Source organism: Lissotriton vulgaris, chromosome 3_2, assembly GCF_964263255.1.
Source record: "Lissotriton vulgaris chromosome 3_2, aLisVul1.2, whole genome shotgun sequence".
Classification (NCBI taxonomy): domain Eukaryota; kingdom Metazoa; phylum Chordata; class Amphibia; order Caudata; family Salamandridae; genus Lissotriton; species Lissotriton vulgaris.
The window spans coordinates 233,672,400-233,816,578 of NC_141690.1; positions in this window are offsets into that span (position 1 = coordinate 233,672,400).

The window sequence follows — 144,179 nt, forward strand, 5'->3', positions numbered from 1 at the left end:
CTCTGATCCCCTCAGAAATAAGGTCAGCATTAGTCGGTATGCAGGCATGAAAAGCACCGGGAACAGATGGCCTAACAGTGGCCTTCTACAAGGCATTCCAGGATCTTCTTATCCCACACACTTTATGAAGAAATGGCAGAGGCAGGAACTATGCTCCCATTGATGCACAAAGCATTAATAGTCACACTCCTAAAACCAGGCTGAAACCCAGAGAAATGCTCCTCATATAGGCCGTTGTCTTTATTGAATGTAGACACTAACATATATGTGCGAAAGTTCTAGCTAACAGACCTGCTCCTCTTTTGCCAGGAGTGGTATGACTGGAACAGGCAGGATTTGTCCCAGACAGAATCTTAATGTATAATCTACGAACATTATTTGGCACTATACAATGAATGCATAGACCCAGAGGTGAAAGATCCCTCAGTATATTTAGATGCTGAAAAGGCGCTCAATTTGGTTTAATGGGCCTTCCTTATGGCTGTGCTTCGCAGAATGGGAGTGGGAAGAATATTCCGTAGATTAATAGAGGTCCTATGTAACAGGCCAACTGCTAGAACATGAGTAGGAAATATAGTCAAAACCCCTATCGAAATCACTAGAGGCACCAGGCAGGGATACCAGCTTTCGCCATTGCTGTGCGCTATCGTTGTTGAACCATTGGCTTGCGCCCTGAGGAAACATCATGGGCACAGAGGTATATGAATCCCTGACTATACATTCAGAATCTCGGCATACACTGATGACACCTTATTATACATCTGTGATCTCAAGAGTAGCCTCTACCCAGTGTTGAGAGAGGTTGTCGCTTTGGGACCCTCTTTAGACTCCAGATCAACAGGGATAAGTCTATTATATTCCCTCTCACCCCCACTATGACTCCGATAGCATCTGAATTCCCTCTATGATGGTCCACAGACCTGGTCAGATACCTTAGAATACAAATACTTACAGACCCAGTCCAGGTCCTAAGAGAAAACTATATTTCAAAGCGGTCCAAAAACTGGAGGAAGACATCAAAAGGTGAAGCAAACTCTCACTGTCCATGATGGGGCGCGTAGCAATCATGAAGATGGTAGCACTCTCTAGATTCCTATTCCTCTTCCAAAATAGCCAGCTGTTACTCCCTCGTTCGTTGCACGCAGGCTCCTTGCTATACTCCCCCCACATAGAGTTAGAATGGTGCACCTGGCTCCAGATGAGTCAGGAGAGAAGAGTCGTACAGGCATTACATGCATTGGGAATCTCAAAAATGGTAGACCTATTTAACAAAGGAGTAGCAAAAGAGTGGGAATCCTTCCTAGAAGTTGAAGTGACAGAAACACCTATAACCATTTTCACTACTTTAGAGTCCGGCATGCTTTGCGGGAACAGCTAGGAGAAGACGAGCAGAAGCCTCCGGGCATCACAGCGTGTTGGGTGTGCAAGTGAGTCCTAATGGGTTCAGCTAATGACACTGTTGGCTCTCTGCAAACACATATATGTATATCATGAAAACTACCTGGAGTGGGGAATAATATGTTGCAATTGGTGTAATGCAGGTTGTTACAGTAAATACACACTCTTCACCGGTGCTTTTTTAGGAATATAGGTGCAATATACTTCCACCCACAACACTTTATTTCATTCTGCCTTCTGTAAAATAAGTAAAATATTTCTTCCTACAAGAGCTGTTCACAAAGGGGATCTCATACTCATTTGCTTTGTCTTTGAATGCATTTTTTACATTATTTAAGCAAGGTAATGTAGCTGCATAATTTATTTTTTACGCAGTTGATACCATATTTAGCAAATGTCCTTTTAACTTAAAGCGCGTTGCAGCTGCCACTATCCCTTTTTTGAGTGGTCTTTCAGAGACCCATGTGAAACATCGTTTTGGGGACTCTGTATTCAGATGTACATCGCAAGGCCATACTTTTCTTTCACCGCGTCTTTTTAGGCTTGGGCGTTGCAGATAAGCCAGCAGAGAGCCTTCAAGCACAGTTGAGATTTAGTGGGCCTGATTCACAAAGGTAAACTTACACTTTTGTGTAAGTTTAGGATTTTTTGCTATTCACTAAGGTATTTTACTTGTAATAAAAATCATTATGGCTGTGCAGCCTCTGCACATACAAAGGTAAGACTCATATGAACATATGAAGGAAGCTTTAGATTTATTTACGGTTTTGAAGGGTTTTTCCTTGATATGATTACCTCAACTAGAAGGATAGGTGAGCTAGGTTACCCGCAGTGCTGTTACCCATATTTGAAGATTTTTGAGGACAGAGCTATTTTGCTTTTAGCTTCCATTTTTTTCCCTAAAATAAACTTCTCTTTTCATAGTAATCACGAAATGACTCTCCATTCCTTAACAGAAAGATATACTGCAGAAAACTATGGGGCATATTATCAAGGGATTTATCTCCGCTCTTTTGGCTCTAAAAGCCAAGAAAGCGGAGATAAAAGTATCTCCCTATCAGCAACAGGGTGCTAACACGCAAATTCGCATGTTAGCACCCTTTATCCCTACGCTTCCCCTTGCATCTCTAATGAGATGCAAAGGGGGCGTTCCAGAGAAAAATAATTGGAGAAATGTTGTTAAGCGACATTTCTCCTATTATCAAGGATTTCGCTAACCCTGTTAGTGATAAAAAAAAGCAGCGCTAACCGAGGTTAGCGCTGCTTTTTTTACACCTGGTATTTTCCTGACTTAGCCATGATATCCTATGGAAGGTGGATATCATGGCTAAGTTTGTGAGCTCCTATCATCAAGCTAATGCCAAACTTCGAGAGATTATCGTTGGTTTTCCAGCAATAATCTCTCAATTGGCAGTTAGCGCGAGGATTTTTATCACTTCTGAGATAAACCTTGCTAATAGCAAGTTATCTCAGCTATAATTGTCGGCAATGCTTAGCGTTAAAAAATTCGTTGCTAAGCATCGTTAGCGATAAATATAGCTAAACGTTGGTAATATGCCCCTATGGGTTTAGACAATCAGATCGTTTGTTTATCAAATTTGGTCCAGTCAGGACAGATTGCAAATCCTGTAAGGCAAGCTTGACAAGATGGATCACATCTGTTCTTTCTTCGCCAATAAGCATGTTGGCAAAGGATTTTCAGATAGATTACTTTTCATTTCACTAGGGCTATGTTTACCTCAAGGGACAAATGGGTAGAAGTTTTAATTGTAGATAGATGTTCTGCTGCTACATGGGTTTCTTCGTCCATATTTATTTCCCACTACAGGCTTGCTGTGCCTGAAGGTAATGAGCTCAATTTTGGGTCCAGTACACTTAGTAAAGCAGCCTTCCAGAACTTGTTATAAGTTGTTGATTTGTTTAAAGTAGTTCTGGTTTCCTGTGGCACACCGGGGCGTTTTTATTAAAGTTTTATTATTCACCACATACTGTTCTATTTTCCTTTTATCTCATTGATAAGAAGGCTCTATCCTTCAGCATATTTTCTTAATGTAATGTATGGGATGAGGAAGGGGACGAAGAGGTAATGCTTGGATTACATCCAATAACTTTTTGATTCTCTCTTCCTCGTCCTACTAAAACAAGACTACCTTCCTCAGGGACTTATCATTATTTTATGACATGCTCTGAAAAAGTCGAGGAGTGTTGGGTGAAGGGTTTTAATAGGGATTGGTCAAGGGTCAATCTAATGAAAACAAAAGAAGGCTTGGAAGGTTGCAGATACTAGAGGACCACAGGGTTACACCTATAATGTAAGGAATGGGACAAGGAGGAGAGAATCAGAGTAATGAAGATTACCGATAAGTAATCCAAGCATAGAAACTTAGCGGGAGCCCTTGAGGTTCCGTGACGGTTCCGTGACGACTTGAACCCGTGTTTTCAAGTTTGTCGGAAATACATAAAATTAGTATCAGCGAACCGCAAATGATCCATTTAGTATATCCTAGTGTTTTCGCTACGCTACGAGCAAGAGCACTCCTTCCACTGACACATTTCTGATATACACACGGCATCCATCTTAGATCATGGCCGCCATTTTGTGGTTCCTTGCCCTCACATATGCAATAGCCTCTGATCATTTCATTCACTTCACTTTGATTAAGGACACGTAGCCTTAGCCGGAGATTCACCTCTTACATGACACGTGCACCTTAAACCAGATCACGCTAAAGCTGCATGACTCGACAAAGGCTGCCTCCTCTGCCCGAGGCCAGCCCACCTGAACTGGTTTTCCTGTCCATTGTACCTGATCATGATTAGGCGGCCGAAGCCGGTAGCCTTGCCCATTTACAACCCACAAACATCTCTTATCCCGCTTTTCTATCTTCTGCACCTGGCTCTGCTCCTTTCCTTCTGGGCCTTTATTAGGGGGAGGTAACGAACTTTACGATGAGGCGGTCCGGGTCTTGAATGCAATATTGACAAGGGATTGTGATGGACTGGTGGGAACCCCTCTTCGTGATGTTTGGTATCAGATATTATCGACAGTTCCTGTGTAACGCCAAATATTTATTGTTTAGAGACACAAAAGGTTTGGGAATGTACCGACATGTGAAATATTTGCCTAGAGCACAATTTTTAGTATATAAGGAGCAACCCACTTTGTACAAATCGAACAGTCTCCTAGATTCTGCCCGTGTGTAGATTCTGTGACTTCTGTGTCCCTGCAGTAATAAACCTTTGGTCTTTGACGCCACCATCGAGAAGCCCGTGTTTCTGTTCATTTGTGCACCAAGGCAGGTGGGACTCCGGGGTCTTTGGGTGTTGTACCCTGACACCTCTGGACGGAACCAAAAAGTCCAGAACTCCAATTGGCGCCCAACGTGGGGCGACGTCATTCGGTACCGGTCCAAAAGCCTGAAGAGTTCGAGAAGCTTCGTGTGAAGATTCCTGAGGGAGGCGCCCCACTTCATCGATCCCGGCATATCGCAAAAGTGGCCCTGAAGTTCTCTTCCACGAGGGTTCCCGTTCAGGACGGCTGCAGTGGGCCGTTGCCTTGACCGTCGCCCTGTCTTGGACCCGAAGTGGTGCAGTCCTTAGTACGGCGAAACGTGACGGGTTTCTCCTTGGTGACGTCTTCAGTGCCTCAGTTAAGTATTTAGTGATAGCTAGCTGGTTACTTTTGTGAGGATTGTTAAAAATCCTTGATCGGTTCTTGGTTTGGTTTGGTTTTGTAAGATTATCACTAGTTGTTCTGGTTACGATAATCTATTTGGTTCAGTTTTGGGTATCGATACATCAGTTCGTTTTGGTAGGCCTAAGTTCTTGGTTCAAGTGCACAATTTGTTTCGTGTTTTGTTTGTTTTGTGTTCCGGACTGAGAATGGTAAGTCGGAAAATGTTGTCTTGTTTTAGTTGCAACAGTGACTCGCGATTGGAGGACTCTTGTCTGGTTCCTCCGATTGGGACTCCCCTATATGACCTATATTGTAAGTATGGCGTGGGTCCTATAACTTATAATGAGATATGGGTCCGTTATTGTAAGAAGGATGGTGTCCTTAGTTGGCCACTGCATGGTAGTTTTGAACAAGAGATTCTCGACAATTTAGAAGCGAAATTGTTTAGGAAGAAAGCCCGGCCGGCAATGTTTGACTCTTTTCGTTATTGGCGGAAAGAATCCAAACAGAGAGAAATGAAAAGGTTGAAAAAAGAGCAAAAAGAACTAGAAGAGTTAACTCTAGAGCAAGCGACTAAGCAGTTGCAGGCTGACGAGTGTGAGAAAGCCATAGATGTAGCCATTAGAGAGCGTAACCTAGCGATTGACAAGTGCTATCCTGCCTTGCCATCGAAAATGGCTAAGATACTGGAGGATTCCGAAAACGATCCTCTGCTATCTTATCTGTTACGGTCGCCTCCACCGTATGCACAAGGTGCTGCGGCTCCACTCATCCCGGATGTTCAATTGCCGGTTGCTGGACAACCTGGTGTTCTTGTTCCTCAGAATCAAGTTCCTATACCTCCTGTGGTGAATGTAAATGTTCCTACAGCTCCTCCTCTTCCTGCACTGCCCGCTCCTATACCTACCACTGTACCCATTGGTCCTCAAACTATTTTCCTCGATACTCCTACTGTTTCGTCATCTATTCCTACCTCTACTGCGTTCTCTATGTCTGCGAGTGTACTAACTCCACTTTCTGTTCGTCGAAGAATTACTGATTCTGTTACTAATATGCTGTCTCCTATATATAAAACCTTGATTAAGACTCCTACTCCTGACTCTGTTCAGAGACGGAGTCAGCTTCCAAGTACTGAGGAACGGGGAGTTTTAGACTCCACGGCTCTCAGATGGATTACAAAAGTTAGAAGATATAGTACGAGAGATGTGTTAGAGACATTTATGCAATGGGGAGAGCCAACACAGCGATACGTCTTCGACGAGATGTGCTCGTTGTTGCGTGAGGAAATAGAAGAAGACGATGTCGAATCAGATTTGGAAGATTTAATTAAGATTCAAAAAGAGTTTGCTGCTGGAATGATAGTGGGCGATAATATAAAGGAAGCGATGGAACTCATTTTGAGTTTTAGGAATGATCCATCTCTTCGTTCGCCGAGAGATTTAGAGAAAGGTAGAATGAAGCTAAGTCGCCAATATCCTATGAGGGAGGTTCCTCCAATTTGGCGCGAAGCAGTACAACGTGATGATAATGCAGGTATTGCAGCTGCTCCAGCACAGTTCCAAAGAGTATGGATACATATTCCGTGGAAGCGAGCAGAAGTGTTAGCAGTGAAACAGGCCTTGCCAGATCCACGTAAGAATCCAGCCGGATATTACAAGGAATTGACACAGACAGTTGAGGCTTGTATAATGAACTTAGCCGACATTGATATGTTGTTTGGTAATGTAGTTCCACAACCAGTGTGGGCTAAAATTCGTAGAGAGGATCATCAGGCTGCTTTAGGTGGTGATTGGGCAGCTATCACTGCAGCAGATGCTCAACAAATAGGTGGTGCGAAACCCGAACCCCTAATTGCTAATCTTCCTGGCAGAATAATAGATTTAATGAAGACTCTGATGCCAGCATTGCGTGTTAATTGGGATAAATTATCCGCATGCAAGCAGAAGAAAGACGAAAGTGTCTCCGACTTCTTCACGAGGTTCGAAGAGACTTTTGTAGACCATAGTGGTCAGGATATGAGCACTGAAGGAGGACAGAGATTGTTTGTCGATAAATTTGTGCATAATTTGTTACCCGAATTATGCAATAAATTGAAAGACTCAGAAAGTGCGTGGGCTGTATCTACGACAGCGCAAATACTTGCGACTGCACAGTACTATGAAAATAGGGATAAAGAGGAAAAGGAGAAATCAGAGAAGAAAACGAAAGATTTAAAGACTAAAGTTCTTTTACAGCAGGCGTATCCGCCTCGCACGAATCAGACTAATATGCAACAGAATTCGTATCAAAAGACAGATTATAATTCGACCAGGCCTCAATACCAGTGGAATCAGTGTGCGTACTGTAAGAAAGAGGGTCACTATAAAAATGATTGTCAGATTTTAGCGCAAAATAATGCGGCAGCAGCTCAGAGAGGTCGTGGTGGTTTTGCACAGAATTCTAGAGGTCGGGGACGAGGTGCTATGCCTCCACAAACTAATGATCGTCCTTCTAATCACTTTGATCAGCGAAATGTACAGTCAGCTCAACAGAATAGATCTCAGCAATATCTTGTTGAGGATTATTGTGAAGTTGAAGAGGGATTTCAACAAAATGGGTACTAGGACAGCCATGGACAGAGAGAGGGAGTAGTATCAGTTCCAGTGGATCAGAGTGGGCCTTATGTCGCAGTAGCAACATCAGGTGTAGTCGAACCGTTTCTGTTGGATACTGGTGCCGCAAAAAGTTCTATCATGCATGCGAAACTCCCTGGCGCACCTTTGTCTGGCTCAACAAATGTTTCCGTAGGTTTTTCAGGCGCCCCTGTGTACAACCCGATATCTGGTCCTTTGTCTATTTCTGTTGGACCGTGTCAATTGAAAGCACCCTTAATTTTGACGACAGGTTGTAATGAAAATCTGCTTGGTTTAGATTTGTTAAAACGACTATATGCGACATTGTACTGTTCTCCGGAAGGAGTACAGCTTACTTTGGGTAAAAGACTCACCTCTCCGATGTACTTGTCAATGGACAAACTCCCGCCGGAGCTACGTTCACTCCCTGATTCTCTTTGGGCGACTGGTCCCAATGATGTAGGTCTACTAGAGATTCCACCGTATGTAGTAACTTTGAAAGCGAATGTGAAATTTCCAAGAATTCCTCAATATAAAATATCGAATGAAGGTGAGCGTGCACTCTTATTGATTGTGCAAGATTTGATTAAAAAAGGTGTGGTTGAAGAAACGCGAGGAAATGTTTGTAATAGTCCTGTATTGCCGATTTTGAAACGAACAGATCCTACAAAGCCTCCAGTCTATAGGTTTGTCATAGACCTTAGAGAAGTTAATAAGATTGTAATTCCGCAGTTTCCTGTAGTGCCAGACATTACTGCTTTGTTAACATTGATTCCTGCTACAGCTACATGGTTCTCAGTCATCGACTTGAAGAATGCCTTTTTCAGCATTCCGATAGCCGAGGAAAGCAGAGATATTTTTGGCTTCTGTTTAGGAGGTCGCAGTTTCAGATTTAAACGCGCTCCACAAGGCTACTGTGAAAGTCCATCTATTTACAGTCAAGCTTTAAAAAGCCAGTTAGATTCTTTTGTCCTTCCTCCAGGTTCTGCCCTAGTACAATACGTAGATGATCTTTTGGTGGCTGCCGATGACAAGGAAACTTGCAAAGCAGCTACAATTTCACTATTGCATCATTTGTCTAATTTGAATCATAAGGTGTCACCTTCCAAAATGCAATATTGCTGCCAAGAAGTAACCTACTTAGGTCATCTCTTGTCAAAGGAGGGAAGGAAGTTGACCCCAGAAAGAATAAAAGCAATTATGCAAATGAGTGTTCCACGCACACAGAGGGAAGTACGTGCCTTTCTAGGTATTACCTCTTACTGTAGGCAATGGATCCCAAATTTTTCACTTTTAGCAAAACCGTTGGTAGCTTTGACTGGGAAAAATGTTCCGAGTCCGGTGCCATGGTCTGATGAATGTCAAGAGAGTTTTGCTGAATTACGAAAAGCTTTGTGTTCAGCTCCTGTATTGGGCACACCTGATTACAGTAAGCCATTCACGCTCTACGTTCACGAAAGAGAAGGTTGCGCGTTGAGTGTCTTGACACAGAAGTTTGGTGATAAACAACGCCCTTGTGCGTATTTCTCATCAACATTAGATCCGGTAGCTAGAGCATTGCCTAGTTGTTTGAGGGCTACAGCGGCAGCTGCAGCTTCCATTCGACAATCTGCTGGTTTGGTGATGAACAATATGCTAGTGGTCATGGTTCCTCATGCAGTGGACACACTCATGAACCGAACGAAGACACAACACCTTACTAGTGCGAGATTATCTGGTTACGAGCTGACGTTATTAGCGAGTCATATTCAGATCAAAAGATGCAATGTATTGAACCCAGCAACATTGTTGCCGACTGATCAAGAGTCGAGTGATTCTGAGCCACATGACTGTTATTTCAAAACGGAGGAAGAGACAAAAGGTCGTATCGACTTGAGAGATACTCCTCTATCCGACCCAGATGGTACGCTGTATGTGGACGGGTCATGTTTTAAATTGGAGAATGGTGATGTGACTGCTGCCTACGCGGTAACGACTTTGAAGACGATTGTGGAGACTGCAAGAGTGAGTCAGAATTCTGCCCAAGCTGCAGAGTTAATAGCTCTTACGAGAGCGTGTGTTTTAGCTGAGGGAAAGAGAGTGAATGTGTTTACAGATAGTCAGTACGCATTTGGCGTGGCCCATAGTTTTGGCCGGTTGTGGAGAGAAAGGGGTTTCATTACGTCCCATGGGACTAAGATTCAACATGGTCAGCTAGTTAATGACTTGTTAGAATCTCTAACCTTACCGACTGAAGTTGCGATTGTGAAGTGCAGTGCTCATAAAGCAATCACGGATGATGTTGGTCGGGGAAATGCCTTTGCTGATGAAACCGCTAAACAGACAGCTAGAGACATGATGAGTAGAATGTACGTTGCTACGTCTGCAAGATGGATTGCTGAGTCTGGAATGTGTGAGGACACAATGGAAAGTGTGAAAGAGATTCAGAAAGAAGCGACTGAGGAAGAGAAACGCGTATGGAGAGAAAGTACGGGCAAATTGGACTCGAATGGATGTTGGATCGATTTGACAGAACAGCAGCGTTGGATGTTGCCTGATGCGTATGTGCTTGCAGTAGTGACGATGGCGCATGGAGTGGCGCACATAAGTTCTAAAGGGATATGTAAGATGTTAGCTCCGGTTTGGAAGAATGAGGGAATCAGTAAGTGTGCAGAGAGAGTGGTGAAAAATTGTATGGTGTGCTTGATGCATAATCCTGGCAAGGGAACTCCAACTCCAGCTGGTCATTTTGCTCCTCCTTCCTGTCCCTTTGAAGTAATACAGTTAGACTTCATTCACATGGAACGCTGCAACAATTTAAAATACGTCCTGGTGGTGGTTTGTGCTTTTTCCAGGTGGATAGAAGCATACCCACTAAAGGACAACACTGCTTTATCAACTGCCAAAATTCTTCTCAAAGAATTTTTCCCTAGGTTTGGAATGCCACGGATTGTATGGTCAGATAACGGAAGTGAGTTTATAGGGAAAGTTATGCAGAGTGTGTGTGCTGGTCTAGGATTGAAACAAAAATTTCATAGTGCGAACCATCCCCAGTCTGCTGGTTTAGTCGAGGGTTACAATGGCACCCTCAAGCTTAAAATAGCCAAAATTCAAGCATCCACAGGTTTGGCTTGGCCAGACGCACTTCCTTTGGCCTTGTTATCAACGAGAGCAACAGTGCATTCTAGAATAGGGCTTTCTCCATATGAGATTGTATTTGGCCGCCCGGCAAATGTCTGGGGTGTGCCAAGGCCTAAACAATTCTGCTCCATTGAATATCCTATGTTGATAGACTATCTTTACGACTTGACTGCTAAATTAAGTCTTATTCATCAACAGGTCTTTGATGCTTTGCCAAAACCTCCGGAGAGTCCAGGGCATCAGCTGAAACCCGGCGACCACGTGGTGGTCAGAAATTTTGCGAGGACAAAGAATCTTCAGCCTCGCTACATCGGCCCCTTCCAAATCCTGCTGGCGACGAGGACAGCTGTACGTGTTGCTGGTCGCAAGCACTGGATCCACGCTTCTCACGTAAAGCGTGTTCCACTGCCGCTGCCCTACGACGACTGGGTGAAGAAGGGAATTGGTGCCTCCGAATCTGAAATAACTCCAAAATTTGTCCCTTTCAGCGATGCCGATTTGATTTCTGACACTTTGAAACGTGACTCTCCTCTTGAAAAGACTACTTTGAACATTGAACATTTGTCTCCAGCATCAGAAGAAACTTTGTCATCTGCGAACGTAAACTCTGCAACAGCTGCTAGTGATACACTATTTTCCGATCAAACAGTACCAGCGAAGAAAAGATACCACCTTAGAAGCCATAAAAAGGACTAATAAAGCAGGCAACTGCATACTGTGATTGTGATATATATATATATATTTTGAACTTTTGCCTTCAGCCAGGAAGTTTGTTATTGTTTATTGTTTTTAAAATTGCCTTGCCGTCTGGGTAGCCGTAGGGTCGTGGCTGTGTGCCTAGTTTGAATTTGCAGGGGTCTGACACAAGGTCGATCTTTCTGTTAGTACTGGGAACTCCCAGGGCTGACAGAGGCATTTTCATCTACGTACACATCATCAGTGGTCGCGAGCGGATTGTAGAAGATGGAGCTTCCTGCGCTGCAACGAAAGAATGTGATTTACGTTCGCAGAAACAGACTAAATAGAATTCTTCATAGCAAATGTTTCTTGATGCAATGTGCCATTACATTTTTGATTGTTTTAGCAACACTGGTGGGTGGAATTGTCTTTAGCATAAATTTGATTTTTGTGCCAGTATCTACAGTACCTCCCCTTGATCCTGCTATTTCTACTGTTTCTTCTATACACTCTTTTCACTCGTTTCCGGAACATGAGCAAGCTCGACGCTCAGAATTCATTAATAATACTTTTGTACAGCTCTTGCACCAACACCAACTGGTAGTTAACACGACAGACTGTTGGGTGTGTGGCTTGATACCCCACACTATGGATAAAGGTATTCCCTATCTGGTTTTGCCTTTCAGCTACAATGGATCATTTCAGGCCCTTCAAACCATCTTTGCTTATGCTCTTGAGACCTATCCTCCACGTCCACCACGTTCCACTAAATATAACTCTGCCAACAAAGCTTTAGTCCAGGGAATTATTGACATGGTCAAAGACGTCAATAATACTCCATCATACCCTAGAGACGAATTGCGAGTATATTTAAGTTGGAATACTTCAGAGTATCGCCTTAGTTTAGGAGAAAGCAAGCGTAAAAGCTCAACTCCAATCTGGGTCGTACCTCACCGAGGTCAGGTCTGTTTGCAAGGTAATGGGAGAAATCCGAGAGCTCAGCTAGGGAGGAGTGAGTGCGTAGAGACTTATGTGTTTCCGGCTAACTCTTCCCCTGCCTTTCTTACTGCTAGGGGTACCTATTTCATTTGTCGAGACAGAGCTTATACATGGTTGCCTGCCGACTTCTCAGGATCATGTTATATTGCTCGATTGTTGCCTCCGACATACACTGCTTCACCTGATTACCACAGAACAAGAGTAGCGAGAGGTGTCTTCAGCAAGGAAGATACAGCTGGTCAGGAAGCTGGAGACTTCTTCAAAGGCTTCCTTCCGTTCTGGGGGCCTATGGCCAATAGTAGAAACATACGTCAGCTAACACGGGTAGTTGAATCTACTATTACCGAAACTGCTGGTGCCCTTAGCAATCTGACAGCTGAGCTTCAGGCGGATAGGCTCATGACATTGCAGAACCGTATGGTTCTAGATGTTATACTTGCAGATCGAGGTGGGGTATGCAGAATGATCCAATCGAGCTGCTGTGTCTTTATTCCTAATAATGCTCCAACAGTTTACGAGGCGATCTCTAAGTTGCACAAGATTTCGGACTCCATACATGTAGATGAGGGAAACTGGTCCTTTATGGAGTGGGTTTGGACTCTGATCTCAGCGTGGGGATGGAAGGTTCTGATGGTCATTGGTGTCATCTTAATATTACTATTCTCATGTTGTCTGATTATCCAGTGTGGTCCTGCTCTGTGTAGTCTTTGTGCTACAACCTGTTTTAGGAAACCACCTGCATTTGGAGAAAAGACACGAGAAAGGATGATGATACAACAGCATGTCACTGACCTGATGAGCATAGAACTAGATTCAGACATAGATTGAGTAATTGCCTATGTAAGGGCAAAAGGAGGGTCTGAGGTTCCGTGACGGTTCCGTGACGACTTGAACCCGTGTTTTCAAGTTTGTCGGAAATACATAAAATTAGTATCAGCGAACCGCAAATGATCCATTTAGTATATCCTAGTGTTTTCGCTACGCTACGAGCAAGAGCACTCCTTCCACTGACACATTTCTGATATACACACGGCATCCATCTTAGATCATGGCCGCCATTTTGTGGTTCCTTGCCCTCACATATGCAATAGCCTCTGATCATTTCATTCACTTCACTTTGATTAAGGACACGTAGCCTTAGCCGGAGATTCACCTCTTACATGACACGTGCACCTTAAACCAGATCACGCTAAAGCTGCATGACTCGACAAAGGCTGCCTCCTCTGCCCGAGGCCAGCCCACCTGAACTGGTTTTCCTGTCCATTGTACCTGATCATGATTAGGCGGCCGAAGCCGGTAGCCTTGCCCATTTACAACCCACAAACATCTCTTATCCCGCTTTTCTATCTTCTGCACCTGGCTCTGCTCCTTTCCTTCTGGGCCTTTATTAGGGGGAGGTAACGAACTTTACGATGAGGCGGTCCGGGTCTTGAATGCAATATTGACAAGGGATTGTGATGGACTGGTGGGAACCCCTCTTCGTGATGTTTGGTATCAGATATTATCGACAGTTCCTGTGTAACGCCAAATATTTATTGTTTAGAGACACAAAAGGTTTGGGAATGTACCGACATGTGAAATATTTGCCTAGAGCACAATTTTTAGTATATAAGGAGCAACCCACTTTGTACAAATCGAACAGTCTCCTAGATTCTGCCCGTGTGTAGATTCTGTGACTTCTGTGTCCCTGCAGTAATAAACCTTTGGTCTTTGACGCCACCATCGAGAAGCCCGTGTTTCTGTTCATTTGTGCACCAAGGCAGGTGGGACTCCGGGGTCTTTGGGTGTTGTACCCTGACACCTCTGGACGGAACCAAAAAGTCCAGAACTCCACCCTGCTCTCTCTTTCTACAGCTGTGTTACTCTGGGAGGAGACAGGTGGTGCTCCTCCAGGGTGCTGAGATCCATGCACACACTTTTGTTCAATATAGTGCAAACGTGTGTACGTAATGTAGATTTAGAACTGGAAGACTAACCCTGCAGTACAAAAACACAATGCTCAGACAACCTTTAAATCTTTTACCATATTGTATGTGTGCGGCGTAGCACAGAAGCAAGGTGTGTAAAGTTATTAGAAATAAAAACATTTCTCTTTATAGCAACTGTCTTGAGGAGGCATTATTTTTTGGGCACAGAACCAAGTCTAACATTTTTAGTAGATAGGGATTTACATCGAACACCATGGGTTGCAATGTGGAATTGTCCATGTATCGCCCAAGGGATGGACCCTGATGCAAAGAACTATTCTGTTACTTTTTGGGCTACCTTTTGAAGCTGGAAAGCAAATAATTCATCAACACATTTGCCAGGTTCCATCACTTTCTGTGACTTTGTCCCTGTGCAAAGTGTTGATAATCCTGGCCCATAGTTCAGGTGCCTATTTAGTGAAACAGAGCTTTGCGCATGCCTCAGTGTTACATTTTCACTTCTGTGAGCTGAGACTGAACAACATTATGATTAATTAATACTTCAGGTTAACAAAAACCATATAAACAAAATTTACAATAGCTATTAAAGTATATAATATCTACAAAGATAAATCATGAAAGGTCTCATAAAATGTACAAACTGATACGGTCCAATAGCACTTCCATTATTTAAAATTAAATAAGCATTAATGCCATGCCTGCTAATGATCTTTACATGGCGCGCCTTGGAAGCGTCTTTAAAATATAAACGTTTCTAGCTCAGACAGATTAAACATTGCTAAAAATGTGACAACGTGTGTTGCTGCGCAGGGGAAACCCCTTTGCAATTTTTGACTGATCGTCTTGTGTGACTTTTCACTGTATTTGGGTGCCAAATTGGTACTAATGAGGTGAAACTATTACTCAGATAGTGGCCCGGATTCTCAAAGGTGTCACAGAACGCAGCGCATCAGCCACAAATGCTGCGCTGCATTTTAGGGAGCTAGCAGGAGAGCGCCAGACTCACAGAGGTATGTCACTCTCCTCCCCTCTCCCTAGCGCCGCTGCTCATTTCAGCTGCCCTGCGCCAGGCACCCACCTTAGCGCCATAGTGCCAGGGTGCGTGCCTGAGTCTACCATAGGTATTGTACAAGAAGGGTATCATTCCTGTTTAAAATACTATGGCTAGACATGTGAAAACCCTTTTTCTAATTTGCATGTGTGCTGTACACTGCACACACGCAATGTTGAAAAGGAGAAATGAAAACATTTCTCCTTTTAATGCCTGCTTTTCCGCAGCGTTAATATTTGGCGCTAAACCCTGTCTACTAATGTTAGTAGATGGGGGTTAGCGTCAAAACACATGGGTGGTTGCATGGGAGTGCCCATGTGCCTACCCAAGTAACGCCTCCTTGAGTCAAAGTGATGCAAAGCAGCGTTTTGCACTGCTTTGCGTTACTTTCCAGCACAAAACATGGTTTGCACTGTTATGTTATGTTATGTTATGTTATGATGCTTTTATATAGCGCACGGCTACTCGAAAGGAGTGTCCCGGCGCTTTCCACCTGCAACTCAGAGTAAAAATAACACAACACAGCAAGAACAGAATCAAAAACAGAAAAGAAAACAATAAGAAAGCCTAAGGATTAAAAAGCCAGGTCTTCAGGCTCTTCCTGAACTGGAGCAAATTGGCAGTGCTGCGGAGCGAGAGCGGAGGCGAGTTCCACAGCTGGGGAGCTTTACAGCTGAAAGAGCGCCCTCCGGCACGGGCCTTCCTCACCCGCGGAACCACCGCTGTAAAAAGGGATTCCGACCGCAGGGAGCGGACTGGACGATAGAAGGCCAGTCTCCGCCGCAGATATCCGGCCCCTGATCCAAACAGAGCTTTATGCATCAACGTCAGGGATTTGAACAGAATCCGCTTCCGGATGGGCAGCCAATGGAGCGTATGTAGCAGCCCGGAAGCTCGAGCTCGTCTTCGCAGGCCGAAAATAGCCCGAGCGGCGGAGTTCTGCACCACCTGTAGGCGCTGGACCAGATAGTCAGGGAGACCGAGAAAGAGGGCATTGGCGTAGTCTAGCCTTGAAAAGTGAATCAGGAAAAAAGCATTTTGTGCTGGTGACGCTAACTCAGAGCAAAATGTTTGAGAATCTCCACCTGTGTTAAAGTGTAAAAATTATACAATAATGAGCATGTGCCGCAATTTGTCATGTAATTTGGCTTTTTGCGGCATAATTTGGTCCTTCCCATTCACATAATTTGGTCCTTCGCCACCTCATAAGTCCAGTGGCCCTGCATATACTTTATTATAAAGGGTTTTTAGGTCTTGCCTATGCAGCACGCATGCACTGCGTAGGAAAAAGACCTTTAGTAATCGGCACAGCTTTCCGGGCAAAAACGTGAACACGTTGCATTGCTTTGAACACATCTGCTTATAACTACTTGATGGTGCCCCTGCTCGCTCCCGCAAGGGAAACAGGCACAGGCCGACCTCCTCTCTCCCCTCCCCCTGCTGCCCCTCCTCTCCTCATCAAACTCTGCATGCTTTCGCATGCTTTCGCACTCCCCCCACCCCTCCCACTTGTTTACCGAGCATCGCAGGCGCACAGGGGCCATATGTTCTTTCGCGGCCACACTCCCGAGTCTGTCCAGAGCACGTGCCTGGGGCCATAAAGACCCACCCGTGTTTCCAGCTGTGTAATTAGCAGATTACAACTCACCGGTCAGGCCTCGCAGATGTACATTGGTCATTACCATATTCTGTATGTCTTGCCTATAGGTGCCACATAGGACTATATAAGAGAGGGCTGGAAGAATGACTGAAACACGTCATTACCTGTTTCTTTCCTGCACCGGATTCATTCTGAAAGCAGGTGAGTTTCTATGCAACTGCTGTTGCTCCCACATTTTAACCGCTTATTTTAAAATCTTTCCTATGTCAAATTAGTGGTGAGGGCAAAGGTGGCAGTTTGTGAATATCAGTTATCGCTATCAACGCACAGATAAAAAAAATATAATGCAGACATCAACAGCACAAACTAAGCTCCACCAGCATAGCCAACACAAACACCTTCAGCTATGGCAGAGCAAACTTCCCTCACACCCTTCACGTACACAGCACATGCAGCTGCTGCGCGTGCATCACTCACATGGAATATGTGTACATGCAAACACTGCATGGGCAGTAAGTAGCTAACAAAGCTTCCCTCATACAAGATCACGCCCAGCAGAAATGCAAGCTTCCTTCACACAGAAATGCCCAAAACGCACAGCAGCAGGGCAAGCTTCCCTTGCGCGGGCCAGTGAATGTGCCTAAAAGAATAAAAACAGTAACGTTTGCGCAGTATGTCGTGAGAAGGGCTAATGGAAAGAGTATGTTGTTACAGGTTGGTTGCCACTGTCTTTAACCCTTCATTCCACTGCTCTGTCCCCAAGATGCTCGTGTTGCTTGCCTCCCTTCCGAGTCACACTTCAGCTTAACTTTTCATGTCTCCTCCGTGGGACGCTTCTCCTCGAGCCCAAAAGTAAATCTGTTTGTCTTACTGAAGTGAAGGATCGCTTACATATGTTCAATTTACCCTCAAACAAACTGTGGAAAACAGAAACACCAGATCTATGCACACTTCTTTGGGAGCCTCCTGTCCATGCTCCAACTTCCGGGTCATTAGAAAGGTCAGCCCCCAGCATGCCCGGTTCTGTAGTCCTTGCAGTTTTCTGTTACTACTGCACCACTTTGTAGCCTGCAGATCATGTTGACTCTATATCTGGTTACAATGGTGGCCGCAGGAACGTGCTACTAACACACAAATATATTCTAATAACTACTGTTATGTTATGTTATCCGGGGTTTTATAAAGCGCACAGCTACTCTAATGAGTGTCACGTTGCTGGGTGAGTATGGCTGAATAGACAGAAGGAACCAAGTGTACAAAGGGCAGAGTGTTATGTTATTGCTGAAACAGCCATGTTTTTAGGGCTTTTCTGAAAGGTAGCAGATCGTGGAGGAGTCTCACAGCAAGATGCAGATCATTCCATAGCTTTGCCGCTTTCAGCCGGAAAGAGCGGCCTCCGATTCGAGAGTATTTCACCACCGAAGTGCAGGCTAGGGCCAATGCGGCAGAACGAAGAGAGTGCTGAGGATGATAAAATTGCACTCTCTTCCTCAGGTGGGGGGCACCCTACCCATGTAAAGCCTTAAAAGCCAGCATTAGGGCCCTGAACTGTATCAGCTTGAGGATTGGAAGCCAGTGGAGAGACTTCAGATGAGCAGACATTCGTGTCATGGGGCCAAGAGAAAGAATAGCTCTGGCCGCCGCATTTTGCACTACTTGGAGGCGGATGAGTAAATACTCTGGAAGCCCCAGATAAAGAATGTTAACGTAGTCCAGCCTCCAAGTGAAAGTGAAATACGGTTCACGGAGCATTGGCTAGTTAGTCTGGAGAAAGTTGTGTTGCAAGTTCATTTGGTAAAGTAACGGGTTAAATTACATACGATCCAAGGGCAGGCAGTAAACATCTGACCTCAGCTCTCTGCCTGCCTGATTAGCCAATGAGGACCAGGCATACACAACATCCAGTGCTGCTTTAGGACTGCTGAACCTTTTGGGGGTTCACTCCACACCTGGACCCCACAGATTAGGAAAAGAGCTCCTGCACAGAGAGGGTGTTACCAGGCTTGCCCACAATTGCTCAGGCTTCCAACTGCCCTTGGGAATAACGAGGCACGTATGTTTTTGTCCCGGGGCCCTGCCATAAGGACTCCTGGGGTATTAGCATGAAGCCACTATGGGTGCTTTCTTGTGATTGCTTTATGCATCAACATGCTGTGTATCTACGCCAAGCCTCGGGAGAGGCAAATGCATGCACTGAGACCTCCCACCATTACCTGCATCGTTAGATGACCTGAGTTTAATTTTAATTTCTTTTTCCAACATAATTGTATTACATTTCTAAACTGCAAAACACTCAAACATTGAGCTTACCAAATCTCTGAAGCTAGACATGAATGAGTTTAGCACAAGTTTACACAGAACAAGGAAAGACCCCGACTCCCTTATGAAAGTGATAGCCGCGCCTCCAGCCCAGATCTCCTATGCCCTTCATTGCTGCCTTTCTCCACGAAGTCTGACATTGGTCAACCCGACTCGCTTAAGAAAGTATTGCAAAGCTGAATCCTTGGGATATCTATGCCACCTACAAGGCCACCATATGCTGTAGTCACCTGTTCTTCTGTTGTAGTATTTGTGTATCACACTATACAATTGGTAGACTCCCCTTTAATAACCGATTTGCTTATCTGTCAATTGTGGCTTGATTCCACCTCATAAAGAAAACAAGCATTGGCATAGCCAATACGTCTCTCCTTTAGGACCTTATAAGTGTTTAGCCATGCAACAGTTGATGTTATTGCACCAAGGATATTGTGCTGCTTAACTAAATACTTATAAGGTCCAAAAAGCGAGACCTAGTGGCTATGCCAATGCTTGTTTTATTTCTTGTGAGATATTTACTACCAGTTTCTGTGCAGCTGCAGTTCTTGCTTATGGCGCTAGAGAGCAGCAAAGCTCCACGATAACGTCTCCCATCTCTGGGAAATGGAATCAGAGAGCTGATAAAATAAACCGCAAACTCTCACGGCTGAAGTCGACAGGTGATCTTTCTCACCAGGACGAATATTAATATATTGAACGGACACCGGGTCACATGGCATAACATTTGAATTGCCGTCAGAATCATAGTTGTTCATTTTCGCAATCCGCTGTGGAAAGTAAGAGGAGCATTTCCTACAAATAAAACGCTGCTAATAATTATGCTTCAGCACTTTTATATCCTAAGAAATTTCTAGAGCAGGGCGCACTGCCTCTCGCTCACCTGTGGGGGTACAATTGGGTTCTACACCCTTGTGCGCTGGGCCTCCAGAGTCCTTAGCACGGTCAAATGTGCAGTTATAGTGTGTAGAATTCTGTCTGCCTCTTAATGCGGTTCTAGTTTTTATTTATTATTATAATGAGTTCACGTTCTGTTAAGCGCAGACCAGGCGTCGCATGCACGCACCAGAGCACCGCACAGCTTAGAACAGGAAGTGAGACGTGTCACGTGCAGCGTCGAGTGTTGATAAAACATCTGGGAAGTATGCAAGAGGGTACACAGGAATAACACTTGGGGCATGTCAGTTACAGATATTACACAAACATGCAACGCTCATAAAACCCCTCATCTAAATACCAAAAATATCATGGAAGAAAGAGAGAGCGCAGAGGACATGGGTGGATGACGTCAGCCAGAGGGCGCATGTAAATACTGTAAAGCAGGAATGGAGGCCTCGTGGCACTCCATACGACCACGACCAGCCCATTCTGACAGACTTCTTAGCAATACGGTGTGGCTCACAGTGCGAAAGGAGGCTGAAAGGTCGAGAAACATGAGTGGTGATCACTTTTTTCATCAAATGAGATCTAGAGGAATATTTACTATAATTTAGCACCGTGTTTGTGTCACAAAAGAGAGACATATCGCTGTAAGTTTTTTTTATTACTTATTTACTTTCCAGCACAAAACTTGCTGTGTACTGGAAAATCACGTGAAAGTAGCGTAAAGTAGTTCTGCTTTGCATGACTTAGCGCCAAGGGGGCGTACCATGAGTGGTGCATTGACGTTCCCATGCAACCTCCCATGGTTTCTGACGGAAAACCCTATTTAGTAAAAAAAAAGTAGACATGGTTTTGCGTCGAAAAATAGTGCCCACTTCAACCAGGCACTATAATGGAGAAATGCTTTTATTTATCCTTTCCTTTCTGACCTGCACTGTACAGCACACATACAAGGTGGGAAAAGTTTTAAAGTTAGTCTAAACATAGGGGCATATTTACGAGTTCTGGCGCATCTCTGCATATCAGCAGAGATACGCCAGAACAAATGCGTCACGCAAAACTACCTTTGCGTCACGGCAGATGCGCCGCATTTACAATGCGGTGCGCCGTGGCGCAAGGGTAGGCAGATGCGTGACGCATCTTGTGACGTAAGGGCGGCGCATCGCTGGATGTGCGTCGCGACGCAACTCCAGCAATGCTCAGGGCCGCCCAATACTTAACATGCTGCGTCAGTCCTTACACCTGCTTGAAGCAGGCGTAAGGAATTGACGTAGCAGCGTCTTGTAGATTTCACGCAGGCACTTTTGCGAGGCGCACAGGCGCCGGAACGCCCACCCTGCGTGAGAACGTCCCCATTGTGGCGCTGGGCTTTATAACGTGATGCATCTCCCTAGATGCGTCACGTTGTAAATGTCTCCCAGGGATGCACCACGTTTACGCCGCTGTTGCGTCACGCAAGGCAGCGTAAACGTGGCGCAAGGGGCTTGTAAATCTGCCCCATAGTATTTTGTTATGGAAGGGTATCCTTCCAGTACCTAACCTATGCTAGACTCACGTAGACTCACCCTGGCACTATGGTGCAAAGATCAGTGCGTGGCGTGCAGCAGCACGTCTGTGCCGGCAATAGGGACAGGGGAGGAGAGTGCCTTATTTCTGCAAATATGGCACACTCCTGCTCTTTGCTTGTCACGAAGCACAGCATTTGCAGCTATTTAGTAAATCTGGGCCCCCGAGTTCATATGTGAAATGAACAAGATGGATTTGGTCCACCTCACAAGCCGAAACCCTGTTTCATAAATTGGAAGCATATGATTCCTGTCCACATATTCCTGAATCTGGATCAGTGACAGAATATCGAAAACACAAATATTATGGGTGCAGAATATTGTGTTAAAATATTGAGGACAAGAATATTGAATAGGCAAGTTTAAGTAGGTAAGTATAAGTTTACTATTCCTAACTCCAGATATACCTACCTTGACAATATATATATATCGCCAAGGTACATTTATGTGGAGTGATATATAGTAAAACTTTACTTACTCATAGAAAATTACCTAAAAAAATATTCTTGCCCTAAATATTTTTGACTTCATATTCTGAACCACCATATTTGTGTTCCCCATATTTTGTCCAAACACCACTAAATGAGTCATTCAATTTCTCTTTAGATGATTTTTCTGAGAAAGTCAAAGATGTTCTGCAGGCATAGGTATATTCAGGAGAAGAGTGATGATGGCATGCGTCACACGGTTAGCAATTGTTCCCTTGAAAAAATGTGGATGTAACAATTGCAGCGTCCTACTCCAGCCTGGGTACTTATATATGATTAAGCCAGACACGGAGCTTGACATTACACGCCTTTATTCATCAGCGTGTAGCCGTGAACGGAACATTCCATATCATGAATTGCATTACCCACGCACTTACATCTTTGTTCTACAGAGTCTGTCAGTAACCAAAAGGGTCCTGTCATCTCTAATTCACAAGACACTACAACAATCATAACATCCTTTCCTGTTAAAGCCTTCAATGACAGTTCTTTGTCAAATATGAAGCCAAGATTCCTGACTTTCTGACAAGGAACTGGCCTAGCACCTAGAAATTCTGGCCACCCCCACACACTTACGTCATTGGGTCTGTCTGCCAGGAAACAAAAGGGTCACATCATCTCTAACTCACAAGACTCGACATCTCCCCCTTTGTTAAATGACAAGTACCAATAATACATATATACATTACAACTCTTCAATCAGTCATTTTGGCACTAGAACCAATCGCCCAGGTCTGGTTTGGTGAGGCTGCGGAGACACCACAGAAGGGTCCGTGACTGCAATTGGTGACAGAGACACCGATACAGTCATTGGGCTTTGTGGACTCTCACATGGATAAGACTCACTCCTGACATCTGGAGTTGGCAAAATTTGAGGCAGGTATTTGAAATGCAAAGAATATTCCATAATGGACTTCCCAGGATGTAAATGTAAATGTAAATGTGTTTCGATTTATATAGCGCAACACTTCAACCCAGGGGTCTCAAGGCGCTTGTTTAGGGAACCCGTCCTGGTATTCCCCTGTGAGATACCCCGGCCGGGTATCCACAAGGTGAAATCCAGACATCCCGCCGCGAAGGGCCGTAGTGGAGATTAAGCAAGCTATTGCCCAGAGTCACAGAGTGTGACCCCGTGAGTCGAGTAGGCACCGGAGCGAGAATTGTCGACTCCTTGGAATTTTGAGCCCGAGACCCGCCGAGGCGGGGAATCGAACCCTGATCCACGGCCGATCTCAGCTTCCGGGTCTGCCGCCTCTAACCACTGAGCCACGCTTCTCCACGGTTGCTGAGCAGTCACTATTTGTCCTTTACTGGTCACAACCCTCAGTGGGTCAGCATCAAAAGGAGGATCAAACCTGCATTTAGGTTCTGCCTGCTGATCACTTGTCTCCTCTGTTAAACACAGTGTTCTGAGCACAGCCGCATCGGTCTGTATAGGTCTCCATTTTGTGCTTGTGAGACGAATCAATGGTCTGAAGTTTATCAATGTGCATAGATCTCTTAATGGTCCAATGTGGCATTTTGGTGCCCAAGACTCTCCCAAACATTAAATTGACAGGGCTTTCACATGTGGTGGAATGCAGAGTCGACCTGTGTGCACAAAACGTAGACTGAAGAGCTGATATGAGTTCTAGCTTTTCCAGCGCAAAGTGCTGAACGGTCTTCTTAAGGGCACTCATAAATTTCTCGACCACACCATTTTTCTGTGGCCAGAGAGGCGTGCCTTTCTGATGCTTGACATTTAAAAGAGTTAGAAAGTCTTTTAATTCCCAACTATTGAAAGGCGGGCCATTCTCAGAATTCAAAATCGATGGAACACCCCAAGTTGCAAAAATACTTTCTTGTCTCTCAGTGACCCTGGCATGAGTAGTTGACAACAGATCTTCCACTGGGGCCGAAGAAATCAATTGCAATCTTCTTCCATGCATGCTTTGGGAGATCAGACATGTTTAACGGATGACAAACAGTTGCAAAAATGACAAGTCATCAGCTATTTTAAAATTCTTACATCAAGACGGGTGAACCACACGGTCCCGTAAGGCTCGTTTGTAGAAACAACCCCACAGTGTCCCTCATGGGCCAGTTCAGTAACAACTTGTTTCAGACTCTCGGTATGGCAATTCTCGACCTTCATAAGATAATGCCTTCTGGAGTAACTGGAAGTTCTCCTTGCCCCTTGTTTAGTTTATGGTATTCAATGTCGTCATGAAAAGCTGTAGTATTTGTTCACCACAACCGGTGTGTATTAATGTCTTTAAGTATTAGCAAATCCCTGTCAGTACTTGTGGCAGCAATGATTTGTTCTACCAATATAGAAGCAGGGGTATTGGACTGCACAATGGGGTTAACATAGGTATCAGAAGTAGTGCCAGGACCCTAAATTGGCACCCATTAGAAGTAGTCAGCATGGTTTTGATCTTTTCCTGGGCAATGCACAATTGTATAATCATACTCTTGCAATTCCAACCCCCACATCTCAATGTCAGGGGGCATATCTGCTTTAGAATTGCCGAAAAGGGTGAGCAATTCTTGGTGGTCAGTGACAACTGTGAAATGTTTTCCATCCTGGAACACATGGAAATGTTCACAAGCCCACACTACAGCTGGTCTTTTTTTCAGGCAGTGAATAAGCATGTTCTATTGTTGACAATAGCATAAGCCACAATGTGTCTTGGGGCATGTCTAATGCACTGGGCAAGAATGGCACATAAAACCACTGGGCTTGTATCAACAACAACCTCCGTCTACAATTTTGGATCAAAGTATGCTATTTCAGTTCATTGCATGCCTGATTTTCTTGAAGCTTTGTTCACATTCACTTGGCCATTTGTAGGGGACATTTTGTTTAATTAAGTCTCTCAGTGGAGCACTTACAGTGGCAAATTTGAACTGTGGCATATTTTGAACAGTAACTGGCCATACCAAGGAAGGATCTCAGCATCTGGGGAGGGGGGGGAGTGAATGACAAGGCTTGTACTTTGGTCGGGTCTCGAGTCATTCCCCCACCAGAATAGACATGGCCAAAGAACTGATGAAACTCACATTTTGCCGCATTTAGGATGAGACCTGCATCATCAAATATACAACACACTTGTGTCAGAGCTTTATCATGTTCCTTTCGTGTGGCCCGAAAAACTATTATGTCATCAATGCAATTGAATGCATTTGTGACTAGTTGTATTATGTGATGAATGACCCTGAAGAAGTTCGGACGCTGATGAGACTCCAAACGTAACCTTTTATATCCAAACAAACTAACTTGAGTCAAAAAGGAAATAATGAACCAGCAATTCTCTTTCAGATCGAGACAGTAATGCCCTTTGTTCAAATCAACACAGGAAAATACTTTTGCTCCATTCAGCTGCATAATCATGTCAGCAATGTGTGGACCTGGATGTCGTTCTCTTTCAATCCATTTGTTTTTTTAGCTCATATCAATGCAGATGATCACAGAGCTACCACTATCCTTATACGCACTACCACTATAGGTGATACCCATGGAGTGAGACCAGTGGATCGCTCAATGATGCCATGCTTTAATAAGGTATCAAGTTCTTTTTTAATAGCCTCTTGTAAATGGAACGCAACTAGTAAAAGTTTGTTTAACACCTAGTTTAAGATTTTTTGTTTCAGGAAGTGTAATCATGTTCTACTTCCACTACCCGCATAGCGCCAGGACGTTTCTCATGAAGCAGCAGTTACGATATACAAATTCATTTTCTTTCATTCATTATCTTTCTGCATATCAGAGTAGAGTCCTGTCATTCTGATTACATAGGTCAGGCCTTCCTGATTTGGCAGCGATATGCCCAAAGCTACATTCTAGTACCTGCTATCAACAATGTCTAAATTTGAACAGCAGCTTAGACAGGAGTGAAAAGAAGTGAAGTTTGTGTGAATTCAGTGCATAAACAACTAACAATTCAAGGCCACTGTAGGAGAGTAGGGTCTGCAATCCTATGATCACCCAGATTTTTTGCTTTTGTTTCACTGGTTTACGACTTTCTCTGGCTGTGGGCCTGCCAATCAGACCCACAGCCTGGCTGTTCTCTTTCTAAATTACGATATGTACCCTAGGTGCATTTACCAATTGGTACTGGGCCACCTTATCAGACCCCGTAACGCAGGGCATAGGTGTACCCAGGGCCGCCAGGGGCTGCAGCATGTATTATGCCACCCCTGGCTGGCCGCCTAAAGTTGACACAACTGGCTGCATGACAGCTGGGGCAAAGTCGTGTAATCACCCTTTGCTTTAGGTATAGTAGCTCTATATCTAACCATACAATGGACACCCGAGTCCCTATCAGTCACTCCTATGGCAGGCCTTGACAATCCTGAAGGCAGAGTGCGTGGGCTCGTGTGAACTAGGTTCTGGCCCGAGCCGAGCCCGGTTGCAGCTTGCGGAATCAAGACCCAATGGCTGTTCCATGATAACGCGCACCACATCGGTAACTTCGGTGTCGCGTTATCAAGGCATGTCGAGTAAGGTGTCATACGAATCGGGATGCTGCCCCCTCACCAATTCTGGCGACGGGGTTAGCATTCCGCCCTTCTAGAGGGACACGACATGTACGTAACTGTGAACCCCGGTTAAAGTTAACTAAAGCCTCAGCTCCACAAAATGGATGCTGCCACCACAGACACGAGTCTGACCTCCTGCTGCTGGGAGTCCTTCCAGCGAGGAGCACTTGGACAAAGGGTTTCCTGTCGAGGGCGGTGTTCGCACCGTCCCAGACAGGGTTTGTGTATTCTGGGTAGGTAGGGCTTTTGCGAGAAGGTGACTGCGGAGTGGCACCCCGGTGCTCACTACGCATCTGCCGGTCAGAACCAGTTCCAGGGGCGCCAGCCCTGGCCTGGGGAAAGTCCGGCAGGGGAGAGGGGTGTAACTACCCCCCTTCCTGGTCCCACCCTTAGGGCAGGACCTAGTCATGTACCCACCCCTTTCTTTAGGATAAAGACCGGAGCGGGGACCCTTCCAAATTAGATCATCTTTGAATCAAGAATACTTTCTATGAAAGGACTTCGAGACTCTTCTCAAGATTTCTCCCTTGTGACTAAGGAGTAGTCACCCTGCATCAGCGGGCACCATCTAAGAACTCTGCGGTTTGCTGTAAGTCCTTCCTCAAGGAATCCGACGGCCCAGCTCGACGAGAACCGGCTTCCCTGGCACCTCTGACCTCTACCCACGTCATCAGCTCAGCTGTGATCTGTGGGTGCGACGAGACCTCGAGGGACCGGCCATCATCAGAACCTGCACGCTCTTAACCAGCACGACCATCGAAGCAATTCTCTGGTGAGTGCTCTGGGGTCCGAGAAGCCCCGACCCTGAGCCGCTCCAGCACCGAAGTGCAGTCTCCCAGCATCTCCACGATCTGCGTGGGGCCCTTCTGCTCGCTGCTCAGCACGTTGTCTGGTCACTAGCCGCTGGCTTGTGCCCTTCTGTGACGACATCCGGCAATCAACACTGCTGGTCTGGTTGCTCCAGACTGGCCCTTGCTTCCATCTTTGCGAGAAGCACCCCGGACCCTCCTGGTCCACTCACGACGCCATCTTAGGCCCACCACGTGGCCCTGAGACCTGCCAAGGCTTGTTGCCCCATCCTGGGCCCAGCGACGCCGACAGCATCATCCTTCGTGGGACAGCTCGCACCTCCACCGTGGTTGCCGACAACGCCTCCTGGTCCGTGAGACTGCAGAGCCTAGCGTCGCCCACTCACCTGGTCGAGGTGACGGCCAACCGGTGCCTTCCTGGTACCCTCTGACTACTGGCTAGTAGTACGAACTTGGTCCCCTCTGCTTTCAGGTATCATCAATCTCTGATCCAGGCTTGGATCTCTACGAACTATTCATCACTGGTCGCCGGCCAGCAACTCCTTTTCTTCCGGCTCCTGGCTCGTCAGCGAAGACCCCGACACCTGTAAGACTTGTGCAGCCGCAGCCCTCGTGGCTAGGTAACTCGGCATTTCGGTGCCTGCATAGCCTCTTTACTCTAGGGTCCCGAGTCCCTCGCTTCCGACTTGCCTTATCGGGTCCGCCCGAGACCTTAAACTTTCCGTGTCCTCGGACACTTGTTTTAATTGTGCACTTGAAGTATTTTCACAAGAGATTTGGTTTGTGCTTAGTACCCTGTCCTCATAAAGAGTACAGGGCTGTTGTGATTCTTAATAAATATACTGTTTATTTTCATAACACTTGTGTGGTGTCCTTTCACTTGGTGTTCAAGGGGTACATGTGTGGTAAACAGCTGGCTTAACGCGCCCTCTCGAGTCTTTAGCCTTAGACTGCTCGTATCCACACTACTAGGATAGCTGGTCTATAGGTTGACTTACAACCAATCACCATAAGGGTCGTTTGGAACGATACATAGCGGTCGCTAGAATAGCGAACGCTGCATATCGGGCCAACTTCTCACATTGGTGAGCAGCGGTTGGGATTTGAGCTTGCTGTTGTTTTACCACACGTATCCTAAGAATATCTTGTTGAAAGATCACATAAGTACTGTTAGTACATATAACTAAAGCTTAGAATACTCTGAGTTCTACTGAACCAGCTGTTGCAGCTCCTCAAGGCTTAGCACACCTTGGCTGCAAGTCTTAGCAAGGGAATAGTAGGTAAACACATAGTGTAGGTAGGTGCATCACTTACACCACACTAGAAACAGTATGTCGGACAAAGGAGGAAACTCTGAGTCTCCCCTTGTGTCAGTTGACCCTCCACAGGTCATCCCTTCGAGATATACTGTGCTGAGCTTCAAGGAGTTAAGACAAGTGTGTCACTCCAGGAAGATCAAGCAGGGGTCTAACCCCACCACGTCCTTTCTGATTGGTCTCTTGGAGACTTATGATGCCAGAAAAGCTGAGACTCTTCCCAGCTCTTCTAATCCAGAAAGAGACATGCCTCCCCTCGAGGGAACCAGAGACGATCCTGACCTCATCCACCTCGCAACTGAGAACGAAGATGTGGAGGATGATGAGGATGAGGATCCCTCTGGGGATGAGGCAGATAAGGGACAGGTAGAAGTCGTTAGACTAAGCAGGTCCAACTTAAGCAAACATGATAGTGGTACTGGGGGACCCCCAGCGCTACTGTCGGGTCCGCTTAACCTTGGGAATGGACGAGCCCGATCTCTGTCGAGAGACTCTGGCAGATCCCTTCAAACCAATGGCTCTCACAACTCTTCTCAAAGAGGGATGACGTCCCCTCAGAGGAGAGTGTACGAAGCTAAGGAAAGGGCAGCTAATCTGAGGATTGAAAGGGAAGAACTTGCTCTGGCCAAAGAGAGGCTTGCCTTTGCTAGAGAGCAACAGTTAAGTGGGGTAGTCCCCACTGGTGGCAGCAATGTACCTAGCAATAGGGAAAGGAGTTTTGATACGAAACACCTTGGGAAGATAGTGCCCCCCTTTAAACAAGGGGACGACATCCACAAATGGATTACTGCTTTGGAGAGGGCCTGCACTGTGCAGGGTGTTCCCCAGAGTCAGTGGACAGCTATCTTGTGGCTCTCCTTTGAAGGAAAAGGAAGAGACAAGCTCCTCACCACAAGGGTGGAGGACGCTAACGATTACCAAGTCTTGAAAAATACACTCGTTGAAGGGTTCGGCCTAACCACTGAGCAGTACAGGGTGCTGTTCAGGGATACCCAGAAAACGCAGTCTCAAGATTGGTCTGACTTTGTCGATTGTGCCACTAAGGCTTTTGAGGGCTGGTTGCTGGGCAGTAAGGTTACTGATTACAAAGGATTGTATAATTTGATGATGAGAGAACAAATTTTAAACAATTGTCAGAACCAGTTGTTGCATCAGCATCTTGTCGACTCGGATCTGACCTCTCCCCAAGAATTGGGAAAGAAGGCAGACAGATGGGTTCGTACAAGAGTTAAACAGAACCAGGGCCAGAATCAAGGTGGTCAGAAGAAAGCAGACCAGAAGGGTAAAGATTCTAAGGGGGAACAAAATGACCAGAAGTCTTCGACAGGTCCCCAACAACCCAAAGAGGGTGGGGGTCAGGCTCCCCAAAAGAAGAAAGAAGGCCAATCCAAAAGATGGTGCCAGTACTGCAAAAGTAAATCTCACTGGTTTAGTGAGTGCACCAAGAAAGGAGGAGGGCAGGCTCCTGCCACTGCAGCCCCTAAGGCACCTGTGCCCCCTAGTACAGCCAGCAGTGGTAGTGCACCTCCCAAGGGTTTAGTAGGGTTAACCCTGGGTTCTGAGGGGCGTGACAACTTAGTTGGCACTCTCACTCAGGCTGTCCTTGTCAGTACAGGGGACGTGGACGTGTCCCCTGACGTAAGCCCCAATACTTTGGGCAAATACCGACAGACGCCTTTCATAAATGGAAAGATGGCTCAGGCCTATAGGGACACTTGTGCCAGCGTCACCATGGTGACGCCTAACTTTGTGGACCCTGGACAGATCATGCCAGGTACGGAATTCCTGGTGACCAATGCAAGCAATGTCACTACCAATCACAGTATGGCAATTGTAGCTTTCTCCTGGGGAGGGGTAACTGGCCAAAAGAAGGTTGTAGTTAGTTCAGACCTCCCAGTGGATTGTTTGTTGGGCAATGATTTGGAGTCATCACAATGGTCAGAAGTGGAGCACCGGACTCACATGGAAATGTTAGGCTTGCCAGCACATGTGTTCGCTGTGACCAGGTCACAGGTCAGGAAATGCCCCACTGAACAGGTGCTGGATCCTGGAACAACGGACCAGACACCTCCCAAGAAAAAGAGCGGTAGGGTTAAGGCTGTGCCTTCCCCCTTGCCCCAGGTCGTGGATCAAGTCTCAGAGGAGGCTGACCTACAGGAATTGAGGGAAACTGAGCCTAGGGAGTTCGAACTTGATCAAGTTGAATTCTTGGGTTCAGGGGGACCCTCAAGGGAAGACCTGGGAAAGGACCAGTTAGACTGCCCTTCTCTTGAACCCCTCAGACAGCAGGCTGCTGCTGAGGCTGCTGGGAACGCCACAGGTAGCCACAAGGTATACTGGGAAGATGGACTCCTGTACACTGAGTCAAGAGACCCCAAGCCTGGCATGACCAGGAGGCTGGTTGTACCCTTGTCTCAGCGTGGTTTCCTACTTACCTTGGCCCACGAGATTCCCTTAGCAGGTCACTTAGGCCAGACGAAGACGTGGGACAGGCTTGTCTCACACTTTCACTGGCCCCATATGAACGAAGATACCAAGGAGTTTTGCCGCTCCTGTGTCACTTGCCAAGCCAGTGGTAAGTCAGGTGGCACGACAAAGGCCCCCCTTATACCAATGCCTGTGGTAGGGGTGCCCTTTGAACGGGTGGGGATCGACATCGTCGGTCCCATGGAACCACCAACAGCATCAGGGCACAAGTTTATACTGGTGGTAGTGGATCATGCCACCAGGTATCCTGAAGCTATTCCCCTTAGGACCACTACAGCACCTGTTGTGGCAAGAGCCCTAGTTGGAGTATTCTCCAGAGTGGGCTTCCCTAAGGAGGTCGTCTCCGACAGAGGTGCAAACTTTATGTCGAGCTACTTAACTGCTATGTGGAAGGAATGTGGTGTCAACTACAAGTTCACTACACCCTATCATCCACAATGCAATGGGCTTGTTGAGAGATTCAACAGGACCCTGAAAGGGATGATTCATGGACTACCGGAAAAGCTTCGGCGTAGATGGGACGTCCTGATCCCCTGCCTCTTGTTCGCCTACAGAGAAGTCCCACAGAAGGGGGTTGGCTACAGCCCTTTTGAACTTTTGTACGGACATCCTGTAAGAGGACCCCTGTGTTTGGTGAAGGAAGGATGGGAGAGACCTCTCAAAAAGCCTGCAGCCAACATAGTGGACTATGTGCTTGGCCTCCGCTCGCGGATGGCTGAATACATGGAGAAGGCATCGGAAAACCTTAAGGCCAGCCAAGAACTCCAAAAAGCTTGGCATGACCAAAAGGCTGTCTTGACTGTTTACCAGCCCGGACAGAAGGTGTGGGTGTTGGAGCCAGTGGCCCCAGCAGCACTCAAGGACAAATGGTCCGGGCCCTACACCATCCTGGAGAAAAAGGGAGAGGTCACCTACCTGGTCGACCTGGGAACTCCCCGGAGCCCCCACAGGGTGCTTCATGTCAACAGGCTCAAGGCATATGTCGACAGGAAGGACATGAGTTTGCTCATGGCCCTAGATGAGGGACAGGAGGAGGAGAGTGACCCTCTCCCCGACCTGCTCACTCAGAATCCTGACGATGGATCGGTAGATGGTGTTGTCTTTTGTGGCAGCCTCTCCGAACATCAACAGAGAGACTGTAAACAGGTTCTTCAGTCTTTCAGACATATGTTTTCTCTAACACCCAGTCAGACCGATTGGTGCACCCATGAGGTTGACACTGGTGACAGCTTGCCCGTTAAGAGTAAAATCTACCGGCAGCCTGATCACGTTAGAGACTGCATCAAGAGTGAAGTGCAGAAAATGTTGGAGCTGGGAGTCATTGAACCCTCGGATAGCCCTTGGGCTAGTCCCGTAGTTCTAGTGCCGAAACCTCACACCCCGGGCGGTAAGAAAGAGATGAGGTTCTGCGTAGACTACAGGGGTCTCAATGCAGTCACTAAGACTGACGCCCACCCAATACCAAGGGCAGACGAGCTTATCGATAGATTGGCTTCGGCCAACTACTTAAGTACGTTTGACCTGACAGCTGGGTATTGGCAAATCAGGTTAGCTGAGGACGCCAAGCCTAAAACCGCATTTTCAACCCCTGGTGGGCATTATCAGTTCGTGGTGATGCCCTTTGGTCTGAAAAATGCACCTGCCACCTTCCAAAGGTTGGTGAATCAAGTCCTTACTGGGCTGGATGACTTCTGTGCGGCGTATCTTGACGATATTGCTGTCTTTAGCTCCACCTGGGAGGATCACCTGGTCCACCTGCGGAAAGCGTTAGAGGCTCTGCAAGCAGCAGGCCTCACTATCAAGGCCACCAAGTGCCAGATAGGGCAGACACAGGTTGTATACCTGGGCCACCTTGTAGGTGGAGGCCAGGTTCAGCCACTGGAGAGCAAGATACAGTCAATCAGGGACTGGGCTCCTCCAACCACCCAGACTCAGGTTCGAGCTTTCTTGGGCCTGACTGGTTACTATAGGAAGTTTGTCAGGAACTATGGTTCAATTGTGACACCATTAAATGAACTGACAAGTAAGAAAATGCCAAAAAAGGTTCAGTGGACAGCGAGCTGTCAAAAAGCATTCGATGACCTAAAGCAGGCCATGTGCACGGCGCCTATCCTCAAGAGTCCGGACTACTCCAAACCATTCATTGTCCAAACAGATGCTTCTGAGTTGGGTGTGGGAGCTGTTCTTTCTCAACTGAATTTTGATGGTCAAGACCAGCCCATTGCTTTTATAAGCAGAAGGCTGACCCCTAGAGAGAAGAATTGGTCAGCTATTGAGAGGGAGGCCTTTGCTGTGGTTTGGGCCCTGAAGAAGCTGAGGCCATACTTGTTTGGCACTCACTTCAAGATTCAGACCGACCATAAGCCCCTCTTGTGGCTAAATCAGATGAAGGGTGAAAACCCCAAACTGCTTAGGTGGTCCATTTCCCTACAGGGGATGGACTTTACAGTGGAACATAGACCTGGTACTGATCATGGCAATGCCGATGGGCTCTCCAGATATTTCCACTTAGAACAAGAAGACTCACCTGGTCAAGGTTAGCTTATTGTTCCGACGTTTGGGGGGGGGGTCATGTAGGAGAGTAGGGTCTGCAATCCTATGATCACCCAGATTTTTTGCTTTTGTTTCACTGGTTTACGACTTTCTCTGGCTGTGGGCCTGCCAATCAGACCCACAGCCTGGCTGTTCTCTTTCTAAATTACGATATGTACCCTAGGTGCATTTACCAATTGGTACTGGGCCACCTTATCAGACCCCGTAATGCAGGGCATAGGTGTACCCAGGGCCGCCAGGGGCTGCAGCATGTATTATGCCACCCCTGGCTGGCCGCCTAAAGTTGACACAACTGGCTGCATGACAGCTGGGGCAAAGTCGTGTAATCACCCTTTGCTTTAGGTATAGTAGCTCTATATCTAACCATACAATGGACACCCGAGTCCCTATCAGTCACTCCTATGGCAGGCCTTGACAATCCTGAAGGCAGAGTGCGTGGGCTCGTGTGAACTAGGTTCTGGCCCGAGCCGAGCCCGGTTGCAGCTTGCGGAATCAAGACCCAATGGCTGTTCCATGATAACGCGCACCACACCGGTTGCAGCTTGCGGAATCAAGACCCAATGGCTGTTCCATGATAACGCGCACCACATCGGTAACTTCGGTGTCGCGTTATCAAGGCATGTCGAGTAAGGTGTCATACGAATTGGGATGCTGCCCCCTCACCAATTCTGGCGACGAGGTTAGCATTCCGCCCTTCTAGAGGGACACGACATGTACGTAACTGTGAACCCCGGTTAAAGTTAACTAAAGCCTCAGCTCCACAAAATGGATGCTGCCACCACAGACACGAGTCTGACCTCCTGCTGCTGGGAGTCCTTCCAGCGAGGAGCACTTGGACAAAGGGTTTCCTGTCGAGGGCGGTGTTCGCACCGTCCCAGACAGGGTTTGTGTATTCTGGGTAGGTAGGGCTTTTGCGAGAAGGTGACTGCGGAGTGGCACCCCGGTGCTCACTACGCATCTGCCGGTCAGAACCAGTTCCAGGGGCGCCAGCCCTGGCCTGGGGAAAGTCCGGCAGGGGAGAGGGGTGTAACTACCCCCCTTCCTGGTCCCACCCTTAGGGCAGGACCTAGTCATGTACCCACCCCTTTCTTTAGGATAAAGACCGGAGCGGGGACCCTTCCAAATTAGATCATCTTTGAATCAAGAATACTTTCTATGAAAGGACTTCGAGACTCTTCTCAAGATTTCTCCCTTGTGACTAAGGAGTAGTCACCCTGCATCAGCGGGCACCATCTAAGAACTCTGCGGTTTGCTGTAAGTCCTTCCTCAAGGAATCCGACGGCCCAGCTCGACGAGAACCGGCTTCCCTGGCACCTCTGACCTCTACCCACGTCATCAGCTCAGCTGTGATCTGTGGGTGCGACGAGACCTCGAGGGACCGGCCATCATCAGAACCTGCACGCTCTTAACCAGCACGACCATCGAAGCAATTCTCTGGTGAGTGCTCTGGGGTCCGAGAAGCCCCGACCCTGAGCCGCTCCAGCACCGAAGTGCAGTCTCCCAGCATCTCCACGATCTGCGTGGAGCCCTTCTGCTCGCTGCTCAGCACGTTGTCTGGTCACTAGCCGCTGGCTTGTGCCCTTCTGTGACGACATCCGACAATCAACACTGCTGGTCTGGTTGCTCCAGACTGGCCCTTGCTTCCATCTTTGCGAGAAGCACCCCGGACCCTCCTGGTCCACTCACGACGCCATCTTAGGCCCACCACGTGGCCCTGAGACCTGCCAAGGCTTGTTGCCCCATCCTGGGCCCAGCGACGCCAACAGCATCATCCTTCGTGGGACAGCTCGCACCTCCACCGTGGTCGCCGACAACGCCTCCTGGTCCGTGAGACTGCAGAGCCTAGCGTCGCCCACTCACCTGGTCGAGGTGACGGCCAACCGGTGCCTTCCTGGTACCCTCTGACTACTGGCTAGTAGTACGAACTTGGTCCCCTCTGCTTTCAGGTATCATCAATCTCTGATCCAGGCTTGGATCTCTACGAACTATTCATCACTGGTCGCCGGCCAGCAACTCCTTTTCTTCCGGCTCCTGGCTCGTCAGCGAAGACCCCGACGCCTGTAAGACTTGTGCAGCCGCAGCCCTCGTGCCTAGGTAACTCGGCATTTCGGTGCCTGCATAGCCTCTTTACTCTAGGGTCCCGAGTCCCTCGCTTCCGACTTGCCTTATCGGGTCCGCCCGAGACCTTAAACTTTCTGTGTCCTCGGACACTTGTTTTAATTGTGCACTTGAAGTATTTTCATAAGAGATTTGGTTTGTGCTTAGTACCCTGTCCTCATAAAGAGTACAGGGCTGTTGTGATTCTTAATAAATATACTGTTTATTTTCATAACACTTGTGTGGTGTCCTTTCACTTGGTGTTCAAGGGGTACATGTGTGGTAAACAGCTGGCTTAACGCGCCCTCTCGAGTCTTTAGCCTTAGACTGCTCGTATCCACGCTACTAGGATAGCTGGTCTATAGGTTGACTTACAACCAATCACCATAAGGGTCGTTTGGAACGATACATAGCGGTCGCTAGAATAGCGAACGCTGCATATCGGGCCAACTTCTCACAGCCACTGTCTAGAGTCTTAAATTTTGCAAAGACATATTTCCCTCCCAGTTGGTTCACATTTGAAAGATTTTTGTTTTTTTTTAATATGAATGGCTTGTAGTTGTTAACCACAGGGGCCTTTTCACCATGTGAGTTCATTATGTGGCTACGACTGAACAACCTACCAAATTTCATCTAGGCTTCAAGGATTCGTTGTCTGAAAACTATGTTTCATGTGTAGTAAGTGCGATCGACAAGAGAAATGTTGGAGGGAAGATACGATGGAAGGAGTAAGAGCCTATCCTGCCATATTTAAAGAAACTAATGATCAGAATAAGACAACCAAGGGAGAGAGCAGACTAATGATTCTGATAAGGAGGATAATTTCTTGAATGACCTTTTGAATTCGTCCTCTTCTGTATATAGCAGGTGCAGCAGGAACTAGTGGTTTTGGTTCTGGCTCAGGACTTGACATGAAAGCAGGAGGAGATGGCGCTACTGTGCAAGCTACAGCTGAAGTAGCGAGTGCACCAACTGAGACGGCAATGGCAACATTATTTTACATCAGTGTATATTCACAACCTGTTACTCAAGTTCAAATTAATTCACCTGAATGATCAGTGCTGGTTGAGGAGGCTGTAGGAAAGAAGGATCTGCTTTTATGGTTACCCCCACTTTTTGCCTGGTGCTATGCTGCTTCTGACTAGTCTGACTGGGATTCTGCTAACCAGGACCCCAATCTCTGTGCTTTTTCCCTTAAATTGACTATGCTGAGTATATAGGTACATCCCAGATTGGCTACTGGTGTACCATTATATGTCCCTTACTGAGGTACCAAGGGCGTAGGTAAACCAAGGGTCTACCATGGGCTGCAGCATGTATTATGCCACCCATGAGAGAGCACCCACATTTTCACTACCGGCCTGCCATTTCATCCTGTGTATGCTGGTACTAGCACCACTTACAACCGATATCCGTTTCCCTATTCCTGGGGTTACTGCACTTAAAACATATCAGTCACCTCTAAGGCAGGCTTTCCAATTCTGAAGCGGTACAAAAGTGGGTGGTGGTGGACGGAGCATCTGAACCAATCAAACACTCACACCCAGTCAACAGACCTGGGTTTAATCCATCACCGTTCTTTAGGCCACTCTGCCACCCCAGTTCAGACAAGGCCATATGCAAATCAGTCTGACCCTGTGCCTCATGGGAATAGTCCAGCCCGAACTGCCAAGCCATGCCTTCGCTGGAACGTAAACAAGCTTCCGAGGACCGGTTTCTGGCATTCCAGCCGTCTTCAGCCTGGCTTACTTGAATCCAGTTGCAAAGTGAGCAAGGGACTCATGTCTGAGCATACCCTGCCAACTTATGGCGAACAAAGTGGTACAAAAGGGGGTGGTGGTGGACGGAGCATCTGAACCAATCAAACACTCACACCCAGTCAACAGATCTGGGTTTAATCCATCACCGTTCTTTAGCCCACTCTGCCACCCCAGGTCAGACATGGCCATATGCAAATCAGTCTGACACTTTGCCTCATGGGAACAGTCCAGCCCGAACTGCCAAGCCATGCCTTCGCTGGACCGGAAACAAGCTTCCGAGGACCGGTCTCTGGCATTCCAGCCGTCTTCAAGCCGGCTTGCTTGAATCCAGTGGCAAAGTGAGCAAGGGACTCATGTCTGAGCATACCCTGCCAACTTATGGCGAACAAAGTGGTACAAAAGGGGGTGGTGGTGGACGGAGCATCTGAACCAATCAAACACTCACACCCAGTCAACAGATCTGGGTTTAATCCATCACCGTTCTTTAGCCCACTCTGCCACCCCAGGTCAGACATGGCCATATGCAAATCAGTCTGACACTGTGCCTCATGGGAACAGTCCAGCCCGAACTGCCAAGCCATGCCTTCGCTGGACCAGAAACAAGCTTCCGAGGACCGGTTTCTGGCATTCCAGCCGTCTTCAGCCCGGCTTGCTTGAATCCAATGGCAAAGTGAGCAAGGGACTCACGTCTGAGCATACCCTGCCAACTTATGGCGAACAAAGCGGTACAAAGGGGGGTGGTGAAGGACGGAGCATCTGAACCAATCAAGCACTCACACCCAGTCAACAGATATGGGTTTAATTCATAACCGTTCTTTAGCCCACTCTGCCACCCCAGTTCAGACATGGCCATATGCAAATCAGTCTAACCCTGTGCCTCATGGGAATAGTCCAGCCCGAACTGCCAAGCCATGCCTTCGCTGGACCGGAAACAAGCTTCCGAGGACCGGTTTCTGGCATTCCAGTCGTCTTCAGCCCTGCTTGCTTGAATCCAGTGGCAAAGTGAGCAAGGTACTCACGTCTGAGCATACCCTGCCAACATATGGCGAACAAAGCGGTACAAAAGGGGGCGGTGATGGACGGAGCATCTGAACCAATCAAACACTCACACCCAGTCAACAGATCTGGGTTTAATCCATCACCGTTCTTTAGCCCACTCTGCCACCCCAGTTCAGACATGGCCATATGCAAATCAGTCTGACCCTGTGCCTCATGGGAACAGTCCAGCCCGAACTGCCAAGCCATGCCTTCGCTGGACCGGAAACAAGCTTCCGAGGACCGGTTTCTGGCATTCCAGCCGTCTTCAGCCCGGCTTGCTTGAATCCAGTGGCAAAGTGAGCAAGGGACTCACGTCTGAGCATACCCTGCCAACTTATGGCGAACAAAGCGGTACAAAAGGGGGTGGTGATGGACGGAGCATCTGAACCAATCAAACACTCACACCCAGTCAACAGATCTGGGTTTAATCCCTTGCTCACTTTGGAGAACCGCAGCCTTAAGGCCCGGCGGCGCAGGGTACGCCTGAAATCCCCGGGATTCACCTGCCTTGTCAGAAACAAAACACAGACTCTTTGTCTGGCATAGAAGATAGTATTTATTAGCTGCAGCTAGTACAGTGGTCTTAGAAGTTATTGGTATAACGAGGTTCAAAAGAGACTGCCACTTAACTCCGTGGCGCACAGGTTTATATACGGTACAATACAATGCAAAATGCAATCACACAAGAGCATGAGACATAGGCAAACGTTATAAACAATGCTTTAAGTCTAAAGCAACTCAATTTCCCGGTTATGTTTGTCACTCGACCCCTTAAGTAAATTATAAACGAATCCACACAATCCGATTTACAAGTTGAGAAAACACAGCTGCATGTTTCAGAAGGACAATCGTGAAACAGGAGAATGCATGAGACATGTAGCGAAAGACAGCAGATAAGATAACTTGAAGGAAAGAATGGTGTGAACTAACAAACAGTCCGGATGGGGATTAATCAGCTCAGACAGGAATTAGTGTACTCGGCCAGACCCTGACACTCGTTAGTAAACACAGGCAGAGAAGTCACCTGACACGTAAATGCAGAAACGGCAAAAACATCGCGTTCGCCGCGCTGCCTGAGTGAGGGCAAAAGAAAATGGCGGCGACTTCAAAATGGAGGCTAAGCACGAACGAATTCGTAATTTACAGAACCTCAGACCCTCCTTTTGCCATTACTCAGGCTAATCTGAGTCGGAATCAGCATTGATGTTCATAAAATCCTCAAGCTGTTGCTGCACCATCATCCTAATATTCTCTGTCCTCTGAGTTGCAGGTTGTGGAACACATAAAGTAGCCAACAGGCCACACACTGTGGGACCACATTGAACACACAGACAACAAGAGAATATGATGGCCAAAATTGCTCCAAGGAACGTTAAGATCTTCCATCCCCAAGTTGACAATATTCCCCAAAACCATCCCATAAAAGACCAATCCCCTTCATCCTGATGAATCGACTCGGAGATAGTATGCAATTTGGAAATGGCTTGGTATACTGCCGGAGCATCGCCTGGAATATAAATGCAGCAACTAGATCCGATCAATCTATAGACGCCTCCTCGGTCTGCTAAGATCACATCTAGCGCAATTCTATTTTGCAACGTCATAAGACGGTCAGCCTGAAGCTCTGCTGTAATGTTACTTATCGCACCTTCAGTAACATTAATAGTGGTCTCAACCACACAAACCAATTGCCTGATGTTTCTGCTGTTGACCATCGGGCCCCAAAAGGGAAGGAATCCTTTAAGGAAATCTCCTCCCTCTTGTTCTGCCGTGTCCTTGGCATCGAATATACCTCAGCTATATCTAACTCTGTGGTAGTCTGACGGAGCCGTATATGTAGGGGGAAGAAGGAAAGCTATATAACAGGTTCCAGAAAAGTTGGAAGGGAGCCATGTATAGGCTCTATCTTTACAAACAAAATATGTTCCTTGAGACGGAACCAACGGAGGGAAATCAGGGGACAAGAAAATGTAAGTGTGCAAACAACTCTGCTTGGTGTCAGCTTTCTTACTGTTGACTTGGAGACAAAAATTACCTTGATGGGGTACAGTCCATACAGGAGAAGACTCACCCTTTCTAGTTTTGTCACCAAGGCTAGAAACATAGTGGGTAACATTCCATCATTCATAAGCTCTCTTCTCATCTAACGGAATCTTGCTCTTCTCTACAATCTTAGCCATCGCCACTATACCTTTAATCAAAGAGCTGTGGCTGAAATCCAATCCATTCCCAGAAGTCTTTAGAGGGCTTCTAAGTCTTTCGTGGTATGCGGCCAAAAACATAGTCAAGTAGGCCCAAGCTGAACCTTCGTATGAGAAGGGAAGAACCAAATATGGCACCCCCTTTCGTGTATTGTGTGGCATAAGTCTGCACACCCAACAGTCAGTCATATTAACAGCCAACTGATGTTGGTGTAACAACTGGATGAACGTATTATTCATATATTCAGCTCTCCTTATCTGTTCATGAGGTTGTAGAGAATGCATTTTATGTGAAAAGACAGAAAGACGAGAGGGCAAAGAAGTTGTAGAATTAACAACATTTCTTGGTTGCAGAACATGTACAATCCAACCTGTGCAGGCTAATAAAATACACAAAAACATAAAAACACACAAAGTTACGCCAAATCGACTACGCAATAATTTACAATATTTCAATCTCATTTCCTGCTTCCTATTTTCCCTACCTATGGTTGTTGTACTATCCATCTTTATCTAAAAAAAATGTCGCTCATAGCAATCTTCCTCAATCACTCAGCTACTTACTTCTGTATTTCCTGAGGCACTAGCCACTTGCTAAAAGAACAAAAACCAGGTTACAGTCTGAGTCTCCTACCGTGACCCTGCGACGGAGACAGATGGCACATCTAATACTAAATATCACACAAAAAATAAAAAGTCAAAAAGATCCAAAAAGGAAAAAAAATGTCTTTAAGTAATAAGGAAAAAAAAGTGTTCAAAGTGTTCAGTTCTTTTGGTCGGCTCTCGACCTCAGGTTGTAGAGTGTTTCACTCGGCACGGTCTGGTCCTTAAACAGAGTTTCTGGATTGGTAGTGTCTATTCGAAGATGGGCAGGCACAGCGGCTTGAAGAATATCGTCATCTGCTTTCTCAGACTGAGTTCCATAAATTTGAGCATCACTGAAAGGCACAAAACAAGGAACCGCTGCAGTGTCCGATTCCCTTACACCACTGCGAATCCACTGGTCGAAGGGTAATGGCAATGGCACCTTCTTACAGTGCACGCCATGCACCCAGTTTCGCTTGCCGACCACTTTCACAGCTGTGCGGGTGACGAGCAGAACTTGCGTAGGCGTAGACCAACGAGGCTCCAGGTTCTTAGTCCGTTGAAAATTTTTGATGCAGACCCAGTCACCGGGCAAAATGGTGTGACCTGGGTTTGTGGAAGCCTCTGGCAAAGCACTTTGTATCTATTGACGAATAATACTTAATTTAGTAGTCAAGTCATGCAAATAATCAATTAACAGAGGATATGGTATGTCAGAGTATTTCTTGGGACGAGGGACACCCCAAACATTAGCTGGGCGTCCGAATACCACTTCATACGGGCTAAGTCCCATACGAGAGTGCACAGTAGTTCTGGTTGACAAAAGAGCTAGGGGCAAGGCATCTGGCCAAGCAAGACCCGTACTGGCTTGCATCATAGCTAGTTTAAGCTTGAGTGTACCATTATACCACTCAACCAAACCCGCTGACTGTGGATGGTTTGCCGCATGGAACTTCTGTCTAATACCAAGACCAGAACACAATTTCTGCATAATTTGACCAACAAATTCACTTCCATTGTCACTCCAAACAATTTGCGGCAAACCAAACCTGGGGAAGAACTCTTTAAGTAACACTTTAGCAGTTGACAGAGCAGTGTTATCTTTCAAGGGGTAGGCCTCTATCCAACGGGAAAAGGCACATACCACCACCAGAACATACTTAAGGTTGTTGCATCGATCCATATGAATGTAATCGATCTGTAACACCTCTAAAGGATATGATGGGGGAGCAAAATGACCTACCGGAGTTGGGGTACCCTTTCCTGGGTTATGCATTAGTCAAACAATACAATGCTTAACCACATTCTCTGCACATTTTGGGATTCCTTCATTCTGCCACACAGGGGCTAAGAGCTTACATATGCCTTTCGCACTAATGTGAGCTGGACCATGAGCCATAGTTACAACCGGCAATACATAAGCGTCCGGTAATAACTATCGCTGATGTTCCGACAATTCCGTCCAACAACCCGTCAAGTCTAACATTCCCGTACTTTCTTTCCACGTTCTCAATTCCTTCTCAGTAGCCTCTCCCTGTATCGTTTTCACACTATCAATCGTGTCTTCACACATTCCAATTTCCCTAACCCAGTTTGCAGGACCTGCCACATACATTCGACTAGCGATGTCTCTAGCTGTAGTTCTTGCTACCTTGTCTGCAAACGCATTTCCACGACCCACATCATCTGTGACTTTCTTATGTGCGCTGCACTTTATGATCGCTATCTGAGCAGGTAAGGTAAGTGACTCAAGAAGATCAGTCACTAACTGACCATGCTGGATCTTTGTCCCGTGAGAGGTAAAGAATCCTCTCTCCCTCCATAACTTAGCAAAACTATGTGCAACACCAAAAGCATACTGACTATCTGCGTACACATTCACTCTCTTTCCCTTCGAAAACACACACGCTCTAGTCAGGGCTATCAATTTAGCTGCTTGGGCTGAATTATGTCCAATACGTGCCGCCTCAACAATTGTGCATAAGGTGGTGACAGCATAGGCAGAAGTAGTCTCCCCATATGGAAGCTTGAAACAAGAACCGTCCACCAATAGGATCCCATCCGGGTCCTTGAGCGGAGTGTCCTTTAAATCAATCCTACCCTTCATTTCTTCTTCCGTTCGAAGAAAACAATCATGTTTTTCCTGAGCGTCTTTCTCATCTGGGAGTGGCAACAGTGTGGCTGGATTTAACGTGTTACACCTTTTGATATGTACATGACTCGCTAGAAGTGTCAGCTCGTATCCAGATAAACGAGCACTCGTGAAATGCTGTGTTCTTGTTCTGTTCAACAGGGTATCCACTGCATGTGGAACCATAACAATGAGTGTGTTATCCAACACTAATCCGGCAGACTGTCTAATAGAAATCGCTGGAGCTGCCGTAGCTCTGAGACAACTGGGCAAAGCTTTTGCTACTGTGTCTAGTGTAGCGGAGAAATAAGCACATGGCCTCTGCTTATCTCCAAATTTCTGTGTCTTAACTGACAATGCGCAACCCTCTCTCTCGTGTACGCACAGTGTAAAGGACTTGCTATAATCTGGGGTACCTAACACTGGAGCAAAATACAGAGCAGTATGTAGGTCAACAAAGCTTTTCTGACATTCATCCGTCCGAGGGAGCGGATAGGGCGTATCTTTCAACGTTAGTGCTGTAGTGTAGTTCCTATTTTCCCAATAGGCCCTGCGCATTGGAATAACATAAACAGTAGTATCGACGTAGAAGTGCGGATCTTCCAGGCCTCTACTGACTATGCTAAACTTAATTGGGTTTGTTACCAACTAGCTCAGAGGTCACTGGAAACTTTCTTGACTGAATAGGAAGTGATCAGCTTCCATGGTACAGACAAGAAGGGATTCAGTTTTCCAACAACCGTGCAACATGACAACTTTGCTCCTCAGATAAGAGTCAATCTCTAGAGTCGTGTGAACAATAGACAGTTATTTTACTCAGTCAGTGGTTGTGCAGTTTACTTTCACAATATGTAGAGAATAGAGAGACAGGCGTTTTCAATAAAGGGTAACATTTATTGAACAGTCTTTCTTCTCGTACAAGAGAAATGAATTGCCACAATTGCAAGACTTGTTATTATAAAAAGTACATACAGTAAGATGAGAATTGCGAAATAATACTGTAAAAGCATTGGTATGGTTTCTTAGCCATACAATGGTTTAAAATGAATAAAACATATATACATTCATATATACATTAGGCTAAAATACTCAACTGGTGCTTCTAACTACGCCTACCCCAGTGTACCTGACCTAAGCCTAATACTTGGGAGGGGAGTAAGTAAGTAGCTTTAAGTTAAGTTGGTTTTGCCAAGGTTTGCTTCAAGAATTCTCTCCAAGGGTTTAGTCAACACCATATCTCTGGAATAGGATGATGGAGGTCTGGTATCTCCTTCAGGGAACTTGATATCCCAGTCACTCGCAAGAGTGGCTTGGAAACGCCGGAGCTGGATTTCTCTGCAGGAGAAAAGACAGCCTCTCTCTCAGCGCGTCGAGGAAGAGGAGGGGCAGCGTCCGTGGGCAGCTTGCATCTGCTGGGCTCTTGCAGGGGACGGCTGTTCCGCTCCTAGGTTCACCACACCATCGTTCGCTAGTTAGCAGCGATAGCAGTAGCGATAGCAGCTATGGTATCATCAGCATAACAGCAGCTTCTTCAGCAGCGATGGCATTGAGGCAGCTAGCTTCCGTGAAAACAGCATTTGCTTAAGGCAACGTTGGTAATATTTATACCTGAAAGGTGCCTTGTTTGACGTAAGTTTTGGGACATAAGACGTCAATAAAGATGTCACTAGGAAGTGATCGTCTATCAGTGCTCATTAGAGTTCTATTACTAATCAAAACATAGCAAGCGGGGCTTTCCCAGGGTGCTGAGTTTTTATCTTGTTGAAGAACTCGAAGTGTTAATCTAGGAATCTTAGATAGTAACTTTTGCTATGTCATTGCACTAATTGGCTGCAAAGGAAGTGGCAGAGGAAGCGATTCTGAAATGTGGCTCTGTTCGTGTGAGGCCAGAGACGAGTTTCTGAATATTGCACTTGAAAGGTTATGCCAATATAGGGAATAAATGGATTTATAGTCGTATAGGGGCATAAGGTCACATTATCGATCAGGGTCCTAGATTAGAACGCTACACCCACTCCACGAATTCATGTCCATCAAATTACTAAAACTAGAGCAATAAGATGCATGTGTAACATTGCCCACCCCAAAATACAGATATGCATTTGAAATAGGCGTATTTGTAATATGTGAAAATTTAGGTACTGTACGTTTTTGAAGCATAGAAATCATTCAAAAATTATAGCATATAAAATCAATGAACGATTATGCAAAAAGAATTACACATGAAATATCTCTGAATACAGAAGAAGGGCGAGATAATTTCATCACATATAAATGCATTGCAGTAAAATGTGCTAGAGGCTGGTGTAAAGTTATTATGTCTCTAGATGTATATAGAAATAGAAGTAGAAGCTTCTGTTCTCTATGAATAGTTCTACTTTAAGCAAAGAATTTTTCGTGCCAGAAAAAAGGTGAATATTAAAAAGTGTTCAATTCAAAAGAATTCTTGCTGAACGGGGAAAATAGAGTTCCAAAGCTTTTAGCAGTTTTTTTTGTTCAAAACTGAAGGCCGAATTCAGAGTTCATGGGAACGCTGTGTGTTGGAACGCTTCTCTAAAGTTATTGTTTCTGTTCAGTTGAGAACATCATATCAGACAGGCTCTCAAAGAATTGGTCTACAAAAGCAGGTGACAGTTCGACCAAATTCGATAGTGCTGTAACTTGGCAGGTGTGAGAATGATTGCTGTCATCAAAGGCTGGAGACATTTGCACGCTTTGCAAGGACCCCCATTGTGGACCTGCATCCTCCGGTTCCCAGATTCTCGGACCAGGGCATTGCTCCCTCCTGACCCCCTATTAATAGGGCCACTATATCCCTAGAAAGCCACGAGGAATATTAAATTTTCTCTAAAAGCGACCCGCAGTATAACCTGATTGGGTCTCAAATTGAATTACTAACCCTTTAGGCAATTATTTCTTGTCCTGAGGATGAACCGATAATATGTGTGGTTCGAAACGTCGTCGACAATCAGTACACTAAGTGCAGAGTTAAAATATCATTTGAGCGTGCATATGTGTACAATGTGGATTATCATTTTTGTAATTTCCATTATTTGATAACCTGTTGTTGCCTGAATATTCCCCCCTGTCTGTCTGTCCCTCGAGTGTGTTGGTTGGACATCGGCTGGTGTCCCACTTCCATCGCACTGTGTGCGTCATTTCCTTGTTTCATACTAATTTTATTAAGAAATTAAATTGTCCGGCTGGACATTTCTAACAATATAGGTCTATTGAGTCTATATTTATTGCTGCAATTCCCTTCTTTCTAAGGACCGTTGTCTTTTGAAAATAAGTCATCAAAGGCTGGATCAGCAATGCTCACAGAAGGTCGTACCTGGGTGATGTTGCTTTTGTCACTCGCTCCACTGTTACCACCTAGTCGTAGCACAGGAGTCTCAACGAATGCCGTCATCCGGATTGGTAGCCGCTGGGGACAACACAATGCGTGAGCAGTTATCGGACTGAGCAAAGTATCGATATCCATTGGTACTGCTGATGGAAGTGCAAGACAGATGTCCAACACGCACTCATCTCCGCATAGCATACATCGTAGTACAGGTAAGATGCAGGATTGCCATATACGTCTGAATGAAAGGAACCAGGTCATGTTTAGATCTCTCAGCCTGGCCAATCCAAGGACTCTAGTTATTCTGTCCCGGTAGCGGATTGCTAGGATCGCTTCTTCCATTCCCATAGGAGTCATGTCTGAGCTGGGGCTTGCCATATCGGAGCAGGAGGGTCAAAAATAAAATCCCTGCTACAAGTCCCAAAAATAGGGGTATGCCGCCAAAAACAGAGTGGACAAAATTTGGAACGATTCCCAGAATTGCTCGAAATGGTGTAAGCAGTCCCGTAAAAATCGTCTTAAATATGCCTGGGATGCCTGTGGCACTAGACATGTTAAGGAGTTGGCTCAACATTTCTACGAAATGCACGGGGCAATTTGTTGATAAAAGGTCATGAACCTCCGTAGCTGTCCTTGCAACTAGGAGATCATACGTCTCTTTTGATGACGTGATGGGCACTGTTGTCTGCAAAAGCACAGACTTCATTTTGCTTAAAGTATCAATTCGTATAGAAGAGAAATGCAGACGAGGCCAGATGGGAGTCTCTATGTCTCCAGGGCCGCTCGGGAACAATGCTTGCATACAGCATTTGACCATGGAAGTTACGCTTACGAGATACGCTTTTCCTGGCAAAAGGCCACAACAGCTGTGATCTGTTATTAGAATGTAACTCCCATTCGCGAGTTGCATAAAGAAAGGCTCTATCTGAGTTGCAGGTGTGACATGTTGGTGGCATGAAAGGTTGTTAGAATTACCTTCACAGGCTCCGTGTAAATTAATACCCTGGCACAAAAGTATACCGCTTAGTGAACGTTTACAGTTTTCACCACTAAGAAATACATTTTTGTCGCTGTCACTATAGCAATTGTGTGTATATGGTAATTTCCATGTTGATTTAATGTAACCTTTACCCAATTGTTCATACTGGCCAGTAGGTATGTATTCAAGGCAATTTTTAAATCGGAAAGTTGTTATCGGAATTGTGATAATCCCGTGTATTATCCATTCAATGACAGGACTTTCTGACATTGTCAATGGTAATCTCTCAAGTTTTTCGATGCTCAGGATTGTATAGTCTGCTCCTTTCTGTGCCAAGCTGATTTGTTTATCAGTAAGGTTAAAGATGGAAAACAATGACGTTGTGTTGGTTACACGCCAAGGCACATAGCCTGAACGAAGATTTTGCAGCGTCCAGCCTAATTGTACAATAGAACGCAATTGCGACTGGCCATGCTGTAACATTAGCAAGTCTCTGTCTATTATATCAAAGGCAGAGGATACAATATTGTCCAACGAATATATTCTGGAGGACAGAGTCATTAACCCATTGTCCACTACAGAAAGTGATTTTTCCAAATTAATACGATCAATTTCTCGTATTTTTTCTGCTGTTTCAATTTGTGTGACTTTCCAAGCCACGTTGTATGCAGCATAGATACTGGTCGCTATGAAACGCTTTTGACGCTGTTTGCGTGGTCCCATAATAAAATCGCGCAAATCAGCACCATCTTTAAGTAAAGATAAGTGTTGCTTAATTTCAGCCAGTGTGGATGATCCTAGCCATTCAAGGCAGAGTTTCCCTACACTGTATGCTGTTACTATCCCTGGATGTTGTCTCTGGGAGTATCTAGGTTCTTGTCTGGTCATTTTTAACCCCTGTGTTTTATTCAGGAATCTATCTTGACAGTTGTTTGTGTCAGTAGGCCAGATTAACCACTTCTTCCAATCAGGATATGTTCTGTTAAAATGTAAAATTTTAGTTACGTCTATCTCAATATCTGTTGTTGCATTTTCAGGTATTGGTTTTGGAATAGACGGTTTGTTTAGGTCTTTGATCTTAGCTAGGCCAAGACAGGATGTTTGGTGAATTGTATCATTTAAAAACATCATTTGTTCTGGTATCATGCAGGTTCTGAATAGTGCTTCTAGGCCTTGTACCTGCCAATCTTTTGTACCCCAGATAGTTTTTGTTTCAATGTTATTTTTCCAATAATCAACACCAAATGTCATCATTTTTTCATAAAATGCTTCAGAATATATCAATTTAGTGTTTGTCAGCATTGTTTTCAATCCTGTTTTATCTAACAGTTTGTAATAAAACGTTTCTGCATCACTGGTGTTAAACCCTGAGAAGTACTTGAATTTCTCAAAGAATGTTTTAGAACTGTTTTTAGGTGGTGTAGCACAATGTTCCCATTGATTACACTTAAAAACATTTCTAGGCTGTGCAGATTTAAGCAAATAATGATTGCCATAATGTGTAAAACAGAACAACTGTTCATAACTAGACGAACCTTGTAAATAATCATGTTCTGTGAATCTAGCTGACATTACTAAATCAGACATCATGTCATTAATACTGTTAAAGTCCCAATCATCAGAGAATGTACTAGGTTTTACAAAGTCACTCAAGGAAACCTTCAATTGATGAGGATACTTCATGATCTCGACCGGACCATAGATCTCATAGTCAGTTTTCTCCCATACTACCCCACCGGGTATTGGAATGGCTGTGACATTTACTGTTGACAGTTCTCTTTTCTTCACGTGGGATGATCTGTGTGGTTTGAGGACTAAGTTGATGTTCTGACTTGCTGTGTCCATTCAATTGTAATAAACATTCCTAAAAACTAAAACTAAAATTAGGCATAGAAGGAGTATAAATACCCCTGAAATAATCCAATGCTCAATCACTGGTGCATCCAGATATACTTCTTTGATTTGTTGAAAGATTTCTGTTGCTTTTTCTTTAAAAGTCTTTTTTGTTTCTGGCATCACTTCGGGGTTGCTTTGATCCTCGGAAAAGTTGTCGAAGTCGATGAAATAACCAGAGGCAGTTCTGTCAATAGTTGGGATTGTTCTTTCAATTTGTCTTTCGGTAGCACTTTCTGATGCCACATCATTGTAGACCGGTGTTTCTTGACGAACTGTTTCAATCTGTGTCTCAAGAGGCACGAGCTCCATGGCATTATTGCATAGTCCTTCTCTGTGCACTGCAGGCTGATCGAATGTGATTAGTCTTTCAGTTTGAACCTCTTGGATTGTTGCAAGTTTGGGTATTCTGTTGTTTCTCGGGAGTCCACTGGGCCTACTGTTGATTATAGGCCACATGCTTGTGGTTTTACCAGGTCGATTGATACAACTCTGTTCTCCTTTTTACCAGCAAGGGGCGGTAGTACTACTGATCTTGTTCCGGTGACTGCTAAGACAGGTACTGCTTTTCTGTAAGAAGGCCCAAATTCCTTCTTCACCGCTATTTTTTCTCTGACTAGATCCCCAATCTTTGGAATCCAGACAGGCCTTGCTGGGGCTGTTGCTTGTGGTGCCTCGTCAGTGGTATCTGGCTGTTGCTTTAACTTTATGTTGCTTAAGGATTTTCTTGTTTCATTCAAGTCCTGTAAAACAGCCAAATGATCTTTTATATCAAAGTCTGTTGTTTTTTCTTGTACCACTGATATCTGACTATCGAGGTCCTGAACTCTCATTCTAGTTCCGAACAATAGTTCGTATGGGCTGAAACCTTTTAGAGAATTTCTTGGCAAATTATTAAGACTGATCTGGACACTTATTAAATGTTTGATCCACCCAGCACCTGAACCTAATACCTTCGCTGTTATAGATCGCTTTATGTCCCATTTTTTTCTTTCTACCACACTATTCCCTTCGGGGTGTGACGGACAAGAATACCGCAACCCAACTCCCATGCTGGCCATGGCCTCCTTATAAGCTCGAGAGCTGAAAGCAGGACCCTGGTCAGAATGGAACATGGCAATTGTGTATGTGTCGATAAAGACTCGCGGATCTTTTTTATCCGTTCTGGCGTCAGCCGAGCGCTGGGGCCACATTTTTCAAGTGTGTTTAGCCTTAATGATTAACAGGACGCAGGATGGGATGTAGACAGCGTTACGCTGTTCCTGATTGGTAGCCGGTAGCATAGTTCACTACTGCAATCCCTGTTGCAGTTTTCACAGTTGTTTGCATATATTTGGTGTTGCACACTCATTCCCGGCCACCAGTATACCGATTGTAATTCAGTCAGGGATTCCTTGATCGTTCTGTGTCTAGGACCCAAACCCATGTGTGCGTCTGCTATTAAAAATATTCTCCTGTTCATGTTTGGAATTACCCTATCCCCCACTCCAGGGATTCGAGCAAAAGGAACAGAGTTTGCATCGATTACGTATGCATAATTAAGTGGATAGTTCACGGGTAGTGCTGCACAGTCGCCTTTTACGGTCGTTTTTACTGCCAGCATGGTTTCCCCGTCTATGTATTTTTCTGCACGCTTTTTTGTGGCTACGGAAGCCGGTTTAGTTGCTTCCGCTATGGCCGTATTTGCCAATGAATTCCCTGCAACGTGAACGCCATCACGTTGAAGACTCTGTGCGTGTATCACGTGAGTCTTTTGTAGTTCTTTCTGAGAAAGAGCTACCTGTTTCCAGAGCAATTTATGCTTTATTGTGGTACCTGTGTCATCTTTGTAATCGTTTTCAATCCAGCTCTGCAACTTATTGTTGTAAGAGTTGACGCATAAATGAGAATCACACACGATAAGTGTCGGGAATTCACGTTCTGCATTTTCGAGCGCCATCTTTAAAGATCTGATTTCAGCTCTCTGAGCCGAACAGTTTCTTACTGATTCAGTTCTTGTTATTTTCGGTCTGAATTTACCGCACAGTGAACGACCTTTAACAATCGCACAGGCTGCATCGTAGGATTTGCTCTCTACGTTAAAATGCTGTACAAATCTGTCTATATAGATTATACAGGCGTACCTTGGGAGAGGCAGAAGTTCTATTGGCAGAGGATATTCTTCTTCATATTCTAAATCATTCAATTCTTCGAATTGCGGGGCGAAATAGTATTTCACATCTCCCGCTCCTAGAGAATCTACATACTGTATCCATTTCGGATCCAGTGACACTGTAGGCAGGTTTACTGGGCTGAATAGCGCCTGGAAGGCGGATTCCGCTGTGAGGATATTAATCCTTTTGCCGTGTGCTAGTTCTCGTTCATTCACTAATGCAATTTCTACTCCTTTCACAGTATTTTCTGTGAGACTGTATTTTTTTTCTGCTTGTGTGTACAAGTGAGATTTAATTGAAATTGGTACCTTTTCTCCCTCATTAGAGGTTAGGTACGTGAACCCGCATCTTCCTGGGATGACTCGGATTACAAGATCGCGTGTGTTGTCACGTGTATCTAATTTTGTTTTTGCTAACATGTCTGTTTGCAGTGATCTCAAAATTTCTGTGTGTTTTTTTAGTCCAGGTGATTTGTTTAAAATCAGGTTTAATTAATTCGTAGAGGGGTTTAACCCTCTCTGCGTAATTTAGAATGTAAGTTCTTCCGAAATTCAGAAAACCTAGAATCGATTGTAAATTCTTCAGCGTTTTTGGAGCTTGGAGTACAGCGCACTTCTCTAAGAAGTTGTCCGCTTGGCTCTTCCCTTCACTTGATAATTCGTATCCTAAAAATAATACTGTCAGATGGGCAATTCGAGACTTTTTAAAGTTGAATTTGTAACCCTCTGCTGCGAACCCAAGTATAATGGTGTTCACTCTTTTCAAGTGAGTATCCAAGTCATCGTCTGTGAGATAGATATCATCTACGTAAGATAATGCCTCATCATCATATATTTGTAGTAACTCTGTTACTCTAGCTGAGAATAGTCCTGGGCTGTTCTTGAACCCCTGTGGGAGCCTACAGAAATTTTTCTGAGACCCCATTACGGAGAAAGCGGTCAAATACCTACTTTCTGGGGCAATGTTTTGACAAAAGAAACCATTAGATATGTCTAATGTCGTTTTATATTTTTTCCTAACTATGTTGTTCATTAGGGCTGCACTATGCGAGTTTTGTACTGCAAAAGTTTTGCAACATGCATTAAGGTGTCTGTAGTCCAAAACTAGATGATATGAATTGTCTGGCTTGGAGACAGGAAACAAAGGATTGTTCATTTGAGAGGTGCATGTTTCAATCACCCCCTGGTATTCAAGTTGATCTAAAATCTCCCTGACTTGTTTTTTAGCTTCTTGTTTAATGGGATACTGCCTTTGTGCAGTAGGTTGACTTTTTAATTGGATTTTGTGAGGAGGAGAGTCCTCATCCCATCCTACATGATTTTTATATAATGCAGGTGCCTGGGCTACTGCCCATTTCCTTGCATATGTATATTTTTTGTGAATCGGAATGTGATTTGAGAAGGCAGGTGTAATGGCTGGATTTTCTGAGTAGGTGGGATCAGCCCCTAGGGGCCCCTCCAACCCAGCCAGAACGTACTCACCTTCCCTCCTCAGGACCACCTATCCAGGCACCTGGTACCTACCTGAGGATGGGGAACTCGCAATATACAAGCTCATATTATTAGAAACACCACTAAATCTATAGGGATACTAAGAATACTCACTGATTACTAGGGATATCCATACCCTACACCACACTTATTCACATCAGTTGGTCTCGCGGCCACCCTGACCCAGACCGTTCTACCCTAGGGCAGATATGACACACAATCCGGTGCGTCCACACACGGGCCTGCAGAACCCAATGCTCCCTTTTCCAAACTGTTCGCAATCCTGCGAAACTACACACTAGTTCGACCTCCTAGTGTTCTCACTTATTCAAGCCACAATCCAGTGGGTATAAGCGTTGGTCTCCCACCCAACGTTCTCACTAACGCCGCATATCAACGACGACCACATTCCTATGAACACCTATACATATATATATATATATTGGGAAGTCTCTTCACTAAGGGTCTGCTACTACAATAATATTATGGGATGGTGTACTAACTTCGTCCCTTGGTTGCAAGTCTCCTCTCTCCCTCACTATTACTTACCTGATCAGGGGTAGCATCTGTTCAAACAGTAATACCTACCAGGAGTGATTACCCTCACTGTATGGGGATAAAGATATACACACTATGTGACTGAGTTATTTCTTGATTTAAGCGCTCCTACCCCCCTTTTTGATCCATCAGTGGCTCAACAGCAACTGGCTTGAAGCCAGGATAACTTTATCATAAAAGAACTCATGCACACTAATTCACTAATTAATGGGGTCATTTATTATTAGTACAATATAAACCTTTACACAGAACTGACAAAGACTATAGGTAGAACACACCGCTGAAAGAGAAAAGATTAAACATAACAGGAACACTCCGCTGAAAGGGAAAAGATTAGACATAAAGTGTAAGTGTAACTAATGTGATGAAAACAATATCACCTGATTAGTGTGAAGTCTTGTTCTAGCTGTCATCTGGGTTCCTCTCTCGTCTGTGCCTTGGCTCATCTCAGACTCTCTCTCTCTCCTGCACTCTTGGGTACACCTCTGCGCTGATCACTCTGTCTCTGGACTCTTCTCCCCCACACGAACTGTCTCCACCTTCTATCTTCAATCTTAATGGTTCCTGCCGCTCTGATCACCGTTCATTCCACTAGCTTATTCACTCTGTCTCTGCGCCAATGTCCAATTAACTCCATCTGCTCCCATAGGTTAGTCCACGATCTCTCCTCCGTCTCTTCTAAAAGGCATTACTTCAGACTCCAGCTATTCACACCTCCTCCTGATAAGCAACTGCTTCTGACTGCTTCCTTCAGTTCCAGCTCACTATTCAACTCAGCTCTTCTCCAGCTTGAACCCTCTCTCTCTCTCTCTGCCAACTCCACTCCACTGCTCGACTCTCTGCTTGACTCCCTCTGCTCGACTCCCTCTCTGCTTGACTCTCTGGCTGGCTGACTGACTCCGCCTCTGCACTTCACTGATATAGAATGCTGTTTCCTCATGGAAAGTTCCAGCCAGCAGCTTCCTCCCACCAATCCCATGCACCAGGCTCCTTGCGCTAGACGCTCCCACAGTGACCAGTCTGCTTGTTTCGTCTAGAGACCTGAGCCCGGGAACAATTCCTGATTAGATTCAGCTCTGGCCGGTTCTCTCCGGTCCGCTTAGGGCGAACAACAGTTATAACTATAAACTTTGCCTTTGCCCTGAAAAGCCTCTCAGCTTCATCAAGATGGAGTCCCTCTAGCTCTAGGCCTGTAGGCCTGAAAGGGGTGAAATGCTCCTTAGCTCTGTCAGAATACCTACATAAACCATACCAATGTGTCTAATATGTCAAAGCCAATAGGCAATAGACAGGTTAAAGTCAAGAATAAAGGCATATTAAGCAGCTATCCTCTTCTAGATCTGGAAAAAAGGGTTCAAAAGGGCCAACACAGGCTATGAATACCTATACTAGATGCGAGCAAGATTAATGATCTATATCACTGCTAAATAAAGCCAAAAACTCTGCCATTACAGCAGGCATAATCATTTCTTCGCCACGAGGGCACTCCCTGACAAACTCTGGGGGCCAATCTTTTTCAGCTAACAGAATATCATAGCCTTTTGAGAGTTTTTCCCAAAATAGACCCTTTATTTTCCTAGTCTTATCACCCTCTATACGAAGTGTTATTTCGTATATTTTATGGGGCTCGCTAAGTCTGGTGTTGGCAGTTTCAACTGAATGTATTCATTCGTGTTCACTGTCTCCAGATGACTCATCAAGATCTTGCGGGCTATACTGATTTCTGCTGCACTGTCTAACATTGTCTGTGCCCACTCCCCGTTTTTCAACTGTGTCCTCAGTATTCTCGGCATGCTCGATTACTCTAATACTGGCTACCTTCTTTTTTGGAAATTGAGATTTTTTACTCTGAGCAGGTTCCTTGTCTTTGGACTTGGTGTGCTCTCCTGGGTCTGACCGTCCTCTTCTTTCCTATTTCTGCGAAAAAGATCGAGAGCGACGTGTATCAATACTTCTATCAGGCTTTTTCAAATTATCCCTATTTCTAAGGTTATATCTTTTCTCAGAGGGCTCCCTCTGGGGAGACTGGTGTTCTCGAGTCGGAGTTCTTTCCCTCCGTCGAGGAGACCTTCCTCTGGACTGGAAAACTTTTTCCTTGGGAGTGGATTGTTTATTTCCATCCCAGCTCTTTTTAGGAGTGTTTGAATTATTTTTAATAAATAATTTTTCAGGATTTTCGAGCAGTTGGGGCTTAACTGGTTTTCCACCCAAGCTGTCTCTACCTAGTTCTTCATAGCATTTCTCTATGATTCTGGCAAGCTCAATTGGCTGATCTGTTATATCTGTTTCCTTCAACTTCTGGCGGATCGCCACAGATGCTGCTTCTCCTTTTATATTGGCTAATAATATTGCCGAGACCTGCTTGAAGTCTTTCAGTAATTTCATACCAAGAGTTAAAGCAGGTTCTGGACCGTATTCATTTTGAATCTGTCTTAGTACATCTGGTATTACCGCCATAGACGGAACACCATGTGTTTTTGTGTAAATGGAAGCAAAGACTGTACCCCAAGTGTCACAGTCCTCCACGTGTGGTGCGATTCCCATAGGAAGGCAGATGGTCAAGATCCTATGTTTCTCAATAGGGGTAGTATCCGGGAATACTGCCTCTATTTGAGTGATTTTTTGTGCTAACCAGAAAGGAATTTGTTCCCGTTTTATGGGTGTTTTACCAAGACATGATTGTATGTTCTGTGGTGTGATTTTATTAGTGTTCCCCTGATGAGGGGTCAGCTGTGGTACATTAACAGCTGGTTGGACTGTTGCAGTCCGCATTACATATTGGACTAATTGCCTACGTATTTTAATTAATGTTTTTAGCTGTACTAACAGCTCCTCTTTAGACATTTTTGCAATGTCCGGATGTGGTGTGTAGCTGGCTAGAACCGGCCACCTTGCTCCTGGTCTACCTAGTGGACCGAGCCTGGTAATATGATCATTATGTTTTAGGGCGCCTTTAAACCAAAGTAAATGTTCTTGGTATTTTAATGGGATTTCAATCTCCTCGAAAGGAGCGTATTCATCCGGTGGAACTCCTACTATATAGTAGTGGAACTCGTGTGTTGCGGCGTTTGCCGCTGGAAATTTTATCCATGAATAGAATACCTCTGTCTGCCGATATTCGTGTGCCTCTATCACGAAGAAGACTGTGCCACCTTGTGTGGTCAGTCCATTTCCTATAAGTTTTAAAGTTATAGATTTTCTTAAATGTGCCGGGATGATTATTGCACCCGGTTCAGTAGTAGTGTCGGGACCCTGCTGAGTCGCATCTGCTGCTGCCCCAGTGGTTCCGTTTTCTCCTGGCATTGTATAAATGCAAGGTTTGCAGAGCAGGTCTCCAAGGAGACAAAGATTAGGTGCACAATATTTTGGAACACTGTATCCTTCAACGTTGAATAAACCAGAGCTTTACATAGGAATCTCTTCCTACTAAGGTCGGGCGGATTTTAACCTTTCACCCACTCCAGACGTCTATTGGAGTATTTACGGGAGAAAGGGGTCTGTGTGAAAAATGCACGACTGAGTTACTCTAACGTCTTGCGTTATTTTATCGCCTTACCAAACGTTGGGCGCCATGTAGTGTAGTTCCTATTTTCCCAATAGGCCCTGCACATTGGAATAACATAAACAGTAGTATCGACGTAGAAGTGCGGATCTTCCAGGCCTCTACTGACTATGCTAAACTTAATTGGGTTTGTTACCAACTAGCTCAGAGGTCACTGGAAACTTTCTTGACTGAATAGGAAGTGATCAGCTTCCCTGGTACAGACAAGAAGGGATTCAGTTTTCCAACAACCGTGCAACATGACAACTTTGCTCCTCAGATAAGAGTCAATCTCTAGAGTCGTGTGAACAATAGACAGTTATTTTACTCAGTCAGTGGTTGTGCAGTTTACTTTCACAATATGTAGAGAATAGAGAGACGGGCGTTTTCAATAAAGGGTAACATTTATTGAACAGTCTTTCTTCTCGTACAAGAGAAATGAATTGCCACAATTGCAAGACTTGTTATTATAAAAAGTACGTACAGTAAGATGAGTATTGCGAAATAATACTGTAAAAGCATTGGTATGGTTTCTTAGCCATACAATGGTTTAAAATGAATAAAACATATATACATTCATATATACATTAGGCTAAAATACTCAACTGGTGCTTCTAACTACGCCTACCCCAGTGTACCTGACCTAAGCCTAATACTTGGGAGGGGAGTAAGTAAGTAGCTTTAGGTTAAGTTGGTTTTGTCAAGGTTTGCTTCAAGAATTCTCTCCAAGGGTTTAGCCAACACCATACCTCTGGAATAGTATGATGGAGGTCTGGTATCTCCTTCAGGGAACTTGATATCCCAGTCACTCGCAAGAGTGGCTTGGAAACGCCGGAGCTGGATTTCTCTGCAGGAGAAAAGACAGCGTCTCTCTCAGCGCGTCGAGGAAGAGGAGGGGCAGCGTCCGTGGGCAGCTTGCATCTGCTGGGCTCTTGCAGGGGACGGCTGTTCCGCTCCTAGGTTAACCACACCATCGTTCGCTAGTTAGCAGCGATAGCAGTAGCGATAGCAGCTACGGTATCATCAGCATAACAGCAGCTTCTTCAACAGCGATGGCATTGAGGCAGCTAGCTTCAGTGAAAACAGCATTTGCTTAAGGCAACGTTGGTAATATTTATACCTGAAAGGTGCCTTGTTTGACGTACGTTTTTTGACATAAGACGTCAATAAAGATGTCACTAGGAAGTGATCGTCTATCAGTGCTCATTAGAGTTCTATTACTAATCAAAACATAGCAAGCGGGGCTTTCCCAGGGTGCTGAGTTTTTATCTTGTTGAAGAACTTGGAGTGTTAATCTAGGAATCTTAGATAGTAACTTCTGCTATGTCATTGCACTAATTGGCTGCAAAGGAAGTGGCAGAGGAAGCGATTCTGAAATGTGGCTCTGTTCGTGTGAGGCCAGAGACGAGTTTCTGAATATTGCACTTGAACGATTATGCCAATATAGGGAATAAATGGATTTATAGCCGTATAGGGGCATAAGGTCACATTATCGATCAGAGTCCTAGATTAGAACGCTACAGTGCCAACAGCGGTTTAGCCAAAAGTGAAAAATTGGGAATCCATTGTCTACAGTAGGAAGTGATACCCAAAAAGGCACACACTTCTCTCTGCGTGGTAGCTACAGACATCTGTGAAATAGCGTGAATACGTTCTGGGGTAAATCGCCTTCCCTCCTTCCACAAGAGATGACCTAAATAGGTAACCTCTTGGCGGGCATATTGCAACTTAGAGGGAGACACCTTATGATGTAGAGCAGACAAATGATGCAACAACGCAACAGTCACATTCTTACACACATCTTCCGTACCAGCAGCCACCAGCAAATGGTCCACATACTGAATAAGTGTAGCACCTGGAGGCAAAGAGAAAGCATCAAGTTGTGACTTAAGAGCCTTGCTATAGATGGAGGGACTTTCACAATAGCATTGAGGTGCTCTTTTAAATCTAAAACTTCGGCCACCTAAAGAGAAACCAAAGATATCCCTACTTTCTTCAGCAATAGGAATACTAAAGAAAGCGTTCTTGAGGACAATGACTGAAAACCAAGCTGCCGAAGCAGGAATCATCGTCAACAAAGCTGTAATATCCAGAACAACAGGAAACTGTGGCACAACGATTTTATTGACCTCTCTAAGGTCAATAACAAATCGATAAACAGGAGGCTGTGAAGGATCAGTTCTCTTAAGAATCGGAAGAACAGGACTATTACAAACATTGCCTCTCGTTTCTTCAACCACACCCTTCTGAATAAAATCATCAACAATAGCCAAGAGTGCTCTCTCTCCATCACTAGAGATACAGTATTGAGGAATGCGTGGCATTCTAACTGTGACAACATACGGTGGGATTGCAAGACGACCCACGTCATTTGGGCCAGTAGCCCAAAGACTTTCAGGAAGAGAAAGCAATTCAGGTGGAAACTGGTCTCGGGACAAATACATGGAAGACGTTAATTTCTTCCCTAACGTAAGATGCACACCAGAAGGAGAACAGTACAATGTTGCATGTAGTCTTTTCAACAAATCCAGACCCAGCAAGTTCTCGCCGCAACCAGTTGTCAGAATAAGTGGAGCATTCAAATCATAGGGACCAATCGAAACGGGCAAGGGACAAGAAACTGGATTACGGACTGGGGCGCCAGAAAATCCTACAGAAGTATTTATTAAGCCAGACAAAGGTGCCCCAGAGAGTTTAGAATGCATAATAGAACTTCTCATCGCACCAGTATCCAAAAGAAACGGTTCTGAAACACCCATAGTATTGATAGTGACATATGGCCCATTTTGATCTACTGGAATCGACACAACTCCCTCACTTCGTCCATGGCTGTCCTATTCGATCTGAAAATCTTTCTTCACAATAATCGTCATTATAATACTGCGTAGACTGAACTCTCTGCTGATCAAAGTAATTCGTAGTAGATGGAGGAAAAGAACGCTGCTCCTGAGAGGACACACCTCGTCCTCTACCTCTAGATCCTGTCTGGAAATTACCACGGCCTCGTGGAGCAGACTTCCCATTATTACGCTGTAATAAAACCGGACAACTATTCTTGAAATGTCCCTCTTCCCTACAATACGCACATTGATTAGGACCTAACGAAGGTCGTGGTGCAAAATACTCAGGTTTCTGGAACACTTTCCGAAACTGTGGGGGTTGAGAAAACTGAGGCTGTGCAGAACGCGGAGGATAAGCTTGCTGTAAAAGAACCTTTGTTTTCAAATCTTTATTTTTCTTTTCTTGTTTCTCCTTCTCCTCCTTATCTCTATTCTCATAATACTGTGCAGTAGCCAATATTTTATCAGGAGAAGAGATAGCCCATGCACTTTCAGAACTCTTTAATTTATTTGATAATTCGGGAAGCAAATTATATACAAACTTATTCACAAACAACCGCTGACCACCCTCTACACTCAAATCCTGACCACTATGATCAATAAACGTCTCTTCAAAATGAGTGAAGAAATCCGAGACGCTTTCGTCTTTCTTTTGCTTGCATGCAGCCAGCTTATCCCAATTTACTCGCATCGCAGGCATCATAGTTTTCATCAATTCAATTATTCTGCCTGGTAGGGCCGTAATCAGATCCTCAGGCTTTGCACCACCCACTTGATTTGCATCAGCGGCTCTAATAGCAGCCCAATCACCACCTACTTCACCATCATGATTCTCCCTACGAATCCGTGCCCATAATGCTTGCGGAACAACATTTCCAAATAACATATCAATATCGGCCAAATTCACAATACAGGCCTCAACTGTTTGAGACAATTCCTTGTAATATCAGCAGGATTTTTACGAGGGTCCGGAAGAGTTTGTTTAAGCGCCAATACTTCAGACCTTTTCCAGGGTTCGTGAACCCATATACGCTGAAAATGAGCAGGGACTTGAGGCGGACCAATCACCGCTTCTCTCCATACGGGAGGAACTTCACGCATCAGATAATTCTTAATGCCTTGGTTTTTAGCAGGATCAGCCTCGGAAAAAGACAGGGACAAAAACATTGTTCGGAACGCAACGAGTTTATTCACCGCCTCTTCAACTCGCGGTCCTACAAAAAAACCTTTATCAAAATCAGCTTGTAATTTCAGTAACTCCCAAGGAACTGTATCTAACTCCATATCTTCCCAACCTTTGATAAGAGTCTGACACATGAAATTAATACATATCTTTGTGTGGGCTCTACCCATTGATGAAAGGAACTCATAATGTCCCCTGTACTATATTCTAGTCCATTCTCAATCCATTTACGAGCTAGGGAACCCAAAACTATTTTCTCATCTGTAAAAGGAAGTTGACAACGAGATTGCCGTCTAGAGAAAGCTGGAGACAGGTTCAAAGACCCAAGAAGAGGAGAACAGAAATTCGAAACAGCATCTGCTAGTCTCCTGTGTGAAGTAGGGGAATCCCTTAAGAGAACAGGAGGCATTACAGATGTAGAAGGCAACGGGGACTGGAATGTAGCCGACTGAGGGACAAGAGCGAGGGATTGAAGAGGAGGTGGGGGCTGAATTACAGTTTGCAAAGACGGAGCAGAAGCAGGCAAAGAAGCATTAGTAGGCTGAGCCGGTTGCTGAACAATCGGCAATTGAGCAACCACTGGTTGAGCAATAGGAGGGGGTAACGGAGGTGCATTAGGATTTTGGGCATAGGTCGGAGGTGAATTCAATAAACAAGACATTAGGAAATCTTCTTCCAAGTCCTTACTTTTATCTGGAGAGGGAGTAGGCATCATCGGATAGCATCTATCGATCGCCATGCGATGTTGTCTCTCCAGCATCTCATTCGTACTGTCTACTTCATTATTTTTAAACTGCTGAGCAGCCTCTATAATTGACTTGTTTTGCGCTTTCTTGTCCTTTTTTGCTTGTTTAATTTCTTTCTGTTTGGCTTCCTTACGCCAAAGGCGAAAAGAGTCAAACATTGCCGGTCGGGCTTTTCTTCTAAACAAAATTGTTTCCAAATTATCTAGTATGGCAGGATCAAAACTACCATTTTGGGGCCATCTCAAAACTCCACTATTTTTCATGTATCGGACCCATGTCTCGTTAAAGGTAATGGGACCAATACCATGTTTCGAATAGAGCTCATAAGTGGGAGTTCCAACCGGAGGGATCGGACATGATTCCTCCAACTGGGAATCCCTCGTACAACCTAAACAACAAAATCTTTTGAACTTACTCAGTCCAGGCTTCGTTACTTCTCTAGACTGCTCACAAACAACAAAGGGTATAAATCAATGAAACAGTACAAACGTACTTACCCCTTGGCTTCGGGTATTGCATACCTGAATAAAAACCCAAAAACAAAACAAAACAAAGGTTTGTGGGAGCGACCCACCAAATACTTAACTAAGGATCGTCCTACACCAGCGATGGTCCGTCTATCGTCTCGCTTTACCAAACATCATCAGAAGGGTCCAAGGCAGGGCGACAGTCAGGGCAGCAGTCGTCAGCAGCCGTCGGAGAGGAGTAGCCGCGCTGTCAAAGCCTTTCGGTCCACTTCCGACATACAGGGGTCGATCACGTGGTGCGCTTCCTCTGGAATTTTCTTGCAGGGCTCCTCACGACCCTCGGGTTCAACCGCTACCGCTGAAGTCGCCCCACACTGGGCGCCAGTTGGAGAACCACAGCCTTAAGGCCCGGCGGCGCAGGGTATGCCTGAAATCCCCGGGATTCACCTGCCTTGTCAGAAACAGAGACACGGACTCTTCGTCTGGCATAGAAGATAGTATTTATTAGCTGCAGCTAGTACAGTGGTCTTAGAAGTCGTTGGTATAACGAGGTTCAAAAGAGACTGCCACTTAACTCCTTGGCGCACAGGTTTATATACGGTACAATACAATGCAAAATGCAATCACACAAGAGCATGAGACATAGGCAAACGTTATAAACAATGCTTTAAGTCTATAGCAACTCAAGTTACCGGTTATGTTTGTCACTCGACCCCTTAAGTAAATTAAAAACTAATCCACACAATATGATTTAAAAGTTGAGAAAACACAGCTGCATGTTTTAGAAGGACAATCGTGAAACATGAGAATGCATGAGACATGTAGCGAAAGACAGCAGATAAGATAACTTGAAGGAAAGAATGGTGTGAACCAACAAACAGTCCGGACGGGGATTAATCAGCTCAGACAGGAATTAGTGTACTCGGCCAGACCCTGACACTCGTTAGTAAACACAGGCAGAGAAGTCACCTGACACATTAATGCAAAAACGACAAAAACATCGCGTTCGCCGCGCTGCCTGAGTGAGGGCAACACAAAATGGCGGCGACTTCAAAATGGAGGCTGAGCACGAACAAATTTGTAATTTACAGAACCTCAACTTTGCCACTGGATTCAAGCAAGCCCGGCTGAAGACGGCTGTAATGCCAGAAACCGGTCCTGGGAAGCTTGATTCCGGTCCAGGGAAGACATGGCTTGGCAGTTCGGGCTGGACTGTTCCCATGAGGCACAGGGTCAGACTGATTTGCATATGGCTATGTCTGAACTGGGGTGGCGGAGTGAGCTAAAGAACAGTGATGGATTAAACCCATATCAGTTGACTGGGGGTGAGTGTTTGTATTGTCAAAGCTCCGTCCATCATCCCTTTTGGTTTTTCTTTGTTCGCCCTAAGTAGGCAGGGTATGCTCAGACGTGAGTCCCTTGCTCACTTTGCCACTGGATTCAAGCAAGCCCGGCTGAAGATGGCTGTAATGCCAGAAACAGGTCCTGGGAAGCATGATTCCAGTCCAGGGAAGACATGGCTTGGCAGTTCGGGCTGGACTGTTCCCATGAGGCACAGGGTCAGACTGATTTGCATATGGCCATGTCTGAACTATGATGGCGGAGTGAGCTAAAGAACGGTGATGGATTAAACCCAGATCAGTTGACTGGGGGTGAGTGTTTGTATTGTCAACGCTCCGTCCATCATCCCCTTTGGTTTTTCTTTGTTCGCCCTAAGTTGGCAGGGTATGCTCAGACGTGAGTCCCTTGCTCACTTTGCCACTGGATTCAAGCAAGCCCGGCTGAAGATGGCTGTAATGCCAGAAACAGGTCCTGGGAAGCATGATTCCGGTCCAGGGAAGACATGGCTTGGCAGTTCGGGCTGGACTGTTCCCATGAGGCACAGGGTCAGACTGATTTGCATATGGCCATGTCTGAACTATGGTGCCGGAGTGAGCTAAAGAACGGTGATGGATTAAACCCAGATCAGTTGACTGGGGGTGAGTGTTTGTATTGTCAACGCTCCGTCCATCATCCCCTTTGGTTTTTCTTTGTTCGCCCTAAGTTGGCAGGGTATGCTCAGACGTGAGTCCCTTGCTCACTTTGCCACTGGATTCAAGCAAGCCCAGCTGAAGACGGCTGTAATGCCAGAAACCGGTCCTGGGAAGCTTGATTCCGGTCCAGGGAAGACATGGCTTGGCAGTTCGGGCTGGACTGTTCCCATGAGGCACAGGGTCAGACTGATTTGCATATGGCCATGTCTGAACTGGGGTGGCGGAGTGAGCTAAAGAACAGTGATGGATTAAACCCAGATCAGTTGACTGGGGGTGAGTGTTTGTATTGTCAATGCTCCGTCCATCATACCCTTTGGTTTTTCTTTGTTCGCCCTAAGTTGGCAGGGTATGCTTAGACGTGAGTCCCTTGCTCACTTTGCCACTGGATTCAAGCAAGCCCGTCTGAAGACGGCTGTAATGCCAGAAACCGCTCCTGGGAAGCTTGATTCTGGTCCAGGGAAGACACGGCTTGGTAGTTCAGGCTGGACTGTTCCCATGAGGCACAGGGTCAGACTGATTTGCATATGGCCATGTCTGGACTGGGGTGGCGGAGTGAGCTATAGAACGGTGAAGGATTAAACCCAGATCAATTGACTGGGGGTGAGTGTTTGTATTGTCAACGCTCCGTCCATCATCCCCTTTGGTTTTTCTTTGTTCGCCCTAAGTTGGCAGGGTATGCTCAGAAGTGAGTCCCTTGCTCACTTTGCCACTGGATTCAAGCAAGCCCAGCTGAAGACGGCTGTAATGCCAGAAACCGGTCCTGGGAAGCTTGATTTCGGTCCAGGGAAGACATGGCTTGGCAGTTCGGGCTGGACTGTTCCCATGAGGCACAGGGTCAGACTTATTTGCATATGGCCATGTCTGAACTGGGGTGGCGGAGTGAGCTAAAGAACGGTGATGGATTAAACCCAGATCAGTTGACTGGGGGTGAGTGTTTGTATTGTCAATGCTCCGTCCATCATCCCCTTTGGTTTTTCTTTCCAATTCTGAAGGCAGGGTGCTCAGTTCTAAGTGTGAGGGTGTCTGTGCATGAGCAGAACACCCCTACAATTCTCCCAGGTTGTAAGTGCAGCAGCCATTATGATACATAGAGTGGCCATGCGTCATTACGCGATGACCATATCTAAACTGGCTGTAATGAACCATGTCATGTTCGGTATCAAACATGTTGGAATCATACCTCCACTGTAAAGCTCCTTCAGAGGCCCTCAGTGCTCCCGGTATCAGTCTTCTAGACTTGGACAGCACAACATGGCTGCTGCTGACCACAGACACGATTCTGCCCTCCTTCCACTGAGCCAAGCTCGAGCAGGAGAAGGCAGAACATTAGGTATCCTGTCACAGGGAGGTGTGACCACCTCCCAGACAGGGTTTAGAGTATTGGGTCCACGTGGGAGATCTTGCCAGCACCACTCACTCAGTCTGCTTGAGGGACACATTTGGTGCCCTCCTTGCATAGTCCAGTTCAAACCTGCTCAGTGAGATTTTTGCTCCTGCTCTGGCGCAAAACTGGACCGAGGACATGGGAGTAACCTCCCCACTGTCAAAACCCCTCCCCTAGGAGGGAACCTTGAATCGTCCCAACCCTTTCCTTAGGGTACTTAAGGGATTACCTGTAGTTGGGTGCCTCGATTCGCCGTGGGACAAGATTCATATCAAGACACCACTTCTTCGACCGTCTGGGCACTCTGAACTTCGCTCTGGGTACCGAGACTGCAACTGGGAAGACTCCTGCTGCTCCGGGTCTCATCCCCTTGCTCATCTGCTGCAACGTCCATGCCTGTGCTTCATACGGGAACCTTGCAAGGCTTGTGAGCATCCAAGACACCTGAATAAATCTCCCTTAAAGTGAAGGAGTCACTTTCCTGCACCTGAAAGCACTGCATCGAAGCTGACAGATCTGCTGATCCTGGGCTCCCACTTACCCCGAAAGGCTCAGCAACACAGGTGGTGGTTCTTCACATCCCTCGAGGTCTGCCCTGTCCTCTCACTGCGTTTGAGGTCAGTATCCCTAGTCGGAGCAGCAGGAACTGAACCCCTATGCCCTGCGTCGACTTGCCGTTGCAAACGCTTGTTGTCTCTCTTCCTCAGAAATCTTTGGGCTCCAAGTAGCCTTCACCTCAAGCATCTCCTGTGACCAAGATCTTCATCCTCATCACATCCCTTGCACCATGGGCCTGCATCTTTGGTGAGCTGCTCGAGGTTCTATCGCAACTCGAGTGCCTCCGGCCAGTGGGTCCATTTAAGAGTCTTCTTTGATTTCAGCAGGCTCCTCTGATTGCTCGGGGCCTGCTCTGACTCCCCTGCTTGTGGCGAATCACCTGGACCTTGTTTATCCTGACACTGCACCTTCTTCACTTTACACATTGTTTGCAGATGCCGAGGCTTGTTGGTGCTCCTGAAGGATACCGACCCGTCAACTCTCGACACTTGACGTGGGACAGCTCGTGATTGGCTCCTGGATTTCCACAGCATTGCCTGGTCCACACAGCTGCAGCTCCAAGGTCAGCATCAACTCTCCTGCAAAACCCTACATCAGTGGTCATTCGACTTCCGCGCCCCTGGTTTCTCCCGAGTGGCATGTCCCCTCTGCTTGCAGGTACTTCTCAACTTGAATCCTCCTTCGGATTCCACCGGACACTTTCGACTTCTTCGCCAGTTGCATCTTCCTGAAGTCCTCCATTGAATTCAACAACGGTTTCCATTGCCACTTCGCACCTATGCACCAGGCTTCACTGATGTAATTATCCTGGTTCCTCGGGTATCCACGGGTGGGGTGGCTCTCCAACCTTCAGTCTTTCATGGGGTTTCTTAAGGGTCCACCGGGAAGGGTCCTTCATCTTTAAAATCGCAACTATGACTTACCCATTGATTTGAATTGAGCATGTGGTTGTGTTCCCACACTGCACCCAACATCCATGGGGCTCCTAGTTACTTACCTCAGGTGGTTCCTTGGGTCCCCAGCACTTCTACATCTTCTGGGTATTGTCTTGACTTGAGTCGTGGTTCGTATCCCACTTTTTTAGTATATGGGTTGGTCACCCCTCCCCCGGTCCCCCCTCCTCCCAGTGACCACTGTGTAATACGTGCTTCTTACCTGTTTTCTTTGCGAAGTATTGTGTGCATTTCGTATATCTTCGGCTAGGAGATATTTGCATGTGTTAGTGAGTGTCTTTTAATAAATACATATTTTTTATAAATACACTGAGTTTTTCTTTTTCACTTAATCTATACTGTTAGACCTGGCACCTTGGCATGAGTCTTCCTTTCATTTTTTCTGTAGCCTCATGTGTTTTAGATGGTGTTAGATGCTTTGGGCACTGTGCCACTGCTGGCCAGTGCCACTGTAAATTGTAAATCGTAAATTAATGTATGAATTAATGATTCCATGATTGGCTGATTTGGTTTACTGGTCAGACCCTATTACAGTGCACTGACTGTGCCCCGGTCTTGTAAACCAAATGCTGCTAGTGGGCTTGCAGCACTGGTTGTGCCACCCACAGAAGCAGCCTGTAAAGTGTCTCAGGTCTGTCATTGCAGAGCCTGTGTGCAGTCTGGTACTATCATGTTGACTGGGCATGTGCACCCACTTTCCAGTCCCTAAACCTTCCCTTTTCTTCTTGTCAGACACCCCTATGGTAGGCTGAAGGGCAAGGTGCATTGTAAGTATAAGGTAGGACAAGCCCTGATGTGTGTGGCATGTCCTAATAGTGAATTACAGCCATTTTCGTTTTTCACTATTGCAAGGCTACCTATTCTCCACAGGCCAGAATGGGCAGTTAGATTATTACATCTTATAATCCTAACTGACACAGGGAACTAGGTAGAATTTCGAGTTTAGTATGCCTGAACTCAGAATGATAAAATGCATCTTTTAGTGAAGTTGGTTTAAAATACCACTTTTAGAAAGTAGGTATTTTCTTGTCTAACTATCCGAGCCTGTCTGCTAGGTTGTGTATTCCTTGTCTGGAGTTTGAGTGACAGGGGCTGGGGGATTCCAGGAGACTGGGTGAGTCAGCCCAGTGGTGAAGTGAGAGATCTGCATCTAGATGGGAGGGAGGAGTTGCACCTGGGACCTGAATAGGACTGTGCCTTCCCTCCACAATGCTGGCTCCACCTCCTGTGGTGCCTCTGATGTCTCTGCCCTGCACTGTGAAAGGAAAGAAGGAGTCATGTAAACAGAGTGCTCCAGGACTGACCAGAACTGGTTTGGACTAGGCAAAGGCTCCTCTGCCCTCAGAGGACAAAGGATTTTGGGGTATAGGTTTTGGGTGTTGAGGGGAGGAACCTGAAGAAACTGAGGAGAGACTATCAGTAAGCTGAAGTGCTGCTTGGGGGATAGGTCTGCAGTGAATGCCAGACTGCCAAACAAAGGAGAAAGGACTTTGTGTGCTTTATTCAACTTGTGAAGGATCTCCCAGGGCTTGAGAAAAGAGCTTGCCTCCTGCTGAAGTCTCAGGGACAACAGACTTCAACCACCAGCTCCCGAAGAGTTCTTTGGAAGTTTCTGCAGCTCTTTTGCTGCCTTCTGAGGGACCACATGCCCCAAGGAGCTGGAAGTGCAACTCAAGAAGAAGAAGCGTGTCGCCGTCACAGCCACTGCCGTCGCATCCCGGAGATGTCGCTGCTGTAGCTGTCACATTGCACTGCATCTCAAGAAACGTCTCACAACCCCGAAGAAGCGTGTCGCCATCGCAGCCGCTGCCTTCACATCACGGAGATGTCGCCGCTGTAGCTGTCGCATTACACCGCAGAAGCGCCTCGCATCCACGGAGAAGGGTGCAGCCGTCGCATCCACTGTCGTCGCATCACTGAACAAGGGTGTTGCCGCTGCAGTTGTCCCATCGAGCGGAAGTGTCTCGCATCGTCAGGAGAAGAGTGTCGCCGCCAAGGCCGCTGTCGTCGCATCACAGAACAAGGGTGTCGCCGCTGCAGCTGACGCATTGAGTCGAGACATCTCGCAACATCGGAGGAGCGTGTCACATCAAGAAGGAAGAGCCATCTTTGTTTCTTTGTACTGGATCATCAACGCATCACCGTCTTTGCGTGTAAGGAACAACCGCATCACCATCCCTGCAACACTTTTGTTGTAGGAGCGTTACGCATCTTAAGGTACATTGACTCAAAGTGTCACATTTTAAGATCTAAAGAGAACTAAGCTAATTCTACCATTTTAAGCACAGTGTTGTGGATTTTTGTTGTTTGTGGTCTTGTGTTAAATCTATATAAAGAATACTTATTTTTGATAAACCTTGTGTGGTGTCCATCTGTAGTGTTGTCACTTGATTACTGTATGTGTTCACAAATGCTTTACACACTGCCTCTGAGATAAGCCTGTATGCTCGTGCCAAGCTACCAAAGGGGTGAGCAGGGGTTATTTTAGGAGTGTACCCCCTTACCCTACCTAGAGGCAAGGGTCCCTATTTGTCACAAGTACCTGTGCCAACTAGAGACCTCTAAATATAACATATACCAATAAGATTAGGCTCTGGTAAAACAAGCTGTTTTACACTCCTTCTGGACTAAGGATGAAGGCTGACCTCCACAGCTACTACTTAGAGAGCTTTCTCAGATTCTCTAAGATCACTAAAACCACCATAAGGGTTATCAGGATTAGTGCAGGGTGCTACACTTACATAAGTGAGCACCATATACTAAGCCTGCTTCTCACAAAGCCTCCTAGAAAAATGTATATTTATATTGAAAAAATAGAATTTGGTGATGTTACAAAGAAACATTGACTTAAATAGGCTGTTGACATGTAGTGTCGATGAAATGTGATATTTGATCAAGGAAGCAGCCAGAGCTGCAAATAAAGCATGATAAATTAGAGGAATTCGCAGATTAATGCAAAGTTGACATTAGTAAAATAAAAAATTTAAAAAGAAATTATAAAATGAGTTTGATCCATAATGAAATTAAAGAAATGGGTTTAATAACTTTGAGAGCTCATATAAAGATGTAATTGAGAAAACCAGAGAATGGAGCAATCTAAAGAAGTACAGAGAAAGATGGAAGAAAGGGTCGGCAAGCAAAAAGACAGCTAAGGAGATTAAAGTCGGGGCAAAGTGTACAGTAAGTGATTCGGAAGCTTGGGCACAAACTGTTTTGGAATTTTCTTTGACAGAAGCACATGGAGGGAATCTAGTGCATGAGCCATGGACGAGGGCACATCTTTATGCTTTTACTTCTAATTTTCCAAAATTGCAAGAAGAATCTGAGAAATGGTACAGGGAAGTAAAAAGGTTGTCAAACACTTCACAAGTGTGGTAGACTAATTTAAATTCATTATTTGAGATTGTAGTGCCTAGTGACTTATGGACAGAGTGCAAAACAGTGGTTGCATGGTCAACTGAGGAACTAGCTAGAGTCGCTCCTAATAATGCTCTTTCTGAGGAAATAGGTAATAAGTATAAATTGGTAATTGAGCATTAGAAGAAAAGTGCCAGAAAATGATATAAAATGGGTGAACACTTTACCCCCCCACAGGTGTGGGCAGTTAGTAACACCCGATATTTGTATTTAAGCCCTCGCCCCGGCTGGACGTCACCGCTTGCGACTCTCAGGATCCGGCCAGGGGTAACTACAGAGTAGGTAAGGGCAACTGCTTTTGCACCGCCGCTTTCTCGTCTTGCTTAAACTCTGTCTTACATTTCTATGAGTTGTGTAGGTTTCTAGATGGTGCGAATCTCTAGAACAGAGGCGTTCCTAGTCTTTGAAATTAACCTTTATTTATTCGCAAGGCGGGTCCCCATACTACCCAGAGCCTTGTTGTGGATGGATGCGCTACATGTATATCCTTGAACTGCCTGAATTTTCTGCTATTCTTGAGGCGAAAGGCAGTGCATAACCAACTGCTTATCTTTCAAAACATTTAGCAGTATTTCCAATATACTTATGATGGTGCTCCTGATAAATCCTGATAAACCCTCATGAATTTAAATGTATTCATAGTGGTGGTGCAATGTTGGCCCACCATTTTTTAATATTAAATCCCCATTTCCTGTGGGTTTAGTTTTCTCCTTTTTTCTCTCCATTCACAGAGCTTTGCCTCACGCCCTGAGCTGTTGCCAGGAGCAGTGGGTTTTCCTCCCGATTTGATACGGGTAAGGCGTTTTGTTACAGAGTTCTCGTGCATTCATTTTGAGGACCTTAGCATGTTCACATTGAAATGTATATATATATATATATATATATATATATATATATATATATACAGACCTATTTCCAGCATGTACATATGAACCTTTCTTTTCTCTCAACAGGAGGGCAACGCCTATAATGCCAACATATTGACTTATACAGGTATATGGTTGTATCATTCCTTATAGTTTGTGCAAATTTCTCACATACTTAGAGTGCAGTAGTTATAACTAGATCCTGAAGAAAGGAAGCCATGATCATAGTAAGATCTGGATTGGCTGAAACATGTAGACCTTTTCATTAGTGCGTTCGTACATATATTCAGATCGCGCCCTTACTGCTTTTTAACCCTTCACACCACAAGATACCCAATAAACGTATTCTCTCCTGGTAGTCAATTTTAATTCACTTCTTTCATACACTGCACCACATACTCACCACACTGCCCTATGCTTCATCGATCTTAGGTGATCTAGTTCCAGATTACATCAAAAACATCCACAAGCTCCTCCTTTACACTAGCAAGGAGTTGTAGCTCCTTGGTTGCACTAGTGTGCAGCCAAGAGGAGATCTCAAATGATGAAGCTTTCTGCTTCGGTGGGTGATGGGATTCCATCCCCTTAATTGAGACTCCTTTTTGTTTGTGCTCTCCTGCGGGGTGTACTGTTTTTACGTCTGTTTATATATTCTTCATTGAGACCCGCAGATTTTTTGTTGTAGTCATATATGGATAGGGGTCTTATCCACGCAGGTCTATAAATTATCCATGTACCCTCTTCTTACCTGGTAATATATTGAACAGGGAATGCTCCAGTAGGTACTTGGTAGTCCTTGTAATTCTCGTGTGATGGGAATAAAGAAACTGAGTGAGAAGTGGTGCATAGTTTGAGATCTGCACAAGATTAATAAAATTGTCATCCCATGCTGTCCTGTGGTACTGCTTCCAGCAGTAATCTGGTAACAGATTCCCTCAGATGAAGAATGGTATCAACTTTTCTTGTATGGTGTACAATTCCACAAGGGTTTACAGAAAGTCCTTCAATTTTTAGCCAAATCCAGAAGAAAGATCTGGAAAGTTTGAGGTTACGCTGTATCCCAGATTTAGTGCAGTATATTGATGATTTTTTTAGTCGCATCTAAGATAAAAGAGGACTGTAAACCTGATACAATTGCCTTATTAAATCATCTAGCTGACAGTGAAAGGTCTCTCCGACTAAAATGCAGTACTGTGAAAATGAAGTTATTTATCTTGAACTTATGATGGTGCTCCTGATAAATCCTGATAAACAGCGGCGGTGCGTCCATAGGGGCGTTGGGGCGTTGCCATCCCAATGCGCACCGCCGTCATCCGGGACCGCCACTGTGTGCTTAAAATCACACATTCGGCATCCAGTTTCTGGCCGGCCGGTCACCGGGCCGGACCAGAAACCATCAGGAAAGGGGGGAGGGGAGGCTGTGCAGACGCGCTAGTGGGCGAGTCCTCTTTCGGACAGGTCATTTTCCTGCCCGGCGGGAACATGCGCACTAGCCCCCCCCCCCTCCCCCCTTGGGAAACCGGGGGTTGCCTCATGCCGCAGCCCCCAGCCACCTAATGGGGCGGGAAATTTGGCTGCGCCAGCCAATCCTGAGCTGGAGTCAGTCCACCCACCTGCCTGATGACGTCACTTCCTCCTTAGTCACTCTAACCCCGCACCCGCCGCAGCCACTGCCACACACAGTGCTGCCAGCTGCCCGCTTAAAACGTGGTGTGCGTGGTGAGCGTGCTCCTGTCCTGGCTGATGGTAACTCTTCCTGTAATCCTGCCTTGCTGATGATAACTCTTCCTGAAATCCTGCCTTGTCGTGGAGCATGACTACTACCGTAACCGTTACCTTATTGTAACTGGACATCGACGACAACGAGGAGGTGAGCCACAATGGTGATGGTGTTGATCACAATGGTGATTACCCGTTACCACCCTTTTATATTGGATTTCAAACTCCCACCACCACCCGTTAAGCATTACCCATGATCCCCCATAGCTGTACCCGTTTTTTTCCATTATTCCCATGGATACCTTGATAGCGAAGATTGAGATTCTATGCATGATGTTTGCTGAGGCAACTTAAAGTATTTTGGTGGAGGCCGCGGGCGTTACGCAGTATGAAAGTTCCCTGAGGGCACCACTTATTTTATGATGCAACACAATGATTGAAATGGAAAACAAGAAGCATGTCCACGTGTGTTTATGTGCCTGTTTTCTTGCGAAGTAATTCATTTGCCAGACTATGATGTTTAGGGATTTTGCAGGCTTCCACTCAAAGGTTCAGGAGGGGAACGTTTAGAGAAATGCACAACAGCTGTCTCTTGGAATGTGAGAAGCATTTATCGCGCGGAGGCTGACTCACTCACTGCAGGCTGGCCTCTGACAAGCGTCTGATCCAATTTAATAATTTAACTGGCTGACTGAGGAGAAATCTGCCGTAGAAAGGCCAGTCCCAGAGCGAGCAGATGGCGGTACGAGAGAGAAGCAGGGTAGCTGTTCGACAGACTTGGTCGATTGCCACGTCCGATCTGCTATGTCTGGATCGTGTTAGATTTATGCTCTATTGTTGAAATTGGGTGTCACCCAACGCCTTCTCATCTCACTTCGTTTTCGTTAGTGTTCTTTTACCTTTGGTGGCCTCGTGGCGCTGTGGACAGTCACCGGTGGTCCAGGATTTCACCGCATTGGAAATACTTGTCGACCTCTACAGCTCTAGCGAGGATACTATTTCCTACTAGGCTACGTTTTCCTCAGGGGCACCAAGGGGTCAGGCGGGGTATTGTTTAGAGCACTCAAGGGACACCTTAACCTTTCTTGCAATTTCATGTTTAAGCCTACTACCAGGGCCGAAAGTTTGTCTAGTTTTTCAATCAGCGTTTTAGAGAGCGAGCTGCTCAAAAGAATACCCGAGTTCAACACACAAGTTATTGAAAAGTTTGCTGCTCTTAAGGACAGACGTGTTGATTTTAATTACAAAAAGTAACTATATGGTGAATTCTGCTAGTTTGCGATCTGTTTACTTGTTTTTAAATAAAAAACCTCTGTGAGGTAGTCAGAAATGCATTGTATCTCAAAGTCTGTTATGAAGCCACATATTGATTAAGCAGGTAGCTACCTATGTAGTATAACATCTCTTTCTTACTGTCATAACTGCACTTTCACAATTTCTTTATTAACCTTCCTTCCTTCTCAAAATTGCTTGTAAATGCACCATTTGTCCACTCAATTTTCAAATTTTTCTCGGGGGGGGGGGGTTGGGCGGGGGTGTTTGGGCACGCGCGCCGCGCTCGCGAGCTACAGTGCAGAAATCATTTTCCGGCTCACCAGGATCAAATGTCACCAGCCGCCACTGCAAAGCTTTTAGTAATGCTGACATACAAGTGACATAAAAGATCCAGTACCATTTGACAAAAATGTTCTGAAGCATTTAAAGAAATGAGAAAGAGTGTGTGTATGAACAACACTTGGAACGCCAGACCATAATTTGACCTTTTCCCTGTTTTGCCATGAAAGATCTGTATGTGCATTATTGATTCTTACCCAAAAGCATGGAGGGTTAATGCATCCAATTTTATATCTATAAACTATATTAAATCCAGAAGCGCTAAGTCTTTCAGGATGTTAAAAATTGGTTGCAACTGATTGTGTTATCACTGGAAAGCATGAAGGAATAGTGATGGGTCATACTTTATTCAGATATTTTCCTCACTCAGTTGAAATTTTAGTAACAGCAACAGAAACACAACACGTGACAAATAGTAGACTGACTCGCTATGAGTCTGTCATACTCGCAGCTGAGAACATCTCTTTGAAGAGGTGCAATTCTATTGACCCAGCCACACTGCTTCCTATTTCAGACAGTAGTTCTGAAGAGAGGGAAATTGATAGAAATGGTGAACCCGACGATTACCTAGAGCACGAATGCATCAAAGTTGCTGTGACGACAAAGCACTGCTCAAGGAGACTTATACGCCAGGGACGGGTAAAGAACGCTTTCCTCCTTACCTTTCTCCCTGTCCCCTTCTTTATGTACAGAGTGTGCCGTCAGAGCATTGTTTCATTAAGCCCATGTCTGTGCCGGGTCACGTGACTAAGTCAGATGACCTGCTTGGATTCATAACAGAAGACGCCGAAGGAGGAGTGTTCCCGCCTGGAATCCTGGAAAACGCGAACCGAGAATCCGCAGAAGACTGCCGCCGAGTACAGACCTTCGTTGTGAGCCCCACGCTGAATGACCCACTGGTGATGGATTTGGGTGTTACTTCCTGGCACTCCCCCGCTCCTCACGCACACTAAAAGAACAAGGATTTTACCTTTACATGGTGTTTCTTTTCTTTGTTTTCCCCCATATGTTCCACTGGTTCTCGCAGAGTACCTGACTCCAAAAGCCTGGAAGAGGAAGAAGGCAGAAACGCCCATACCCTCCAAAGACAGAGAGGAAAGAAGACCTGGGACTTGCCTACAACTCCCATAATCCCCTATTTTGAGTTCACAAATAAACACCCTAGTGATAAACTTATCTTATTGTCCTGGTTTGCTTCTCCATCAAGCCACAGTTGCTGAGTTATGTACCAAATTAAGGCCAGACATTAGAGACACTCATTTGGAAATGGCTGATCTGAAAATATTTCTTGATAGTACTTGTTTGAGAGACCAAAATGGAGCAGTAAAGGCAGCCTGTGTAGCATGTTCCATTTCTGAGACGTTAGCAGAATCTTTTCTGCTGAAAGTAACTTCAGCACAAGTGGCAGAACTAGTTGGATTGACAAGAATTTGCTGCTTTTTCAGAAAATTTGAATGTGACAATTTACAAGGACAGCCAGCATGGTTTTGGAGAGGTATATAACTGTATTCAACTCTGGTAACACAGAGGTTTTATGACATCTTCCGGAGCTCCAATAAAGAATAGTGCTCACATATTGGATTGAAACAAAACAACAACCAAAAGAGATTGCGGTGGTCACATGTGTTCCCCATAAGGCAGGAGTGGATTTAGTCAAACTTAACAGAAATGCATATCAAAAGTTAAAAAATGGTGTTGCCTTTTAAGTTTTGGCTCCCACAAATAGTTGTTGGTCTCAATTTGAAGATGAAGTACAGCAAATGCTGTAACATTGTTGGGTTGGTGATTATATTGATAATATTATTAGCTTTAGTTGGGTTTTTGGTGTGCTGACTTTCTCAGGTATGACATGCTTTCATAAATGGTCTATAAGCTACTGTTAGAAATGAAATAAAACTTGGTATGTTAAGATAGTAGATTATATGAGAAAATCTATGCTAGAATGATAAATTAATGTGTGAACATTATGAAAATTATTGATTGTTTTGCTGTTCTTGTTTTCCTACTTCTGCAGGTGAGGGCACCATATATGCGCAACTGCAGATATCCTACTCCTTATCCTGCAGGATGTATGTAAATATTTTTTAATAATGATGATTTTCTTTCCCCTTATTCAATGGATTTCAATGTGTCTTAGGGAATATTCCCATAACGGAAGTTAATAACGGCGTTACATTTGGTCATTTTTAAAGAAGAATTGCACAAACTGAGTAAGGAATTAGACCTACTAAGCAGGAGTATGTGTGTGGGATAAGAAAAGAAGAAAATAAGTTCATTAGGGATTATAATGATAAAGGTGTGAACGTGGTTAAAGCTTGGATAGATGGCATAAGTAAAGAAAGACGACAAATTTAGATGGTCGAATATACAACCTAAGCTGAGGATAAAGCAAGAATGGAGGGGTGAATTTTGTATGATACAACGAAAAATTGGCAAGGTTGAATATGTGGAAGAGAGTGAGTGTGAAAGAAGATACAAGGTAAGTGGAAATGTTTGATGGGTGGAGAGCCAGTGCTGAGAATGATTTATCATGTGTGTGGAAATACTGCTTATTTCAATTTGCTCTTGAAACTTTTGAAGGGCTTGGGCTATGGGGAGCTGTAGGTTCCTGGTTTATTGATTTAGGAAAAGATATTAGTAAGTTTGGTAAAGAATAAATAATTTGGATGGGGTACACTGAAATTGATTCTAACACCTTTTGGTTTGTGCAATTGTCTTGTTCATTCTGCTAAATGTTTCTGAGTCGAGAGATGTTGAAGTAAAGTTAAAAATGGTTTCATGAAGAGAAAGAGACCCGAGCAGTATGAGATAGAGAATATTAATGATCGTGTTTACAACCAGCTGACAAAGGCAGAGGAGAATTAAGAAATAAGCAAGGAGTAACGCTGACTGATTTCCTGATTAGTAAAGTTTGAATAACGTGTTTTAGTGATTATAAAATAATTAGAGGTCAGAACTGTAGTAGCATTTTTTGGGGTTTATATTTTCATTGAAAAGTAATAATGAATATTATTGGATCCAATATACAAATGTTCATATATTATGATTACAGTGACCCTGGGCTTAGTTTGCGTAGTAGCGCTACGCATAGCTACGCGAAGTGCACTTTGCACTACTCAAGCTACGCGTAGCAACGTAAACTGCATAGTGCGCTAGGGAAAATGCTATTCGCACTGATTGCAGTGTCGGATGCTTGTTTGCACTGTGCAATCATTGCAAATGGCATCTTGCACAGTGCAAGCGGTCATTTTCTGCCGCTCGAGCAGATTTGTACTCAAGCGGCAGCTTTCTCAACGCGGACTGGTAGTTTCTCATCACGAGTAGTCGCGAGCATACGTGATCTCTCGCAATGAGAAACCTGACCTCCCCGCGTTGAGAATCTCGACGGGAGGTTTATTTTCCACTCTTGCGATCGGTAACTTTAATGTTGTTGATCGAAAACGAGGAAAAAGTCTCGCCGGGATGTAGATTTTGCCCACTCGCGGTCGCCAACTTGACGTTGAGGACCGCAAGCAAGCAAAAAATGCCTGCTACACGTTTTTGCACTGTGCTACGTGCAATTCGCGAAGTAGCGCAAACTACGCACGCTACACGAGTGTAGCATAGTCCTACGCCCAGGGTTCGATTACAGCTGAAACCACTTTGATATGATGAACAGAAATGTGTTTATTAACGTGATTTAGTTGTGCCACCTTTTTATGAAAACTCTAATTTGGATAAAATGGATGCTGTTTTAATATTGCTCTCTCATTTGCATTTAACCCTCCCATTTGGTCCCCCTGAACATCTTCTCCCCTTGAAAAGCTTTGTAAAAGGAAGACCAGCTGATGTCATGGATTTTTACTGATGGCTTCGAATGAACTTTCTTGTATTCCCAGCTGTTTCAAGTTTTCAAGGCCCTTCCGATGTAGTTCCGTTGCCTGGCCTAGTCTTATTCATTTGTAAGCTGTGGGTGATCTGAAGTTTTGGGGTGTCCTAGATATTGGGGCACAGTTCTGCTCCCGCACATGCAATAGAATAATATGCATATTGTTTGTATTGCAGTAGTGTAACACTTTCCTCTTTTCAAAGTAGTGTGTCCATTAGAATTTAGGCAATTGATCACTTGAACCTGATCAAAGCCGCTTTTAGGTTTGCGGAAAAAAGGGGGGAACGGAATGTCCACCATGGGCCTGTAGAAGGGATCTGACTAGCAGGGACTTAAGATCTGGGTGGGCAGTGCAAGGCATGCAGATAATGAAGCCAATTGGTGGGGGTGCATTTGTTAGATTATCGGAGGATCTAGGGCCAGTGGTTAGCCGCCTGGCGGTCAATAGTAGCCTATGGTAGGTAAAATTAAAAGTGATTAGAATTGAGTTCAGAAAATGGGACCCCAAGAGTGGAAATGGGAGGGGGTAGAACTATCCTCTCCCAGTTGAGTAATCTAGCTCAGGAAGGAACTGATAACTCTGGACTAAGAGTCTAACTCCTGCATCAGGGGTCAGCAATGATGTAGGCAAATGAAAAGGACTGTACAATGGACGGTGGACGCCATACATTGACCTGCATCTTAGCCATATTGATATCCAGGTGCAGGGGCAAGTTATTGCACATTCTGCACTAGAAACAGAGCAAGGGATCAATAGGTGATGGTACTGCAGACCCTGCAGGCACTGCAAGCTGTGCTGAGTCTAGTGTACCTACATCTTGCTTAGGTGGGAGTTCATGGCTTTATATAATTAGTTAACATGAGTTTATACAACATCAAGCTATGAGGAGGTAAAGACCTTGCCGGTGTGGTTACCCATACACACAGTCAGTTGCTGCAAGACGCAAGGCAGTACAGCGTTGATGGCGAGAAACAAGCAAACCAGGTGGTACATGCTGCAAAATCACCAACCTATAAACTTACAAAATTCTGGGAACAAAGAGCCCACATTATCATAAAACAACATGTGTGTCAAGTGGTGCAGTTCCTCCTTGGGATACTCAGTCATCTTTCAGAGGTGGTCTGGGCTTGTCAGGGTCTCCCTGCAGCAAGTCCACATTTTGGGACAGCAACTCTCTTTTGAATAGCCTATAGGTTCTTTCTTTGTGAATACTTTGGGGTTACTAGTAGTGTCTAGACTGAAGACAAGAGTCAAGTCTGGGGTCTAAGACTGTAGATTGCTGGTCCCAGAGGCATCTATTGATGAATTGCCCATAAAATCAAAACATCCTTTAAGGGCCATTTGATTTGGAGCATTGTGCTTTGTGTAGTAGGCCCTAACAAACATCTCAGTGCTGCCAAGGACTTCTTTCAACCCTCATTAATTTCAGTGGAATATTCTGCAGATATATAAAAAGAGTGTTCATTCCACACAAACAGACCACCTTTCTTCTTTGCTGTTTGGATGATCACACGGGCATGTTGATATCATAACAGGAGGCAATGATAAATTGATTGCCCCTAATTTGGTGCAGTCTATGGAATGCTGCTAGCTTAGCAAAATGCACATTGGGGAGAAAATCAATAGGAAAGTGTTTAATATCATCTCTCAGGGATGTAAACTTGCCCTTTCTGCAGGATCACACAGACTTTTGTCTTCTTTACCTGAACCCTTTTTTTGCTGGCCTTGATTACTCTGTGCACTTTAGACTGCTAACCAGTGACAAAGTGTGTATGCTCTCCTTTTTAAACATGGTAGGATTGGCATACACCTAACTGGCATATTTAATTTATTTATTATAGGTCACAAGTATATGATACTGTAAAAAAAAAAATAGATTGCTGGTTGAGGGGGGTAAAACCTTACTCAAGCAGAAAATACAATCCTTGTCAGGGTGAAGTCACAAGCAAACCCCAAATGAACCGGTGCTAAACCCCCATGGCAGCTTGGCACAGATCAGTTAGGCTTAACTTGAAGGGAATGTATTCATTTATTTTGAAGGTTTTATATAACGCAGATATGACCGTTGCGGGTATCAGAGCGCTTTACATGGATTGTAGACAAAAGAACAATGTATGTCAAAGTAAGGTCCTACAATACAGATAGCCACTATGAGAGATAGCAAAAAACAATGAGCATGTGAATTTAGACATGAGAAGAGATTTCACTTCTTTTTAGGTCTCGCCTTTACCATTCCGCAGGAATGGGAAATGGGGAGAATTCAAGTCGGCTATTTTCTCTTCAAACCAAAGGGCTTTCAGCCCCGCGGTTTTCATGCTGTGCACGTGAACCACGTGATAACATGCACGCGCATTCAGGGCCAGCCAGCCCAGCACATCAAAGGGCTTCTCCTCCCCTAATTATTCATGGCCGGCCGCAGGCCGGCCTTACTTTCAGTTTCCCGGAACGGCTTCTCCTCACCTAATTAGGGGAGGAGAAGCCCTTTGATGTGCTTCACACCAATGCGCCTCAGTCATTCCTCTTGTTTGTATTTGCTTCCAGACTCCGATCTGCTCATGTGCACAAGACGCTTTACACATTACACTCATCTGCCTGAAGTGGGAGTTTTAAACAAGTAAAGCTGGTCCTTCTGTACTTGCAGTTTCACTTCTAATGTGTGTTGTTATTTATCATGATTTTTAGCTGAGGTGTCTCACGCTCGTTCATGAGTTTGATCTCTTCATACTGTGAAATGTTTTCTAAGTTGTTTTTGATTGTCTTACCGCTGGAGGTCTCCGTGTGCTACATTTAGCCTCTGACCCATGCAACGCCACGCAACCACGCAACGCCACGCAACCACGCAACGCCACTCAACCACGCAACGCCACTCAACCATGCAACGCCACTCAACCATGCAACGCCACTCACACATGCAACGCCACTCACACACACATGCAACGCCACTCACACACACATGCAACGCCACTCACACACACATGCAACGCCACTCACACACACATGCAACGCCACTCAACCACGCAACGCCACTCAACCACGCAACGCCACTCAACTACGCCACGCAACTACGCAACGCCACGCAACTACGCAACGCAACGCCACGGATGCAACGCCACTCACACATGCAACACCACTCACACACACATGCAACGCCACTCACACATGCAACGCCACTCAACCACGCAACGCCACTCAACCATGCAATGCCACTCAACCACGCAACGCCACTCAACCACACAACGCCACTCAACTACGCAACGCAACTACGCCACGCAACTACGCAACGCCACGCAACTACGCAACGCCACACAACTACGCAGCAACGCCACGCAACGCCACGCAACTACGCAACGCCATGCAACTACGCAACGCCACGCAACTACGCAACGCCACGCAACTACGCAACGGCACGCAACTACGCAACGCCCCGCAACTACGCAACGCCACTCAACTACGCAACGCCACTCAACTACGCAACACCACTCAACTACGCAACACCACTCATCTACGCAACGCCACTCATCTACGCAACGCCACTCAACTACGCAACGCCACTCAACTACGCAACGCCACTCAACTACGCAACGCCACTCAACTACGCAACGCCACTCAACTGCGCAACGCCACTCAACTACGCAACGCCACTCAACTACGCAACGCCACTCAACTACACAACGCCAATCAACTACGCAACGCCACTCAACTACGAAACGCCACTCACACATGCAACGCCACTCACACATGCAACGCCACTCACACATGCAACGCCACTCACACATGCAACGCCACTCACACATGCAACGCCACTCAACCACGCAACGCCACTCAACTACGCACACATGCAACGCCACTCACACATGCAACGCCATTCACACATGCAACGCCACTCAACCACGCAACGCCACGCAACTACGCAACGCCACGCAACTACGCAACGCCACGCAACTACGCAACGCCACTCAACTACGCAACGCCACTCAACTACGCAACGCCACTCAACTACGCAACGCCACTCTACGCAACGCCACTCTACGCAACGCCACTCTACGCAACGCCACTCACACATGCAACGCCACTCACACATGCAACGCCACTCACACATGCAACGCCACTCACACATGCAACGCCACTCAACCACGCAACGCCACGCAACTACGCACATATGCAACGCCACTCACACATGCAACGCCACTCAACGCCACGCAACTACGCAACGCCACGCAACTACGCAACGCCACGCAACTACGCAACGCCACGCAACTACGCAACGCCACTCAACTACGCAACGTTACTCAACTACGCAACACCACTCACACACGCAACGCCACTCATCTACGCAACGCCACTCATCTACGCAACGCCACTCATCTACGCAACGCCACTCATCTACGCAACGCCACTCAACTACGTAACGCCACTCAACTACGTAATGCCACTCAACTACGCAACGCCACTCAACTACGCAACGCCACTCAACTACTCAACGCCACTCAACTACGCAACGCCACTCACACATGCAACGCCACTCACACATGCAACGCCACTCACACATGCAACGCCACTCACACATACAACGCCACTCACACATGCAACGCCACTCACACATGCAACGCCACTCACACATGCAATGCCACTCACACATGCAACGCCACTCACACATGCAACGCCACTCACACATGCAACGCCACTCAACTACGCAACGCCACTCAACTACGCAACGCCACTCAACTACGCACCGCCACTCAACTACGCAACGCCCCTCAACTACGCAACGCCACTCAACTACGCAACGCTCACACATGCAACGCCACTCACACAGGCAAACGCCACTCACACAGGCAACGCCACTCACACAGGCAACGCCACTCACACAGGCAACGCCACTCACACAGGCAACGCCTCTCACACAGGCAACGCCTCTCACACAGGCAACGCCTCTCACACACGCAACGCCTCTCACACAGGCAACGCCTCTCACACACGCAACGCCACTCACACACGCAACGCCACTCACACACGCAACGCCACTCACACATGCAACGCCACACACATGCAACGCCACTCACACATGCAACGCCACTCACACATGCAACGCCACTCACACATGCAACGCCACTCACACATGCAACGCCACTCAACTACGCAACGCCACTCAACTACGCAACGCCACTCAACTACGCAACGCCACTCAACTACGCAACGCCACTCAACTACGCAACGCCACTCAACTACGCAACGCCACTCAACTACGCAACGCCACTCAGCTACGCAACGCCACTCACACATGCAACGCCACTCACACATGCAACGCCACTCACACATGCAACGCCACTCAACCACGCAACGCCACTCAACTACGCAACGCCACTCAACTACGCAACGCCACTCAACTACGCACACATGCAACGCCACTCACACATGCAACCCCACTCACACATGCAACCCCACTCACACATGCAACGCCACTCACACATGCAACGCCACTCACACATGCAACGCCACTCACACATGCAACACCACTCGCACATGCAACGCCACTCACACATGCAACGCCACTCACACATGCAACGCCACTCACACATGCAACGCCACTCACACATGCAACGCCACTCACACATGCAACGCCACTCACACATGCAATGCCACTCACACATGCAACGCCACTCACACATGCAACGCCACTCACACATGCAACGCCACTCACACATGCAACGCCACTCAACTACGCAACGCCACTCAACTACGCAACGCCACTCAACTACGCAACGCCACTCAACTACGCAACGCCACTCAACTACGCAACGCCACTCAACTACGCAACGCCACTCAACTACGCAACGCCACTCACACATGCAATGCCACTCACACATGCAACGCAACTCACACAGCCAACGCCACTCACACAGCCAACGCCACTCACACAGGCAACGCCACTCACACAGGCAACGCCACTCACACAGGCAACGCCTCTCACACACGCAACGCCTCTCACACACGCAACGCCTCTCACACACGCAACGCCACTCACACACGCAACGCCACTCACACACGCAACGCCACTCACACAGGCAACGCCACTCACACACGCAACGCCACTCACACACACAACGCCACTCACACACACAACGCCACTCACACACGAAAAACCACTCACGTTGCCAATAGGTCTCGCAGTACGACAGTTGGAGCCATTACAATTGCAAATAACAATGCATTTCACTTTGGTTATCATTTTAAATACATAAAGGGCTTTGTCATTTACAAAACCAATAGCTCCAACTTTCCTACTGCGAGACCTATTGGCAACGCCAGTGCTTGTTTGAAAGAGGCAGTAGAGGGATTCAGTCTGGGTTCTGTGGGAAGTGCATTCAAAATCCGTGGAGCGATACCACCGAAGGCATGACTATATGTTTTCTTTTTGGCAAATCTTTGAGGTTTCAGAAGGAGATTGCTGGCGCTACTGGAAGATCTGTTGCTGCATGATAGTACCAGTTTCTGGAAAAAAAAAAGGTTTGTTCTCCCTGTGCACTCGTTTCTTCTAAAGTAAAACTTAATTACAATAAATCTCGTGGTGGAGCTACGTCTGTCGCACTGTGCCTGTCAATGCCTTAAAAATAAAAAGTCTGTGTGACAAGAACAATCTTCTCACTGAGGCGTGCGCTCGTTTAACTAGAAACAAAAAACGTTTCTTCACATCAATGGTTGTTAATAATCACAATTTAGTCGAATTCTTATTCCATGGTAAGTGAATCTTTTTTTTAAGATGATTAAGCATGGGCGAATTTTGCGACGTCGCGATCCGCGAATTTGTGGATTTGCGAATTTGCGATCCGCAAAATTCGCGAATTTGTGCGAATTTGCGTATTTTTGTTTTTTTGCGTGTTCGCGGGGTTTTTTGCGTGTTCGCGGGGTTTTTTGCGTGTTCGCGGGGCTTTTTGCATCTTCGCGAGCCGCATGCATAGCGAAGTTACCCATGCAGTCGTTTATGGGAGAGGGAGAGAGAGATAGATAGATAGATAGATAGATAGATAGATAGATAGATAGATAGATAGATAGATAGATAGATAGATAGATAGATAGATAGATAGAAAGAGAGAGAAAGAGAGGGAAAGAGAGAGGGAGAGAGAGAATGAGAGAAAGAAAGAGAGGCCGGATCTCTGAAGGGCCAGATTCCTGAGTTGCCCCTACAGAACATACAGCTTTTTATTTTTAGCAAAATGCATATGAAAATTGTGCTGTAAAGGTCTCTTTTAGTTTAACCCCTCCTGACAACTCAAAATAGGTGTATTTGCCATCCTCTCCCTTCTTCCTGTTTTTTATATCTGTAAGTGCTTCCTGATGAGGTTTAATTCCTTGGACAGGTGCCTCGTTGCCTACTTGTAACTATTCTCTAACCCTGCTTCAAGGGTCAGAGCAGGGTCAGAGAATAGTTGCAAGTAGATAACGAGGCACCAGGAAGCAATTAGCAGCAGGTGTCCAATTTGAAGTTAATTTGTTTGGAACCCTTTTGTAAAAGGTTACAAAGAAATTAGGTTCAACTTTTGCATCTGCGGCTGTAACCCTTGCTTGGCTGAAAATTCGTCCCCGCTGATTCGCGGATTTTACCGCGATTTCGCGAGATTCGCGGATCGCGGAAAATCCGCAAATTCGCCCGCGAAACGGATTTTACGCCCACCCTTAAAGATGATCCTTCCATGTTTCAAATCATAAATCATTCATAAACATCTTCATCATTATTTGATCTTTGAATTGCGATACCCAATGCATTTCGGGTCTAATGAAGTGACGGTTTTTCAGGGGTCTGTAAAAGGAAATAATACAGGCCCAGTGCATTCATTAAAACTGTGATCATAATCTCAGGTACATGATACATAAAAAGAAAGTTAATGGAGTGTTCTGAAGTCGTATAGTGTATTAGTAACGAGGGAAGTGCCAGACACTACTTTTCACTTCTGTATTTATCAGCCCTCACTGTTTTTCCCTCGAGGGGAACCAGTATGTCGAGGATAGGCATGGACGACTCATTTAACCATGTTTCGGGTACAATTAGGAGGTCAGGTTTGTGTGTGTGTAAAAGATCGGCTATGTCTGCTGCGTGTTTGGAGGCTGATCTACAGTTTAGTAATATACATTTGAGACGTGGCTTGGTGGTAGATGGAGGCTCCTGTGTCAGCAGGATTGCGTAAGATTCTCTAAGGTTATACCTCTGGTTTTGTGATTAGGTGCTCTGTGTGTATTGCAATGGATGGTTTGGATTGAGGAGAGTTTGTTCAGATTGATTAAGTGTTCCATGTTCTGGGTGGGATGAGGGGGATCGTAAGAGAGGAGGAGGGAGTGTATATCATTGGACGATAGAGGATTCTTCCTTCGGACAGGTCGGGTTGAGGCATTGGGGTAGGGAGCAGTTCTCCATCATGGGACCGGATGATTTAGTGATTGTAATTGCAACTGGTACGGGTGTGGAGGGTTGTTACTGTGTAGGTACCTATTCGCATCTTCGGACTGTCGTCTGATCTTAGGTTGATGTCAAATCATGTCCCGTAGTGTTTGGAGGTCATCTTTAACTTGTTGTAGTGAATTAACTTGTTGTAGTGAACGTAAGATTTCATTGAGTCTAGGGTCTGGTGTAGGTGATGTGCTTACTGAGTGGTCTGGATTAGGGGGTGCATGGGCTGGGGATGGGGCTAGGTGGGTAAAAGTGCTTTTAAGTCTCCGTAGTGAGATCTACCTGTACAGTTAGGTGGAGGGGGGTGAAGTAGCCAAGGGCGGTGAGGTATGTACGGTTATCTCTGGGGGTAGAAAGGTAGGGGAAGAGTACAAGAGGGGTGATGTCAGGCGAGGAGTGAGAGGGGTTATGAGCGAGGGGTTATGAGCGGTCGCCCATTTTGGTACGGTAAAGGGCCCAGTCCTGTGAGAGCAGGGATACAGATTGTATGCAATGCAGTGATAGGAAGGGAGGTAGTGAGAGGGGGGTAATGAGGGTGGGCGGTCATGATGGGTGGTGAGGGCAAAGGGGGAGCCTCTGACAAGGCCCAGTCTGTACAGGTACTACTATGGAATATGAACTGGGTAGTAGAGAAAGGGCTAGATAAGACTCTCACCTGTGTAAATGAGAGCTCGAGAGCTGTTTGATGTTGTCAGCTACTGTTTGGGAATAACCCATTCCCTATGACGATGGGGTCAATCCAAGATGGCCACCAGAGTTTTAGAGGATATCTTGAGCTCTGAGAGGCGGTCCTTTTGCTCTTTCTGTGAATAGAACAGCTTTGTGGCAAAGTCCATTTCCCTCTCTATATGCGATGAGATGTAATTGGTCCTTCCTTACTTTCTGAGACGAAATGTGAGGTGAAGTCCTCTGTCTCTTTCCATCCTATTCAGTGTGGCGTGAGTGTTCCTACTACTATTTGTGTGAGAATGAGTGCCATTTTGCCTTCAAAGGGGTTCTGGTGTAAGGCCTCGATCAGAATTAAAAAATGGGTTCACTGCAATACCTCCTGAGCCGATAGAAATGCAGGAGAGTTTCTGAGTTTGTGGCGATGAGGCCAACTGGCAAGCGCATTCTTGGGCAGAAAGGAAAAAATAAACCAAATTGCTCCTCCCACAGTTCATCGAGTTATGTCAACATCCTTCGTAAAATTTAGTCCAAAGTGGGGCCCGTTATGACTAGGTGAATTTTTTTTCCTCTCACTGAAGTTGGTTAGCAGCACTGGAGAAAAGATCTTCATTAGAGCGAGTCTGCGGCAGCTCGCTCGCTGTATGTTGGGGGCGGGTCTCTGCAGCCTCCGAGACCGTTGTTTTGTTTGTGGGCTTGCTTGCTTGCCCGAGCATGTGAGGGCCGAGCAGACGGGAAAGATGCTTAGCCATCTGACCCTCAACAACAGGAGGAGGCATTGGAGACCAAATGCTTGACTTCAATTCGTTTCGTGTCTGCCACGAACCACAATGTTGCGGGAGAAGCCCTGGTCAGCTCGGAGCTGCGTCTCAGTCGGAGAGGCGTCCGGCGAACAAGACCCTGGTTTTGGTGGGTCTATGTGGCTCGCGACCTACTCCCTTCTACTTGACCTGCTCCGCTGACGCTGGCCCCGAAGGGAGAGGTCATGTGCCGACAGGAGAGATCCTGTCCCGAAAGGAGAGAGATCCTTTCACTGCTACGTTCAGCGCTGCTCCTGTTCCGTGCAGATCTTCCACCCTGAGACTACGACCCCACAGGTCGGTGAGTAGTTCAGATGAATCCATCATTGTAGTTTGCCATCATCTGAGTTCTTGTAAGTTAATTGCGGAAGCAGCAGGAATTCCAGAAGCTCTCTGGTTGAGGTATCTGGGCAATGCGGATGGGACAGGAACTCCTGATGTTTTCTGGTTGAGGTATCTGGTTGAGGTATCTGGGCATGTATAAAGTATTTGTGCAGCAGTTCAAACAGTAACACAGTGAAACACACCACAAAAGTATCCCACTTCAGATTTAGGAAAATTAGTAATCTTTAATAAATAAAACAAGACCAAAGCGACAAAAACCCAATCAGTAGAACCGGAGATATGCAATTTTAAGGATTTCAGTCAAAAGGATGGCAAAAAGTATAAACAGCCAACTGTGGAACCACCCCAACTGCTAAGGAGCATGGACCGGCTATAACGACCCAGTTAGGCTACTGAACAAGAGTACCTTAAATCCTGGTTGTGGAGCATTGCAAGGTCCCGCGTCCAGGATATGTCGCTCAGTCAAGGTGATGCGCTGTTACCGAGCAGATGTGAAGTTGCAATGTGAAGTCCTGCGTCATCATCAGGGATCCCATTGATGAGGGCTTGTGATGTGAAGTCTGGTTTTGGGAATGTATCACACAGTCGAGACGATGGGTCGGTTCTGATGAACAGCAAGGCTCAGAGCAAGAACTTGTGTCATCCTCAAGGCTGCCATCGGCAAGAGATTTGTGATGAAAGGGCTAGTGTAGGGGAAGCTTTGCACATTGGTGGTTCCGATGTGGGCTGTGAGATTGATGTGGTGTCCTTGTGCTGGGAGCACCCTCGCAGCAGCAGCACTGTGCTGCATAGCAGAGGAGACGTATTGATTCTGTTGGGTCCACAGAGGGGCTGTCAGAGCACCTTCAGGCTCCTCTTCAAGGGTCCATGACTGGAATGGCACCACTTGCCAGGGTAGGATTCACACATGGCAGAGTTCAGGTGCTTGGTTCAAGGTTGTCGGAGACTTCTGTGACTCTAGTCAGGAGGCCAGCCAACAAGCTCTTACAGTAACTCTGGGGTCCTGGGTTCAACAGATGCAGAACCCGTAGTTCTCACCCAGGGAAGATGACAGCAGGTAGCAGTCCAGCAGAGTGGCAGTCCTTTCAGCTGTTCAACAGTCCTTCCTTCTGGCAGGGTAGCCACAGGTCCAGATGTGTACTAAAAGGTTGGTGTCTGAGGCCCAAAATTTTTAACTGGGCTTTCCTTTGGAGTGGGAGAAGCTTCTAGAGGTTTCCTTTTAAAGTCTACATGCTTCCTGCCTTCCCTGTCCTGGCTCCAGGCTAACCACAGGGAGTATGCAGCCCTTTGTGTGGAGGCAGGACACAGCCTATTCAAGTGAAAGTAGGGATGTGCCCAGCTCCACCCTCCCATCCTGCCAGTGATGACACATCTAGGCACACCTAAGCTCCCTATTGTGTGAGGATGCCTGGGAGGAATGCACAAGGCCCAACTGTCAGCTACACCCAATCATGTGACCCAGAGACAGGCTGCAGGCACTAACTAGCAGGAAAATGTAATCTTTCTAAAAGTGGCATTTTCAAAATTGTAATTTAAAATCTCACTTCACCATGAAGGAGGAGTTTCCATTACCATTTCAAAGACACCAAATATGATTTGGTAACCTGTGCCCATTTGTAACTTATAGCTTATTAATTGTAATAAGGTCACTCCAATGTTATCCCATGGGAGAGGCAGGCCTTGCAGTAGTGAAAAACGAATTTAAAGGTTTTTCATTTCCAGGACATGCAAAACTTAAAAGAACATGCTCAACATGGTAAATACTTTGTACCCTGCCCTCTGTGATGGTCAGGGCCTTCCCACGAGCTAACCTATATGTTTTTAAAAGGAAGGTTTGGCCCTGGTAACAGATTTATTAAGCCAGGTTGAAATAGCAGTTTAGAATTGCACACACAGGTTGCAATGGCAGACCTGAGACATGTTTAAAGGGCTACTTAAGTGGGTGGCACAATCTCTCAATTTACAGGGCCTGGGAAGATGTGGTACCACTTTACTAGGGATTTACAACTAAATTGAATATGCCAATTTGATGTAAGCCAGTTCTACCATGTTTTAGGAAGAGGCCACAAGCACTTTAGCAAAGGTCAACAAGCCTAATAAGGCCTCGGGAACCCCCTCTGCTTGGAGTGCCATCTGAATTAAGGGGTGTGCAAGGCTCCCTTCCCAGAGCCTTAAAAGGCCCCGGGGACCACATCCTCCACGGCCGCAAAATTTTATGAAGGGTGGGGGGTGCATGGCCACCCTCCCTGAGGCTAATTAGGCTCTGGGGCTGAGCCAATACAAAAGAAAGGGGAAAGGGGCCACATGGCTGCCTCTCCAAGCCTTAAAAAGGCCCTGGGGACCACATCCTCCAGGACCATAACTTAAAGTAAAAGGTAATGGTGCCGTGCAGCCGTCCTTCCTGGGCCTTTAATGGCCCCAGGGATCCCATCACCAGGGGCTGACTCACTTACTGTGTCCCTAGGAGCCCACAAAGTAGTTTATGGGAAACGTGTTTGCTTCCATCTTGTAGGGGAAATTTTTTAATCTCCTGCCACACGGGAGTAAACAATAAGAGGCTCATTAGGATGACGGGTGGACTTTGTCCGCTCGCCATCCTGTCGTGGAAAGGGACCGCCCGCCATAAGGGCGGGGGGAATTAGGATGCACCCGCCACAGTGGCGGGCGCATCCTGTATTTTTACCATTGCGGCGGGCGGTGCTGAAAGCACCACCAGCCGCAATGGTGAAAATACATGTTGTGCATTTCAAAGCACAATGTGCCTGCCACGTTGTACATTGAAATGCAGGGGGGTACCATAGGTACCCCCCATGTGCACCCCCCAGCCCCCCAGAGTCCCTGGGGGCCTGTAATGGGCCCCCAGAGCAGACTCCGCATGTCTTTCTTTGCTGCCCAATGGGGTGGCATGTGAGCAATGTCAAAAAAGCTGCAGGTGGCTGGTGAAGTTTGGATAATAAACATAATTTGTTAGATTTTCCTGAGTGCGCGTGCCTTTCATTTGGACTCTAGTGTTTGTATATATATGTGTGTGTGTATATATATATATATATATATATATATATATATATATATATATATATATATATATATATATATATATATATATATATATATATATATATATATGTGTGTGTGTATATATATATATATATATATATATATATATATATATATATATATATACAATATATTGAATAAGACTGCATTTGCTACATGTGAAGGAATTATCCAATCATATTTTATTTGTTCTATAAAACAAATTATAAATGAATGTAAAAGCTTTTTTTGCACTTATTTATTATATTTAAACATATTTATGTGCTCCACAAGTGTAATATGCATTGTGTTAGGAAAATACATATATGGACCGAATTACGGAAGAAATTAGTCATGTAAATGTAGTCTTCTTGCCATGTCTAGTGGGTGGCACAATCTCTCAATTTACAGGGCCTGGGAAGATGTGGTACCACTTTACTATGGATTTACAACTAAATTGAATATGCCAATTTGATGTAAGCCAGTTCTACCATGTTTTAGGAAGAGGCCACAAGCACTTTAGCAAAGGTCAACAAGCCTAATAAGGCCTCGGTCGGGAACCCCCTCTGCTTGGAGTGCCATCTGAATTAAGGGGTGTGCAAGGCTCCCTTCCCAGAGCCTTAAAAGGCCCCGGGGACCACATCCTCCACGGCCGCAAAATTTTATGAAGGGTGGGGGGTGCATGGCCACCCTCCCTGAGGCTAATTAGGCTCTGGGGCTGAGCCAATACAAAAGAAAGGGGAAAGGGGCCACATGGCTGCCTCTCCAAGCCTTAAAAAGGCCCTGGGGACCACATCCTCCAGGACCATAACTTAAAGTAAAAGGTAATGGTGCCGTGCAGCCGTCCTTCCTGGGCCTTTAATGGCCCCAGGGATCCCATCACCAGGGGCTGACTCACTTACTGTGTCCCTAGGAGCCCACAAAGTAGTTTATGGGAAACGTGTTTGCTTCCATCTTGTAGGGGAAATTTTTTAATCTCCTGCCACACGGGAGTAAACAATAAGGGGCTCATTAGGATGACGGGTGGACTTTGTCCGCTCGCCATCCTGTCGTGGAAAGGGACCGCCCGCCATAAGGGCGGGGGGAATTAGGATGCACCCGCCACAGTGGCGGGCGCATCCTGTATTTTTACCATTGCGGCGGGCGGTGCTGAAAGCACCACCAGCCGCAATGGTGAAAATACATGTTGTGCATTTCAAAGCACAACGTGCCTGCCACGTTGTACATTGAAATGCAGGGGGGTATCATAGGTACCCCCCATGTGCACCCCCCAGCCCCCCAGAGTCCCTGGGGGCCTGTAATGGGCCCCCAGAGCAGACTCCGCATGTCTTTCTTTGCTGCCCAATGGGGTGGCATGTGAGCAATGTCAAAAAAGCTGCAGGTGGCTGGTGAAGTTTGGATAATAAACATAATTTGTTAGATTTTCCTGAGTGCGCGTGCCTTTCATTTGGACTCTAGTGTTTGTATATATATGTGTGTGTATATATATATATATATATATATATATATATATATATATATATATATACAATATATTGAATAAGACTGCATTTGCTACATGTGAAGGAATTATCCAATCATATTTTATTTGTTCTATAAAACAAATTATAAATGAATGTAAAAGCTTTTATTGCACTTATTTATTATATTTAAACATATTTATGTGCTCCACAAGTGTAATATGCATTGTGTTAGGAAAATACATATATGGACCGAATTACGGAATAAATTAGTCATGTAAATGTAGTCTTCTTGCCATGTCTATGATCATGTGACCTGCAATGGTTACCAGCGGGTGTGTTTGTTTGAGAAATAAAATAAAAAACGAGACGACATGGAGGCATTTTACACGTGAACAAGGGCCTTTGAGGCTTGAAACGCCCTGTGTCTGGCTCGTACAAAATAAAAGAAGATCTTGCCTGAAATTTGCTGTGGGGTCTGCGTCTCCTTCCTCGCCGTACTGCAGCTGTGTGGGAGTTGGAATTGGCAGGAGCAGTAAAACTTTTTTTTTTATATATATATCCACACCACTCCACTCCCACGAGCTGGTTGCTTGCGCTTTCTCTCCCAGAAAGAATGTGGAGCACAGACCCAGGTTAGTGCCAAAAATACTTATTTATTCAGCTGTTGTTCCGTCGGCCATTACGCGTTTCGGTACCCAAACGTACCTTGATCACATGACACAGGGAAAGGTCACCTGATTCCTTAAATGCCAACATTTCTCACTTTTTTTCATTTTCTGTGATGCAAACTTATAGTGACAGTGCTCATATTATAGTGCAAAAAACGCTACATTGTGACATCTCACTTATATATATATATATTAACTACTGGCAGTTGCCAGAACGTAGTTATAATTTTGGACCATATTTCCATAGGAAAAGCGTTTTTGACTTGCCTATATATCTGGCGTAATTGGACGAATCTTCACAAGCTTTTCCAAAAGAAGTGTGCATGTGTATTCTGTTGTGCATGGAAAGTTTTGGGTTGATCCGTCAAGCGAGGGCCGAGAAAAAGGGTGGTGGTGGGGGGGGGGGGGGGGGATTCAAAAAAAGTTTCTGTCCAATGTTCATTTCCATAGAGATTTTAGACACAACTACAGCCTGAACCACTGGACAGATTTACACCAGATTTGGCAGAAAGGTAGCTCTTGGTCCAGAAAGTACACCTTTTGTTATTTAGTGTAAATCCGTTCAGTAGTTTGGGAGATATTAAAGAAAAAACAAATTTGTATATCTGAGGAAGCGAGGGCTTTGCAAACCCTCCCAATGTCGTGCTGAGATCTGATTGACTGCCAACACTTCAACCAGGACATGTTTGCAGCTATCTTTTCCACCTTAAAAAAGGTAAAAGAAAAAGAAAGCAGGGTAGAAATATCCTGATTTTCCAGCCGCGGACGCCGATCGTGGGGTAGGTGCATCGGTCAGGACCGGATGCCAACAAGGTACCATACCTTCCCAGCCGGTCCCACAGGAGCAGACTGCGAGGTACCTCAGGGAATCTTCTGGGGTTACAACACTGCAGCAGGACCTATTGGCCTGCACCCCGGTATAACTGACCAATAGAAGGTTGTATACCCTAATTGCAAGTTTTATCCTTCACCATAATTTTCACTGTGTGGTACTATCTGTTGAGGTCCTGAAGAATTGCCATCAGGCATGAAACATGTTGACCATACTTGAGGGTAGCAGTTAAATATTGCTCGGATAGTTCCGGGGCATTTTACCTCCCCTCTCACCCTTTTAACCAAGGGAGTCTACCACGAGAATAAACTAGGTTGTGGATTGACTCACCATTTTTAACTTCACTTTCACGTCACGACCACACTCCCCCTGCCCTCTCACACGCATGCACCATATGGCCGGAACAAAAGATCTCCGATAAAGAGCCCCGGTTTTGGGAGCCCGTCAGACATTGCAGCGCCAGTCTGACGAGGAGCAGAATCCATATGATGAAGCATGACACCTAGCTTGCTGGGTGTGTGAGGGTTTTAGTTCCAACTAGGGGATTCCCCCCTCTCACTAGCACACACACTCCTCCTTTCTATCACTCTTCCCGGGGAACCTTGTACCTTTCTTGTGCTAGAAATATCCTGACCCCTTAGCTCTGGTGTTGGGGTAACAGAGAGTCACCACCAGGGCAAAAAATAATTTAAAAAAAAAAATCAGCTGCGAATTTGCGACTGAGTTAGAAATTTGCAGCAATTTTTTTATTAAAAAGCGCTGTCTCCAGATCTCTGGGGATTGCAGTATCAAAAAAATAAAAGTAGGGGGCACCCGGGCCCCCCCCCTCCTTGGGCTTAATTATTCCCTAGGGGCTATACCCATGACAAAGTGGTGAAGTTAAATCTTGAACGAAAAGCTGCCGCCAGTAGGTCTGTTTATGCGTCAGAAATACTGAAATGTTCCACTAGATGTCGCTGTGGCCTTTCAAATGTTTCACCTTTTTGCGGCAGAAGTAACACTCATCTTGTTCTCCGCTGCCACTGCAATCGCCTTTCTGCCTGAGAACGACTTGTTTGCTCAATGTGGCTTAATTTGACATTAGTCTGATGTTGCAAATCTTCTCACCATTCCGCGCCTAACAATGGTACTTAAACACATATTTTATCATATATTTGTTACTTGCTGAAATAGGGAAAGCTTTTTTTGCTCTGCATACATCAGAATTATCAAGCTAAATGCATATTTATTTTATCGAAAATGTTTATTTGCTGAAGAGGAAAACGTGTGTTTTGCAGTGTATCTATCAGAATAACATAATGCTGCTGGGCCTCAGTGCCCCCTTACCACTGGCTACAATGATGTCGGTGTGTGTGTGCAAGATTCCACACACTGTGCTGACCTGCTCGCACTCGTTTGGGTGTAATGCTGGTCAGGGCCCTGGGCCCTCATGCAGTATAAGTGTTGACACTGACACATGGTTGAATACTCTGGAGCTGGCCCTGGTCATGTGTGACAAGACCCATTTATTAGCAAAGTCACCTAACCAGTGACTCCTGTGACGGATGGGTGTGGGGTGAGTGTTGAAGCCAGCCCTCAAGGAGTGGCTGGTGGAAACACATATTTTACAATGACTAGAACGTGACCAGCCAGTCACTATATCCCTCCCAAACTTTACTAAAAATGGGACGAGTCCAACCTGAGGGAGAGAACAAAATGACAAAACTCAGCTGAGTCTCTTCATGTTGCTTGCAGGAAAGGATGAGTGGGTGGGTGCCGCTGGGAGCACCAGGCATCAGGGCACACCTTCGTTGTTTACCCAGACTACTCTGGGCACGAATGGAAGTGTGGATGAAATCTGGATTTCTCACTCGCCCGTTCACCCAGGCACTGTGTGCCCTGTCCCACCTGGTCTCACTGTGTAGAAGTACATTTACAAAGTTTACTGTGATGGAGCATGTGGAGCAGTGGCCTGCTGCTGATATATCTTCAAGGCGCCCTGGCTACATGCATAGCAAGCCTTCAGAGACAAATGATATCAATGCGACTCTTGAAATGTCTTCCTCGGATGCCATAGTGTTTCCAGCTGCATGATGGTCCCTCTCACGCAAATCCCGAGGCCTTTTTCACTGTGCTTCCAGGGAACTGTGGACTGTGCAGTATCTCCCACGCCACACCATAGGGCCATGGAAGAATCGCTATTAGCACCACCTCCAAGTCACTCGCTCCGCCTCAAGGGTGGTTGTATAGGGGTCGGTGTACTCTTGCCATCCGGACTCTGGTGCCATGATTGCTTTCAGTGCTTCCCGATACCTGTCGTGGAGTGGTTGCAGACACATCTCTCTTGACGGGACTCTCCTCTCATGGGAATCCCTCGAGGCCCTTGCTTCTGGGTTGCCACAGGACTGCGTGGGTTGTGCAGACCCCACATAAGCCATGCCAAGGGGTCACATCTCATCCTAACGTGCAATCCCAAGGGTGGATCGTCCAATGGTCGCGAGTGAGCTCACCAGCAGGCGTCAGGTTCACCAGGGCACACAGCTGGTTTCTGGGTGGCCAGCCTCCCACAGTGCCAAAGATGCCTTGTTGACCTACGGATGCTTCATAGGCACAATGCTCCACTCTAGATGTTTGGTGCTCCTTGGATGGTCTTGGGGATGTACTTAACAATGATGATACTCACAGCTAACAGTCTGTAATTGGTGGTGTGACAGGTGTCTAGCACAGTTTTCTCTTCTTCCTTTATCTTCTTTGAACTCTAGTGTTGTGGCATCGCTGAGCACTCTTCTTCTACTTTCCCATCTTCTTTTTCTTCCCTTCTTCTCTTCTTCCTTTTGATCAAGCCTATCCATGTAACAAGCAATACGCTTTGACCTTCCTGGTCATGTTCTCCCACTAGGACTGACTCTCTTCTCCTCCGTCTTCTGACCAGGCCTCCCGCTGTGATCTTCTTTTCACAGAACCCTCACAGGTGGCGTCCTGTCCGCTCTGTAGGACTTGACTCTTCCTCTGGTAGTGGACTGCTCACAGGTCTGCTCTTCATGGACCTCTCACAGGTCTGCTCATCATAGACCTCTCATAGGTCTTCTCTTTGTGGACCTCTCATAGGTCTGCTCTTCGTAGACCTCTCATAGGTTTGCTCTTCGTGGACCTCTCACAGGTCGGCTCATCATAGACCTCTCATAGATCTTCTCTTTGTGGACTTCTCACAGATCTTCTCTTAGGGCTCTCTCACTCCTGGGCTCCTGCCCATGCTATCCAATTTCCAGGCGTGGCCCACAACACATCTCAGGCCCTTCATGTTCCCAGTCTTCTTCAGGTGCCCCTCACCTAGCTCCTTGCACGCTCTGTCCTCTCTCTTGCAGTGGAGTTGGTCTGGACTTCTCTTGAGGATCAACAGTCTCTCAATACAAGGGTTTACAGCCTCTGCCCATCACAGTCATGCCCCTGGAGGGCTGTTACCTTCAGTTCTGGGCTATAGCATCCAGGCACCCTTGGCCACTAGGCATCACCACAGCCTCTTCATAGGCCTCTTCTTGGCACTGCTATCTTTGGGCAGCTTGTGGCCCAGTTTCTCCCCATGCGGGCTAAAGAAGCATGTCTCCTGGGGGGAATACATCCCTTTCCCCCTCACTGTTTTATTGGCTTGCCGCTGAGGATTCCTGAGCTGCTGCTGGTCACCACTGAAGTCACCTTACTCAAGTGGCTGCAGACACTGGCTGCATTTATTTATTTATTTATTTATTTATGCGATTTTATATAGCGAAGATTTTACCTGACGGTGTCAGAGCACTTCATAATAGGAACAGCAGTAATACATGAGGAGAAAAATTACAAGTGAACAAATTACAAAAGCAAACGTTAAGTTACATGAATCAAAGTGACAATAGTGAGCAACCAAAATACATGAGGTAGCAATCGGTACATTACAGGAGGAAAAAGTGATATGTGTGCAGGTTACAAAAGCGTACAAAGTACAAGTAGTGGTATAATACTGCAATAAATGGCAGACATTCCAGCACAAGAACACATGTTACGTAGGCAATGGTGGCACTTGTGCAAGTATCTAAAGCAAACAAAAAGTGAGAGGTAGCATACAGTGTGTTACAAGAGAAAAGTGACATGTGCAAGTTACAAAAGGGTACCACACACAGGTACAAGGATAATACTGCAATAAATGGTAAACACTCAAACTACCAGAACACACTGGGAAGGCACTTCCATAGTCATGGACAATAGAATTTTCAATAATGGGAGGTCTTCCTTCAGATGATAGAAAGGGCATGAATTAGATTTGGAGGTGTCTTTGGAGGAGGAGAACTTTGAGGTCCATTTATAAGGCCTAAGAGGAGGAGGATGGTCCGGAGCTGAGGCGGAAGTGAGTTCCAGATTCTCCCTGTGTTGCCTGAAAAGGATTGGGCCATCAATCTTTCCTTCTTAAAAGTGGGGGGGTTCAAGCAGTACATTTTCCACATTACGAGATGGTCTAGAGCCTCCAGACAGTTTCAGTTTATTCGACAGGTAGAGAGGAGAGGAGGAGTGCAAGGCTTTGTGGGTGATACAGGCAGTCTTGTAGATAGCTCTAGCCTCGATTGGAAGCCAGCGAAGGGTGGATAACAACGGTGTGATGTGGTCGCTTCTTTTTGCCCCACAAATGAAACGGGCTGCTGAGTGGAGGACAGATTTAAGGGGGGACAGGTGGGATTTGGGGAGGCCAGTAAGAAGAAAATTGCAGTAGTCCAGTCTGGAGAGGACCAGCAATTGCACCAGTGTTTTAAGGTCTTGTTCAGGGAAAAAGCGACAAATTCCCCAAAGAAGGCTCAGTTGGTATCGTGCAGATTTTGCAATGAAGTTGATGTGGGGGATTAGATTGAGTTTGTTGTCGAGTATGACAACAAGGGATTTTGCGTCGACAATGATGGGTTTATTGTTAAGCAGATTCATCTGATCCATCCATGATTGAACCGGGGGAGGAGAAAGTGAGGAAGAGAGGAGGAATTCAATTTTTGGAGGGATTCAGAATCAGTTGATGAGTTGACATCCAGTTCTGAATGGAGTCGAGAGTCGAGTTTAGTATGACGAGATCATGAATGGAGGCAACCTTGAGGTAGAATTGAGTATCATCTGCGTAGAGATGATAGTGGATCCCGGATTTACTTGAGATTTCCCAGTGGTTCTAGGTAGAGATTGAACAATGTGGGTGCATGCAAATTTCCTCCCGCATCAGCAGATAAAGACATGCGGTGCCGCCGAGAACGGAAGGGTATCGCTGCTTCTTTTGCTCTTTCATTCTTAATTTTTTTCCTCTGGGGAGCAATTTCGGCTGCTCGTGGCTGCTATGGCAGGTACGTCATGGTTTATGTATAAGTTCCTGTCCCCGCACGTAGGTAGCAGTCTCTCGTTCATTACAGGCCACGCGGGGGCCTCACACTGTGCTAGCACAGCTTCGTCCAGCCCTGCACCTCCCACCTGTAGGGAAAACATCAACTGGCAGCAGGCTCGCTTGTGGGATGTCCTCTACCGGCCCGCAGCTAGGTACCTTTACTGGGCCGACACAGCCCTCCAGTGCATGTGCAGTGGAAGGCTCCTGCAGAGCGGCAGTACCTCTTCCCCCACACCACGCAGTGTAAAAGCAACGGCACAAACACATGGTTGAATACTCTGGAACTGGATTAGGACACATGCGCCTGGACCCTTTTATTAGCAAGGTCACCTGACCGGTGATACCTGTGATGGATGAGTGTGGGGTGAATGTTGAAGCCAGCCCTCAAGTGTGAACAAAATTAAAAATTAAAAATCTAGGGTAAAGAATCTATACCTTCTGTAAACAGGTAGCACTGGAGGGTTAGGCTAAATGTGCCCCAGCAGGGACAGGCTAAATTGCAAAGGGAACCAAATGTGGTACACGAGTAGCCCGGTGCAGGACCTAACCTAGACAGGAAAGTATAGGTTCTTTACCTTACACATGAAGGATTATTTTTTTTTCATATTTTTTACACTTTAGGATTACTATAGAATCCCAGTATAAGGGGACGTGACTTTGACTATTTGTCCTCACACAATTTCCACCCCCTTAGAGTAAATGAGGATTATAGGTTCTGAAGAATTGCCGAGATCTCTTTGGACTTTATTGAAGGCAAGAAAGATGTTGACCCTGACCCTTTGCACAATTCACTTTAACTGATATGGGTCTACTTTTCACCATTCAGTTCACAACTTTTTTATTTGTGGCCCAGGTACTCCTCTAACAAACTTCTTTTGGAGTAATCAAGAGCCATTTTTAAATAACATTTCACACAATCCCACTTCTACACACTTCACACAGGTCACCCTCACATGAACCATCTAGCTTCACGACAGCAAGACTGAGAAGACATCTGGCAAAGAGCCCTCCTGCGGGGCCCGTTGGTAATTGCAACGCTGGTCCAACGAGGAGCTGCCCTATGATGAAGCATGACACCCCTAGGGTGTGTGAGGGCCCTTGCTCCTTATTGGAGCTATTCCTGGACGAGTATTAACTACCCGGGTCCTTTCCAACACCAATCTACAATTGATGTGGTCTGACGCCTGGCCTAAACCAGCCCGCACCCTTCAACCCCCTAGGAACAGCATACTCTTTGTCTTAAGTTACTGGTTGGGGCTCATATGTTGGACCTACCAAGCCATTCGTCCCTCCCTGGGATATTGTATAATTTTTTACTAATCACAGCTGATCCTCAGCCTTTCAGCCTTTCAAAAAACAGAGGACGTTGATTTTGCAGATTGTTTCCTGCTTATGTAATAAACAATCGAATACATGGATTTTGCCTGAAACATAACCACATTTTTCACTTTATGAAACAGTTAAGTAAGTGCATTTCTCAACTTGTTGTTATGAAGCATAGAAGATACAGTGAGAGATGACTTATTCCACTTATGGCAAAAACTATCATCTCCCCTTTCTACTAAAAAAGAAAAGCAACAAAAGTGGGGCAAAAATATGATTGATCTCAATACGCAGTTCATGTCATATGTCCTGCTAATAAAGAACCCTCTTTACCGTTTCCCAGGTCACTTCTACATATTAATTACCCATGCCATTTTCTTGAACGAAAGTGTACCTTATTAACATATAAAACAAAATTCCGAATAGATTGTCTAAAGCTTTTATTGGAATGTTTTTGATTTCTTTGTTCTTTCTTCTGATATGGACAACAGTTCTGGGGGCTTAGTGGACTAATGCATCTACTGTTTGACCTCAAGGTCCCAGGTTCATATCCTGGTAGGTCCACTCAGCCTTTCATCCTTCTGAGGTTTATCAAATCAGTACTGTTGGTTAACAATAAACATTTGGTATTCAGTGACAAGAAGCCCTTGGTTGAATTTGGGCTTTACAAATACACGTCATGTTATATGATTTTCAAATAGGAAGCGCCTATCTATGCAGCTGTTTGGGTGGCAGAGCAGACTTATGCATAAAATCTAGGTCATGCTTATGAGGCATACCAATCCACACAGCTTGGGTCACATTCTGAGTGAAGAAGAGATTTTCCATCCCTGCACAGGGATTTGAATTACAAGTTGTGTGGAGTTTATTACACCTGGTAATTACCGAGTGCATTAAAGTCTGCACACCTGAATACATTTCGGCAGCTCAACCCTAACAAAATGTGCCGTGGAAAAACTGCTTGTGAATTACTGGTACCTATTTATTGTGATACAGAAGGCACCAAAAACGACATATTGTTTCCTATTATTATGGTAAAGCTCAGAATAAGGGTTATTTACACTGAGATTATTCTGAGCTCTGAGGTCGCAGATTATCCCTGGTGTGCTCAGTATGGCAATTCATAAGTGTTGGGATCACTCCTACTCTTGGATTCATGACAGAGCTCTGGTGTTTCAAGGGGCATTTTGCTTCTGAGGACGTTGTGCTGGAATACTGGCAGAAATAATGTGTGTCTGGTTTCCCCAACCCTCTGGAATCTTTGTTTCGTGAGCTGGTAAGATTTCTCCCAAAAGGAATGTTTGAGTTCTTTCTTTAAACAAGTACATCAGATTCCAGGTCCTAAAGTACTCAGTAAAACAGGCGAAGAAGAAGGAGAAAGCAGTGAAAAATTAGGCAAAAGCAGGAGAAATCATTCACATTTACTCACAGACCCAAACAGTTACTCACACACTCACTCACAGGCCCATACAGCCACTCACACGCTCACAAAACCACTCACCGACCAATACAGCCACTCACAGATCTATACAACCACTCACACCGGGACACTCAACTGAATAGCTGTGCGCTATACAAATGCCTTTATATTCATATATTCATTATTCACACACACACTAATCAACCTATACAGCCACTGACACACCCACTCTCAAAGGTTACAGGTTACAGTTAGGAAATACAATTTTAAAAAGCTTTAGAAATTCTGTAAAAAACTCCAAATATTACAGGGTTTGTTATAGTTAGGAAATAACATTTAAAAAACGTAGAAATTCACTAAAAATATCAAAGGTTACAGGGACATCATATTTAGGGTCAGATTTCACTAGTACAAAACCTGTTAAATTCAGCAGTTATAGTTACCTGAGCTAAATATAACGTACGCGCTGGCAATGCACTGCTTATGACCTCACATAATACACCACTCACAACATGGTCAGTGACATCACTGATGACATATCAAATAGCATCACTGATAACATCATCCACAGAACCACTCACATACCCATTCCCAAACCCATACAACCACTCACTCAACGATGGAGTCAATCACACATCCACTCACTCATCCACCCAGGTACTCACAAAGCCACTCACTCACCCATACAGCTACTCACACACCCATTTATTCAACCATACAACTACTTACACAGCTATTCCCTCCGGCATACAACCTCTGAACTCAGCCATATACTCACCCATGCAGATACTCACACAAATATCATTCTCGAATACAGGCACTTACACAGCAACTCACTTAACCAAACACCAACTAAAACAGCCAAACACTAACCCATACAGCCAGTCATACACCCACTCACTCACCCATATAGCCACTCACACACCCATACAGCCACTAACAAATCTACTCAGTCACTGATTCAACCACTCACACAGCAACTCACCCACCCATAGAATCACCCACACAGCCACTCGCCCACCTATACAGCCACTCAAGCATCCACTCGCTCACTCACCAATACAGCCATTCTCACACCCATACAGCTACTCACACACCCACTTACTCATTCATGCAGCTACTCCTAACCCACATATTCAACCATACAGCTGCTCACACACCCACATATTCACCAATACAGGCATTCACACACCCACTCACTTCACCTTTACATCTACTATCACACCCACTTACACACGGATACAGTCACACACCCACTCACATAATATATGAAATTGTATCACTCATTATTAATATACAAAGTATACTAATTTAACTTTTGTAGCACCTTAGTATATATAAGTCAACACTGGATGATGTCATCAATGACGTAATGAATGATGTCATTTGAGATGTCATTATTGATCTCACAGACCATGGCATAAATGATGTAATAAGTGAGGTCATAAACAGTACATTGTAGGGGCGTGAATTATAGTTCGCTCGCGTAACTATAACGCTGTGGGACTACCAAATTCGTAATAAGGCCCTAAGCAACAGTAGGGAAAGCATTAGATTTTGATGGGGTAACATTTACTATTTCCACTACAGTCAGTGTAAACGTATGCAAAATGTTAGACTTCGAACGGGTTAAATTGACAATTTCAACTCCAAACTGCACAACAATAGGTATAGTGTTGTACTTATCTGGGGTTGGATTTACTGTTCCTACTCCAGTCAGTGCAACAGTAGGGAAAGTATTGGACTTCAGAGGGATAACATTTACTATTCGCACTCCATTCAAAGCAACAGTAGGGAAGGCGTTCCATTTTGGAGGGGTTACATTTACCATTCCTACTCCAGTCAGTGTAACAGTAGGGAAAGTGTCGGACTTCGGAGGGGTTACATTTACTATTCCCACTCCAATCTAAGCAAACAGTAGAGAAAGTACTTAACTTCAAACATATTACACATTTGAAAAACCGTATTCATTTACCAAAAATATTGAACTCTTAATATAAACATTATTAACATGAACAATGTAGACAAAAATGTATTAAGAAAATGAAAAACAATTAAACAATTTACATAATTAATAAGCAATTAAATAACTATTTAGCAATTGAAAGTGATTTTTAGAATTATTTACTATTTCAAAAATAAGTTTAATAATTATTTAATATTTTTTAAAGAAATATTTAATAATTACTTCATTACCTTCCCAGCTTATACCCTACAAACTTAGCAGCCCACACCTAAAACAAAACTAAAATAAATAAGTATAGCACAATTTACAAAATTGATGAATAATTAATGTACAATTAATATTTAATTGTTCATTATTTATTAAATGATGTTTAACCCTATCCCTTTACAAACCCAGCAACCTACACCTCAAATATACGTAAAATATATAAGCATTCCAGAATTTACATAATTAATATTCAATAGAAAATGAATTGCCAATTAATATTTAATTGGTAATTAATTATCACTTAATTAACTCATCATCCTGTCCCCCCTACAAAGTTAAAAACCTGCTGAGACCCTATAAATTACTATTAACTATTTCAACTGCTTTATTTTGGTCAATAAGACTTTAAAAAGTGAACAATACAGACAGTAATACATAAAATACATGGAAAAAGAGCAGTATATGAGGATAAAATAAGACAAAGCTAAGTTAAAACTTTGATAAAATTTATCATAACGGGGAGAACAAATAAGGTGCTACTAGTCCACGACCAACAATTTCCCCAAATCAAGTTGATATCTTCAAATTTCCATTATTCATTGGTGTTCATTTTTAAAATGTGACAGGTAAAAAGGGAATAATAATAAAACATTGATTAAATGGTTAAAAATACTAATGTAAATAAAGAATAACAAGATGAACGCCATGAAAAAGTTTAGACTTGCACAGCTGAATTTAGGATTGACCTCCGATTGAGCCACATGGAGTTCAAAAAGCGGGAAAATGCAAAACTATTGGAGGGTGGGAGTCTGTATGCAGTAATCTGAATGCTTTCACATACTGCCTACACCCCAGGTTCCTGCAAAGTGGAAATAATCATCGCCTTCTAGCTGTTTTGTACCCAGGACAAAAAAAGAAAACATGAATATCAGTCTCATCAGTACAATTACATGCAGGACACCCCAAGGGGAAGGCTTTTGACCACTTGTTGGTGAAGGCACGAAGCGGAAGAGTCCCTATTCTGATTTGGAAATAGAGTTGAGTTGCCAAGAAGGGTTGAATGATATCCAAAAAGTGTTCAAAGTGGTACTCAGCTTTCATGTTTAGAAAGTCAACTGATAAATTACTTAATAGAGTATTCCCCTGTATGTCGGCTAGTTTGAGCAATCTATAAGCTCTGACTAGTGCAAGACGTGAAATGGCCTGACATGCTACTTCATGGTTACTGGTTACTCCATAAGTTTGGGAAACCTAGCTTGTAAAATGTGTCCCTAATATGTGCCCACCAAGGCAGGTTAGCTATTCCCGGAAAGCCCAGAATCTCCTTTAATTCCATCCGATAGCCTGCAAATTCTGGGGTCACCCACAATCTGCGCCAGAATGTTAATGGTCGAAGACCTATCTCCTCTACTATGGGTCTATTACCACGATCCATGCGTAAGGGGATGAGTGGGGGACTAGGTGGAAGACCCAGCAGCTGTCTCATAACGTTGTGCTCAATTTTGGACAGACCAAAATGCCCCCATAGCTCAGCCCCATGCATTACAGCACTCCTAATTTGCACTTTGTAATTCTCAGCCACCGCAGCAGACAGTTTGCAAGAAGAGCTCTTGTAGGTTTTTAATACTCCCCCTACCTTCTGGGCAAGTTTGAGGCTAGCTTTAGCTAATTGTGGAAGCTAATCAAACTTTTCAGACAGTGTGACACCGAGATAATCAAAACCTATCACCCTCTATAGCAAGGTACCATTTAATGATGGATTAGGATGGGACGATTTGGCTGGATTAAAAAACATAAATTTGGTTTTTAGCGTGTTAATCTCCAGCCCTCTAGTTGTGCAGAAGGTTACAAAGCTGTCCAGCACATCTGGATGCCCATGGGTGACTTAGAAAGAAGCAAGGTGTCATCCACAAACATCATAGCTGGCATCTTGCTATGCACCAGTTTTGGGACATCATTGTCCACTACCTCATTTAAATGGATGACCAAAGCATTGATGAAGAGGCAAAAGAGGGTTGGAGCAAGCACGCACCCCTGCCTTACTCCTCTATGGACTTGGAAATGAGGGGTTCATTTCCCAAGTTTCCCGTACCTTACTTGGGCATAATTGCCCATGAGCAATCTCATGATCAATGTCAAGAGATAAGGGGGGATTCCCTGGTGTTTGAGAACCTCCCATAATGTATCTCTGGGAACCAAGTCAAAGGCTGTTTTCAGATCAACGAATTTCAAATAGAGACTGCCACCCTCCATTGATACCATCTTCGAGTATAGTACCTGCAACCGCAATATTTGGTCAATGGTTGAAATGTTTTTCCTGAAACCTGCCTGATAGGTACTCAAGATTTCACTCTCCTCCATCCACACCTGGAGGCGATCGAGGAGAATCCTAGCAAACAGTTTCTGGGTGACATCGATCAAGCTGATCGGTCTATAGTTGGTCGGTAAGAGAGGTGAATACTTTTTTGAAAATGGGGTAGATGTCAGCCCCCAACCAGGTGTCAGGGATTTGCATACCTCGGAGTATGGCGTTAAAACAATCCAGAGATAGGGTCCCCATATTTCTGGTTCTGCCCTAAATAAATCCCCTGGAATCTTATCTAAACCTGGTGCTTTTCCAAGAGGGAGCTTACTGATAGCATAGAGTACCTAAGCTAGAGTGATACCATGGCCCTCTTCAGAGGATGACCCAAGGATTAATGGGACGCTGCCAGCATCTGAGTCAGTATATTCATCCATAAAATGTAGGGCTTGGAAATGCAATTTCCAGGCAGCTGCAGCTATGTTTGGTCCTAAAGCAGGCTGGCCTATGTTGCTTTCCGAGCAGACTATTGACCAAAGCGACTTCATGTCTCTATTAGAAAGGACTAAGCTGATGGCATCCCATCTATCTGTCTCCCAATCCTTCTTAGCTTGTTTGATGGAATCACGATAACAGCACCTTGTTCGCTTGATCTGAGGTCTATCATTACTTATGATAGCATCTAGGTGGGCTCTCTTAGACATACAGCATGTGCCATTGTACCAGATCAGATGAGAGCCTTGCTTTGCTTTGGAATATGACAGGGGGTTAAATATGTTTGTCAGACTGGTAGTTAATTCTAAGTGCAGCGCCTCTGTTCTATCAATCGACTGCGGAATATTCTTTGCCCTGGCAATATCCCTGAATTCCTGAAAGGGCAATATGGTTAGAGAGAAAAGTGCGGCTATCTTATCAGGGGATTGCTTTAGAGCCCCCCATCTGATTCTCCTTTTATTGTTAGCCAGGATTTAATTATTAGCTACCGGGGTGCTGCTATCTATAGGTTTGTCGAGATTTGGGAGCCGCATCTGTAATTTCAGGGCATTATGGTTGTTGTCCTGCCATGGCAGGACAGCGAAGTCAGCAACCCACTTCCATGACCTTGCTTCAACTAAGATGTAATCCAGTAGGGAGAACTGCCCTGATCTGTTAAAGGTTGGCTTCACTGGTCTATCAACTTGGTGCGACCAATTAAAGAAAATATTCTAACTCACTTAAAATTACAAACTATGTTTAAAAATATTAATAAGAATTATACAAACAATAGTAACACATACAATTAATGTATGAACTAAAACACAATAATTAAAAAACGATTTTATATTAATGAAAACTAAATGAAAAAAATCAATATTGATAATAAAAGCAAGGATATTCTTAAAAACGATATTACTTACCTAAAAAAATTATATTCTTGACAATGATATTCTTGCATCATGATATTTTTGTGTCAGGATATTTTATTTCTGATATGTCTGTCTTCCGAAATGTACAACTTAATATTCTCTGCAAACAGCCCCATTTAGCGATTCAGTAACATGTTACCATATTGGAAAATTGGTTTAGTGGATTTAAAAAAGCTATTTTGAGATGACTTTCTGAATCATAGATTTTTGCAGTTCGGTAACATGATACCGAAGAGGGAAAATGGTTCAGTAAATTTAAATAAGCCATTTTGCAGTCACAAACCCTGTGATCTGGCACATCGTCGAATTTGCAGACCAAAAAACGTCTTTGTATAACAGACTCAGGGGCATCTTACCAAGGGCCTTATCACCGCTTTAGCTGGAATTTTTCCCGCTAAAGCTGCGCTAATTGTATCGTCCTATTACCTAGCTGTCGCTACCACCAGTTAGCGACAGCTAGTAGGAGATAGCGATCATCTTGGGGCCCACTTTGCATGTCAGCGATAATTATCGCTAATGACATGCAAAGTGGGCGTGCCACGATGTTAGTGACTGGAAACAATCGCTAACATCGCTATCACCGATTACCTACTTCTGGAAATATTCGCGCTAAGCGCGAATATCTCCAAACTCTCATACCTGCCCAGAGCATTTCTTAGCCATGTTATCCAATGATAGGTGGATAACATGGCTAAGAGCATTAGCTCGGTAATGCATGAATATCGCTGACATTTCAGCGATATTCATGCATTTCGGCCGATTTTTATTGCTTAGGCGATAAACCTTGATAATAGCAAGGTTTCTAAGCGATAAAAATAGGCGAAGCACGGCGATAAAATTATAGCCGCTAACCAAGCTTAGCGATAATTATCGCGTACTCTTGGTAATATGCCCCACAAAGTCTTCCTGAAAGTTGAAAATGCTCTCGCCTAAGACGCTGACCCACCTAGCCAATCTAAGGACTTTGCCATCTTGTCACTTCTGTCAGTATTTTTTAATTTTATATTAATGGAAGGCTAGATTTTGCTTTGGGTTTCATTCTTCATCCTGGCTTCACGTATGTTATGTTCATAACATCTTTAGTGCCTGTGATTCACAATTTTTCGCACACTATACTGCATCGAACACTAAGGGCCAGATGTAGGTATATTAGATTTACCGATTTTTAATTACTGAATTTTACCGATTCGGTAATTAAAAATAGGTAAATCTAAAGGGTGGATATGTAGGTATTTCCAGATGTGGAAATACCGAATCTGTAACAATCGGTATTTACCGATTCTGTAAATACAGAATCGGTATTTCCCATTGATTCCTATGGGCTTTGAAGCCCATAGGAATCAATGGGAAATACCGATTCTGTATTTACAGAATCGGTAAATACCGAATTTTGCAAGGGTGCAGGGGGTGTCACTTTGACACCCTCTGGCACCCCACAAATAGGTATGTGCGCCATGTGGCACACAGACATGCCCTAAGGGCATGTCTGTCTGTCACATGGCTAGGTGTGCATGCACACATGTGCATGCATACCTGAATTCGGTATTTTACCACACAATAGGATTGTGTGGTAAAATACCGATTTTGTAGGGCCTTTGGGACTCAGAAGAGTCCCACCTACATCTGAGATTTACCGAATCGGTAAAAATACAGATTCGGTATTTTACAGAATCGGTAAATTTACCGAATCGGTAAATTTACAGATTCTGTAAAATTGTGCCATACATGCCAATTCTTGTATACCGGTCGGTAACGGCCGAAAATACCGATTTTCGGCCATTACCGACCGACCTACATCTGGCCCTTACCCTTTAATAGATATCATAGAATGCATGTTGATCAACAAGAAAAAACAACTTTGCCTCCAAAGCAAGATTTGAACATTTTGCAAAAAGTTGTGAAAAAATGTTAAAGAGACGTTTGGGTTTGAGAAAAGTTAAGTTGGGTTTAAGTTATGCTTAAAGGCTACATTGCAGTATGACAATGTACTGTCAGGTTTATGGTTTAGGATAGGGGAAGGCTTAAGATTGGTTTGAGATTTAGCAATGAGGTAGATTGAGTTACATTTAGGTTGACTTTGGCTGTTGTTTACGTTGGGGGTAGAGTGAGAGATGACGTAAGGGATGTTGCAAAAGAAGGTGTTAGGTTCAGGATTCGAGCCAGGGATTGTGGGGCATATTACCAAGAATAAGCGATAATTATTGCTAAGCTTGGTTAGCGGCTATAATTTTATCGTCATGCTTCGCCTATTTTTATCGCTTAGAAACCTTGCTATTATCAAGGTTTATCTCCTAAGCGATAAAAATCGGCCGAAATGCATGAATATCGCTGAAAAGTCAGCGATATTCATGCATTACCGAGCTAATGCTCTTAGCCATGTTATCCACCTACCATTGGACAACATGGCTAAGAACTGCTCAGGGCAGGCGTTAGCTTTTGGAGATATTCGCGCTTAGCGCGAATATTTCCAAAAGTAGGTAATAGGAGATAGCGATGTTAGCGACTGTTTCCAGTCGCTAACATCTTGGCACGCCCACTTTGCATGTCATTAGCGATAATTATCGCTGACATGCAAAGTGGGCCCCAAGTTGATTGCTATCTCCTACTAGCTGTCGCTAACTGGTGTTAGCGACAGCTAGGTAATAGGGCGATACAATTATCGCCGCTTTAGCTGGAAAAATTCCCGCTAAAGCGGCGATAAGGCCCTTGGTAATATGCCCTGTGTTTGGTAAGCTGTAAGCAAAGGTTGGGGTAAAAATTGGTGTTAGGGATGAGGATTGGGTTGGGATAAGTGTTGAGTTAAAGTTAGGTTATGTATAAGGGTGAGGTTAAAGTAATAGAAGGTGTAAGAGATGATGCACAAAGAGGATGCTGGACAAAGGTGGCACAGGAGGGAGTATGAGTGGTACCCCCAGAAACAAGCTGTACGAGAAAACATTGTTAGGCTTAGCTTTAGGACAGAGTAACAGTTAGGTTAAGAATTAATGGATGTCTTTGTACATACATTCCTAAATGCAGCGTGCAAAATTACTTTTTAACCTTTACTTGTTTTTATTTCCAATAGACATACATGTTAAGCATGACAATTCTAACCTCTACATTTTGTGCATCTGCTTTTTTAAAATCTATCTTTTTGTATTATATGTTGCATATAATGCTTCAGTGCTGTGCTACGCACAATATCCCTTGCTGTGACAGTCTTCTCTGATTTAAAACCAATTCAGCAATACTGCACTATAAAAAAAGACCAAAACATATAATTAATGAGTCCCTAAAAATAAATTGACTTAACAAGTGCAATGTATAACGACTCTGGGATTTTCCAAACTTCTTACTTTATAGAGACTAGAAGTTCTTGCCTTTGTTTGTGAAATTTCATTAACAAAGTTGGCAAATTAACATTGGGTCAGATAGGAGCAAACTTGTACCACTAGCATTTTTGGATTCCAAGTAATATCTATGCATGTACCCCCCACAGACCCCCGTCTACTATCCACAGTAGGTACGCTCCTGCCTGTAATACACTTGGCAGTGTCAAGCCCTAACTGAAGTCTATTATTAATATCCTTGCGGCTGGCTCACCATGAGGATGCTTACAGTATGCTGGGCAGGTCAGAGGTCGAATGTGTTGTGAAACCATTTTGAGGATGTAACATTCTCTAGTCTGGGGGAAGAAACAAATAAGGATGTTGACCAATACATGATGAAAGAAATCAGACTGGAAATCAGCTGTTCATTGCATGTGATTCAGGGGCCAGGAAATGTACAGTGGTTGGTCACGAGTGTGGGCTCTGTTGCTTTCACTTCAGAGGTCTGGTTAGTGGAAAAATGTTGCTATTTGTACCCAAGTCCTGCATTTCATGCTTCATGCAGTCCCCTCCAGCCCCTGTTGAAGATGGCGTGTCCGGATATTGACACTGTGCTGTGGCCGTGTCAGCTGACTCACAGGGTGTAGCACAAAAATAAACCAGTTGATGTAATCTGTAAAATCCAAGCATTTCTCTTTTTCTGTAGTTGCATAAAATAGAGGTAACTCATTCTTTGAGGCTTTTTAATGGTCAATTTCAAGTCTCCATAGAGACACTTACTGTGTGGCAAAACAGCACGCAGTGAAGGACAATAGATATAATAACACAATTAAACAGACTTTACTAGGGGTAGGAAAGTTGTATATAAATAACAATACAATGCAACTGACAAAAATACAGACACACAATGGACGACTCTGCCTATTTAGAAACACAAACCAGCAGGAAGCATCGATGTGTAAACATAACTGAGGAGTCAGTTGACCACTTGTTGTAGGTCTAAAGCATCTCCCATGATGGTAGACCAAGTCACTTGTACTGTCAAACTAGCAAATAGTAATAAGAGCGTGCATGCAATTCTTAGTGTTCCCTCAGGCACCTGTAGTGAAAATAGACTTGGCACCATTACCACTGAACTGGTGTTCTGTAGGTCTGAGGCACCTACAGTGAAAAATAGTTTATGTCACCACATGGTTCTACCTGAGACTTGTTCTCAGAAGTGTACTGCGTCTAACGCACTTACAGCTTGATGTTGGCGAGCCAAGGTCTGAACTAAGCGTCTGGCTCAGATCTAGAGCCTGTGCAGAGCTGCTCTTGCATTCGTGCTTTCGATATAAAATCTATACAGAAGTTCTAAATCTCATGTTGAATATTCACAGGTCCAACGTTCTTCTCACATAGCCTTTCACAGGAACTTTCATTGAACTGCAGGACGTATGCTGGTCAAATCTGTACCTAATGACGCGTTGGTGGCTTACGCTACATATGGTTCTCAGGGTCTCCATTGCCAGTGTCTGTGGTTCACTTACCTGGTAAACTCTTAACCTCTGCTTTCATCTGGATGGATTCCATTGGCTTACCAGGTATGAAAGATGGAAGACTTGGTACGCAGAATGACAAACACCTGTGTGTCAACCATTTGTCCCGACTAGTGTACACAGCCACCATTCTTGTATTTCACGACTTGTGCCCGCTATAGATGTTTTCCCCTTCCTACTTCACCCCCCAAAACGTTCCTGATTATTGATGTGGTGGCACACCAACAGTACTACTGCAACAGCATGCTCAACAAGCCAGCAAAGGAAGCTTTATTTATATTTAGCTTGAATTGCACAGACCCCATCAAGCCTGAACTCATGGCTTTCACTGGCACTCTGTGTCCAGTTCAAGGTCCACAGCAGTCTGCAAGTGTCAGGCTTTGCAAGTTTCACTCGAGGAGTTCCGATGACATTCTGCTCGCTCCCCAGAGTGTGGCCCTGTCAGTATCAACTAGGATGCACTAGACAGGGTCAACTATCCAAGGGGTGAGGGAATGGATGAGAGATGAAGCACACCCAACTCTCTTTCTTACTGCCTTCTCTGGTGTTACGTCTCTGGTCACAGTGCAAGTAGTCATGGAGACAAAGGCTCTCAGGAGGTAGAGTGACACACTAATCAAAAAAGGTACAAGCAACACTTTAGTGTTAATTAAAAATGCATGGTGTTAGAAACAAAAACATTCAATAAGAATGTATACTCACCGGCTTCGTAAAGGCAGGTCACAGTCAACCTAGGCCAGGAGATTCGCAAAGCAAAATTCACAGTTGTTCACCTAAGACAAAACAGTATCTGAAGAGCAAGGTCAGAGAAAACAGGCAGAGGGCTTTAAAGGGGGTAAGCCACAGTAAGCCACAGTATCATGCCAAAGTCAAAATAGAATTCAAAGAGCATGGTCAGGCTCTACAAGGTGGGGATGGAAATGGTGAACAAACTAGCAACAGCAAAGAGCCATACAACACAAAGCTGCCAGGCAGCTTCCCACTGTCTTTCTGAAGTTTAAATACTTCTACTGCCTTTCGTGACCCAGAAGTCCTGCCCTTGACCCAGGCTGGCTAGCTGGTCACAACACCCAGCTGCAGTAGGTCAGTGCGCCACAGGTTTAAAGCGATACACCATACAAGTGTTCCTCTAATTCTTCTAAAATCTTGGATACCCTGCTGATTAATGACCTTATCTGATCAAAATCTTGCACTACTACCAGTCAACAAGGCATCTGTGGTCAGCCTTCCTGCACCTACAAACCTTTAACTCACTTAGGTTCAAAATAATTAGTGGAACATGCATTCTCATACAACTATCCACACAATGGAACATGCTTCCTCTTTAACTGAAATGTATTAGCCGAAAGTACAAATCCTACGATCGGCCAAGAGCCTAGATGGATTGACTTACCAAAGAAGGCTCAAATGCACCCTCAAAATGAGTCCTTACAATCACCTAAAACAGGCATTAATATCTTGGGGTCCCATGGCCAAAGTCTGTCATGGACCCAAGACGATAAACTGCAACGGATTGAGAAAAGAAAACACCTAAGGGTACAACAATCATGGGGAGGGGGAGGGAATGGTGTTTCAAAAACAGGATGGAAAAAATGGAGAGGATAAAGGTGAGTGGCAAGGATTAATGGTACAGGAAATGATTTTGGTAAGACAGGGAAAGGTTAAAAAGGAAGATGGAATGGGTTAGACTAATGCTAGGTGGTACAGGGAGCCTCCATATAAAAATAAATACATACAATCACATGGAAATCTCAAAGTAAATAAACTGATGTTTTTAAACATACTTCAGACTATACAATTGTAACATTTTTCACCTGGGAGTGATCAATTGACGTGAAATCAAACTAACACATGGAACACAGACTAGCAACAGGAATAAAGTCATGGGTTCTGTACTAGCACACCGACGCCACTTGCTCTGTAGAATCACAAGTGTCTCTTAAATAGGAGAAACATTACATATTGTGCTTCACCAAAACTCTAATAAAATAAATATCAGAGTAAGGAAAGAGTATGTGTGCACTCGGGCAGATTTACAAAGATATCACTTTTGTAATGCAATCCTGGTGCAAAATGTTAATAAATCTTCCCCTCCATTTTGTAGTATATTTTATGAACTGCACTCGAGGTTTAATCCAGAGAAATGTCTGTGTAAACAAAACTGACAACATAGCTCAGTGGATTAGGTATAATTTACTGAGTTTTACATACAGCTCAGTCGTGGGATAAAATCTTGGCATGGGTAACCCAGATTTTCACTTTCTGAGGTCAATAAGGTGAGCGTAATTGAGTTGGGCAATATTGCAATATTTACTGTAGAATGTAACTAAGTTTCAAGTTTCAAGTTTAGCATTTGTATAGCGCACTACTCACCCAGAGGGTCTCAAGGCGCTTAAGGGAAGGAGGTATATTATTTGTCGAAGATCCAAGTTTTTAGTTGTTTTCTGAAGGAGAGGTGGTTCTGTGTGAGGCGGAGATGGGTGGGGAGAGAGTTCCAGGATTTGGCCGCTAAGTAGGAGAAGGATCTTCCCCCCATGGTGGATTTATGGATGCGTGGAATTGCGGCGATGGCTTGATTGGACGATCGTAGTTGGCGGGTGGGGGTGTAAAAGGATAGGCGCGTGTTGAGGCATTCGGGTCCTAAGTCGTATAAAGGCTTTGTGTGCATGGGTGAGGAGACGGAACGTTATTCTCTTATTGACGGGTATCCAGTGGAGGTCTTTCAGGTGACCGGAAATGTGAGCTTGGCGGGGGATGTCTAGTATGAGTCTGGCTGAGGCGTTTTGGATGCGTTGGAGTTTTTTCTGTAGTCTAGCTGTGGTTCCGGCGTAAAGGTTGTTTCCGTAGTCCAATAGGCTTGTGACTAGTGCGTGGGTGACCGTCTTTCTTGTTTCGATGGGGATCCAACGGAAGGTTTTTTTGAGCATACGTAGGATGTTGAAGCATGATGATGAGACGGCGTTGACTTGTCTGGTCATCGAGAGGGAGGAGTCCAGGATGAAGCCCAGGTTACGTGCGTGGTCCTTAGGTATGGGTGCGTTTCCCAGGGCCGGTGGCCACCATGAGTCGTCCCAGGCGGAGGGGGATGAACCTAAGATGAGGACTTCCGTTTTGTCCGAGTTCAGTTTTAAACGGCTGTTCTTCATCCACTCGGCTACTTCTTTCATCCCTTCGTGTAGGTTGGTTTTGGCGGTGTTTGGGTCTTTGGTGAGGGAGAGGATCAGCTGGGTGTCGTCTGCGTAGGAGATGATGTTGAGGTTGTGTTGGCGCGCAATGGATGCGATGGGGCTCATGTATACGTTGAAGAGGGTGGGACTGAGTGATGATCCTTGTGGTACGCAGCAGATGACTTCAGTGGCCTCTGATCTAAAAGGGGGAGGCGGACTCTCTGGGTTCTTCCGGCGAGGAGCGAGATGATCCAGTCCAATGCTTTTCCTTGTATTCCGATGTTGCTGAGGCGTTGTATTAGGGTGCTATGACAGACTGTATCGAAGGCTGCGGAAAGGTCAAGTAGGATGAGGGCAGCTGTTTCTCCGTTGTCCAGTAGTGTTCGAATGTCATCTGTCGCTGCAATGAGGGCGGTTTCGGTGCTGTGTTTGGCTCGGAAGCCGGACTGTGAGGGGTTGAGGGAATTGTTGGATTCGAGGAAGGCGGCGAGCTGACTGTTGACGGCTTTCTCAATGACTTTGGCAGAGAATGGGAGGAGCGAGATTGGGCGGGAGTTCTTAAGTTCAGTGGGGTCTGCTGTGGGTTTCTTCAGAAGGGCGCTGAGTTCGGCATGTTTCCAGCTCTCCAGAAAGGTAGCGGAGTTGAGGGAGCAGTTGATGACGTCTCGGAGATGGGGTGCGATAATGGAGTCTGCTTTGTTGAAAATGTGATGGGGACATGGGTCGGTTGGCGATCCTGAATGGATGGAGTTCATCAGGCGGATCAGGAAAAATGTAGCGGGCGAGTCTTACATAAAAAAGCAAGTAATTAGGAGAGCCAAAAGTGGTGATCTACTGATCCAAGAAGGGGTAAGTCAGACAAGGGAATATGCATCCATGCTTAGAGAAGTGGAGGATGAACAATGGCAGAGGTCTCCCAACGTTACCTGGGGCCAGAAACTATAAATTCATTATAGCCCTGGAGAGGGGTCTGCTACCTATTGCCAAATCCTAATCCTACAAGTTCAGCATCCCCCAAAAGATGTTTCTGCTTTTTCTCCTATGTAAATAAATCGATTATAAGAGGTGGTAGCTTGCTTAATTATTATTGCTTCCATGCTACTATTGCATGTTTGCACTATAAAGTGTATTTTTTTTTCTTTCACTTTTTCAGTGTTTTATATAGCGCAAACTTGACCCGAACGTAATGGGTATCAGAGCGCTTCACATGAGCATCAGTTATGTTACAAAAGGACACACTCATTTTTGTTAGGCGCGGGGAGATGTAGTGATTTGCCTAGAATCACAGGATGTTGAGCGTCATTGCTGAGATTCGAACCCTATTCCCAAGATTTGAGATCGACCGCCCTAGCCTTAGGCGACATCCTCTCCCCATTAGTTTGGCTTGGGTTTATTCTAGGAGGCACGCTAAGTTTCTGGTCTGTGATTTTCTTCAGGCAGCCCTCTTTTATAATCCTGCTAGAGTGTTATTGTTTGCTTGCAGCCGCAGTCGGTAGTGGGAGTACCTGCCGGGCGGTGACGTGGGGAGGGGCAGGGTGGGGTGGTAGTAAACTATGGATTACGGAGGTTTATATAAATAAAACACATTTTGTTGCATGCACTGCATCCCCAAATGCGATGCAGTGCGCGCAATGAAATTAGTTTTATTTATTTATATGTTTACTTACCTGTAAACCTCCATAATCCATAGTTTACTACCCTCCACCCTGCCCCTCCCCACGTCACCGCCCGGCAGGTACTCCCACTCCCGACCGCGGCTGCTTGCTTGCCCTCAGAACCAAACTTTGTGAGCTGAAATATATGTGCATTAAAACAGAGAGAGATGATGATTTGTTTCTGGGACTTTCTTAGGGCAGAATTACAACTGCTGTTAACTCCTGATGCAGCCAGCATCGCCTGCGAAGGCCTGCATTGGGAATACACAGGCGCCCACGTTTTTACTCACACATGCCCTGCTCAAAGCAGGTAAAATAGAGGAAAACAGTAAAAGAAAATCCATATAGGAATCGATTAAGAAACATTCATTCCTGCATGCTATTCCCTCTTTCTCAAAAACATACTTGTAATGGGGAGGTGTTCCCGCAACCCAGAAGTACCTGTACCCACAGTATCGGTATTTCAGAGTGCAGGAATACTTCTACAGAGTTTGCACTAAACTTGTGATCTGCCCTCACTGTTGTACAATGATATCATAACCTTTTACTGTTATGAAACCCACTAAAAACCCCTTCACCTGTATGAGTGCACTTTCCATGTTTGCACCAAGGTGCACCTTAAAAGATGTGGGCCAGCCTCAAAAAGGTAAAGTGCGCCCTATTATGGTGAATGTGCTGCCCTCAGGGCAGCTGTGAACCCACGCTGTCCTGGGAGCAGCACATTCTAGTGAAATACGGAGCAGCTGCTTCCAAGCCGCTCAGAGTTTCACAGTGCAGGCAGCACCTGCCTGCACTTTCAAGAGAGATTAAACATCCTCTTACAGGCTGGTGCAGTCAAAGGCAGGAGCAGGGAGTGACTGCATATGCCTGCAAGGGGACGTCTGAGGGGATCCATAGGACCCCCTTTCTCCCCTTAAGAGGGCTGCCTGTAGACAGAGCACTTTCAGTGCACCTCCTTTTTGTGGCACACTTTCAGTGCACCTCCTAAAGGCATGCTTGCCACTGCAACCACGTCCATACTATGGTCCTGGAGCAGAGACAAACTGATTCCCTCATTTGCATGGGGCCAGGCCTCCATGCAATTAAGGAAACCCCTATCTTGAGATAGCACCGGTGCTACATATGCGTCAGCACTATCAAGATTATAAAAGGGGGTCTACAAGCGTCTGCAGCCCATCTATAATCCCAGCATGCCCCAGGGTTGCACAAAGCGGGTGCACATGCCTGTTGCACCACCTGGACACTTTCTGTAATATAGGTTGTAGAAAAATTCCCATCAGTTCCACTCAAATGCATACACGCCAACATTTTTTAAAAGGAAAGTGGGAGATTTTGAAAAAAAATCAGGGGGGTGTATTTTTACCCATTGACCTCTTTTTAAGCAGAGGTCATTTTAGGAAGGAGACAGCTAAAGTAACTCCATTTGGGCTTCAAAAATCGTGAGTCCTCTGCCTGCAGCGGGTCTGTTGGCATGTGTGGTGGATGATAACACATTCACGGTACATACCAGCCATAACTCTCAGGAATCCTTTTTGCATGCCAGAGAGTCTAGTAATCATTCCGAAAGACAGGCCAGTCTACAGCAGTCAATCCATCCGCCTCCCACATCTTGGTGGTATAAAGTTCATGCTTTTTGCATCAAACAGATTGGAGTGCATCAGTATGGTAGCGTCCATTTGAAATACACCAATTTCTTTTGGATCAATAATGTGAACTACCCCTTGGTTGCCAAATACAATTTATTCCCCTTATACAGCACAACCTTCTTTGCTGGTTTTCTTGCACTCTGCTGTATATGTATATAACTTCACAAAATCAAAAGTGCTCTGCACAGTAAGCTCTTTTCATTACAATTGGAAAACAAGATGCGTGTCTCAAAATATCAATATCAAATCTGTAGGAAAGGGACTCTTTTTGTGTGGTCACCCCCATTTGTGTGTGGCCTCATGATGCTGTTATTTTGACTGTGCACTGGATCTCTGCTAACCAGGCTCCAGTTCATGTGCCCTGACTCCTGAAACATGTTGAAACGGGTTAGGCTCCTCCTTATAGGTCCCTAGTATCTGGTACAATGTGTACCCAGGACCTGTAAGTCAAATGTCTCCAATGAACTGCAACAACTATTGTGCCACCCGCTATATTGAAAACATGGCATGTTTCAGGCTTACCATTGGAGGCTGACTAGGGCAATTTAAAAACTGCAGTTCAACCTGTCCACATACAATAATGCAAGGACTGCTGGTTATTTATATGAATCAGGAGCACGACTCTTGCTTTGTTCACCAGCATAAAGTACAATATTTCTCAGTATCTATGCTTAACTCAAATGGTACCCACTGTTTATTGTAAAATCGTTTTCGTTATCTGTTACCAATTCCTCGAATGTGCCGCGGGGCGGGTGGGGCCTAGTAAACCTCGGCTCACGGCCGACCAGAGTAATGTACAGAAAGAAAGAAAGAAAACGAATTTGATTGCGTACTGAAAACGCGCAATGAAATTCGTTTTTTACAATCATACTATCCCCCACCCTGCCCCTCCCCCGCCCGCCCCGCGGCACTCCCTCCACGGGCCACTACTGAAAGCTTACCATTTCTCTAACACTAACTTTTATCTGCTTTTGCTGGCTGCAAAGGGCAGTAAAATTCCCGATCTCTTCACACATGACGGTATGTAAAGCCTTCTACCCCCACCTCCTAGCTCTGCAATACAGCGCTTTCTGTTTCAATCTATATTTTAGCAGACTCCAAGGGCCATATGTATGAAGCTATTTTCGATTCGCAAAGGCCGAAATTCGCCGAATTTCAACCTTTGCGAATCGGAAACGGCCATTTTTGCACATTTGCAATGTATGAAAAAGTAGCAAAATAAGGAATTGAAAAAATTTGCGATTCCTTATTTTGCCATAGCATTTAAGGAATCGCAATTTTGCGATTCCTTAATTGCTATGTAAGAAGCTTTTTTCTCTTGCGAATTTGGTTTAAGGAATCGCAATTTACCACCAACTGAAAGTTGGTGGTAAATTGCGATTCCTTTTCAATAAGCACAAATTGGCATTTTTCATTGTGGCATGTGACGCACATGCATGCCCTTAGGGCATGTATATGCGCCATATGCGCACACATATCATTTTCAGGGGTGCAGCAGGGAGTTATTGAGACACCCCCTGCACCCTTGAAAATTCGCACAATTTGCGATTAGCAAATAGAGATTAGCAAATTTCCCCTTCATTCCTATGGGCCTTCTGGCCCATAGAAATGAATGGGAAGTATTCCTTATTTGCGAATTTGCAATTTGCGAATTCGCAAACAAGGAATAGTAAGGAATCGCTAAAATTCCTAGATTACCTACATACATACCGTTTTGCGAATTCTAAATAGCGATTCCTTAAGATTCGCTATTTAAAATTCGCTAAACGGAAGTATGATACATATGGCCCTAAGTCTAGACATAATTGCACAACTTCTGCACCAATTCTAGAACACACAACTTTTTAGGTTTTTTTTTCTTCTTCTTTCACTATACTTTTCATCATCCCATACTTAATACACCGCTTAAAAATGGAACTCACCCAGACCACTAATAATAGTTAATCTTCTCTCAAGCAGTAACCATCATAAGATAAAGCAAAGGGGAGGTCCACTATGCTCAGGGCCATGCCCGCACCCTAAATGGCCTTATAGTCTTTCTGCACCCGCAGGGGACAAGACTCGTGGATTTACATGGAGCAGAAAGAAAAATAAAAAAAAAGGGGTGGAGCAACCACTATGCACAGGGCCATGCCCCTACCCCAAACAAGACACTGCAGTCTTTCTGCCCCTCCAGGGGGGGAGATTGGAGTGTTAGATTCTAGGAAAATGTTTGAAAAAAAATAACAAACATGTGGAGCCTACTATGCAAATCCCAAAAACAGCCATACAGTCTTTCTGCCCCCGCAGAGTAGATTGCCCCCCTGGATCTCTACCCAGGGGGTAGACTCGGGGTCTGCTCCCAATGGGGACAGAAAGCAACAACAAAACACCAGGACTATTGCTTTGAGCAAAGCAAAGAGGTGTGGTGTCACCCTAGATCTCCCCCCCCCCCCCGGGGGAGGAGGGGGGACAGAATAGGAATGTACTTCCCTGGGGGGGTGGAGGGGTGAGCCACTAAACACTAGGGATATTGCGTTGAGCAATGGAAAGAGGTGTGGGTGTCTCCCTAGATCTATCCAGGGGGCAGATTGGGGGTTTGCCCCACTTGGGGGCTAAAAGCCACTAAACACCAGACATATTGCATTTGAACAACACAAAAGGGTGTGGGTCCCCCACCCTGGCATTGGGCAATAGCCCTCCCCCCCCCCCCCCACCCCACCCCCAAAAACCGTTTTTTCTGCCTCCCTCACGTGGAAGGAGAAAGGCTGAGAGGAGATTTTCCCCTGGAGTACAGAAAGCCCACTGTACACAAAGGATGACACTAAAATAAACAAAAGGATGTGCGTGGCCTACCCTGACATCGAGCCAGACCACCACCCCAGAAGAGGCAACACAGTCTTACTGCCCTACTGAGGATAGATAGGAGGCATGTCCCGATTGTGGAGGTTGCCCCTAATCTTCCTTTCCCCTGGTAAAGAAGAAAGCCAATTAGACACCACAATGATACATTTGGGCAAAGCAAAGGGGTACAGACGTCCAATTTCTAGCCTTGAGCCATACCCCACCAAAAAAGGGACAAACCAGTCCTTCAGCCCTCCCAGGGAGGCAGAGCGAGGTTTGCTCCAATGTTCCCCTTTGGGGTAGAGGGAAGCAAAAAGCCCATTGGATGCCAGTAATTTTTAACAGATCACTAGGATGAGGACTAGCTCATCCTCACATCATACCCAACCTCCACCCCATAAGCTGCAACACTTGTTCTGCTCTCCAAAGCACCCCCAAACTTATGGAAAGCAAGAGGAAATCTTGATATCTTTTGCATATATGCCACTACGGTCTGAATCCCAATATCAGTTGCACTGAATCAAGGGGCTATTCGGGCAAGGGTCGGTCACCACATGGAAAACTTTCCAAACCCAGAAATGTTTTCAAATTAGACTTGCATGAGACTCAAAGGCAGTATGCCTTTTGTGGATGTTTTCTTACCCATAATGCCCTGCAAACTTTAAACTTTGGTTAAAATCACTGATTATTCTCACATTTTGTGACCTATAATTCTGGAATCTGGAGGGATCCACACTTCCTACTACCCAATTTTACCACACTTCTGATCAAAGCTCTACCACACTTGTGTGGCTTGTGGTACAGCCTAAAACACAAAACACCTCAAAACACAAAACAGAAACACCATCTATTCTTATGATATTTGGATCTGGGCTCAGTGGCTACTCATGGAAACCTCCCACACCAGACATTTCTGAAAACTAGACACCTGGGGGAGTCAAATGTAGTGTGCCTTTACATGGATCCCACAATGTTTTCAAACCACAATTTCCTGAAAACATCAAACTTGGCCTACACATATTATTCGCATTTCTGTGACGGAAAGTCCCGGAATCCTTAGCATGTACAGCAATTGTCCTTGGTTAGATCTATTCCCATCATGGGCACTATGTCCAGCCACACAAGTGGGATAGTGTTTTTTCTCGGAATGAGTGGAGGAAAACTATGTGGTAGTAATTATGTGGATCTACAGATCCTGGAAGTTTCTGCCACAGAAATGCAAGAAAAATACCCAAATTCCACAGCGACCTACACTGCAAAAAAATGTTGGTATTAGGCGAAAACATTTGATTTGTCCATCTTGCTTTTTGGGCTCTGTTAGAAATGGGTTTTCTGATTGGCAGAGGTATGCACCCTGTCCAAGCAGGAACCACGACTCTAGTCAGGGTAACTAAATACACACTAAAAGATAACCTGTGCCCCCCTCTCTGGTAGCTTGGCACAGAGCAGTCAGGCTTATCAAAAGAAGCAATGTGTAAAGCATTTGTGCAACACACACAGTAACACAATAGAAACACTGCAAAAAGACTGCACGTAGGTTTAGAAGAATAGCTAATGTTTTAAATAAATCAAAACCAAAATGACAAAATTCCAATAAGTAGAAGATGAGATAGGAATTTTTTAAAGAACAAAAGTGTTTCAAACGCTTAGAAGCAATAAACGCCTATGGGGGTTATCTGGTCATGCAGGACAGGGACAAAGTCAACAGTTCAAGCCGACTGCAATGGAGTGCTGGCCGGGGACAAGAGCGTCACAGACCCGGTAACTAGATTACCTTGATCCTGGGCCGCAACAGCAAGATGAGAGGTGCAGACGAGCAATGTGTCAATGTCGAGCCCACAATTGAAAAATGTGATGGGTCCATGTTGTGTTTTGGGCCCATTTCTGCTGCAGTGACTAGGCACACCCACACAAGTGTGGTATTGTTTTTGTTGGGAGATATGTGGGAAGGCTGGGAGGTAGGTAATTTGAGGACCACCAAAGAGTCTAGAATTTACCCTCACAGAAATGAGAGAAAAATGTGTTTTTAGCCAAAATTTGAGGTTTGCAAGGACTTCTGGTAAAAAAAACCTTATGAGAACCATACAAGTCACATCACTATGGACTCCCCTGGGTGTCTTGTTTTGAGAAATGTCTGGGTCTGGTAGGCTTCTCTGAGTCGTGGCTGATCTGGGGCCAAATTCTGCACCACTCATATTGTAAAAAAATCATTGATTTTGCTGGGTGAAATGTGATGTCTCCAAGTTGAGTAGTGGGGCATTTTGTGATGCACTTTGCCCAGCTGTTATCAGGAGCCATGTGTAACACAGAATGGTAGAACATTTGTAATTACCAATTGGATTCCTCTAGGTTTATGGATTCCAAATGTAAGCCAGTGTAACAAAAGACTTTTGAGTGGCGTGGCCAACTGACGGAAGGAATGGCTGCACACTAGCTCTGGCACCCTCCGGTCTGGCCCGTAATTAATCCTGGCAATTATCCGGCACTAAGCACCACTCACTGCTTGGGGAATGTGAGAGGCACCCGCAGATCGAACTTCAGAGTTCCACCTTGGCTTGGAGCAGGTAAACGAGGACCTGGAAGTGTGCGGCGACTCGGTCCAGGAAGCACCGATGTCGCATACGCTGGTGGCCCCACCTTCTGAAGGTAGAGACCGGGTTTGCAGTAAAGGAGAGCCGCGAGTGTAAATTCCCAGGCAACGTCTGAATTGACGACCGCTGAGGGCCCCCACACAAGATGATTTGCAGGAGAGGGATTACTGCTGTGGTGTGGAGCCGTGTAAACAGGTAATAATACCACCAGTGCTTGTGTAAATGACAGAAGAGCGCTGTGATGCACCAGTTAATTAGCATGCTGCGAGGGTGAAAATCTGTATTGAGCGCCGGTGTACCTACAGGACAATAAGCCAGTGGTGTAACTGATGAAACGGGCTCTAAGGGATAGAAGTACTGAGCTAAAATCGGGCAGTGAAACAGGAGAGGGCAAATCTGTTGGTGGTGCCTCCAAACATACAGGGCGATACAAAAGGGGATGATGGACGGAGCGTTTGAGCAAATCAAACACTCACCCCTAGTCAACTGATCTGGGTTTAATCCATCACCATTCTTTAGCTCACTCAGCCACCCAAGTTCAGACATGGCCATATGCAAATCAGTCTGACCCTGTGCCTCATGGGAACAGTCCAGCCCGAACTGCCAAGCCATGTCTTCCCTGGACCGGAAACAAGCATCCTGGGACCGGTTTCGGATTCATAATCCTCATCAGCCAGGCTATCTTGAATCCAGTGGCCAAGTGAGCATGGGACTCACGTCTGAGCATACCCTGCCAACTTAGGGCGAACAAAGCGATACAAAAGGGGATGATGGACGGAGCGTTTGAGCAAATCAAACACTCACCCCCAGTCAACTGATCTGGGTTTAATCCATCACAATTCTTTAGTTCACTCAGCCACCCCAGTTCAGACATGGCCATATGCAAATCAGTCTGACCCTGTGCCTCATGGGAACAGTCCAGCCCGAACTGCCAAGCCATGTCTTCCCTGGACCAGAAACAAGCATCCTGGAATGGTTTCGGATTCATAATCCTCATCAGCCAGGCTATCTTGTATCCAGTGGCCAAGTGAGCAAGGGACTCACGTCTGAGCATACCCTGCCAACTTAGGGCGATCAAAGCGATACAAAAGGGGATGATGGACGGAGCGTTTGAGCAAATCAAACACTCACCCCTAGTTAACTGATCTGGGTTTAATCCATCACCATTCAGGGTCAGACTGATTTGCGTATGGCCATGTCTGAACTGGGGTGGCAGAGTGGGCTAAAGAACGGTGATGGATTAAACCCAGATCAGTTGGCTGGGGGTGAGTGCTTATATTGTCAACGCTCCGTCCATCATTTCCTTTGGTTTTTCTTTGTCCGCCATAAGTTGGCAGGGTATGCTCAGACGTGAGTCACTTGCTCACTTTGCCACTGGATTCAAGCAAGCCGGGCTGAAGACAGCTGAAATGCCAGAAACCGGTCCTCTGTAGCTTGTTTCCGGTCCAGGGAAGGCATGGCTTGGCAGTTCGGGCTGGACTGTTCCCATGAGGCACAGGGTCAGACTGATTTGCATATGGCCATGTCTGAACTGGGGTGGCAGAGTGGGCTAAAGAACGGTGATGTATTAAACCCAGATCAGTTGACTGGGGGTGAGTGCTTGTATTGTCAACGCTCCGTCCATCATTTCCTTTGGTTTTTCTTTGTCCAAACATACAGGAGCACACTTACTTACTGACCTTGAAGATAGGAGAAAAACCGACTGGCCACGTGAGTCACACCACGGTAGGTGGCGGGGAGTACCCTTACATACTGATACAGTGGGCACCACTTGACAATGGTGACTAGCAAAGGTGGCCGAGGATCACAGCAGCCGAAGATTGATAAGTACATCTGTAACAGATTACAGGACTGGGGTCCATCTGGCGCAACCCTTGAGCAAGAAAACCGATTGAGCCAAAAGTCCAGGAGCCCCCTACACTGCAAGATATTATGACATTAACGGGGTCCGCACCTCACTAGAAGTACGTATAGACTCAGTGGCTACTGATATCTCCTTGCTCAGAGCGGACCTTCGGAAAATGGATTCTAGAATGCTGGAGGGTCTGGTGGCTGACACATCAACACTACAGAAGCAAGTTGCGGAATTACAAAGTGATCCCAGCTACTCTCACATCAGCTTGATGACTACAAAGGGCACTCAAGGCGAAACAACATTTGCATCCTAGGTGTGCCAGAAAGGGCGGAAGGTCAAGCCACAGACCTGTTTGCTGAAGACTTACTACTGAACCACCTGCGACTCAAGCGCCTCTCAAACTATTTTATTACTGAGCGTGCCCATCGAGTACCGGGGAGGAGGCCCAAAACAGGGGTGCCACCCAGGCCAAATCTTGCAAGTGTTCATTTTTGCGATCGAGACGTTATCCTGCAAACTGCTCGAAGTGCACCCCCTCTTAAATATGAAAACACCACCCTGTTTCTGCACCTTGGCTGTGAAGTCGGGACTTCACGGCCAAGGTGCAGAAATAGAGACGCTCCTTCCTAGAAGTCAAAAAAGCTCTCAGTGAGCAGGGGGTTAAATACGCTATTCTGTTTCCGGCGAAACTACGTGTGGAGGCCGAGGGGAAGAGCTGGTTCGTTGTTAATCAGAGGAGGTCCAAGATTGGTTGGACGGCTGGTGGCAAGTTGGATCCAGGGGAAGTTTGGATTGACAGGATCGTCATGGGATCAAGCAGAAACAACGGCAAGACTCAGGAAAAAAAGATGGAGACCAGCATGTTGCGTAAGAATCCTGACTGACCCAAAGACAGGTAACGGCGTCTGAGGCCATGGTCATCCCAACGCTGAGACTAACTGGAACCTGTGTCATTAACTTTGGGCAGAGTTGTGTATACCAGCAATAAGGGCATGTAGAGAAGTTGGAGAACTGTGATGACAACGGCAGTGCTAATCCATTCAAAGACTGGTGGTGACCCAACCAAAATGGGACCTGAGTAAGACTCCTGGTGCCGAGAAAGTAGATGAGTATATTCTTAAATTGCGTGATGACTTATGTGTATAATGATTGATCGCTCAAGGGAGAGTGGGGGGTGGTTGCTCCACAGCACCGCATTTTGGGATGGGAGGGTGAAGGGCACTCTGCGTGGTTGGGGTTGCGGAACCTCGGATTCTGTTAAGCAGGGCAGCAGGGTGGGGTGGAGGGGTTGTTATTTGTATTATTCAGTGTTCTATGAATACACAGGGGGAAAGTTGTCACTTAGCACATAGTAGGAATCAAGAACACTTTGTCTTCAGCGCAACGACCCACTATTTAAAACTATTTAAAACAGACGGTAGAAACACTTATACTCTAGTCTTTTGGGAGGACGGTTGAGAAAGAGATGGGTGGGATGCCCCCGTACTGGATAATGGTAGTCATTGCACCTGGACGGCATCAGGGCCATCATGGACAGGGGACAGAAGAGCTGCAGCAGGCATTACTATATGCGCTAACTTATGTCATACCCCCACATAGCTACTACGGCTGGTAAGGACATGAAGTTCCTCATATGGAACATGAACGGCCTGGGGGATAAACTTAAAAGAGGGGTGGTCCTTCAATACCTGACGCGATACACACAGGATGTCGCTCTTCTACAGGAAACACATTTGGTGGGTAATACATGCAAGGCATTAAAGTGATGGGACTATCGACTGGTGACACATACCGGGTTCACAACTAGTTCCTGTGGGACGGGTATATTGCTCCGTAAGAATTGCCCCTACATGATCAATGAGAATTGGGAAGATCAGGGACGATTTGCATCTCCTATCGGAACATGGGAAGGGAGACTGTTGACTGACTTATCAGTCTATATTCCCACAGTACTGCAACACTCTGCACTTTAGGACCTCAGCAGGTTTATACATGACCTTCCAATTGGCACTTTAGTGATTGGTGGCGACTTTAATTTGGCACTTAATGGGATGATGGACTGGAAGCCACCACGCAGTGATCCAAGCATGGGGTATAGACTGGCGACTTTTCTCTCGTCTCTTGTCCTGGTCTATATCTGGCGGGAATCTATGACGCTATTACGCAGCCTTTTCCCCTCGCAGGGAATCACAACGCGGTCATTACAACGACCGAGTTGTGGTTCCACATACCATTACGCCGCAAGTCGGAACAACGACTTGCTAAGGGGGGGCGCTGGATGTTGGAATAGTATAATTTACTATTCCAACTCCAGTCTGTGCTGACACTAGGAAAGGTGTATGATTTAAAATCCATACCCTCCCCCCCTCCGCAAGTCGTTGTTCCAACTTGCGGAGTAATGGTATGCGGAATCACAACGCGGTCATTGTAACGACCGCGTTGTGATTCCCTGCGTTCAAAAAGTTTCGGGGTAAACGTTGTTTACCATCTGGCGGCAGCTCAACCCCACCACCTCACAATTCAGGTTTCATTCCAGGGCCCAAAACATCCAGTCCTGGATTGATTACATGCTTACACACGCAGCTGATTGCCATGACTTTTCGGAAGCCCACTGTCTGGCTAGGGGCATCTCGGACCATTCCCTAGTAATGATCAAGATGCATGCGGGGTTGCGACCGCCACGATCTACCCTCACAATTAAACCCTGGGCACTACGAATCCCACATATTACGACAAAATTGCTTCAAAAAGATCTTTGGGGCAGTGTTAAAAGGGCAGGCGTTGGCATTAATGGGGGACACAAAAAAGAATTGACAAAGAGGATAGAGCAATTAGAGAGGGAAATTCTGGTGGACTAGGCTAACCTCACCCACACTACTGACAACGCGGCCCAACAAGCACTTGACGCTAAGGGACTAGACTACACACTATTATTACCTGAGATAGCTAGAGCCAGACAAAAGGCTCTATACCAAGGAATTTATGAACACGGGAAAAGAACAGGGAAAATACTAACGGTTGACGTAGCACTTCGCTCTGCCCACAGAGTGGGCGTAGTGTTGCCTACTTCGGGCTACATGAAGTAGGCGTAGTAGGCAACACTACGCCCACGAGTGGGCGGAGCGAAGCTGCCTGCCACCCGCCTCCCTCCGGCCCTATTCTAATGTCCTTAAAATATTAAAAAACATTCTAAAAGTAAAGAAATAGACTTACCTGCGATGCAGCGTCCCGGGGCTCCATCTTGCTGGTATCTCTGCCGACTTCTTCACAAATGCACATGCGCAGGCGCCCGCGCATGTGCATTTCTCGCAAGAAATAAGCATGCGCATTTGTGAATTACAAGTCGGCAGAGATTCCCCCCCACTTCGTGGTGCTTCACGTAGCCCCAATACGCCCACTAGGCCCAGGGTTACAAACTACTCGCATGGTTTAAAAAAAGAGAACTGGTGAGTAGATGGATTCACCAACTTCAGGGTCCCACAGGGGAGGACAAGGTCCAAACACAAGAGATAGCTGAGAGATTTCCTTCCTATTGTGAGGCAATTTATACCTCGGGAAAGACCACAACCCCGCTGACAGTCGTAACCTTCTGGACACTATTCAGATGCCCAGTGTTCCACCCGAAGATCGAGATACCCTTGAAGGTGATCTCTCAATAGAGGAACTACAGATAGCAATCCGAGATATACGCCCGGGTAAGGCAATGGGACCCAACCGTCTACCGATCGAGTTGTTTAAGTCGTCGACAACTAAATTAGCGCCCCATTTATAACACATGTACTTAGAGAGTTATGAAAAAGATTTGTTGCCGGAGGAGATTCGCCTAGCATCGATCGTAGTAATTCATAAACAGGGCAAATGTATGAGAGGCATAAAAGGCCTATATATCTTCTGATGGAAGAGGCCAAGAGTCTTGCGAAGGCATTGGCAAATAGGCTTCTCCCACTGATCAATAACTTAGTAAACCCAGTTCAAGCGGGTTTTATGCCCAGCCGTAACATGGCTGCAAATCTACGAAGCCTGCATGGCGCCATCAGTTGGAAAAGCACAATACGAGAAGTGGTCCTGTTGTCATTAGACGCTAAAATGGCCTTTGATTCAATCAAGTGGCCATACCTTTTTGCAGTATTGGAGAGTGTGGGATTTGGTCCGAAATTTATACTTTGAATCAAGCTTTTGTATACTGAACCTATTGCACAAGTTATTGTGAAAGGACACACATCACAAAAGTTTCGACTCTGGAGAGGAACCAGGCAGGGATACCCTCTCTCACCGCTAATTTTTGCACTGGTACTGGAACCCCTGGCGGTGTGGGTCAGAGGGACCCTCTCATAAGGCGACTAAAATGGACAGACCAACATGAGGACAGAATATCCCTCTACGCAGATGACATTTTACTATTCATGGCATCCCCTAAATCCTCAATCCACCGCCTTCTGCATATATTTTGCATATTTGGTAACCATTCTGGATACACGATTAATTGGTCCAAATCTCAACTGTTCCCAGTTCAGGGCCCTGGACCCAAATTACCGAAAGATTACGATATTCCGATCACAAAGGATGAGTTCCGCTACCTAGGGATGTATATCACAACAGATCCTACAAACAAATTGATGCCAACATGCAAATTCCCTTGGCACGCCTGCGATTGGACGCCAAATACTGTTGCAGCTTGCCATTGACCCTATTGGGTCGAGCAGCGCTATTTAAGATGTTAGCACTGCCTCGTTTTTTTAAACGCACTAGAAAACACTCCTTTCAAGAACCCAGACTCCTATTTTACAGACATTGATAATGAGGTTTGCACTTTATTATGGGATGGGCGGGCACTGCGCATTGCATTACATAAGCTAACGGCGGGATTGCACTGCCTGATCTCTGGCGGTACTACTGGGCATTGCAACTGGTAGTAATTAATCGATGGGTACACAACGCCCCAGATGAGCCGAGCACCCGAACTGACATATGGTTGATAGGACAGGGGGGATATCAAAAAACCCTATACACAAACCCCAAAAAGTTAGGACTGACGGGACCCACAGCCAGAACAGTAGAAACTTGGAATGCTTTCAATAAGAGACTGGGGTAGGATAAAAAAAGTCACGCTAGTAACTCCACTCTGGGAGCCGGAGTGGTTGGGCCACCTGAGCTCCTTCCAGGATTTGACAAATGGGACCTGATTGGCATCTCGACTGTAAGGGACATGTAGACCAAGGCAGGTTTGATTACATTCGCCGACCTTCAGAAAGACTATCAACTGGCACAAGCCGAAACCTTTAGATATTTACAAATTAGCCATGCCCTGAAAGCTGTGATACCCAGAGATGGCCAGATCCCGGAATCCTCTCCGTTGAAGATAGATTGCCGTTAGAGCCGATGCCCAAGAATGCCATCACTCTAACATATAAAAAAACGTATAAATAACTGACCTGATCCCTTGATGAAACAGACAAAAATGGGAGACAGATGTCGGGGAATTAGATAATGATGAGTGGCGAGATGCCTTGGCCTCCTCTATGGAAATTGCCATCCCTATGAGGTTGAGACTGATCCAACTCAAGACTCTACACCTGACTTATCTAGCAGCAACCGTCTTGGTAAAGATGAGAAGGAGTGTTTATGGCCTATGCCGTCGTAGGTATAACATGGAGGGGACCTTCTTCCACATATTATGGACGTGCCCAATTATTTTAAAATACTGAACAGAGGTCGAAAAGCGGATGGAAGATGTAGGTGGAAAGGAGCTGCACCCCTCCTCGAAACCCTGCCTATTAAATATCTGGGAGGCAACAGACTTAACCCAAACTGAACAATCATGGGTGTCAGTGGGGTGGGCCTTGGCGAAATGTAATATCGCACAAAAATGGGGAGTCGGGACTCACCAGCACCGAGGGGTGGGTGGAGGATGCCCGAAAAATTGGGATCGGAAGTGGTCTAAATAGAATGTACATAGAGGTTGGATATGCCTGACCCCTACAACCGAACCTAACCGACGGGCGGGTGGGTTGCAAGATTTACGAAATGAAGAAGACTATTTGAGAAACGGGACTGTAAACAGAGGAATCACTATGTGGATGACTCAATGTAATTATATTGTGCTTGATTAGGTTCTATTGACAATTTCTTGTACTATGCTGTTTTAGTTTTGACAAAATAAAAAGAATAATAAAAAGAAAAAAAGAAAACCATTTGGGAAAATAGCCTCTGAATCACATGATAGCCCAGGTAACCACAAATTCAGATGTAGACTAATAATCACTGTTCCTAAATTCAGTATCTTGTACACATCCAGAAATAAATAGATTCTTTAGAATCCACAGAATATTGAAAGAAATGATGCAAATCACACCACTCCTGTTTTTCAGCATCCACCACAGTTCTTTACTGGCTAAATCCTTTCAATTTCTTAACTCTGCTTGTAATTGCGATACAACAGGCACTTTATCCACACGGTGACATCAACTTTTAAAGTGGAGTCAATTTTCCAGTGTATCATTCTAGTTTGAATTTTCTTGCTTGATATTGATATTGTTATATTTTTTAACACATCCTTTATTGCTTGAAAGACTACCTTTCTTTGGCACCAAACGAACAGCAAACCACTACCTTCGTTGATCAAGATATTTCCCAATATTTAAATTTTCTCTCTACCAGTCTAACATAGAAGAGTGGGGTGCCTTATTCGGCACCATAACCCTGACTTTTGCCTTACTGAAGCTTCAAATAGACACTTTACTACTGTTAGAAATGGGGGTCTCCATTTGGCAAGGGGTTGCCCCTTTGTCCAAGTAGGAACCCTTCTTCCTAGAAAGGGTAAGTTGGATACACTTCTAAAATAACCCCTGCTCACCACTTTGGTAGCTTGGCACGAGCAGACAGGCTTATCTCAGAGGCAGTATGCTAAGCATTTGTGCACACATGCAGTAATACAGTGAAAACACTAAGAATGGACACTGCACCAGTTTAGAAAAATAAGTCATCTTTATCTAAACCAAACAAGACCAAAACAACAAAAATCCACAATCCATTTCTCAAAATATGACTTTTAAAAGGTAAAATTAGTTCTATTCAAATTGCAGATGCAACACTTTTTACACAAAGTACCTTGGATGCGTCGCACACACAAACAGAAACTGCCACAAGGAAGGTGAGGCGTTGATTCCATACGCCCAGGGAAGGTGATGCGTGCGGCGTTGTTCTCTACATCTGCAGTCCCACGATGCGTTGGTTCTTGCAGCCAAACAGGAGGGCCTGCGTCGGAATCAGTGCGGTGATCTCAGATTTCTCGAGCCGCGGGCATGTACAGTGTTGATTTCTTCGGCGATGCGTCGGGAACAGTTGCAGATGCGTTACGCTTCTCGAAGTTGCGTTACTTTTCTAGCTCCCAGCAGCAAACAGCCTCCCGAGGTCCAAAGAAGCAGCAGGAACCTCTTAGCAGGCCAGAACTCCTAGCAAGGAAGTTCAGGGAAGCTTGTGGTGAAGTCCTTGGGCCCGATTCACAGAATGAACTTAAGACTCAATCCTAAACTTACTACTATTTTGGTATTCACAGAATGCACTTACTACTTTTGGTATTCACAGAATGCACTTACTACTATTTTGGTATTCACAGAATGCACCTACTAATTTTGGTATTCACAGAATCCACTTACTACTTTTGGTATTCACAGAATGCACTTACTACTATTTTGGTATTCACAGAATGCACTTACTACTTTTGGTATTCACAGAATGAACTTACTACTTTTGGTATTCACAGAAGTTAGGGCCCGATTCACAGAATGAACTTAAGACTCAATCCTAAACTTACTACTATTTTGGTATTCACAGAATGCACTTACGACTTTTGGCATTCACAGAATGAACTTACTACTTTTGGTATTCACAGAAGTTAGGATTTTGTATTAAATTTGTCTTAAGACACACTTAAGACAGACTTAGGACAGACTTAAGACAGACTTAAGACAAACTTAAGACAAACTTAAGACAGACTTAAGACAAACTTAAGGCAAACTTAAGACAAAATACTAACTTCTGTGAATACCAAAAGTAGTAAGTTCATTCTGTGAATACCAAAAGTAGTAAGTGCATTCTGTGAATACCAAAATAGTAGTAAGTGCATTCTGTGAATACCAAAAGTAGTAAGTGGATTCTGTGAATACCAAAATTAGTAGGTGCATTCTGTGAATACCAAAATAGTAGTAAGTGCATTCTGTGAACACCAAAAGTAGTAAGTGCATTCTGTGAATACCGAAAGTAGTAAGTGGATTCTGTGAATACCAAAAGTAGTAGGTGCATTCTGTGAATACCAAAATAGTAGTAAGTGCATTCTGTGAATACCAAAAGTAGTAAGTGCATTCTGTGAATACCAAAATAGTAGTACGTGAATGAATGAATGAATGAATGAATGAATGGTGATTTATAATGCGCAACTTAGCCCCGAGGGGCATCAAGGCGCAGATAACAGACAGGAAAACAGAAAAGCAGAAATAAAAAGAAAAAAATAAATCAATAAAAAGAAAAAAGAAAAAAATTATAAAAATAAGGTGCATTCTGTGAATACCAGAATAGTAGTAAGTGCAGTCTGTGAATACCAAAAGTAGTAAGTGCATTCTGTGAATACCAAAATAGTAGTAAGTTTAGGATTGAGTCTTAAGTTCATTCTGTGAATCGGGCCCTTAGTATTTTGTATTAAGTTTGTCTTAAGTCTGTCTTAAGTTTGTCTTAAGTTTTTCTTAAGTCTGTCTTAAGTCTGTCCTATGTCTGTCTTAAGTTTGACTTAAGACAAATTTAAGACAAAATCCTAACTTCTGTGAATACCAAAAGTAGTAAGTTCATTCTGTGAATGCCAAAAGTAGTAAGTGCATTCGGTGAATACCAAAATAGTAGTAAGATTAGGATTGAGTCTTAAGTTCATTCTGTGAATCAGGCCCTTTGTGTGTCTGAGACTTCAGAACAGGAAGCAAGCTCTATATAAAACCCTTGAAGATCTTCCTAAAGCAGGGGACACAGCACACAGCTAAGTCCTTGTCCTTTCCTTGGCAGAAACAGCGACTGCAGGCCAACCCCAGACAGCAAACAGCAAAGGGGCAGTACTCCTCCTCAGTTTCTCCAGCACTTCTTCTTGGCAAAGGAGGAGCCTCTTGATTCCCAGAAGTGATCTTTGAAGTCTTTTCTATCCCTGAGACTTCCAACAGGAGGCAAGCTCTCCTTCAAGCCCTTGGAGAAAACTTGAACAGCAGGCTGTTATAATAGAAGCAACCACTGCAGGAGAACCCCAACAGCACACAGCATAGCGGCAGTACTCCTCCTCCAGCTTTCCTGGTTATTCTTCCTGGCAGGGTCCTTAGTTCAGCAGTAATCTAAGTTCAGGGGTCTGGGCCCCACTTTTCATAGCACAAATTCCTTTGTTCTCTGGTGGCAGAGTTCTTTGCCCAGCCAAAACCAGTTTTGCCCTCTATGGTGCCGCTTCCTGGCAGGACCTATTCAGGGGCTAGTGAGAACTCCTCTCCTGAATGCAGCACAGATCTATTCAGCCCAGCCCTGACTCATTCAGGAAAGACAGGATACACATCAAACCCCCAACCCCGGAGGCTGTGTGAGAGAATGCACATCCCCAGCCCCTGTCACTCCAAAGCCAGACAGTCAATACACAAACCAGCAGAGGCACACAGGATGGCTAAGCAAGAAAATACCCACTTTCTAAAAGTGGTATTTTCAAACACATAATATAAAAACCATCTTTCCTAAAAGACATTTTTTTGTATTTTGAGTTCAGGCATACTAAACTCCATCTTTCCATCTTGTCCCAATGCGAAGTTATATTTATAAGATGTTATAAATAAACTCCCATTCTATCCAATGAAACAGATAGCCTTTCAATAGTGAAAAACTAAATTGGCAGTACTTCACTATCAGGACATGCCACACACACCAGGGCATGTCTTACCTTTCACAAACTCTGCATCCGGCCCACAGGGGTACACTGGGCCTACCTTAGGGGTGACTCACATGTTAATAAAGGGATGGATAGGGCCTGGCAAGTGGGTGAACTTGCCAGGTTGACATGGCAGAACCAAACTGCGCACAGACACTGCAGTGGCAGGTCTGAGTTACATTTAAAGGCTGCTCATGTGGATGGCACAATCAGCGCTGTAGGCCCACTAGCAGCATTTAATTTACAGGCCCCAGGCACACACAGTGCACTGCATTGGGGACTTACCAGTAAATCAAATATGCCAATCGTGGAATCACCAATCCATCATAACAATTTACAGGGAAAGCATATGCACGTTAGCACTGATCAGCAGTGGTAAAGTGCCCAGAGTCATTAAACCAACAAAAACAGGGGCCAAAACAGGAGGCCAAAAAGCAAAAAGTCTGGGGATAAACCCACTAAAAAGACAGGTCTAACAACTAAACACAGAATAACTTATTGATAATTATTTTGGACCACCTGTTTTTTCCACTCAGCTAGTAATGTAGAGGGCACGTGCTTGTCCTACATTCCCCTTCGATTCATTCAGGCTATAACAGCAATTATTTGCTCATTCATAAATGTTTTCTTCAACCAGGCTATTCTTACTTATTTCTCTATTTCTGCTAGACCGACATACTTTATTCTGTTTTCAAATGTGCCACAACGCATTGTAGTCAGTAAACATCTTTTTTAGGTCTCGCGCCTAGCGTTGCATTGCGTAGCAGTGCTTCGCGCAGTGCGAGGCATTTTGTAATCGAAAAAGGGGGTTTCAGCAGTCACTCTGGACTGCAAAACGCTCGTGTGTGTGCTTTTTTGTTTAGTGTTACCTCATTGGCCTTGGCGTTCTTTCGATAATAAAAGACTTCACACTATAGGCTGTTGGCGCGAGCATTGCTCCTCCCACTGCCTATTGGTGTCTAATACGCGCTTGGTGAGCGTAATAGACACCAATAGGCCGTCACGTGATTTCTATTAGCGTGCACACACGGGCGCGATAATAGAAACAAATGGCTTGCAGTGGCGTGCGCTCGTGCTTCCTCTTTTTTTGCTTCCTGCCGCAATGATATATTCACTGCTGAAGCCACACAGGAGGCTGCTCACAGCATTTGCAGTGCAATACCACTCGTATTAGTAAAAAGGCCAGCTATTGACATTCCAAATGCAAATTTGTATTTCATTTCAAAGAGTGCCAGAAAAGGGTGCAGTAACACCGGCTGTCCCTAGGTGTCTCTGGTCCGGCACCCTTTCCTTTGTGAAAGAAATGTCTTTGCGTACTGCTGGCATACTTAGAAATGGAAAAAAACAAATTAGCATCTGCAACGCCAATCGCTCACATTTACATAATTATTTATTCAGATTTCTATAGCGCAAACTCTACCTGTAGGTATTAGAGCGCTTTACATGAGCTCACGTTACATTACACAAGGGCACATTCAGGCACGGGGAGTTTGTGATCGGCAGGCAAGGCTGCTCGGTAGGAGCGCTTGAGGCAGGCTGGCACAGTGTTTTTTTATGCTGATTTCTGTGGCCCGAACTCTACCTGAAGGTATTGGAGCGCTTTACATGAGCTCCAGTTACGTTACACAAGGGCACATTCAGTCACAGGGAGATTATGTGATCGGCAGGCAGGGCTGCTCGGGAGGAGCGCTTGAGTCAGGCTGGCACAATGTTTTTTTATGCAGATTTCAATAGCGCAAACTCTACCTTGAGATGTTGGAGGTCTTTACATGAGCTCCGGTTACGTTACACAGGGGCACATTCAGGCACGGGGAGATTATGTGATCAGCAGGCAGGGCTGCTCGGTAGGAGCGCTTGAGTAAGGCTGGCACAGTGTTTTTTTATGCAGATTTGTATAGCGCAAACTCTACCTGGGGGTATTGGTGCGCTTTACATGAGCTCCGGTTATGTTACACAAGGGCACATTCAGGCACGGGGAGATTATGTGATCAGCATTTAGGGCTGCTCGGGAGGAGCGCTTGAGGCAGGCTGGCACAGTGTTTTTTTATGCAGATTTGTATAGCGCAAACTCTACGTGGAGGTATTGGTGCGCTTTACATGAGCTCCGGTTACTTTACACAAGGGCACATTCAGGCACTGAGATATTATGTGATTTGCCCATCACAGGATGTGGACGCCACCCAGAGGCTCGAACCCTGGTTTCCAGCACCAAAAAGCCGGTCACTCTCCAGAAATAATATATGTACATAACATCTCAATACATGGCCTTTGCTACCTAGCAAGCTATCTGTAATTGAAGGGTCGCATAATGTTGTGCATCTTTGCATTCATTTTTGTTTCTTTGTAAGCCTCTGTTAAGTAATCTTGTTTTTCTAAGCCTTTTACCGTGTCTGAATTACAATTATTCCAAAATGACCACACTTCTACCAGATTAGAGTTTACAGTGCTCAAGTGTCCGTCTTTGCTATTTACACAGGTAGCAGTTCCGGGTTGAAGGGAGCCGCTTTCTTCTTCCTGTGTCCCGTGTGAAACTCAGGGTGGGATGCTCCTAACAGCTGTCATGGTGAAGAACGGAGCAGCTGGAGGGAGGGGCGAGGGCCAGCCACGGCGTATAACAAAAAAACATGTTACGGTTTGCTGACTTTACGCCCTTATGAGCCTTTCTATTTTGTTTTCCAGAATGCAGGGATAATGCCCAAAGTCGTGTAATGGCGAGTGCAAAAGAAATATTTTGGTATCAGCCAGCTAGTTCGTGCATTTGGGTACATTAACAGTCACATGGGTTTATTATCCGGAAAATGAAGAAGGGAGGGAAGAGCTCCCAGATCTAGTTAGACTAGTCTATTTTTTCCTTCATTTCTATCAGCGAACTGTCCACAACCTGTTGGTCAAGATATCACTGTAATTGAGCCCTCCTGAATGTTGTACAACACTCATTTTTGTTCATTCTTTTTTAATGTCCTCACGAAGCCTGCTCCGTAAGAAGAAACCCAGGGGCTGCAAGTCAGTGACGGGATTTTCCCAGACTCCCCAGTGCAAGCAATGTTCATTATTTCTGACTTGGACCCTCCCCCGTCACTTTCACTCCTCTTTCGACCCCCGTTGATGTTGCAGTGGTCTGTTCCTGACATCCGTCCTTGCTGGAGCAAAGTTCCTTCGGATGTTTTCATTGCCTCCTCCCCGTCATTAGCAGGGGACGGAGCAGGCATGCCAGGCTCTGCCTCTGGAAAGGCTTCCTGTCTTGGGAAAGGAAGATGAAAGGGGCAGGCTCTGAATTAGCAACCATTTTGCTGCAACGTGTAGGGTGGAGGGATGAGAGGCCTGCTGCTTATCAACGCCAAATTCACTTTTAAGAACTAGTATGCATTTGTTTTCGTCACTTACTTAACAGCCCTTCAAATGTTCTAGCTAGACCCGACGACATTTCTGTAATGCTGGCGCAATCTAACATCATTTTACTAATTTCACGTTAGCAGTGTTATGTAACATTACTGAAACCACACTAAACAGCATAATTACGCTACACCTGTGCCACAATTTTGGCTCTGGACACAGGAACAATGTGATCGGCCAGCATACGAGAGGCTGTCGTTCGCACCTCTATGGTTTTTCTGTTTCAAATGTGTCCGTGCTGTCAACATAGATACAGGGATGCATCCTTCCTCTCAAAATAGATATATGGATGCATTTCATGCATACTATAGTACTAAATACTGGTTCTGCATTTCGTGCAATTTTGTGATTTTGTTTTGTGGATTTCTGTTTAATTACACAAAAGCAAACTATGCAAATGTGCATACCACTAAACCAGTAAAATCATTCTTTAACACCAACTAGATAGATACAAATTAATTTCTATATCCTGGCTTCTTTCTTTTACATACTTCAGGCACGAGTTACTGCCTTTCTGCTTTTGCGGCATGAAAATTCTTTCATTATGGAAAACTCAGCACATTTTCAATTTTTTCCTCTTCCATCCTGCATTATTGTGCCTTCCTGCTTGTTGTGCTTCCTAAATCTGATCCTGCACTTTGTCAGATTATTTGAAACTCTTGAGTGTATCTATTATTTTTCTATCCATGATATACACCCATCTTCCTGTACCGCACTTAATTTTATGGATATTTCTTCCGAGTTGCAAATCTTGGCATGTCACTTTTCTGTACAAATTTCACCAAGCTTTACTTAGCAAAACTTGTGTGTAAAAAACCCACTAGATTGAATTTGAGGCAATGGCATAAAAAACATATTTGCTTCACATTCAACATTATCAGTTCACTTCTAATGAACCGCCTCCCAAGAGTCCTCATTCCCACTTCACCACAAAGATTTTCTAACAGACACTACTTCTTCAACAACATTATCTATCATTTAACTTTTTAATACACATGTGATTGTATTTCAGTATAATTACAATTCCATAACTAGCACTAACAACATTGCCATTTTCAATGCCAACTGCTCAAACTTTAATAATGCGAGACCTACTGCATTTCCAATGCTTGTGTTATATTGGTTTCACATTTGTATCAAATGTGTTTTTTGAATGTTGCCTTAACGTTAAGATTTTACACAGTTTTTGTCTCTTTCTTTTTTTCATTCCATTCTCCTCTCTTTCTCTCTCCATTTCTGTCTCTGTTGTTTTATACTGTTCTGTTTCGGTCTTTTCCTCTGACTCTTCTAACTTTTCTCTCAGACCCTGTCTCACTAATGTAAAATTCCTAGAATAGTTGTTCCTTTGCCACCGAAACCTCCTCCTTATAAACCTGTGTTGAAGACTACAATAAAGGCTGGCTTGTCAGCCTGGACACTTTGCAAGTGGGATGTATAAGCCCATACCCCTAACAGGAAAAGACAAGCATTTGCAATGCAATAGGTCTCGCATTATTAAAGTTTGAGCTATTGGCATTGCTAAATAATGCAACACCAATATCTCAAACTTTAATAATGCGAGACCTATTGCATTGTGTTGTACCTTGATCTCCTTGTCTTGCTGCTCAGCCTGTATGAATGTGTATTGGAATGTTAGAATGTTGATGTGAGAGCAGAATGTTGGTGTGCCTGGTTGTGAGTGAATAGACTGTTGGAGACTGAGGACTGAGCAGCTAAGAACCTGCTCCTGGTGGGGCCTTGAATTAGACTTGAATTTACCATCTTCCATTTATACTTGAATAAACCTCTACATGAAACTTACCTTATGACTACGTCTGGAGTTCCTACCATTCATCTTTATTACACATTGCAAATGCTTGTTCTTTTTAGTCGCATCGATCAGTTTCTTCTTCCTTTAATTGACATTTCCTTCTCCACATTTGCGATTTCTCTGGCTTTAAATTCCATCTCTACCTAGCCTGTACAGTGTGCACTTTCAACCCACTTCTAAAGAACTACAGCCCTTTCTTATCTAATTATTACTAGAGGAGCCTAGTAAGTATTTGTTTCTCTCTTTTCAACTTCTTAACTTACACAGAGGTTTCCATAAACCTGATTTTTCATCACTCAACCAATTTAATAGATCACTTCATCAATGAACAAACACTATAGCCTTATAGCCCGCGTAGAGGGCTATACCGGCTATTAAAGGCCCTCTCCAACGTTAAAGGGCCTTTAACAAGGGAGAGGGACTTTAATAGCCGGTATAGCTCAGCTACAAAGGGCTATAAGGCTATTAGAACATTCTGCCACTAAAGGGCAGAATGTTCTAACAAAGAAAACAAAGCCTTAAGGGAGCGCGAGGGGAATCCCCTCAGGCTCCCTGAAGGCTTTGTTCACAGCCAGAGTTGTTAACAAAGAAACATTGGAATGTTGGAGTTCCAGGCTTATACCAGCCATTATAAGCTGGAGCACTCCATTGTTTTCAATGGAGCTACCAACAATCCAATGTTCTAATTCCAACTATAGTTGATTCTTACAGGTATACCCACTTGTATAATTTCCTTTTTTCTATATCAGATAACCATCTTTAAAGCCACATTACCCATCTTTTTACTTTGGATG